Source organism: Tripterygium wilfordii, chromosome 1 (assembly GCF_013401445.1).
Source record: "Tripterygium wilfordii isolate XIE 37 chromosome 1, ASM1340144v1, whole genome shotgun sequence".
In the NCBI taxonomy this organism is placed as follows: domain Eukaryota; kingdom Viridiplantae; phylum Streptophyta; class Magnoliopsida; order Celastrales; family Celastraceae; genus Tripterygium; species Tripterygium wilfordii.
In genome coordinates this window covers 3,079,163-3,223,341 of record NC_052232.1, presented here as the reverse complement: position 1 = coordinate 3,223,341, position 144,179 = coordinate 3,079,163, and the positions used below count along the sequence as shown (strand labels likewise).

The window sequence follows — 144,179 nt, the reverse complement described above, 5'->3', positions numbered from 1 at the left end:
TTTTTTTGCAATGAATGGTATTTCCAAATTGATGTTGTTTTTGAGGTTACAATTCAAATAATATTTTCCCACATCCAGAAATATTTTAAGTATATCTACTTAATATGGCGTCAGAGAGTCCTGTACTTTTTCAGATGACACAAAACATGATCATCACTCAACTATGACAAAGTACTTTGGCCTTCAATAGTGTAAATCTAGTTAATTTGTCATGTTAAAATCAAAGTTTCTTTTAATAGATAGACTTGGTGAATGATATCAAGAATCTTAGAAAATTCTAATTAACAATCCATAACAATGACTTATTTGACTAAGACTTCGGCCAACTTGGTTTAAAGTTTCTTTGCAATGAATGATATTTTCAAATTGATGTTGTTTACGAGTTACAATCGCATATGATGCATCACTTTTGTTGTCTGACTTTTACAAAGTCAGACAACAAAAGCCTCTGTCTATTTCCAAGAATTGAAAATGTGACATCTAAATTGCATACCTACAACTCTACCATCACTATAACAAAAAACCTCTTTAGCCACGATAAAAACCACGACTATTGGAATAAAAAACTGCAGATTAGTATGTGACCGCAGGTATAATAGTGCGGCTAATTTTGTTATGTGACCTGCGGCTCTTTAAAACCGCAAGTATATTCGCTAAATCAAGATGCGCAACAAAAAACCGCAGGTAATTAGTATATTTATCTGCGGTCACCAAATGACCACGAGTATAAAAGTGCATGCATGCAGTCTTTTAGTTGTAGTGCATTGAGTTACATGTTCGCCTTTTGAAATACCAATCAATTTTGTTTTTTGGGGATTTAACTAATATTTTGTCACACCAGAGAATATATAAGTTTTAATATATCTAGTTAATATGGTATGACAGAATGCTATAAAGATAACTCAAAACATGACCAACCATAACAAAGTTCTTTAGCCTTCAACAGTTTAAGTACATGCATTTGAATCAATCAAACTTTCTTTTAATAGTATCAATGATAATAAGAATTTTAGCAAGCTCTAATTAATAATCCAAAACAATGACTCATCGACTAAGACTTTGGCCGGTCTTTGTTTCCTAATTTTTGAATTATTGATGTTTAGTGTCACGACCCAAATAAGGGTACATGACCAGCGCATGATCCCAATGGACCCAAGAGTCCATTGAGACCAAACAAGCCTCAAAATAGACAATTCAGGCATGCACAATGAACATGGAACTCAAATTTACATAATGTGGAAATAATGGTCTCAATACAATCCAAGCCTACGGCACTAAATACCAAAAGACAACCTATCTGTAGTTAACGGACCTTCTAAGATCATACATTTATATAGAATAGCAAAATACAAAATGTCAGAGAATCTACCCGCATACCAGAATCGGGCATAACTCTAAGTAGTTGAAGATGGTCCTAGATCTACCGAATCTAATCTTTTTGAAACAAAAATGTCAACAAGGAAGCGTGAGTCACAAGACTCAGTGAATGAATACTGACACAAATAATCCAAAGGGGACAAGCATAACATAAAAGGTCCAATAACAGAGTAATAAACAAAACTAGATAAGGCCTACTGATCAAAATCATGATCGAACATCTCACAGCACAAATGCCCTATATGAATCATATCGTATCTTATCCGAGAAAACACAACTTGGTAACCTGAGGACCTGAAATTAGCTTGAAAAATGGCATATCCGAAGAGAATGGAAAATTAGGAAATCAGAACTGATGGGAGGACTCTCAAGCAGAATCAAATCTCAGCACATCAAGTGTTGTATCCATCCTCAGCACAACACGTGCCGCATCAAACCTCCGCACAACAAGTGCGGCATCAAACCTTAGCACATCTGTATATGCATACATAATTTGGTGCATCAAAGCTAACGAATACTGCCGTCTACATATTGAATCCTACCAGACAGTCACTCCCAAAGAATACATAATCAAGGTCAACAAATATTGAGTTAACAACCTTGAACCTGAACAAAAAGGTTTATCAAGCCATGAATACTGACAAGATCTGAATTACGTAACACAAAGCAAAACAATGGCAGGAATAAAAATACAAGTCAGATGCTTGCCCCAAAAATCTAGCTTGACTTAAGAACAAGTGAAACAAATGTCTGAACAGATTTACTATCATGACATGGGGTTTCAAAACTGATGATAACAAGAATACTGAATTTCACAAGATATATGGAATTTACTGTCGAAATATTTATCGAGTCAAACAATGTATTATTAAAGGCATTATCCACTCACCTGAAATGTTGTTAGAAAACACCTTGCTCCCTCGAGCACTAGCGTCACACACTTGATAGTTAATCACCACCTAAAATGTACAATCCACCATTTCCATTTAGATACTTGCAAGACGTCCGATTTACAGTCAAACAAAACGTAATTCCAATAAAGCAAAAGACCCAACCTCCTATATTTTCTCTACTCTTTCTTAAGCAACAAGTCTTCTTTTCCTTATTGGTCTTGAATTCATCATTATACAAGCATTGAACTTGGGCTTTAATCATGGGCTAATGCAACTGTTTCACCACTTTTGCAACCGTTTCACCATTTTAGTATAAATTGGCCTGCAAAACAATCCCACAATTTTTTATGCAATAACCACCTTAATTCTAATAAAGAAGAGTCAAAACTAGTGTAAGTTGAGGTATAAAAATATGTAAAATATAATGTTAATAATTACCAACATAGTTTCCAAAAATTTGACAACATAACGACGCTCGGACCCACAACCCTAAAATTATAAATATCAGCTAGTTCTAGAAATTAAACCCTTCCATATATATTAGTCCACATTCATTTCTCCAGATGTATGCTAGAGCATTGATTAAATTGGTTCAAGAGACCAGCAACCTCATATCGATTCTCAAATGTCCAAATTCCAAGTTAAAATCCCCACTTAAATATCAACAAATTATTAAACAAAATTCAAGCCTTACCTACGGGTCTTATCCCCACAAATTCTCAAGATAGCATCTTTAGCTCACGGACATTAGGAAGTGGACACACAAGCATTTGTTCCTTAAATTGTTCCTGTAATTGCAGGAAATCCGTAACTTGTCACGGACTGAACACTTCCGAACAGAGTTTCTAGTCGTACTTTTTTCTAGGATTTTATAAGACCACATACCTAACAAGGTCCACAATTAACTTTAATCTTGTACACCACATCCATACACAGTAGTTTGATGAGTTGGGATTCAGAGTTTACCTTCTTTGCTTTTACTCCATCTTCAAGCTTTCAGGTAATGGTTTCTAGTCCTTCTCCCTCACCTTGAGCCAAGCGCCACGACTTCCTACTTCAGCATTGGTGCCTTCAGAAGAAAAATGAAGGCAGTAGGAGGAATCAAGTCGATATCAACAACAAGGTTTCTTGGCTTCCTAACTTTCTTTTACCTCTTGTTAGAATATCACATGGGTTGGGTGATATATAAGCTTGCCCAAGTCCCTATCACACATAAGAGACATTTTCCTTAGTTAAGTGATTTGGGTCTTAGCCCACTTGCTAGGTAGGGAGAAACAAAGTCGTGCGAGTTCAATGTATTCATGGAAATCATACAACTCAAAGCGGACAATATTTATGATGTGAGTGGAGGCTTGGGATTTTCAACACCTCCCTTTAGCTCTGTCTCTTACACTTGTAGTTCTAGATCTTTCCTCTAGCTTCCCGTGACAACCAACTTGTTGAAAGGCTAGGTAAATGTTGTTTGGGCTAAGCCCATTTTCTAAATCTTAAAACTCATGGCCTTCTACAACAAAGGCTATGAAAAATTGAAATGGCCCAAATTACAACCCATACAACTCAAAGCGAACAATATTTATGATGTGAATGGAGGCTAGGGATTTTCAACACCTCCCTTTAGCTCTGTCTCTTACACTTGTACTTCTAGATCTTTCCTCTAGCTTCCAGTGAAAACCAACTTGTTGAAAGGCTAGGTAAATGTAGTTTGGGCTAAGCCCATTTTCTAAATCTTAAAACTCATGGCCTTCTACCACAAAGGCTATGCAAAATTGAAATGGCCCAAATTACAACCCATACAAATTACAAAGCCTCAGTGGCAAGAATATATTGTGTCCAAGATAACACCTGTACAGATGTGCTTATTTTGTGTTTTTTTTGGGAGAAGTAACAATTTAGCTCCTATACTTTCAAAAATGAGTCAACTAAGCCCCTTAACTTGCCAAAGAAGCCCTCCTACCTTGGACAGTGGACCACATTTGCCCTTCTATCCCATTTTCCGTTAAAATGTGCTGACATGGATATAATTTGCTGACATGACTTTAGTTTAAGTAGTGTAAAATTGGTGAGTTTCGATTTTGGAGATCCATTCAAAACTGAAAAATATAACCCCTAATTTTAGGGATTTTGGGGTTTCATTGTTTGATGATTTTGGGGTTTTGATTTTCAGTTGATTTTGTTGTATAGGGATTGAAATGGTGAAAAAATCCAAAGCTAGAAGAAGGGGAAAGCCAATTTCAGCACATGAAGAATTTTTCCTTAATGCTAGCGGTGATGGACTTTGTGTTATCTGCTAGGTTTTCTTTTCCTTATCTGGATTACAGGGAATTATGGAACTGATTGAAACAAAGGGGTGAATTGACCCATTTTTTACAACTATAAGGGATTCAATATATCAATTTCATAAACTTTACAGAATTTATCTCCTTCATATCTGAATTTAATCAATTAGAATTTTAGTGCCACGTGGCATCGATTAATTGGTCAATGACACGCTGGAATACACGTGGAATATCATAAAATTAAAAAAAAATTACATGTCATTCACTAACTGCCATGTTAACACATTTTAACGGAAAATGGGACAGAATGGCTAACGTGGTCAACTGTCCAAAGTAAGAGGGTTTCTTTGACAAGAAAATAAGTTGTGGGGCTTAGTTGATCCATTTTTGAAAGTACAGGGGTCAAATCGCTACTTTGCCCTTTTTTCTAAAAAAAAAAACAGAAGTCAAGAGTGTTAAATGATGCATTTTGTCACTAAAGAGACGACAAAAACAACTTAAAAAGACTTTGACAAAACTTCTCTTTAACCCCAAATTTGCACAAGACTTTGGTAAGACTTTTTCTCAAACCCCCAATTTGAGGCTCATTAATTTATGTCTTTGAAGTCGTTAGCTTTGAGTACGCTGGCATCTTCAATACAAAACTTATGAAATGTCTTTTACTAGCAATTGTACCGTGTAGGTCTATGATTGAGCTACATGTTCGTCTTTTCAAATATCTGAATCAAAATTTTTTTGTTTGGGATTCAAGTAATATCATCTCATCTCACACCCGCAAACATGTTTTTTAGTACATCTAGTTAATATGGCGTGATAGAGTCCTGTACCTTTTCAATTGACTAAAAACATGATCATGAATCAACCATGACAAAGTACTTTTAAAGTATATCTAGTTAATGTGATATACTAATTTCTCATGTTTCCAAACAAGGTTTCTTATAATATAAAGGCTTGGTGAATGACATTAAGAATCTTAGAAAGTCTGAATTAGATCCAAAATAAAAAATCATTGATAAACTTTGAACATTCCTTGTTTCTTGACACTGAGAACTCGACAGGTCCATCCAAACCAATCTTATAAACACAATTGAATTCAAGTTGTACATATTTTTTACACAATTGAATTCAAGTTGTGTTTTGACAACAAATATTAACAGGAAGGGATTGCAGTAGGAAGGACTTTTGCTGCCTTAAAGAACTACAGAGTTGATGGTAACAAGGAAATGATGGCAATTGGGCTCATGAACATGGTTGGCTCCTCCACATCCTGCTATGTCACGACAGGTTATTAAACTTTCTCTGATCTTTTTTTTTTTGGGTGCGACGTCTGTTGCATTTTTGGCTTGTTTAGAGTCTTCTTCGAACAGGAAAACCATGAAAGCTGCAGGAAGGAATTATCTCATGTACAACGATAACTTTGAGAAAGGCCCTGCAAGCTATTTTCAATGTTAGGGTGGCGATGCGGGATGGGGCAGGGAGGGCGTGCTCACAAGTCCCCCCTTCCTGCTCGCAAGTTTCTTGTTGGAGGAGTGTGGTTGGAGAATGCTAAACCTAGGGAAACAAATGGTCAAATCTAAGTCAACCTAAGTCGGGGTGTAGTTAGAAAATAGTAGTGTTGAAATAAAGGAGCTTTTTTTGATCTTAGCATCTGTACATTTTTTTATTAAGTATTTGTCTCTTGTTTGTAATTTATTAGGAAACTACAACCGTGCCGCTATTAATAACAGTGGCACCTATTTGTCTTTAGTGGTGTAGCTGTTACAAATAGCGGCTTGTATTTGTTTTTTATGGTGCCGTGGTTACAAACCACGACAACTTTTTGTTTTAATAAAAACTGCTCCTTTAAACAACAACTTCAATTCAAGTACAAAAGACCCGCTTTTTTCAACAGCAGTACACAACTGCCGCTATTGCAAACCGTGGCACACATTTAAAATAAAATCGTGCAACCAGCGGCATTAGGGCTTCATTTTACACATAACCCAGCAGCAGCCGCGCCGCACACCCACCCACCAACACTTCGTCATCGACTGCTGGTTCTGACCTCCCCACCGCCCCAGTCGACCACAACTCCACCTCCGGACGTCCATTTCAACACTTCCAGCTCTACCCCGGTAATATGATGAATATTTTCATCAAATGTATGGCAATAGGCACAAAATATTTTTATGGTTTTCCTCCATTGTTCATCTTATGGTTTTTCTCCGTTTTTACGAATATTGTTTTGATGGTAGTGAAAAATAATTTAGAAGAGGAGAATGTTTAATTGGTAGTATGTCTTTGTAGTTCTTGACCTTTAACTTTGGAGCAATGGTAATTTGGAACCTGAGAAAATTCAAACACATGTGAAGTTATATAGTATTAGACACCAAATGAAGCTTTTGGTTTGTATGGAGTCATTGATTTGTTTGGAAAATGTGTCAGGTCTCAATCACTAGAAGATAAAAACTTTGTATATATGTGTGTATATGATGCTTGACAAAAGAAATGGTCATTTTTAGTAATAATTATGTAGGGTGGTGAGTGGCCTTGAAGCAACAATAGTATATATGTTGGAATCATAACACAAAAAGAGGACAAGATTGGACCACCAATTTCAATGTTTATTTTACCTGTAGTTCCTTATTAATGATCCTAATTAGGCTAAAGAGAAAGGAATAACATAATTTAATAAACTTACATATGTTATTCTTGTATAGTTGTTTTGTATGACAAGCACACGTGGAGGTCGTTCAACATCTCGATCCGTACCTACTGTCACGAGAGGTCACAATCCTGGTCTAGTAGATGGATCTGTTTTGTATATGCAGGTTGGGTCATAGATTGGATGATGTTTGGAGTGGTCAAGTTAGAGAACTTGGAGTGTAATGCTCATTATTTTATAATTTAACTCTATTATGATTTATTTCAATTATATATATATTTAGGATGATGGTAGACGAGCTATCGCGTTTAGGCACCATGTGCTTTGGGATTTAGACGCACGTGTTAGGCCATTTGTGATCGAGGCAGGTTTTTACGGGATCACCCAGATTGGTCATATAAGGCTTGACCATGGACTACTTACGGCATTAGTTGAGCGATGGAGGCGCGAGGCGCACACATTTCATCTTCATTGTGGTGAGATGATTGTCACTCTTCAGGATGCAGGTTTGTTATTAGGGCTGATAGTGGATGGTCGTGTTTTCATTTGACTTGTGGTTGAGCAATGGGATGACGTCATGCAGCGACTATTGGGTCGGGTCCCCCCACGTACGCAGTGACATGGTGACTCTATTCGATTTTCATGGCTTTCTGATATTTTGGTCATCACAGTCCACTTTTCGATGGAGCTGGAGATGATGTATTACGGCAGTATGCTCGAGCCTATATTTGGGCCATTTTTGGGAGTTTTTTGTTCACGAGCACAAATGGCGATAGCGTTTCACTTCACTATCTACTGCTATTGGAGGACTTGCAGCAGACTAGTACGTATAGCTGGGGAGCAGCTGTTGTAGCAGTTTTATATCGAAATCTTTGTCGAGCTTCTATGAGTGGAGCAAGAGGGATGGGTGGATGTGCAATGTTACTACATGTTAGTATTAATTATTACATTTCAAAGTTATGTTCGTAATTTTGTTTGCCGTTATGTTCGTAAATTTTATGCGTGACACTTTATATATTTTATAGTTATGGTTGTGGGAGCGACTGCATCTTTGTCGCCCAGAGATTGTTAGGCATGTCGTACATGGACTCGAAGAACCTTTGCTTCCACTAGGTGTTATCTGGAGTGGGGATTAGACTTTCAAGAATAATCTCACCACTGTGGTTTCGTTTGGTAGGGCTGAACTTGATAGTAAGAAGCCTCATCAGGTAATAACCACAATTTATTATAATTCGTAAGTATATAAAAACTTATTATAATTCGTAAGTATATAAAAACTTATGGGATACATATCTTATTCTTATTTTATGCGGCAGCTGTGTGGATGCCAAACACAGAGGAACGACTTTCTACGGCGCCATAGGTGTGTGTTAAGGGATTCCATATTTGGGCGTCGGTCGTACCACTCATATGCTAGGAGATAGTTGAGCGTCATTGCCCTGATCGTGTCATGCGACAGTTTGGACTATTTCAGCATAGTCTAGAGCTAGTGGATACGAGTGCTAGTTTGCACGAGTTGAGTAGGAGAGGGCGGAGCGATGTGAATTGGGCTGAAGAGAATGTAGTGTGGGTACAATAGTGGGACTAGCGACATGACCTAGTCGTATAAGAGCGCATCGCAAACTTAGGTTTGGATGACTATATGTGGTGGTATACAGCTACCACGCACATATTCATCAGTCCTCCAACAGAAACTCAAGTTATTCCATAGCTAGAGTACGAGCCTCACATTAGTATGCTACATCGAGTTGTAAGTATTTAAGGAATTTATTGTTTATGCCTTTTTTTCATATATTTTATGGTTTCCTAATTAACTATTATTCATATGTAGGCTCATTTTGCAGTGGAGAGGGCTAGGATTGCTAGTGCCGCTATGGCTAATGCTATTTCTGATGCCACTTCTGTTATAGCATATGGTTGGTTCACGACATGCCGAGATATTCTAGATGTGCAGGAGCACGATATGCATTGTCGTCATTGTCTTCACTCAAGTCAACAACAAGGTGGCACAAATAAAGATGAACTTCTCCATGTGCTGCACCAACGATTGTCATATCATAGTAGTCAACTTCTTCTATAAGGTCAACAAAACCAGACGAAATAGGTTGACCATGTCTAAGATATTTCAACTGCGAAAATGCAGTACTAATATTAAGCCCATTTTCCACATAATGCCAACAATCTACTTTGCTCCATTCCTCAATTTTACGAATCTTGATAATATCCACTAACCCAAATTTGTATTCGCGATTATTGTTGACCATGAAACCACCATGGTGAACAATAACTGTGAAAGCGGTCGAAAATTCCATCTTACACAATACACAGTACATAGTCAAATAGCTATCAAATTAAAAACATAACTACTTCAAATTACATTTGTGCATCAAAATCCATATGTCGGTGCCCTTGTGTTAAAGAGACATTTGTGCATGTATGTGGCCCTTTTAACACAGTTATCATCCACATTTTTAGTCACTCATTCGCCCTCGCCCGAAGATACCATCTGCAAGTCTTGTCCTTCGCACATTTTAATTGAATAATTTATGTATTAGAACCTGAGTCTTGTATTGGTAGTTGTTCTCTATGTGTCACGTTTTCACAGCATGAAGCAGTTCTGCCTTATTCTTATACACTTGCTTGACTTCTAAGTCACCTTCAGTCCCCGGATTAACATAATCCCAATCCGTGCATACTGCATCATCAAAATTAACATCTCCAAATTCAGGTATTTGTGGCACTAGGGGAGTATAAGTCCAACATTTTCTGCAGTGTCACCAACAACATCATCATTCTCATCCTCAACTATAAGGGCTTATTTGCCACATCTATGAAAGTATAAGGGTTTCAATATATCGATTTCATAAAGTTTACAGAATTTATCTCTTCCATATCTAAAGACTATTCCAAGTCATGAGTCTCATTTATACATTCATCTGAGTCAGGACTCTTCAAATAGACATTTCATTCGATGAATCTAGCATCTTTTTGTCATTTGTCAATCGCTTGTATGTTCTTAGGATAGTGATCATGAAAGGATAAGATAACATCGCGACTTAAGGGTTATCTTTTGAAATGAATGATATTCACACAACTTAGACTCAGGCATCCACCACTTGGTTTAAAGTTTGTTTGCAATGAATGGTGTTTTTAGATTGATGATGTTTAGGAAGTCATAATCACACAAAAGTCAAGAGTGTTAAATGGTGCATTTCGTCACTAAAGAGACGACAAAAACAACTTAAAAAGACTTTGACAAAACTTCTCTTTAACCCCAAATTTGCACAAGACTTTGGTAAGACTTTTTCTCTAACCCCAAATTTGAAGCTCATTAATTATGTCTTTGAAGTTGATAGCTTTGAGTCCATGGCCATCTTCAATACAAAACTTATGAAATGTCTTTTACTAGCAATTGAATCATGTAATTAACTCTATCACTGAGCTACATGTTCGTCGATTCTTAGAACTCATAAATCTAAGAGAAGTGATACTTATTTTGCTTGTTTGAACAAACAAGGTTTTTGATGGATCGTACTTAACACAAGAGGGGGGGTGAATTGTGTCCCCAAATTCCGATAGGAATCTCTTTTTATAATTTAAAAGGAAATCAATGTCAATTAACAATTAGCACACAAATTTGAACTCTAATGATTATCCTAATCAATATTCATTTCAATGCAAGATGTGATACAATATGGTGAATGATCAATTATCAAATAATCAAGGAATTGCAAAAACAGATTTTTTTTTAAACAACACACTGCGCACAGATTTTACAACTCAAATTTCACCTAGCAAATCAAGTCAGAATTCAATGAAATTTGGTATGCAGTATCAAAACACCCTAATGAATACTATATCAAAAATTCAGATTAAAATTCAAAGTTTAGCTATGTGAACAGTGCACGGACAGATTAGTGGTTCAGAAAATTCTGCAATCAAAACACTTAATCAATCAACAAGCAAGCAATGCAATCAAGAAAGTCCACACAGCAATTTATAGTAGTTCGGAGACTCTTCTCCTACATCTACTACCTAGGTTCACCAACCTAGGATTTTCCAACCTCCACTAAGGATGTGGTTTTCTCAAGAGCTCCACAAAACTCACAAGAGTTTTTAGGTCACCCTTAAAACTGAAGATTTCAAGACAATCTTCAAACTTTACAACCAAGGGTTTCAAGCACTCGCTTAAACTCAACCTCAACAAGGTTTTTGCCCAATGAAGGGACTTTTACAAGTGTTCGGTATAAATGGTTCACTCAAGGTTTGCACTAAGCAAATGGGGTTGAGGAACACTCAAGAATCACAATATCACCTCACGGGTTGGATAGAAAATGAAGAATAATGAGGATTTTCGAATCTGAAAATAAGAAGCCAAATGAGAAGCACTCCCTCTTTGCAAAAGCAAAATAGTGAGGAAACCTTTAGAGTGGCTTGGGTAGAAGCTTGGATTCAATGGCACAAACTAGCTTGAAAGCTTTGAGAGCAAGAATTTCTTCAATGTAATTTTGGCTTCTCCAAGTTGGAATGAGGAAGAACCCCTCTTTATAATTTACCAAGCTCTTGTGATTTCCACCATTGGATCTTTTTCCATCTTCAAATCTCGACCTTCAATTACATGTGCAAATCTTGACCATTGAATGAATAGATCATTAAATCTCAACCTTGCAATATGTAGCCGTTGCACTTGCATTATTTTCCAAGTCTAGATTTGCAAGATTTGAGTTGTCATGTGCACTTGCAGCCACCTTTGACCATTTGATTAAACTTGCACCAAATCTTGACCTTGGTATCTCCAACAATTTTGTCATCTTTGACCATTTGATCAAACTTGCACCAAATCTTGGCATTGGTATCTCCAACAATTTCCTTTTAAATGTGTAGCAACTTGCAGCCATATTTGACTCCAAAAATCAAGTAAGATCTTCTTTTAAGTCAAAAATTGCAAGCAACAATGTTGTCTTATGCACAACCATTGGATTCACCTTTTAAATGGTCATCTTAACCCTTCAAGTCTTGTTGTAATCTGATCCATTCATAATTCAAAATAATTCAATCTCGGCCATAGATTAGTGTACCATTGGAGCTTGCAGTCTTCAAGAATATCTTCATAATCTAAGTCTTGTCTAGTTGCAAAATATACTTTCTCATCTCTTACAAATTTCAACCATTGCATTTGTCCTTTAGCTTCATCAATTTTCTTCTCACAAAAATCTGATCATTGACCTCAATAAAGGAAGCATGTGCAAGATCTTGTTTGATGAAGATAAGATATCCTTCATGTGACCAAACATGTCCCTCCAATCTTGACTTCAAACTCTGAATTTGGCAGCACCAATATATCCATATTATACAGCCCTAAGGCTAATTCCAATCATCAATCAAAATGCCTTAGTGGAAGGTTGATGAACATAGGTTTTTCTTGGTTTTCTAGAGATCCAAGCTCATACTTGAAAACCGGACTTCAATTCACTTGAGCAAACTGAATTCTGAGTGATATAACATCCTCATGATGATTAACCTACAAAGAAATAGGAGGTAGAACTCCCCAATTGCATGTAAGCTCAAAGAGCTTCATATAGAGCGCATAGGTTAATTACATTAGAAAAACAACCCAGAAAATTCACATTACTGCATGATAAATCATTTTATATGTATTAGAATGTCCATGTAAAATTTCATAACAATCGGAAATCGTTTGGTCACTCAACCAAGCAATTAGGTCACTAATAGTGAAATCGATAAATTCTAAGTGTAAATTCAATGTCATTTTGCAAACTCAGTGTAAATGACCTTTTCTCTTGAACTTTACTGACTCAAATATGTTCATAGTGATAAAACTAAGATGCACACGAAATTTCATTTAAATCGGAGTTCATTTGGTTCACCACGTTCACAAAGAACACATATGCACAAAATTAGGTAAAACCTAGTTTTGGCGGAATTTAAGAATATGACCAAATATATATGTGATGCACTTAATTTCTCATGATTATAGTCCTAGAACATATATTAAACCTTCATGTGCATGCGGTTCAAGTTTCAAGTAATTTGGACCTAAGTTGGTTAAGATGAGTTATGATCATTAGAATATTAATGCCCTAACTTAATCCATGTATGTTTGTTTTCAAAACTTAATTTCCAGCACTATCTCAAAAATATATAGATATCAAATTCACATAGAGATATGCATAAGCCTTCATTTAAGTGTATATGCACAATTAAGATATTAAACAATTAACCAAATAACCATTTAAGCATGTTTTCTAGCATTTTAGGATATGTTCAAGTCAAGCATGCTCACACACATTTTAGTATACAATCATACACAAGCATCAAAAACACAATGTTGACCTAGACAGTAAGTCTTGGTCCAACACTTCCTTCATATTCCATTCGTATAAATATTCAAAAGTAAGAATCAGCAGAAACCAATATCTTCCTCAAGAAATCTTCAAGGATGGATACTCATAACTCTCCACCTGCAAAAAGGTCTAGAACTGATGAAGGTTCTACTTCTAAAAAAGATGAAGGTGGAAATGATCCCAGATTCAACCTCTCCCCTATAAGGGAAGACGTATACGAGGACGATCCTCAGAAAACCATCGAATCTCTACAAGAAGCTTTGATGGAAACCAAAAGGAGACTTAAAAAAGCAACCGACAAAGTTCAAGACTACAAAAGGCAACTTATGGTTTCAAGGTATGCCATACAAGGTGTTCGATATATGTCATGGGGCAGACAAGCAAGTACTCATGACTCAGATAAATTGCACGAAGCAATCACTGAGATCACAGTACAACTTGGATCTGTTGCAGATGGAATAGACAGTGTTCTTTATACCCTAGAATAAAATTCCTGTCCAACAGTTTTATGCCAACAAGGTGGTAGAGTCTTGTGTTTATCATAACTTATTATAAACTAAGTACTAAAATATTATAACAAGAGTAAAAGGAACCGAGAGAGAATTTTCTTTCTTAATGTTGCTGTATTTCTTCCATCTATTACAAAGTCATATGATATCTTTTATAGTAGAAAATCCAACCATGCTTTTATGATTTACAACTTTCAACTAATTTTTGGTCTAACTATTTTGTTCATATTTCTTCATATGGGTCCTCTATAGTTATTATGTTCAACAAGTGGTCATTCATAAAACTTTCCACTAATTTTTGGTCTAACTATTTTGTTCATGTTTCTTCATATGGGTCCTCCATAGTTAATGTGTTCAACAAGTACTAGTCGATCATAAAACGCGTGAATTGAGTGGATTATAACATTTCTCGATTATTGATGTTTAGTGTTTTAGTTCTGAAACGAAAATGACATGTAGTCCATAGTTTGATAACCCATGGGAGCCCAACATGTTTATTCCATTCTTTTATCATAGAATTCGTTGTCCAAAATTTATTATGTTAATATAGATTCAATTATTTTTTAAAGCACAATTTAAAATTCATTGTTTTAGTTCTGAATTAATTGTTATAAAGAATTTTATGCGTTGATTCCGAATATGTAATTTTTAGCACCATTCAATTTCAAATGGAAGTCCAATATGTCAATCAAGACCACTTGCACACTTTTTTTTTTCCTCAAAAAGTCCTATATCAGTGAGAAGACCAACAACATTTGAATGTTGTAAGAATTTAAATTATCATTAAACTTTTTCAAATATACAGTTAAGAACTAATATTTTAAAAACGATTGCATGACCTGTTATATGAGTGTTGTCATTAAGCTGCACCACTATTGCATTTTGATTATGGCATTGGAACTTGTGTGACGCAGCCGGAATATACCACAAGGATCAAGCCAACGCTCAATCCCAGGAACACAAGAACCACAATCTGAGAAAACCCTCTCAAGACTCTTTTTTTTTTTAATATTCCAATAATAATATCCCACAAGACATCCCACTATTCTTTTAGACCTAACAACAATTACCCTTAAGGACTAAATTGCCCATACATAGGAAAGGAAACTACTTAATAAAACGAAGGACTCTTAGTAAATTGCAACTAAGGAAATAAAACAATAAAGACACTAATTTCCAACGCAAGAAATTGCACCAAGTCAAAGACGTCCGCGTCATTGTGGGTTGCAATGAGAGCTCCAGCATAGCCTGATATCTCTCTAAAGGTATAAACATAACCCTGTTTTAACTTCCCATGAAATAGATTTGTATGTCTTTTGCGGAATATTTTGCCATGCATTTGTGTCCCCTGTAAAATTCAAATAAAAATAAAAATTTCAAGCAGACAATATCATACAAAGAGAGGTAAGGTTTGAACGAAATGAATAATTTGCTTGGTCCTTTTTTTAAAAAAATGATAGCGATAAAAATATCATAACCTCTTTATCGATGAGTAACATGTCAATACTTTGAAGATCATTGTTGTTTGGTTTGTGGTTTTTTCTCTTTGCTCTTCAAAATATTGTATGTAAGAAACATTTAGTTGTTATTTATATAGAGAAATGGAGTCATCATAAAAATTACATCAAGTATATCTTTACATATTCTCAATTTATGTAATTGAATTTATTATATATGATGAATGTCATTTAATTTAATGTAAAATTAATTTCTCATTGAAGAGAATATTTGCATAACGTCTTTAGACAAACCTCACTCCTCACTCCTCTTTAGACAATACCACTCAATCCAGAAACTACCCTAAGTGCAAGGATAAAATTATTCTCCAAAAGGTAAAAGCCCATTCCACTAATCATCTTGACAAATTCATCAAACTTCCCAGGCTTGTAGAACAGCACAACAACATCAACTCTAAGGAGTCGTAATATAGATGAATGTGGTATTCCACGACGTTGTAAGAGTTATAAGAAATGTTTGAATAAACATTTAGAGTGTATTTGGATTGAGGGATTTGGGGGAAGGGAAGAGCATAGAAATATAGTTTCCTTCCAATTCCCTTGTTTGAATAGTTTATAAAAAATTAAGAGGATGGATTTGAGGGTATTAGGGAGGAAGATTTCATTAAATTTTTGTCAAAATTATTCCTTCCAAAATGAAGTCATTTGGAGGGAAGAGATGACTAATTAAGTTATTTATAAATTGAAAACATATTTTATCCTTATAAATAGCACTGTAACATAAAAATTAAGAGGGATACATTAATATATTTAACTAATTTTCTTTCATTTCTTTTTTTATCTATCCAAACATACGAGAGGAAAATGTATTCTACGTTCCCTCCCCTTCCCTCCCCTCCCCTCCCCTCCCTTCCCTTCCCCCTCTCTTCTATTCCCCTCAAATCTCTCAATCCAAACACACTTAAAAGAAATGTCAAAAGCAAAAAAAAAAAAAAAAAATGGTGAAACTCATGCACTCGGCCACTTTTTATATTTCTTTATGTTTTATTAACTTAACCTGAAAAGAAAATAGGATGTTAACACATATCTCATTGTGAGTCAATATTTTCACTGTTGTGTCGTCATAGAATTCCCCTAACGTTCTTAACTAGTTAACCGATTATTGCTTGCCCAATGAGTAAAACAAGGATGAGCTTTATTTGCACCCCACTATTTTGGATGTTGATATACTAGATTGTACTTAATTGTAAAACATCATTTTAAAAAAGTACGCTGGGGACCAGCTTTTATCAAAATAACCTCAAATTTGATTCTCTCTCCACGAACTGTGATACAATAGTGATACTATTAAACAAAAGATCCAATTTAGTGTTCAATTTATATCTTTTGCTCATAAAATGATGATAGAAATGTTGAAATGTAAATTTGATTGTATTACATGTCTTTCCGGTTCAATTGTATCATTTTAGTGGATTTTTAGTGTTGGTAATACTATAGTGATACATCTCTGCAGCTGTACATGTTTTTCTAGAACAAGCAAGAGATGTATAAACCAAGAAATGAAAAGTAAATAGGAAGAAGAAGTATGCATACTGGTTCAATTGTATAATTTCAATGGATTTTTGGTGTTGGTGATACTATAGTGATACATCTCAGCAGTCGTAAATGTTTTTCCAGAACGAGCAAGAGAGGTAACCAAGAAAAGAAAATCAAGATAGGAAAAGTAATTAGGAAGAGAAGTATGCATACTGGTTCAATTGTATCATTTTATAGTGATGCATTTCTATAGCTGTAATTTTTTTTTAAAATGAGCAAGAGAGGTACAAACCAGACGGAGCGAGGAATGAGAGAAAAGTGAACGAAGCACAGCCCAGATTGAGCAACGAAGCATAGTCTAGATTGAGCAACGAAGCATAATCCAGATCAATCAAAAACGGAGACAATAGCAACTCGACGCAGTCCAGATCGAGCAACGAAGAAGAAGGCGATGAAGAGAGAAGAAGCTCGGCAAAAAACGGAGAAGAAGGCAATGAAGAACAATTCAGATCAAGAAGGAGGAGGAGGAGGAGGAGGAGGAGGGGAGGGGGAGGGGGAAGGGGAGGAGGAGAGGAGGAGGAGGGGACACACTAGAGTTGGATAGTTGGAGGGAAAAGAAGAAGAAGAAGATGAATATTATAGGTATAAACCAAAAAATATCTTAAGCCAGATGACTAAATTACCCTTAAATTACACTCTTTTACAATTTTGAAAAGGTTCATGACCTTTTTACAATTAAGTTGTTCAAAGTGTTCTTAGTGTTACCTGTCTGAATTGAAGAATATCCAACTAACTCTTAGTAACCAAAATCTCACACATTTATGAAATACACCCCAAAGCTTTATTGGTTGTACTGTGTTGGCTTCTCTCTTCTAGTCTTCTATTCGGTTGAACTGCACATTCATATGCCTTTGGTGGACAATATTGATATGATTCACTGACCAAATTCAACTTGGATAAATGAACATGGAAGGGGGAAGGTTCTAGATATTTCCAATGCTTTATATATGATCATAGTTTGCTTTTTATTATATAAGATTGAAGTTCTCATATGATAACTACACACTGTCTAGTACTTGACCAAACTCCAAAGAAATGGGTAGTAGAGAAAGCACAGTAAGATCTACTGAGGATGGTGAAGATGAAGTTTCCGAGATTGCGAAAATAATAGCTGCTGTTGCAAAGATGTGATGCTATCAGAGTTTTCCAATTATGATGCAGACACCATAATCAAGGCTACATGTCTATCTCTCCAACAATAAACGTTAACACATATTGGACACTCATGCTGGAAGAGAAAGGCAAGTCAAAGACTCATGCATGCACAACTTGGCTTAAAGTTTTTTTTTTGCAATGAATGGTATTTTCAGATTGATATTGTTTCTGAGGTTACAATCACATAAAGTCAAGAGTGTTAAGCGATGCATCTCATCAAGAAAGAAAAGGCAAAAAAAATTTAAAAGAATTTGACAAGAATTTTCTTTACGCCCAAATTTGAGTAAAGACTTTTTTGTAATCCCAAATTTAGGGCTCATTAATTTTTATCTTTGAAATAATTTGCTTTGGATACATGGCGGCATCTTCAATACAAGTCCAGTATGAAATGTATGTTTCATCTGAGCCACACGCTCGCATTTTGAAATGTCTTAATTAATTTTTTTGTTTGGGATTCAAATAATATTTTCCCACATCGAGAAATGTTTCGAGTATATCTACTTAATATGGCATCACAAAGTTTTGTAATTTTTCGTATGACACAAAACATGATTATCAATCAACTATGGCAAAGTACTTTAGCCTTCAATAGTGTAAATCTAGTTAATTTCTCATGTTACAATCAAAGTTTCTTTTAATAGAAAGGTTTGGTGACTGATATTAAGAATCTTAGAAAATCCTAAGTAATAATCTAAAACAATGACTCATTGACTAAGACTTGGGCCAACTTGGCTTAAAATTTCTTTGCAATGAATGGTATTTTCAAATTGATGTTGTTTACGTGTTACAATCACACATGATGTATCACTTTCACAAATTCAGAAGTATTAAATGGTGCATTTCGCCATTAAATATAGAGACGGCAAAAGCCAGCAAAAAAAGCTTAAAGACTTGGGCAATAATTTTCTTTAACCCCAAATTTGAGTAACACGTTTGGCAAGACATTTCTATAACCCCAAATATAAGTTCTATGAAATGTCTATTTCCAAGAATTAAACATGGGACATCTAAGTGGCACACCTGTAACTCTGTCAATGAGTCACATGCTCATCTTTTGAAATACTTGTCAATTTTATTTTTTTTGGATTTAACTAATATTTTCTCACACCCGAGAATTTTTTTAGTATATCTAGTTAATATGGCATGCATGTCAGAGTCCTGTAAAGATGACTCAAAACATGATCAACCATAACAAAGTGCTTTGGCCTTCAACAGTTTAAGGCTATCTAGATTGGACATTTAGAGTTTCATTATCGTCATTTTGTGCAAAAGAACCCCACATCAGAGACTCCAAATGAAACTGTAAATCTCTTATTCGCTACAGTTCAACGCCACATCTTACGTTTAACTGTAGCAAACTCATGTGAATTGTTTTCATTAAAATATTTCAAGGGCCCACATAGACCACACAATAACAAGTCCTCCACTGGATATCATTGTCCGTCAAGAATGTCCTAATAAAATATTTTTTATTCTTTTAAAATTTCAAGCTTTTGCAGCACACACGATTAATTTTTTTATACATTGCTTATTTAATGTTTTCAACCAATTACACATTAAATTCATTAATCACCACTAAATATCGATGAAGTAGTATATCATAAATAAAATAATTTGAGAAATAAAAGTATAATATATAAAATTAAAATATCAATGTTAATTGATTTATTATCAAAATGTGGTAGATTTTTTGTTATGATAGCTAAAAAAAGATGATTTTAAATAATAAAATTGATTTTATAAAAGAATATTTAAATGATTTAGAATATGGTTTAGAGTCTCTGCAGCGTGATGATACTATTTAAGAAACTGTAAATTTGTGAAAAATATAATTTTATTATAAATTTAGAGCTTTTGTTAATAGTTTATGCTGTGGATAGTCTAAGTACATGCAATTGAACCAATCAAACTTTCTTTTAATAGAATCAATGATATTAAGAATTTTAGCAAATTATGAACTAAATCATACAAAATCTTCTACCGTAGAAAGAATACATACCTCTGTAGACCAATCAACTTGAGATAAATCTTCATTTCCAATAGCCATCCTGCATCAGAAACAAGAGATGGTTTTCAATTTCATGTAATAAGAACCGAATCAAAACCGCCCTGATCAAGAAAATCAAAAAATCTAAAGCCCTAATTCCATCGGCAAACGACAAAGAATAATTGGTAATCCAAGAGTATACACAAATTTTTACCTGCGCAGTCAAGCGGAAAACAAAGATTAGGCGGCTTTGATGTTTTTGTCAGCCGATCAGGGGTAATGCGACTGTTACACCCTAATTCATTGGTATATGATTGTTGATTGGAAAACGAGAAATTTGAGGGAAGGGAAAATGGGAGATGGAGCAAGGCGGGAAACTCGGATAGATTTTACGGGTAGTTTAGTAATTTCGTCGACTTTATATATTTTATGGTTTTTACCTAGTCAAGTAGAACTGACTTGTCAAAAGACTCAAAACAAATTTCGGAAACGTCAATATTTTCTATTCAAGCCAAACATGTTTTCTATTCATAGAAAATAGAAACTGAAAATGAAAATAGAAAATAGAAAACAGAAAATATTTTCTCAACACCCCAACAACAAAAAGAACAGAAAGAGACACTCATAATCAATGGGGGGAAAATTAAACCAAAAATAAACAACAAGGCTAGGATGAAGTTAAGATGCAGATGGCGACCATTTGAGGGCGCCATTGAATACATTTTCTTGCATTTCATATTATTCTATCCAAGTAAGTGCGAGAGTGAAGCAGGGGCTAAGGCTTTGTAAAAAGAAAAAAAAAACAAAAAACCATATAAAAATCCAAAGCCTTATTATGCGATAAAATTGGTTTCAAATAGAAAAGAGTGTTGAAACACCAAGCACTGGTGTGACCATATTTGGCTCTGCTGTTGAATTAACACAGTAGGTTAATGCCCTAAAACAGTTGTTATAGGATGATGAGATGAAAGGCTACACAAGCATCCTCCGCCGTTGATTGGGTAGATAAAACACAGAAATACCAGACTATTTAGAGACCAACCCTGACATTTGTTCTATAGTCATTAAAACAGTCAACCAAGAAATATGATGGCTATATACATATATATATATATATATATATATTTGATTAACTTATTCAAAGTCTAATTTTTTATGTAATTTTTGTTAATCCATTAGATGTAATAACAAATCCTGACTACAAACAATACGCGGAGTGGCTAGTTCTGTTAATCAGGATATGGTCACTTTTCAAGTGGCCCAGTAGAATAATCTGATTAGTGATTTAGTATAAGATCATGAATCACAAGGGGAACAAACACATCTTCAGCAAATAAACAAGATTGTAACATCAAGGCCCCACAATTTTAATAATATATTTAATAAAATAGTTACTGTTTATAAATTTAATAAAATTAAATGATTAAAAATTTAATATAATTTTAAAATTTGATATTTATTTATGCTTAAAATTAATCTAATAATAAATTAATTTATTAATATTTACAATTAATTTATTATTTTATTTATTTGACTAATTAACATTTTCAGTTGATATAAAAAATTCTAATATACTTAAATTAATTTTAATAATAAATTATATTTATTAAATTAACTTTAATAACAAAATGAAAAAAAAATGATTAAAAATTTATTATTAAATTCAAGATAATACTTTTAGTCAACAGTTTTTCCGCTAGCGTCAGCTTTTAATTCACCAAACACCTCACAACATATTTCACAGCTTTAAGCTCAGCATAATTTTCACAGCATTTCTGCTAGCTTTGAAAATCAATTGTTCTGCCGTATCAAACGGAGCCGAAATTAAAGGCAGAGGGCTGGAAAGACATTCGCTCAGTAAGGAGTTTGGGTAGCTCGACCAATGGGGGAGGTGGGGGTTCCCACCTCAACAGAATCCATAGACGGAGCAGGAACAGATCAATTTTAGGCGCAGTAGTTGGGACACGAAGCACAAGCTAACTCAACACCCGGCAGAGGGCCTCGAAAGAGAGAGAGGAATCAAAATTGCACAGCGAAAGAAAAAGCGAGAGAGAGTGAAATAGGGTTTTGTTTCATAAATTTTGACGGAGAGTTGCGAAACACGGAGATTCTTCGTGTTCACAATTTTCTCTAAATTTTGACGGAGAGTTGCGAAACACGGAGATTCTTCGTGTTCAAAACGTCATTTTCGTGCTTTCTATTTTTCCAGCAAATGAATCTGAAAATGAAAATCATAAAACATGTTTTCTATATTTTAGAAAATGAAAATAGAAAATGTTCATACCAAAGATGCTAACCTCTCTCCATTTCCATTGCACCGTGCAGCGGTTCCGCTGCATATTGTGAAGCTCCGTGTAGGAGCTTCTCTAGTGGAAACGTTGCACATTTTTTTTTAAAATTTTTTTAATTGCGTGGCCCACAAATCGTTAACTTTTTTGACTTTTTACTAGAATTAATGTGGGCCTCACAAATTTAATAATATATTTAATAAAATAGTTATTGTTTATAAGTTTAATAAAATTAAATGATTAAAAATTTAATATAATTTTTAAATTTGATATTTATTTATGCTTAAAATTAATCTATAATAAATTAATCTATTAATATTTACAATTAATTTATTAATTTATTTATTTGATTAATTAACATTTTTCAGTTTTGATATAAAAAATTAGAATATACTTAAATTAATTTTAATAATAAATTATATTTATTAAATTAACTTTAATAACAAACTGAAAAAAAAAAGATTAAAAATTTATTATTAAATTCAAGATAATACTTTTAGTCAACAGTTTTTCTGCAAGCGTCAGCTTTTAATTCACCAAACATCTCGCAGCATATTTTACAGCTTTAAGCTCAGCTTTTTTTTACAGCATTTTTGCTAACGTTGAAAATCAAACTTTCCGCTCTACCAAATGGAGTCATGATGTCCAAGGTGCATTTGGTTTCAACGTTTTCCAAGTGTTTCTATTTTCATTTTCTGGAAAATAGGAAACGTCTTTGAAAGCGTATTTAGTTAGTCATTTTTGAAAATACGGAAATGTAAATGGCTGGAAAACAGAAAACGATATAAAACACGGAGTCTTCCGTCTTCGGATCCGACTTACGTGTTCTGCTCCTGTGATCCTCTGCTCCTTCCTTGTCTTGGATTATCATTCTGAGAAGTGATCCGGAGGTGGCATCTGAGAAGCAATTGCGCCTATAAACGAGCAACACGATCGAGGAATCCAATCTCAAGAAGCGATCCGGAGGTGGCGCTGTAATTGTTGATATGAGGTAAGCTTTCAACTGCGGGTATTTGTTGTTTCATGCCAAATAATTTTCGATTTTTGTTGTTGTGGGGTCTCAATGATGTCACCAAGGAGAAAGAAATGGATCAAGGCTGAAGAGAAAACTGTAATCGACAAGTACGGTGAGATGGTCTCCGATGGGACCCTAGCCAAGATGAAAACCTGTGAATTAGGTGCACCATCTCCTTGACCCAATTGGACATAGTTTATCAATTTATCCTGGCAAATCCAACTTAGTTTTGACAGAGGGATTGCTCTGACCCAGAGCGTTTGATGAGACTGCGATGTTGGAGACTTGGAGGATAGCACTTGCTTGGTACATCTTACATGGCGACGAAAAATTATACATCAATAGAGTGATTCTGTTTGCATTCTCTATGTGATGCACATTCTGTTTTTATTATTTTATGCCCTAAGACTTTGGTTTATTGTAATTTGTTTTTGAACCATGAATCTGTTAGACATTGGAATGAATCTGGGTGGACAATGCATATTGCGTCCATTCACGGTGGTGATGATGATTTCAAGAATTATAATCACAATGAAGATGAGCAAGATAGTGATGATTCATCGATGTTTCTTCTGGTTTGCAGAGCAGTTGTGGAGGATGAGGAAGTGCAGCATAATGGGCTACACAGAAGAAAGTTCATATAAAGAAGCCAATATCGGAGAAAGTAAAAAGAAGACAAGAAAGAAGAGGGATTTGTGTAGTCAACAAGAGTTGATGAAGAAATGTTTGTTTTTTTATATGAAAATAGAAAATAGAAAACAGTATTTCAAACTAAACGCACTATATTGTTTTTTGATTTGGGACTTTGAAGAATACATTTGTTATAGATGAGAGCTGTCCACAATCTTAATGCCCAAGAAATTGACCAAATAAAAAACTTGGTGGAAATAAGTAATTCATCCAAATGTCTGGACCACTTTGTCATGGCATACTCATCACGATTGGTTGTATGTTCCCACTAATTGCACAATAACTAGCACGGATTCATGTAGATTGCAGACTCACTAGTTTCCAGATTTTCCCCTGATTTTCTCTTTACATCATTTGACTAATGCCCAAAATGACTGGTCCCATGTTTGAAAAGGCAGTGGTCTCTATCTATGTGTGTGTGGGATGGAAGAAAATTGGTCTATCATGAAATTTGTAACACAACCATTCGTGTATTTCTCACCACGGTGCAAGGTTTGAATCATGTGAACAATATATTTGTGAGTGTGGTGTTGCATGTGTATGAGTTCTATGTTGTAGTGGGTAGAATCTACAATCAAATATTTATATCGTTGAGCCACCAGCAACCAATGATCTGGACAGAAGAATCAGGGTGAGAGTGATGCACCGGTGTGGTACCTGCCAAAGACACTTTGACGCTCAAGTTAGAATAGTAATTCAAGGTTTTTTTTGACTCTTTTCCAGCAAATAATACAATGTCAAAGTAACAAATGGAAATAGATCTAGGATGTAATTGTATGATCAGAATGAAGACTGTGTCGAAGAAGATTTTCCGGAGATGGTCAGAGAGAAAAGAAGAAGATCCCCTCTCCTTGGTGAGATTTTGCTATTTATGCTGCAATATGAGGGACAAATGTCCAAATAAGAGCCGCCGATCTTTATCCAGGTTACCGTTAGAGACTGACTACCTTCTCTTTCAAACCTGCTCTGACCATTTCGACGCCATTCTATGATGGGACATTAGACAGCTTCAGGTGTCAGGGACTACCTCAGTTGTGTCAAAGGTGGATCGGTTTGATTGCTTATTGTCAAATGTCCTAGCTGATTTACAAGAAAAACAGAATCAAAAGACGAAACATTGATACTCGGGATAAGGGGAAGGCGATATCGTCATTAGCTTCGATGTTGAGTTCGAAGTCTTTGACGGTCGAAGATACGGGTCTTCGACAGAAGCTATTCAAACCGACTCTGACTTGGGCTTAAGTTAATTTACATTGTTTGGCGGACCATGATGAATTGACGAGGGATTAAGTTAATTTACATTGTTTTGTTCCATCGGGCTAACAGTATGAATATTACTCTTATTTTACAGTATTAGAAATTCCATTACTTGATCTGTAAATAATACCAAATTCCAAGGCATGGCACTTGCAATTTGTGCGTTCTGCAGCACCTCTTGTGTGCGTGAGAATTGAGAAGTGTGTGCTCTGTTTATCGTGCGTGTGCGCTTTATGTGTGTGCTTGTGCATGACATCGGTCACAGTGGCCACATCACAGAACCATAAAGCCATCACCACAACACAAAAATCAACAAAGGCGGTAATGCACAGACCTGATCACAGGGGCGGACCCAGAATTTGAACTCACTGTGGGCAAAATTTAAATACAATGGGCATGTTTGGAAGTGCTGTCAACTGCCGTGAAGTGTTGTGCGGTGCCGTAAGTTATAAAACTGTGGTGCTGTGAGGTGAGTTGGAACACAAAGCTGTTTTGCGCATCATTTTTAGAACTGTGGTGTGGTGCTGTGAGGTGCGTTTGGCGTATCTAAATTACGGTTATATTAGATAACTAATAATATTAATATAAAATCACTTAACTTTTACATTGTACATTAATCTAAAATAAAATAATTGACTTAATTTGATTACGTGGGACAATTCAACATATATTATAAGCGTTTGGGAGTGTTGTGAGGTGTGGTGAGGTTCTGTGAGGTAAAAAGTTGTGGTGTTGTGAGGTGAGTTCTGTTGTAAAAGCGTTTAGCGTGTCGCAAAAAACTATGGTGCTGTGAAATGTGGTGCACCTGAACACACTGCAAACACACTGCCAAACACCCACATGAGTTTATATGCATTTCAAAGTAATAGCTTGTCGTCCCCCCACACTCTCAGTGTGCCATCCGAGCACACATGCTTAATATTCCGAAGACCAAGAGTCTAGGAGAAGACCATGAGTATACAAGAGGACCAAGATTCCCCAAAAGCATCAAAGTAGGGCGATGAGGAGAGCTCTTCAGCATGACTAAAAAGCCAACCTCGGTACCTTGCCGAACACACATACTCAGTTTAATGAAGATGTCATGCCCCGGTGTGAAAGGGCCCACAAGAAGATCAGTTACAAAAGAAGCAATAAATAGTGGATCCACTCACCCACGATATCAACATTAATGAGGAGAGACTCACTATCTTTCGTAACGGACTCTCATCTAGCTACTATAAAAGGGGACCCCCGCCTCAGGTAAACATTACATTCGAAGCACATTCTAAGCTCTAAGCTCAAGCTCAACTAAACTCATGCACTCTAGCACACTTAATAGCAAATTGATAGAAGAGAGCTCATAACACCGAGCGCTCTTCCTTTTTGACTATTTATTGACTTGAGCATCGGAAAGGACCCCCGAGCGTACCCTCGTGGGGCTCCCATAACTTACGTGTTTCCTTATGTAGATCATCCTTTAGAGCGACCAGGACGATCCTAACTTCGATCCTACTATCGATGACGTCCTTGGAGCCGGAGACAATTTTGAACGTCATCAATCTTAATAACATTAAAACTTCTTTTTTTTAAGCTTAATAGAACTTATAAGCTAATTTATCTGGGGTGTTTGGTATAGTAGTGTTTGTCCCTAACTTATCACTTATAAGTTTTACCAAATGACCGACACCAAAGTGTGTGTACTTATCCCAAGTGTAGGGTATCGACAAGTAATAAAACCGGTGAGTCCGGTATCGTATCCACAAGGAAGCAAAGCAAATTTCCTGGTGAATGAATTCATAACAAAAGTAAACAAGAATTGAATTTAAAACAATTAATTAAAAACCTAGTCCCTAATCCGTCCCGGTTGCTACTCGGTTCTCATACTCAAGGTATTATTGCAACCACGCACAACCATACACAACGCATTGTGCAATACTATTAACTATGCATATGCAAAGGAAATTGGGCATGAAGACTTCAATTCCTACATTGAGGCCATCGGTCCTCTTGGTCTACGATGAATGCAAAGGGGTAGGCACCTATTCTTATGGATTAATATTCTCCTTTGGGGCTCGGCTTTGCGAGCCCCTAGTTTCACACTCCAAGACCAATTAACCATAACTCTACCATGCATGTTCCATAAATTCCACAAAATCTCATCATCAATACACACAATTAATAGTTATGTAATGAAAACTCAATCAATTGGGGAAATAATGCATTGGGCATTAACAATTCCTAATCAAACATGTTAAATCGAATCCCTAAATTATACAATCCAAAAACACAATAAACAAGCTATTCTCATGCACCAAAATACATAACTATCACAAAATCAAAAGAGAGAGATTGAAACTTTTCGACATACCTTGAGCAATCGAAACCTCGCACCCACCGTTAGGGACTAGAAACTAGAAAGAGAATTTAGCCACTCATCATAATGAACGTAAACATCAATTTTATAGAAGAAAACCAATGTTTACAATCAAAATCACAAGGACTAAGCAAAACCCTAGAGAGAGAAAGACAAAGAGGCACAATGTTATAGAATGGAATCAATGAGGTAGAAACTCAAATATTAGGGTTTTCCCCTCATTTTACAACAGACATCACTGTTGTAGTGTCTACCGACCAAAACTCTAATCGTGCGCTTCGAATCCATTTATTTTTTGCCTTTACTTCCATTCGGCTTGGTAATCAATCAGGTTTGGCGCTGAAATGTTGAAGTTTAAGTACCAGTGAGCATGGGCTGTCTAGAGAGCTTATAAGGCCCAATACTTCTTTAGCCAATTAACCTATTGATTGCTAGCTCAATTAATAAGAAGATGTTTTTTTTGGGAGCCGTTATTCGTATTGATAGCTCTCGGGCAATTGTTGATTTCATTATATATCTTTTTGTTGTAGTTCCTTTTTGGGTCCTCTTGGCTGTGTTGTTCAGAAAAAAAAAATTGTCATTGCCCTTAATTTATGTGAGAGTATTTCACAATTCTAAAGGAAAATGACCACCGCACATCATTGGTTAGCTGTCATTACACATAACACATGTGAGGTCGGACCACAAAAGTCAACTTGCTCTAGTCTCCACGAGTAGACAACACAAAATTATACAATTCCTTGGTTATTAAGGAAAATTACATAATAGTAAAATGAATAATGCTTGAGACTCTCGAATAGTGATCCCAAAAGATCTCATTTAATGTAGAGTGTTGGATGTGAAGTGAGTCCTACATTTATATTTTTAATCAATCATTATTTTAATACCACAAAGGTTTGGGGGTCTTTTAGGGATCACAAAATGGGGATATAGTATTATCCTAATAAAATATATAATTGAATGGAGAAGACAATAGAATAATACAATAGACAACACAACCATTTTCATAGTGGTTTGACACTCATAGGGATGAAAAAAAAACCGATCCGAACACTATTCACAGGATACCCAATCCGTTTAGTACCCTAAAACCGGTTTGATAGGTTTTGGAAACAGTTTTGGTTTTGGTTTTCAAACCCGTCATGGTTTGGGGTCAGGTTTAGTTTTTGGTGCCGGGTTTAGGATACCCAAACCGTTTAATAAAAAAATCCATTATAGTAATAATATTATAAATTATATATAAAGGTATACTAAATTATAACGTGATAAAGCATATTAAAACCTATATGTTTATAGAAGCATACTAATAAAACTATAAATTAGACTAATTTGAATTATAAAATCATAATTAATATAAATCATAGTCAATATTAATTTATATTAATATAATCATCAAAGAAAAAAATAAAAAATATTAAAAGTTAAATGGTAAACGGGTACCCGATGGTAAACGGTTATAAAACAGTTCCGGGTTTAAAAATTTAAATGGTTTTTTAAATGGTTTTGGAATGGTTTTGGTATAGAGTATCTCAAATGAAAACGGTTTTGGTATTTGCTATTTGGAAGGGTACCCGACCCGTTGTTATCCCTAGACACTCAACCTATATCTAATCTCTGAAGCCTTTTGTGGCTACATTTTCTTTCTTTCTTTTTTTAAGATTTTAGATACCGTTGACGAATATGCTCTCATTGGAATCGAACCGTAGACACATATATGCCTTATAGCCTAACCCAGTCGATTGCCAACTGAACCATCTCTTGTTGGTGGTTGCATATTCTTATTGATTTTTTAGGGTATTTGATTGATATCACAAATAATATGATTGAAACAATAAATTCTATAATAGATGATACCATTAACGAGATAATTATAGCTGATTTACTCAGTTGCATATATAGATAAGGCATTTCCTTGACTTAGAATTTGTCAAAAGTCTTTGTCTTCCTACTTCTCCAAGGCACATATAATATTACTACTTACTAGGAACCTTCCTATGTGTTGAGAAAACAATCTAAATATACAAAAAAAAGTATATAAAAACCCCAAAAATATTGGGAAAAAGGAGGGGGAACTAAGGAATCCAAAGACAAAAATGGAGTACCTTACAAAGTTGCCAGAAGAGAGCATATCTCTCATCATCTCCTACACATCACCACGGGACGCTTGCAGATCATCAGCGGTTTCACGTTCTATGAGGGAATCTGCAGATTCAGATGCTGTGTGGAGGAGTTTTCTGCCCTCTGATTGTCAGGACATAGTTTCCAAATCATCAGCTTCAACGTCGTTGCCGTTGATTCTTATGCCTAGGAAGGAGCTTTATTTCTACCTGTGTCATAATCCCATCTGCATTGGAAATGGTAACATGGTAAGCACAAGTCAGTTCTTGTGTCTTCATCTAGTTATTGATTTAATTTCTTAAGCTATCATGAACCTGGAAACCAAACTTCTTCTCAATGATGTTGTTGAAGTCTCAATTAACTGTGATCTCCATCAAATTAATTCACTTATTGCTTGTTTCTTGAAGCAGAGCTTTTCATTGGAGAAAGAGGGTGGGAAGAAATGTTATATGATAGGGGCACGAGATCTCTCAATCGCCTGGGGAGATACATCAAGCTATTGGAAATGGAAATCACTTCCAGAATCTAGGTATGTTAAGCCTATCTAGAATTATTTTTCTCAAATGCTACTCGACAATGTTAATGCAATTGTTAGTATTTTGACATTGGTACTGCAATGCCAATGCACCACAGGTTCTCCCAAGTGGCCAAGCTCCGATACGTGTGGTGGCTCGACATCAAGGCGACGATAGAGACTAAAGTTTTGTCTCCTGAAACAACTTATGAAGCTTATTTTGTGTTCAAGTTTGTTGAATCAAGACATGGGTTCAGCCAGAGACCTGTAGAGTTGTGTGTCAATGTAGAAGGAAGTGAGGGTAAGGAAAAGCTTAGGGTGCGCCTGGATCTCCCGTTGGATATGCCTCAAGACCCTCGGCCATCTCAACGGAGAGACGGATGGATGGAGATCGAAATGGGTAGTTTCTACAATGAACATGGAGATGATGGCACTGTTTTGTGTAGTCTAATGGAGACTGATAACTATGCCATTAAGAGGGGACTCATTGTTGAAGGGATTGAGTTTAGGCCTAAAAGTTAGTCACTTACCCAGATACATCTCTCCTGTTTAAGGACTTCCTCCCAAAAAAAGCAGTAATTGTGACATTCTGAAGTCAATTTCTTGTCAAGAACAATAATCTCATTTTATGGCCATGCCTGTCTAGTCTACTGTTTCTATAATGCTATTTACTTCTTCAGCAGATACAAATGTATTTGAGTAGCAGATATGAGCAGTCATTAGTAATTGAAAAATGCTCTAGACATTGCTAAATTGATTGCTACCAATCTGATCAGCGGACGAAATAACAAAGCAAACTAAAATACACTGAAACTTTTCATTTATACAGTCAAAATGACCAATAACACTGTCTATGCAACTTACCTTACTTAACAGGATGGCTGGCTGATTCCATGGGCTGGGCACCCACCTATGGTGTAGCTCCACACTAAGCATATTAGGCTGAGGAATACCATGAAAGAATTCTAGTTAGTATGATAACATATGCATAGATAGCTGGTCATAAGGACAACCGAAGAATAAAAACCATGTTTGATTTTGTTTGCCTTACATAAGAAGATTGCAGACTTTGAAGAACAATAAGAAACAGTTGAACCATCCAATCTCAGCTTAGCTAGCATTACCACAAGACTATTCTTCTTACTCCTATCCATGTCTAATCCTGGAAGGGCAGAGATTATGTTTGCAAGTCATTGAGTTAACCCATAGCACTAACAGTGCAGAATCCCTAGATTATGAATTCCAAGCAGAACATATTGTAGAAAACCATGGTGTAATGCTTAAACTTCAGAATGAAAACTGGTTACACACTCCTAAGAAATGATGGAAATATTATGGTGAAAAAATGGATGTAGAATCTTGAATGCACCTGTAATTTGTCCTAGCCATTCTCTCAAGACTTCTAAAAAATGGATGTAGAATCTTGAATGCACCTGTAATTTGTCCTAGCCATTCTCTCAAGACTTCTAAAGAATATTTCTTATCAAGAACAATAATCTCACCTGCCTATACTATTATACTAAACACTTCTTGATGAGACGCTAATTTCCAGTTGATACATGATTGTCAAGACTCAAGAACACAATCTCACGTTATGATCTTGCCTGCTGATATGGATTTAATTGCAAGCGCACAAATCGCACAAGTAATAAAGAGATTAGTAAATTATCGTTTCCACTAGGGATGTGTTGGCAAAAGAAATCAATGTCAAACAAGCAATAATTATGCAAATTGGGTAAAAAGGATTAGCGATTGGTTTTGATTTTGACTAAACTAATTAAAAAGAACAAAAGACAAATCAAACACAAGTATGTAATCAAAGATGAAAAACACTAGGGTACTTAATTTCACCTTACCTATCCAATTCAATTCCCTTGATCCCTAACTCATCTCTCAATAATGACAATCGATTTCCCAACCTATTCAATGTTCTATTCCTAGATACATCAAACGTATTTTCAATATAAATCTCTATTATTCCTAACAATTGGATTAATATATCAAAAACCCATTAAGACCTATGGAAATCATTTAGCGATAGCATAAGTTACAAATCTATATTCCTATGGTTCAGGCACCCTATGTCATCTATGGCTTGAGGCAGACCCTAGATATCTCCTTCCGGTCTCAATCTAGGCAGCTGATATGGATTTAATTGCAAGCGCACAAATCGTACAAGTAATAAAGAGATGAATAAATTATCGTTTCCACTAGGGATGTGTTGGCAATCAAGATCAATGTCAAACTAGCAACAACTATGCAAATTGGGGAAATGGATTCGAGATTGATTTTGTTTTTAAACTAAACTAAAGCAAAAGAACAAAGACAAATCAAAGACAAGTATGAAACCAAGGACGGAAAGCACTAGGGTACTTAACGCCCCCTCACCTATCCAATTCAATTCCCTTGGTCCCTTAATCCCTAATTCCTCTCTCTATAATGACAATCGATTTCTTAACCTATTCATTGTTCTATTCCTAGATACATCAAACGTATTTTCAACATAAATCCCTGTTATTCCTAACAATCGGATTAATATATCAAAAACCCATTAAAAACTATGGAAATCATTTAGCGATTGCATAAGTCACAAACCTATATTCCTATGGTTCACGCACCCTATGTCATCTATGGCTTAAGGCAAACCCTAGATATCTCCTTCCGGTCTCAATCTAGGCAACAAATCAATTGAATGATGGCCAAACATTCAAAAGCATTAATCACACCCATAGACAATCAAGAGAGAGAGAAATCAAGAAATAAGGAAACCAAGTTTATTGAATCTTCAAGGTTTGGTTACATTAAGTCCCTAGTAAGAAATTTAGCCACTCATGGAAGCAAAATACATCATTAAACAAAGGAAATCAACCATAGAAACTAGGATAGAAAAGGAGAGAGAAAACCCCCTTGTAGACCCTCTTCTTCTCCAAGCTCCAATGGTGGCTCCAAGCTCTCCAATGGTGGTAGAATGAAACCCCCTCCAAGAACTCCCCCAAAACCCTATTTTTCTGCCCTTTTATACTTCCCCAAACTCTTATGTCGTTTTCAAAACAAGTTGGGGTCGTTTTGGCTTAAAAACAAGTGAATTCGGAACTTTTTCACGAAACTGCGCGTGCTGTGAATAGTACCTCTTATCGATCGGGAATATTTCCGATCGATCGGAAATACAATCTGCCTCCATGAGTTTTTTTAGTGTTTTGGCAGGTCCGATCGATCGGGAATGGCTCCGATCGATCGAAAATCAGTTCTGGAGTCCAAATCTTCATTTTGCACTCTTTTCCTCCCTTTTTTGTCTTGGCAACTACTATATGCAAATATAGTTTTCTTAGGCAATATCAACTCTTAATCAACTCAAAATGGGATGAACTTATGTGTAAAGGATGTAAAAATGTATGTATATATTCGGCACATCAGCAGCAAATCAATTGAATGATGGCCAAACACTCAAAAGCATTAATCACACCTATAGACAATCAAGAGAGAGAGAAATCAAGAAATAAGGAAATCAAGTTTATTGAATTTTCAAGGTTTGGTTACGTTAAGACCCTAGTAGGAAATCTAGCCACTCATGGAAGCAAAATACATCATTAAACAAAGGAAATCAGTCATAGAAACTAGGATAGAAAAGGAGCGGGAAAACCCCTTGTAGACCCTCTTCTTCTCCAAGCTCCAATGGTGGCTCCAAGCTCTCCAATGGTGGTAGAATGTGTGAGAATGTGTAAGAGTCCCTTAAAACCCTAAAAACTACCTATTTATACTTCCTTAAACTCTTATGTCGTTTCTCATACAAGTTGAGGTCGTTTTGGTTCGCACCCATTTGAATTCGGAATTTTTTCGCGAAATTCACTGTGCTATGAATAGTAATCCGATTGATGGGAAATAGCTGCTGGAATTGTTAAGCTTTACATGGCCCGATCGATCGGGATCCAATTCCTATCGATCGGGATTTGCCTCTGCTATTCTTTTCTCCTTTCTTCAATTGATCCGATTTGACTCCTTTTCGTCCGATATGCTCCTATGCATGTGCAAATATACAATTCTTAGGCATTATCAACCCTCAATTTACTCAAGGAACCATGAAATACAATGTAAATGGTGTGTAATTATATGTATATAATTAGCACAACACCTGCCAATACTATTGTGCTATTTACTCACCAAACAATAATGCATTTTATGCTCTAATTAGATGATATGAGCTATTACTAATTGTCAATATTAATTGGCTAGCACTAGACACTAATAAATGACATGACTATCAATCTGTTTGTGAGAATCACAATCTAATCACCTCACCAGAAGGGAAAAAAAAAAAGATAAACAAAAACCATAAAAACTTTCATTTATACAAGCATCCAGATACGAAGAGACAGGTCAGATGCAGATAATTTTCACTCACAATCTTCGTTGACAAAATCCGTAGGAGAGAATTAACACTAACAAAATCCGAATAAGAACATCAATATACCTGACTAAACTTTTTCTTCCTCTTGTTGCCGCTGCTCTTGGGACCATTTCCAGCCATGGGAAGAATTCAGTAGATGTGCAGTCATTAAATGAGTTGAACTTCCTGTTTGGACCGCATTTTGGAACCACTCGAAGAATTCTTACTCTGTCACGGACTCTTCCATCTTAGGTCCTTGAATGCCATGCCAATATAATAACCCGTCTCTTCTGCAAAATGGTTACCATTCGAGTATGGAACAATGGATTGCATCATTATAAAACTCACACTTTCTCATGTATTAAATTTAGTGCCGTCTTATTCCAGGACAAGTTATTCCGCAACTTTCGTTAAATCTAAACTCCGGCTGTCAATCACGTCCTCCATTCTAGCCAAACTTTTGCATTAAAGGCTAAGTAAAAGATCAGCAACACAAACTAGGAGGCAAGAGATTTTAATGTTATAAACTAGGCAAAAACGTCAATGAGCTTCATATGCTAAAGACCAGCTCATGGGTTCCAATCTCCTTCATAAAATCTTAATAGGAGGGAGAGGGAGGGACACCATTTACCCTGATGATGTACGTTAGACACAAAGCTTGAGGTCATCAGTAATATCTTTTTAACAAATTTCATGGTCTCCATCTGCATTACACATTCACCAGTCATCTTCATTGTTGCATTAGGGTGACAATAAATTGACCAACTCTCTGGTGCTTTGCCGTTATAAAATTTATCATCACAGAACATTCAGTGTACCGGTACACTTTCAGAAAAAGGAGTGACTTTAGCCCTAACAAAAAAAGTAGAGAATAACCCTCTTAAGATATCCATTCAACAAAAGAACAAAGTTCAATGTCATCAGTCAAAAAGAATCAACAGAATGCGGAGAACTCTACCCATTCTTGAAAAGTCCTCCAGAGAGAGAATTATTGGCTTAATTTGTTTCAACTTTCAACTAGCCACATAAATAGCATCCTTTTTGCCAGTAACATGGCAAAGAATTGTGTCCAATAAAAATAAATTTCACATACTAAACAAAAAATTATGGCATTCACCCTTTCCATCGCTCTCTTCCTCCTTTTGTGTCATAACAGATTATATATTCAATCAAGCTTACTTAGCAAGATGATCATTTCTTGTTCTGAACTAACAACTAAGCTAGATGGCAACAGATGGAATTCAGCTCTACGATGAATATATACATTACATACCTGTTGAGAAGTACTTTGAAACTAGCCAAAATAGTTCAGCAGCTCTTCCCTCCTCAATTCATCATCATATGTTTTTCATTTCAAGGAATCAAGTCAAACCTAAATAATCAGGATACAATAACAACACAATCAGATAGGAAGAATCATATGGAACATAGTAAAGAATAAAGCTTGCACAATAAAATATTGGAAACCAAGAAACTTACCTCATATGCATTTAAGGTTTCTTAAAAGCTTCTGCAGCCTTCTCATTATCCATATTTTTAACAGGATGGACCAGCATTGCCTATTAACAAATTTAGGAACCTCATTAAATAACTTAAGATTCAACTGGTAATTATCGAATCATGCAACATCTCTTAAGTAAAAAGGAAGTTCCAAACAGATTCAGGAAACATTGTTGCTGTGAGCTGTGAGCATGCCAAATTTCACCATAATAATTGCACTCCTTAGACTCTAAATCCAGGAGAGCGAATGGAAAAGAAATAAAATCATGCTAAATATATCAAAAAAATGGCATAGACCTTTTTCCTCTATTCCCATTTAAGTAAAGAAACATCCACAATCTCGTACTGGGGAAGAACTAATATGGATGACACAAGTAACCCCGACTTTAACCATACATATTCATTAGCAACAATCAAATAGATATTAATTAGGGGAAAACAAAAAAGAAGAAAAAAAAAGGTAGGATATCTCTATTACTGAATAATATATTAGATTCCTGAATCTATCAACACCAACTGAAAAAATAAAAACAAACATGGAACAAAAGGGGCATAAAATTGAATTTGATTCAAAGTTTTATAAGTTCAGATACTTTACCATCAACAGTTTCATATGAACAAATTCAATGCGAAAATCCAAGTGGCCATTAATTAGATATATATAAAAATCAGAAAAAAGAAGAAGAAGAAAAGATTTGTTGGTCATCATGTCACTGAGTTTTGTGGGTTTACTGCAACTTAGGGTTGAGGAACATAACCCTATCTTCTCAGCTCCAGAAGAAGACTTTTCAGCATTAAATAAACCTGAGCAGAGTGTGGGCTACTCCCGTCTGCCGACACAAACATATGTGTGATATTATTGACCTCAATCCAGCTGTATCCCGGAACTTTTTGAACTCCTCTTTCTTTCATCATGCTTCGTATCTTAAGTACACCACCCCACTGTCCCATATCAGCAAGTATATTTGAGAGCAGTATGTAGTAGCCAGAGTTTTGAGGATCCAAGGCAAACAGATGTCTTGAAGTCACTTCAGCAAACTCAACATTGCCATGGACTCGACAAGCTCCTAACAATGTCCCCCAAACACCTGTGTCATGCAAGAACGGCATACTCTTTATGGTTTCAAAGGATTCAGTCAAACGACCAGCACAACCATATAAATCTACCACACAAGCGTAATGCTCCATCCGAGCTTGGATACCATACTCCTCAGTCATGCAACGGAAGTAGTAAATGCTGTCATCAACTAGGCCAGCATGCCCACAAGCAGATATTAGACCAAGGAAGGTAACATGATCAGGCTGAATTCCATTTTCCAACATTTCATCGTATAGAGAAAGGGATTCCTTGAGATGACCATGAAACCCATAAGCACCAATGATGCTATTCCATGAAACTTCATTTTCTAATGTCATCATGTTAAATACACGATGTGCGAGATTCAAGTGTCCACATTTCGCATACATGTCTATGAGTGCACTCTCAGCGAAAACATTTGAGCTGAATGCAGCTTTGATCATGAAACCATGGATCTCTTTCCCATAGTGAAGTGCAGGTAACTTTGCACAAGCAGACAGGGCTTGAGATATGCTCATGCAATCAAACTTCATTCCTAGTTTCCTACTATCCCCATTTGACGAAAAAGATCCATTGCCTCCAAGGGATTGCCATTTTTGAGAATAGTTTGTGATCATTGAGTTCCATGAAATAGTATCCCTCTCAGGCATTCTATTGAAAACTTGATGAGCAATTCGCACATGAATCATTTAGTTAAGATATAATCATAATTCACACTCAAGATCACGTATTCAACATGTATTTTGGTGAACAATCATCAAAAAATGCTTTTCCACATTTTATAACATATTCAAGTCCATTATGCTCACACACATTTTGACACACAATCATCAAAAACACAATATTGACCTAGACACTAAGTCTTGGTCCAACACGCACAACAAGTGCAGCATCAAACCTTAGCATGTCTGTATATGCATACATAACTTGATGCATCAAGGCTAACGAATAGTGCCGTCTGCATACCAAATCCTACCAGACAGTCACTCCAAAAGAATACATAATCAAGGTCAACAAATATTGAATTAACAAACTTGAACCTGAACACAAAGGTTCATCAAGCCACGAATACTAACAAGATCTGAATTACGTAACACTGAGCAAAACAATGGCAGGAATAAAAATACAAGTTAGATGCTTGTCCCAAAAATCTGACTTGACTTAAGAACAACTGAAACAAATGTCTGAACAGATTTACTATCATGACATAACTACAACCTCAAATCGATTCTCAAATGTCCAAATTGCCATAACTACAACAATTCCAAGTTAAAATCCCCACTTAAATATCAACAAATTATTAAACAAAATTCAAGCCTTACCTACGGGTCTTATCCCCACAAATTCTCAAGATAGCATCTTTAGCTCACGGACATTAGGAAGTGGACACAAGCATTTGTTCCTTAAATTGTTCCTGTAATTGCAGGAAATCCATAACTTATCACGGACCGAACACTTCCGAACAGAGTTTCTAGTTATATTTTTTTCTAGGATTTTACAAGACCACATACCTAACAAGGTCCTCAATTAACTTAAATCTTGTACACCACATCCATACACAGTTGTTTGATGAGTTAGATTCTGAGTTTACCTTCTTTGCTTTTACTCCGTCTTCAAGCTTTCTGGTAATGGTTTCTAGTCCTTCTCCCTCACCTTGAGCCAAGCACCACGACTTCCTACTTCAGCACTGGTGCCTTCAGAAGAAAAATGAAGGCAGTAGGAGGAATGAAGTCGACATCAACAACAAGGTTTCTTGGCTTCCTAACTTTCTTCTACGTCTTCTTAGAATATCACATGGGCGGGGTGATATACAACCACGTGGTATATAAGTTTATCCAAGTCCCTACCACACATAAGAGGTATTTTTCTTAGTTAATGAATTGGGTCGAAATAAAGTTGTACGAGTTCAATGTATCCACGAAAACCACACAACTCAAAATTGATAATATCTTAAGTGAGTTGGATCTTGATCCACTTATTAAATAGGAAAAAATAAAATCGTACGAGTTCAATGTATCCGTGAAAATCACATAATTCAAAACGAACAATATCTATAACGTGAATGGGGCCTTGGAATTTTCAACACCTCCCTTTAGTTCTGTCTCTTACACTTTTACTTCTAGATTTTCCCTCTAGCTTCCCGTGAAAGCCAACTTGTTGAAAGGCTAGGTCAATGTAGTTTAGGTAAATGTAGTTTGGGCTAAGCCCATTTTCTAAATCTTAAAACCCATGGCCTTCTACAACAAAGGCTATGAAAAATTGAAATGTCCCAAATTACATCCCATACAAATTACAAAGCCTCAGGGCAAGAACATATTGGGTCCAAGATAGCACCTATACAGATACGCTTATTTTGTTTTTTTTTTTTGGGAGAAGTAACGATTTAGAAGAAGGCCAAGGCCAATTTAAGCACATGAAGAATTTTTCCTTAATGCAAGCAGTGATGGACTTTGTGTTATCTGTTAGGTTTTCTTTTTCTGATATGGATTACAGGGCATTCTGGAACTAATTGAAACAAAGGGATGAATTGACCCATTTTTTACAATTATAACGGCTTATTTGCCCCATTTATGAAAGTATAAGGGCTTCAATATAGATTTCATAAAGTTTACAGAATTTATCTCTTCCATATCTAAATTTAATCAATTAGAAATTTAATGCCACGTGACATCGATTAATTGGTCAATGATACGTTAGAATAAAAGTGGAATATCATAAAATTAACAAAATTACATGTCATTCACTAACTGCCATGTCAACACTTTAATGGGATAGAAGTGCTAACATGGTCCACTGTCCAAAGTAAGAGGGCTTCTTTGACACGAAAATAAGTTGAGGGGCTTAATTGACCCATTTTTGAAAGTATAGGGGTCAAATCGTTACTTTGTCCTTTTAAAAAAACACCTTGGGACCGGATAATACATTTAGTGGTCTTGTTTTGACAGCAAGCTGTAATGTATATTGAAGACTTTTCCAAGTCATGAGTCTCATTTATACATTTATCTTAGTCATGACTCTTCAAATAGACATTTCATTTGATGAATCTAGCATCTTTTTGTCATTTGTCAATCGCGTGTATGTTCTTAGGATAGTGATCATGAAAGGATAAGATAACATTGAGACTCAAGGGTTATCTTTTGAAATGAATGGTATTCACACAACTTGGACTCAGGCATCCACCACTTGGTTTAAAGTTTGTTTGCAATGAATGGTATTTTTAGATTGATGATGCTTAGGAAGTCATAATCACACAAAAGTCAAGAGTGTTAAATGGTGCATTTCGTCACTAAAGAGACGACAAAAACAATTGAAAAAGACTTGGCAAAACTTCTCTTTAACCCCAAATTTGCACAAGACTTTGGTAAGACTTTTTCTCTAACCCTAAATTTAAGGCTCATTAATTTATGTCTTTGAAGTCGTTAGCTTTGAGTACACGGGCATCTTCAATACAAAACTTATGAAATGTCTTTTACTAGCAATTGAACCGTGTAACTCTATTATTGAGCTACATGTTCGTCTATTCTTAGAACTCATAAATGTAAGAGAAGTGATACTTATTTTGCTTTTTTGAACAAACAAGGTTTTATGCCAACAAGCTGTTAGCAAGAAATAAAAACCAAGAAAGGAAAAGTAATTAGGAAGAGGAAGTATGTATACTTGTTCACTTGTATCATTTCAGTGGATTTTTGGTGTTGGTGATACTATGGTGATACATCTCTGCAGCTGTAAATGTTTTTCCGGAACGAGCAAGAGAGGTAACCAAGAAAAGAAAATCAAGAACGAAAAAGTAATTAGGCAGAGGCAGTATGCATATCGTTCAATTGTATCATTTTAGTGGATTTTTGGTGTTGATGATACTATAGTGATACATCTCTGCAGCTGTAAATATTTTTCCAGAACGAGCAAGAGAGGTACAAACCAGACAAAGCGAGGAAGGAGAGAAGAGAGAACGAAGCACAACCCAGATTGAGCAACGAAGCATAGTCTAGATTGAGCAATGAAGCATAGTCCAGATCTGTCAAAAACGGAGGCAAGAGCAACTCGATGCAGTCCAGATCGAGCAACGAAGAAGAAGGCGATGAAGAGAGGAGAAGCTCGACAAAAAACAGAGAAGAAGGCAACGAAGAACAATTCAGATCGAGAACCAAAAGAAGAAGAGGGAAGAAAGAAGGAGATAACTTTTAGTAGAGAAGGAGAGAAAGAGAGGACACACTAGAGTTGGATAGTTGGAGGGAGAAAAAGAAGAAGAAGAAGGGTATTGTAGGTATAAAGCAAAAAATGTCTTAAATCAGATGACCAAATTACCCTTAAATTGCATACTAACTTACTCTTAGTAACCAAAAACTCACACATTTATGCTTCGCTCTTCTTGTCTTCTATTCGCTTGAACTGCAAATTCATATGCCTTTGCTAGACAATATTGATATGATTCACGGACCCAATTCAACTTGGATAAATGAACATGGAAGCGGGAAGGTTCTAGATATTTCCAATGCTTTATATATGATCATAGTTTGCTTTTTACTATATAAGATTGAAGTTCTCATATCATAACTACACACAGTCTAGTACTTGACCAAACTCCAAAGAAATGGGTAGTAGTGAAAGCAACAAGATCTACTGAGGATGGTGAAGATGAAGTTTCCGACATTGCGAAAATAATAGCTGTTGTTGCAAAGATTGGTTTTTTTTTTTTTTAGTGCGACGTCTGTTTCTTTTTTGGCTTGTTTAGAGTCTTCTTCGAACAGGAAAACCATGAAAGCTGCAGGAAGGAATTATCTCATGTACGGGGATAACTTTGAGAGACCCTGCAAGCTATTTCCAATGTTAGGGTGGCGATGCGGGATAGGGCAGGGAGGGTGTGCTCACAAGTCCCCCTTCCTGCTCGCAAGTTTCTTGTTGGAGGAGTGTGGTGGGAGAATGTTAAACCTAGGGAAACAATTGGTCAAATCTAAGTCAACCTAAGTTGGGGTGTAGTTAAAAAATAATGGGGTGCAAATAAAGATCATTAAGCGGACAATTGGCAATAAGAGCACTTTAGACAACTTAATTGTAAAAAGGTCATGGACATTTTTAAAATTGTAAAAAAGTACAATTTAAGGGTAATTTGGTCATCTGACTTAAGATATTTTTTTGTTTATACCTACAATACCCTCCTTCTTCTTCTTCTTCTTCTTCTTCTCCCTCCAACTATCCAACTTCCTCTCTTTCTCTCCTTCTTCTCTACTAAAAGTTATCTCCTTCTTTCTCTTCTTCTTCTTCTTCTTCTTCTTCTTCTTGTTCTCGATCTGAATTTGTTCTTCGTTGCCTTCTTCTCCGTTTTTGGTCGAGTTTCTCCTCTCTTCATCGCCTTCTTCGCCGTTGCTCAATCTGGACTGCGTTGAGTTGCTCTGCCTTGTTTTTGACAGATCTGGACGATGCTTCGTTGTTCAATCTGGGCTGTGCTTTGTTTTTTTGCAGATCTGAACTCTGGTTCGTTTTTTGCAGAGATGTATCACTATAGTATCACCATAGTATCACCAACACCAAAAAATCACTAAAATGATACAATGAAACTAGTATGCATACTTCATCTTCCTAATTACTTTTCCTTTCTTGATTTTATTTTCTTGGTTACCTCTCTTATTCGTTTTGGAAAAACATTTACAAGTGCAGAGATGTATCACTATAGTATCACCAACACCAAAAATTCATTAAAATGATGTAATTGAACCAATATGTATACTTCTTCCTAATCACTTTTCCTTTCTTGGTTTTCTTTTCTTGGTTTGTACATCTCTTGCTCGTTTTGAAAAAACATTTACAGCTGCAGAGATGTATCACTATAGTATCACTAACACCAAAAATTCACTAAAATGACATAATTGAACTAGAAAGATATGTAATGCAATCAAATTTACATTCTAACATTTATATCATCATTTTATAAGCAAAAGATATAAATTGAACACTAAATTGGATCTTCTATTTAAAAGTATCACTATTGTATCACAATTCGTGGAGAGAGAAAATCAAATTTGAGGTTATTTTGGTAAAAGATGATCCCAGTGTACTTTTTTAAAAGGATGTTTTAGTGATTGCACTTTTTTACAATTAAGTATAATCTGGTATACCGGCCTCCAAAAGTCCCATCATTAAAAGAATATTTTAAGAGGCCCATTCGGATCTTATTTCTTCTTCTTTGGAGCCCATTCGGATCTTGCATTTAGTTTTAATTTTGTGTCTTAATTCACACACAGATGACAGATCCTGTCTAAGTTAATTTAAAAACAAATAAAAATAATTAGAGGTCATAATCTTCATAGACAGATCCTGCACATCTTTGGTCAACTGTCATGTGAGGTAGCACTTGCTCTCGTCTCCACTAATCTCAAACAATTCCTTGGTCATTAAGGAAAATTAGATAACAACTAAATTTTATAATTGAATGAAGAAGACAATAGAATAATAAACGACAACTATTTTATGGTGGTTCGACAGTCGGTCTATATCTAATCTCTAAAGCCCTTTGTGGCTATATTTTCTTATTGCTTGATTTATCTTATACAGAGTTGTGCGGTTGAGGAAATCAATCAATCAAATCCCTAATCAAAGTGCTACATATTTTTATTACTTGATTTATATTATACAAGGTTGTGCGGGTAAAGAAATCAATCAATCACATTAGGTATTTGGTTCATAATTGAATCAACGTGAGTGTGAGCATGAAGATCCTTCTTTGACCCACTAGACCTTCACTCCATAAAGTATTCAAAGCATATACTTTACTTTGCTTTCTTCTAATCTGTTAACATACATTACATGTGCACTAACAGCAGGATAAAAGCAACATCAAGGATATATAATTTGCTAAGTTTTGGTGCATAATGTTCATCGATGTGATGCTATCAAAGTTTCCCAATTATGATGCAGACACCACCATAATTGGAAGAGAAAGGCAAGTCAAAGACTCAGGCATGCATAACTTGGCTTAAAGTTTGTTTGCAATGAATGGTATTTCCATATTGATGTTGTTTATGAGGTTACAATCACACAAAGTCAAGTGTTAAATGATGCATCTCGTCAATAAAGAGAGTGAAATAATTTGCTTTGAATACATGGCTTCATCTTCAATACAAGTCCAGTATGAAATGTATGTTTCAACTAAGCCACATGCTTGCATTTTGAAATGTCTCAATCAATTTTTTTGTTTGGGATTCAAATAATATTTTCCCACATCGAGAAATTATTTTAGTATATCTACTTAATATGGCTTTACAGAGTCCTGTAATTTTTCATATGATACAAAACATGATCATCAATCAACTATGGCAAAGTACTTTGCTCTCCAATAGTGTAAATCTAGTTAATTTCTCATGTTACAATCAAAGTTTATTTTAATAGAAAGGCTTGGTGAATGATATTAAGAATCTTAGAAAATCCTAATTGACAATCTAAAACAATGACTCATTGACTAAGAGTTGGGCCAACTTGGCTTAAAATTTCTTTGCAATGAACGGTATTTTCAAATTGATGTTGTTTACGCGTTACAATCACACATGATATATAACTTTCACAAATTCAAGAGTATTAAATGGTGCATTTCACTACTAAAGATAGAGACGGCAAAAGCTAGCAAAAAAAACTTAAAGATCGGGGCGAGAATTTTCTTTAACCCCAAATTTGGGTAACACGTTTGACAAGACATTTCTGTAACCCCAAATACAAGTTCCATGAAATGTCTATTTCCAAGAATTAAACATGGGACATCTAAGTTGCACACCTGCAACTCTACCATTGAATCACATGCTTGCCTTTTGAAATACTTGTCCATTTTATTTTTTAGGGATTTAACTAATATTTTCTCACACTCGAGAATTTTTTTTTAGTATATCTAGTTAATATGGCATGACAGAGTCCTGTAAAGATGACTCAAAACATGATCAACCATAACAAAGTGATTTGGCCTTCAACAGTTTAAGGACATGCAATTGAACCAATCAAACTTTCTTTTAATAGAATAAATGATATTAAGAATTTTAGCAAGTTCTAATTAATGATCCAAAACAATGACTCATCGCCTAAGACTTCAGCCGGTCCTTGTTTCCTAGTTTTTGAATTATTGATGTTTAGTGCTCTAGTTCTGACAACAAGCTGTAATCAAGGTTGTCGAAATTAGGATCTTATGTAAGATCGGTGGAAGGTATGCAAAATCGAATCGTGAAATCGTAAGATTTTATAAAATTTAAAAAATAAATGTAAAATAATATAATTATTTATTTCTAAATAAATAATTAACATGATATAATATACTATAGTTTATAGGTAATAAAAAGTTCAAAAATGTGATTATTATTTATTTATATACATGTTAATATTTCATAAAATTGTAATTTTTTAAGACCTCCAGAGAACTATGAAAAACAAACACAATAATTGTGCACGATTATATTATGTTAATAAATTAGAACCAATTTTTCAACAAAAACTACGATTAGAAACATAAGCACATGATTAGTAGACCACAACCCATGAGCCCATGACTCCATATGTCTATTAAGGTTAAAATCGGTAAAATCGGTAAGATCGGGTAAAATCATAAGGTAAGATCGATGGATTTTATCAATTTTGGGATTTTACATCGATTCAAATCGTTTTGGTTACCTAAGATCGTAAGAGCGTACGATTTTACGATCAAAATCGGGATTTTGACAACCATGGCTGTAATGTATATTGAAGACTTTTCTAAGTCATGAGTCTTCAAATAGATATTTCATTCGATGAATCTAGTATTTTTTTTGTCATTTGTCAATCGCTTGTATGTTCTTAGGATAGTGATCATGAAAGGATAAGATAACTTTGCGATTAAGGGTTATCTTTTGAAACGAATGGTATTCACACAACATAAACTTAGGCATGCACCACTTGGTTTAAAGTTTGTTTGTAATGAATGGTGTTTTTAGATTGATGATGTTTAAGAAGTTATAATCACACAAAGTCAAGAGTGTTAAATGGTACATTTCGTCACTAAAGAGACAACAAAAACAACTTAAAAAGACTTTGGCAAGACTTCTCTTTAACCCTAAATTTGCTTGGTAAGATTTTTTTCTATATAATATAACCTCAAATTTGGGTAAGACATTTTTGACCCCAAATTTGAGGTTCATTAATTTATATCTTTGACGTCATTTGCTTTCGATACACGGCTGTATTGTCAATACAAGACTTATGAAATATCTTTTTCTAGGAATTCAACTGTGCAACTCTATCGCTGAGCTATATGTTCATCTTTTGAAATATCCGAATCAAATTTTTTTGTTTGGGATTCAGGTAATATTTTCTCACATCTGCAAACATGCTTTTTTAGTAAATCTAGTTAATATGGCGTGACAGATTCCTGTACCTTTTCAGATGACTACAAACATGATCATGCATCAACCATGACAAAGTACTTTGGCCTTTTGACTGTTTAAAGTACATCTAGTTAATGTGATATACTAATTTCTCATGTTACAAACAAGGTTTCTTATAATATAAAGGCTTGGTCAATGACATTAACTGTTGGAAAAGTTATATGTTAATGGAGGTAATAAAAGATGAAAAAATTAGAACAACTTCAAGGCGCGTAATCGCTTTCTTTTAGACAAATTTCTCTCCCTTTGATAGGTATCACAAGTGCACCGGGTATACGAGAAAATGTCTTTAGGATACAATGAAGTTTTCTAGCTTGTGGTTGATCTTTGAAGATAGCACTATCCAAAGCAACCCAAGAACACTCTTTATGGTAACTCTTGATGATGTATCTTTTTCTCATATCTAGAATGGTTGTGGTAATGCTATTATATAGATATTCAACCATTGCCTAAGCACCTTTTCAATTTGAATAAAAAAAAAAAAAAAAACTGTTTAAGACAAATAACTTCCAAGGAGTTTTGTATTCATTGGTTGTGTCTATTCAATGCAAAAAACTACTTTAAACTTCCATGTGAAAAACATTAAATTATTTGAAAATATCCAACAATCCTCCCCTATTTTCAAAATATATGTATATATTATTTAAAAAAAAATTGAAATACAATAGTATACATCATCAACAGAGTAAGTACATAGGTGATAAGTGTCTTTTGGACTTGAACTTTCACTTAGCATAAACAAGTCAAAGCTTTATCAAGGTGCTATGGTGTACGAATCTTGAACCAAGGACCCTTGTAGATAAGCCGGAATTGTCATACATACTCAGTTCTGAATTTAAGAGTGTTCTTTTACTTTGCACGCTTGTCACCTTGTGCTATATCCTAATTTCGAGAGTGCTCTAGAATATGGTCAATTTATTCATAGGAAGCGGCCTCACTTCCACACTCTCATAGGTAAATTCTCTTAGGTGAATCTGCGAATCACCCTTAAAGAATTAATTAAGGATTTTAATCCATCCTCTAACATGCAGATACCGACACTAAATCAAATTTAGGATATGAGGCAAGCCAAATAATAGTGTCATGCTAAACCAATCTTTTAGTTTGTTTGTACCCATTGAATTTAGACTATAATTTCAAGTCTGAAGTTGGGTTTCCACTAAACATGGTTGAATTTCATATAGACCGCAACCCCATTCCTTTAGATGTCTTTAAGATCATCTCTCTTGATAGACTTTTTGTCAAAGGATCAGCTAAATTTGCTTTTGACTGTATATAAGCAACAGTAATTACTCCCTTCTTGAGCAATTGTCTCAAACTTTGATGTCTAAGACTTATATGCCTTGACTTTCCGTTATAACTCTTATTTGAGACTGTATATATTGTTGACTGATTATCACAACTAATCATCACTGCTGGAGTAGGCTTTTTCCAGAGTGGTACATCTTCAAGTAAATTTTTAAGCCATTCAGCTTCTTTAGATGCATTAGCTAATGCAATGAATTCTGCCAACATAGTTGAATCAGAAACACAAGTCTGCTTCTTGGAACTCCAAGACACGGCAGCACCTCCCATTGTGAATATCCAGCTAGTTGTGGATTTAGAGTTAGATTCCATATTATTCCAACTTACATCGCTATATGCTTCTAATACAGCGGGATAGCCTTGATAATGTAATCCATAATCCATAGTTTTCTTCAGATAACAAAGAACTCTAGAAATAGCTTTCCAATGTTCTTCACCTGGGTTACTTGTAAATCTACAAAGCATGCCTACAGCATATGCTATATCGGGTCTTGTGCAATTCATTGCATACATAAGACTCCCTACTACACTAGCATATTCCAATTGAGATTTACAACGTCCATTATTTTTCATTAACTTGATATTTGGATCCATAGGGGTGGAGGCTGGTTGATAGTCATAATGACTGAACCGCTTAAGTAATTTTTCAATGTAATGATACTGTGAAAGTACCAATCCATTATCTTTTCTTAGGATTTTAATTCCTAAGATCACTTCAGCCTCTCTAAGATCTTTCATATCAAAGTTAGATGACAAAAAAGATTTAGTCTCTTCTACACAAGCAAGGTTGGTACCAAAAAGAAGCATATCATCTACGTAAAGACATATAATCACAACATTAGTATCACATTTATAATACACACATTTATCAGCATCAATAATGTTAAAACCATAAGATAAAATTACATTGTCAAATTTCTCATGCCATTGCATTGGTGCTTGCTTCAGACCATAAAGAGATTTAACAAGTTTACATACTTTCTTTCCATGGTTTGGAAGAACAAATCCCTCTGGTTGTTCCATATAAATCTCCTCCTCTAAATCACCATTTAAGAAAGCTGTTTTTACGTCCATTTGATGGACAACTAGTTGATGAATAGATGCAAGAGAGATTAGTATAGTACTCGAATTGTAGCAATTCGAGCTACTGGAGCATAAGTATCAAAATAGTCTATTCCTTGCCTTTGTTTGAACCCTTTAGCAACTAACCTTGCCTTGAATTTGTTAATTGAACCATCAGGATTCAGTTTCTTCTTAAAAATCCACTTGCACCCAATGGCTTTAGATCCAGGCGGTAAGTCAGATAATACCCAAGTTTTATTTGACAACAAAGAATTCATTTCATCATTAATTGCTTCCTTCCAAAAGAGGGCATCTCTAGAATTCATTGCTTCAAAATAAGTTTTGGGTTCATCTTCAATATTCACGACAAACAAGGTTTTATCCTTGATTTCATGTCTATTCCTTTCAACAAGATAGACTAAAAAATCTGGACCAAATGATTTTTCAGCCCGAGGTCTTTTACTTCTCCTTGGCTCAATGTCTGTAGAAGTATTTGGATCATAATCCTCCGTAGGAGAATTCTCCAAATTAGGAACACTAGAATTTTGACTTTTGCCATCTAAGTTGGGAATAGAAGGACTAGATTTAAAAAGATGTTCGTAAAATTCTACATCTACAGATTCAAAAATTTCATGAGATTCCAAGTTATAAAATCTATAAGTAGAACTATGTAAAGAATAACCAATAAAAACACACTTGTAAGTCTTATTTCCTAACTTTGGTCTTTTTAGGCCAGGTTTTCTTACATAAGCAATACAACCCCATACCTTAAGACGATTAAGACTTGGTTTACGATTAAACCAAATTTCGTAAGGAGTTATATTCTTCTTCTTCAATGGAATTCTATTCAAGATATAACAAGCAGATAATATTGCTTCTCCCCAAAATGAAAGTGACAATCCGGAACTAAGTAACATGGCATTTACCATTTCAGTTAAAGTCCTATTTTTTCTTTCGGCAATTCCATTTTGTTGTGGCGTATAAGGAGCCGTAACTTGATGGATTATGCCATGAGTTTCACAAAATTTTGTAAACTCACTTGGGTAATATTCACTACCCCGGTCGGTTCTAAGGACTTTAATCTTACGGTTAAGTTGAGTTTCAACTTCCGCCTTGAAGATTTGAAAATTTTCAAATACTTCACTTTTAGCTTTTAAAAGATAAACATATGCATATCTTGAACAGTCATCTACGAAGGTTAAGAAGTATTTGTTACCTCCCCTTGATTCACTATTTTTCAAGTCACAAACATCACTATGTACAATGTCAAGTAACTCAGAAGTTTGATCTATAGATTTAAAAGACTTTCTAGTTATCTTGGCTTGTACACATATTTGACATTTAGTATGATTAAAATCATGGCAATTAGAAATTAATCCTAAATTTGACATATTCTTGATGCTACCATAATTAACATGTCCTAGCCTATTATGCCATAAAGAAATAGAATTCACAATATAAGAAGAAGAGGTACTTTCTATTAAATTCAATTTAATCATGCCATTACAAGAATATCCCTTCCCAATGAATACCCCATTCTTGGACAAGATAAACTTGTCTGATTCATACATCAGTTTGAAACCCCTCGTATTGAGCAAGTCCCCAGATACTAGATTTTTGCTCATATCAGGTACATAAAATACATTGACAAGAGTAACAATTTTTCTTGATGTGAACTTCAATTCAACAGAGCCTTTGCCAACAACTTTTGTGCGAATCCCATTTGCCATTGTGACCTCCAAAATTCTATCACTAGATTCTTCATAAGTCTTGAAAAGACTACGGTCCTTGCAAAAATGGATAGTTGCCCCTGTATCCATCCACCATCCACCATCAATGCCAACTGAATTTGCTTCAATCACTGTAGCAACTAGTGCTTCATCTTCTACCAAATTTACTTTGGCTTTTGTCTCTTTCTTGTGATGGCGACAATCACGAATATGATGGCCCGGCTTGTTGCAGAAAAAACAATTTCCTTTCTTCTTGTTTTTGGCACTTTGCTTCTTGAATTTCTTATCATTCTTAGGCTTAAGTTTGGCGTTGGACTTATCTTCCTCAACCATATTTGCCTTTGAATGATGATTCTCCACTAACTCATCACTTTTCTCACGGATGCGAGAGTCTTCTTCTATGCGAAGGTGTCGAAGTAGAGATTCTAAAGTATGATTTTTCTCATCATGCTTAAGTTTCTTCTTATAGCCATTCCAAGAAGAAGGTAATTTAGCAATAATCACCCCTACTTGAAAATCTTCTCCAAGAGTAATTTCAGCATTTTTAAGATCACTAACAATAAGTTGAAGTTCATGTACTTGTGCAAGAACTGACTTATCATTAGTCATTTTAAAATCAACATAATTCCCAATTAAAAACTTACGATTACTTGCCTCTTCAATGCGGTATTTGTTCTCTAATGCAGCCCACAATTCTTTGGCGGTCGATATGGTACGATGTGCGCTATACACTGAGTTGGAGAGAGCATTGAGTATGTGGCCTCGACATAGAAATTCATCCTCCTTCCATTTGCGTCGTTTGTTCATCATTTCTTCGGTATCTTTGTCTGATGGTTCAGCAATTTGCTCCGCATCGTCACCAATGATGTAAGCCAATTTGAGAGTGGTGAGGAAAAACAACATCTTCTCTTGCCACCTTGTAAAATTTTGGCCATCAAAACGATCAAGGCGAACAAGATCTTGATTCATAACTCTAATGGATTGAGAAACAGAACCCTCTATTTCAACAGAAAAGAACTTTGTCTAAAAATTGTTGGAAAAGTTATATGTTAATGGAGGTAATAAAAGATGAAAAAATTAGAACAACTTCAAGGCGCGTAATCGCTTTCTTTTAGACAAATTTCTCTCCCTTTGATAGGTATCACAAGTGCACCGGGTATACGAGAAAATGCCTTTAGGATACAATGAAGTTTTCTAGCTTGTGGTTGATCTTTGAAGATGCACTATCCAAAGCAACCCAAGAACACTCTTTATGGTAACTCTTGATGATGTATCTTTTTCTCATATTTAGAATGGTTGTGGTAATGCTATTATATAGATATTCAACCATTGCCTAAGCACCTTTTCAATTTGAATAAAAAAAAAAAAAAAAAACTGTTTAAGACAAATAACTTCCAAGGAGTTTTGTATTCATTGGTTGTGTCTCTTCAATGCAAAAAACTACTTTAAACTTCCATGTGAAAAACATTAAATTATTTGAAAATATCCAACATTAACTGGGCATTTGATTGGTGCTTTGAGGGAGTAAATGAGGGTGGGATTAAATTTTTTTTTCTTTTTTTTTACAAATGGATACACTGTAGCTTCTTAGGCCATCCCTCCGGCCTGGTCCTTTGTTAAGATAGTGTTGTGTGGAAGAAAAGGATCTAAACTTCTTTATCACTTAAAATTTTGAAATTTGTATTTGTAAGGTCATCCGACTATTAATATATTTTGAGCAATTGAACATATTTGAAAGGCAATGTTTTTTTGTTGATACATAAATGATGCAAGTCTAGAGAGTGAACTCTTTTCTTCTTTTTTTTAAAAAGGAGAGGGGGATTCGAACCTTAGTCACCAGAATGATATCATCCTTACAACTCCAACTAGTGGCTCGGGTGTGTCTAGAGAGTGAACTAAATGTTGGAATTGATCAATAAAATTGGACTCTAGTTAGATTAGAATTAGTAATTCGAATTTGACTAGGATTAGGTTTTGTACAAGTGTATAAATCTGGTTTCTAGGTTTATTTAATTCTAATTCTTATTGTTTGTTTCTCTAGGTTTAGAGAGCCGGCTAAGAGGGAGAGAGAGTAAGGGTGGGGGAATTCTTGTGGTTTATCTCTCGGTATATCTCTTAGGGGTTCGAATATGGGTTCAAGGGTGTGAGAATATAAGAAGTTTAAGATGTAGAATCTTAGAGGGGATAGGTTGAATTGAGACTTATAGAAAATCTCTAGGGTTCTTGAGCTCTTGTGTTTTCTTGGGTAGAGAAAGGTCACTGAGAATATGATTGTAAAAATTTCATATAGTGAAAGCTTCTCTGGTTGTCTGGTTGTCTCTGACAACACCTGTGGTTTTTTTTTCGATTTTGGAGTTTTCCACTTAAATCTTGTGTTTGTTGATTGTGTTATCTCAAGTTCAATTTCTCTTTGGTTTGGTTTGTTGATAGTTCTTTAGCAAGGATCCTGAGGTTAATTCTCCAACACTGAACAGGTCTGCCATCACATGCAACACTAGAGCAAGCGATGAAACTATATTAAGACAAATTTATGTATAAAAAAAACCATATTTTGCAGCTAAGAAATGCAATTTTCTCCATACAATGAATAGTTTTAATGGAATAAGGACTTGGTGAATGATTCATTGACTGAGAATGGGAGATAGCCTGGTTGGTCAGGTTGTCTGCTCAGGACCTTGAGGTCCAGGGCTCTATTCTCATCAGGAGGGTTTGGGATTTGGGTAGTTTTCCATCGCTGTGGTGGCCTTCATGCCCCTCGGGCATTGGCTTAGCGTGTGTGTGGCCTGTGGACCTTTAAAAAAAAAAATGATTCATTGACTTATTGACCAAGACTTCTCTTAACAAATAGTTTCTCAATTATTGATGTTCAGTGCTTTAGTTCTGAAACCAAGCTATAATGCATATTGAAGACTTTCCCTATAAATAGTCTTCTCCTCTTGTTCTAATAGTTGCACCATTCACCTCTAAAACTTCATTTACTCTACCGAATTGTGATATTGATGGGGCAATACAGTCGGGTCCTCTACTTTCTCTTCTTTTGTGTGTGTCTAAAGTTTTGTTCTTCATCGTTATTTCCCTCCTTTTCAGCCAACACGTCACTGCAGCTTTGCTCCCATTATGATAGACTTGCCTTGATCGAATTCAAAAGCAACTTTTCACTAAACATTAATGCTTCCTTAGATTGTCCAACTTCTTATCCAAAGACCAAGTCATGGAAGGAAGGTAGAGATTGTTGTTCTTGGGATGGTGTTACTTGTGATACTGTCACTGGTCAAATAATTGGCCTCGAGCTCAGTTGCAGTTTGCTTCATGGCTCTCTATCTTCTAACAATAGCCTCTTCCGACTTTCACACCTCCAAAAACTCAATCTTGCTGGTAATTGTTTTAGTGATTCAAAGATATCTTCCGAGTTTCGTGAGGCTTATAATGATTTTAATGGTTCAAAGATATCTCCCAAGTTTGGTTTGTTTAAGAGTTTAACACATCTCAATCTCTCCTATTCTTGCTTTTTAGGTGAAGTCCCACCTGAAATCTCTCACCTCTCCAACCTCATTTCCCTTGATATTTCTTATAATCAGTTGATGATTGAAGATCTTTCCCTTAAGAGATTTGTGCAAAATTGTTCACTACTTAAACAACTTCTCTTCGTGGGTGTGAACTTGTCATCCATTGATACAAATTCTTTGATGAATCTCTCATCTTCTTTGACAGATGTAAGATTCAAATATTGTCGATTGCAAGGGAAGTTCCCAAGCAGCATTCTTTACTTGCCGCACCTACGCGTACTCGATTTATCATATAATGTTCAACTCAACATTCATTTGCCAAAGTCTAACTGGAGTAGTCCTCTCCAAGAACTGCATTTTGCTGATGTGCCTTTCACAGGGGATCAGCTGCCTGAATCAATTGGTGATTTGAATTCCTTGAAGCAATTGACTATTGGAGGATGTGATTTCGCAGGGTCAATTCCAGCGAGAATTGGCAACCTACTGCAACTCACTCATTTTCAAGGTGCGAACAACAATTTCAATGGTAGAATCCCATCATCACTAACAAATCTCTCAAAGCTAGAAGTGTTGCCGCTTTACAGCAATAAGCTGGTTGGTCCTCTTCCTAATTTTTCGAATCTATCAAAATTAGTTATGCTAGATTTATATTCGAATTTGCTCAATGGAACCATACAATCAGTTTTATACAACATACCTTCTTCATTGCATTCTTTGGATCTCTCATACAATCAATTCACTGGTCCTATCAATGAATTCCAATTCCAATCTCTTGAGAGACTTTATTTGGGTGGTAACAAGCTGGTTGGTCCTCTTCCTAATTTTTCGAATCTATCAAAATTAGGTACGCTAGATTTATCTTGGAATTCGCTCAATGGAACCATACAATCAGTTTTATACAACTTACCTTCTTCATTGCATTCTTTGGATCTCTCATACAATCAATTCACTGGTCCTATCAATGAATTCCAATTCCAATCTCTTGAGAGACTTTATTTGGGTGGTAACAAGCTGAATGGTTATGTTCCAAGCTCAATCTTTAATCTTGTTAACGTCACACGGCTTGATCTGTCATCGAGTAGCTTTAGCGGTACCTTGGATGCATCCATGTTCTCAAAACTCAAAAATCTTCGATTGCTTGACCTTTCAGATAACGATATCTCGTTCACCACCAACACAATTGTCAATCACACATTCCCCAATAATCTGTGGGGTTTGTATCTTGCTTCTTGTAATGTAACTGAATTCCCCTACTTCTTAAGAGACTTGAAACATCTAGAGCAGCTAGACCTTTCCAATAATAGACTTTACGGCCAAGTTCCTGAATGGTTGTTGGAAGTGGGGATTGATACATTATCTTATCTGAATCTTGCCAACAACTCTTTCACTGGTATTAAAGAAATTCCATGGAAGTCTCTTTCCATTCTTGACCTTCACTCTAACTTGCTCCAAGGATTGCTACCATTTCCAGTCAAAATGGAGGCGGAAGCAATCTACCTGATCTCAAACAATAATTTGACAGGAGAGATACCTTCTTTGATTTGCAATACTCGTATGAGATATCTTGACCTTTCAAACAATAGCTTTTCCGGAACTATTCCTCCATGCTTCAGAAACATAAGCCAAGGTCTTGAGGTTCTCAATTTACGGAAGAATACATTCAGTGGCAAAATTCTGGATATTTTTGATGAAGGATGTGGATTACTTTCTCTCAACCTCAACGGCAATCAACTGAAAGGGCCTCTGCCAAGATCACTAGTGAATTGCAAAAGTTTGGAACTTCTAGACCTTGGCAACAACCGAATAAATGACACATTCCTTCATTGGTTGAAAAATCTCTCAGAACTGCAAGTTCTTATCCTAAAGAACAACAGTTTTCATGGTTCTATACAAGATTGCAAGGACTCTCATTGTTTCTCCAAGTTACAAATCTTGGATATCTCAAACAATGAGCTTTGTGGTCCTTTGCCAGTCAGATATTTTGAGAATCTGCAGGCCATGATGAAAACTGAAGAAGATACAGGTGATAGGAAATATTTAGGGGCAAACATTTCTTTATATCATGATTCTGTGTTTGTGGTCATGAAAGGGCAAGAGTATCAATTAGTTAGAATAATAACAACATTCAAGACCTTAGATTTCTCAAACAACAAGTTTCAAGGAGAGATTCCTGACATCATTGGAAAGCTTACTTATATCAAAGGCCTCAACATTTCATATAACAACATTGGAGGTGGCATCCCGCCGTCTTTGGGAAATTTGAGAAATCTTGAATGGTTAGACCTCTCTTCAAACAGGCTTACAGGGAAGATTCCAGAACAATTGAAAGGTCTAACATTTCTTTCACAGTTAAACCTCTCCCATAACAACCTCGTTGGACCCATACCCCAGAGCACGCAGTTCAACACATTTGACAATAGTTCCTATGAAGGGAATAAAGGGTTGTGTGGATTTCCATTATCAAAAACTTGTGGCAATAATGGTGCTCCACCACAATCACAACCATTGTCTGGTGAAGAGGATGATTCTGGAAGTGAGTTTGATTGGAAGATCATAATGATGGGTTACAGTTCTGGACTAGTTATGGGATTGTCTTTGGGATATATCGTGTTCATAACAGGAAAACCAAAATGGTTATTGATGCTCGTTGAAGGAAGATGGCTTAAGCAGGTGAAGAGGCCAAACAAAAGACAAAGAAGAAGAAGTAGCTAGAATGTGGAAGCTATGATCAGTGAGTATTTCATCTTATATTTATATTAAAATATGTTGTTGCTCTTATGGTTAGATTATTAGCATGTCTTTATGTGTATTCTATAACTTCTAGAGTTTTCAGTAAATTCTCTCCTTTTGTTTTGTATTTTTAGGGAAGCAAAGCAGCTTATCGGAGTAAATTCTCTCCTTTTGTTTTGTATTTTTAGGGAAGCAAAGCAGCTTATCGGATTGAAATAGAGAGGAAGCCATTTTCAGTAGGAAGAAGTTGTGTCAAAACTGCTCTGGCTTTGTTCTGTCAAAAAGAGAAATCCTTTTTCTATATGAAATGATATGCTACATGTTCTTCAAGTAAATCTTTCACTTATTGTAATAGCTAGGTGTAATAATTCCAGTGTAACTGAATTTCAGTTTGTTTACTGGATCATGAAATCACTAATAGTTCATGCATATGCTTGTTCATCATTTCATTTGCCTTCTTTGTTTTTCGTTTTGTTTTGCTCTTGATGCAGTAAATCAATTGATATTTCCAATTCATTTGATTCTTCAATCATGGCCAATGTACGTTTTTCACTCCATGTATGTGAAAATTTGGTGATCTTTCTCAATATTCCTCTTGATTTCAATCATGGTCAGTGTACGTTTTCTAAAATGTGCAACCATCTCTTGTTTCTGATGCAAGATGGCTACTGGAAATGAAAGCCATCCTACGTCAGAAACAAGAGATTGTTTTCAATTTCATGTAATAAGAACCAAATCAAAACCGCCCTAATCAAGAAAATCAGAAAATCTAAAGCCCTAATTCCATCGGCAAATGACAAAGAATAATTGGTAATCCAAGCGTATACACAAATTTTTACTTGCGCTGTCGAGCGGAAAACAAAGATTAGGCGGCTTTGATGTTTTTGGCGACCGATGGGGTAATGCGACTGTTAAACCCTAATTCGTTGGTAAATGATTGTTGATTGGAAAGCGAGAAAGTTGAGGGAAGGGAAAATGGAAGAGGGAGCAAGGCGGGAAACTCGGATAGATTTTACGGGTAGTCTAGTAATTTCGTCGACTTTATATATTTTACGGTTTTTACCTAGTCAAGCAAAACTGACTTGTCATAATCAATGGGGGTAAAAATTAAACCAAAAATAAACAAGGAGGCTCGGATGAAGTTAAGATGCAGACGGCGACCATTTGAGGGCGCCATTGAATACATTTTCTTCTATTTCATATTATTCTATCCAAGTAAGTGCGCGAGTGAAGCAGAGGCTAAGGCCTTGTAAAAAGAAAAAAGAACAAAAAACCATATAAAAATACCAAGGCCTTATTATGCGATAAATTGCTTTCTAATAGATAGTGTCGAAACACCAAGCACTGGTGTGACCATATTTGGCTCTGCTGTCGAATTAACACAGTAGACAGGTGTCAAAATTAATTTTAACCCAAATGGGACATCACTGTAGGTAATGCCCTAAAACAGTTGTTATAGGATGATAAGATGAAAGGCTACACAAGCATCCTCCGCCGTTGATAGGGTAGACAAAACACAGAAATACCAGCAACTATAACAATCATAGATCTGCCATGTCAGTTTTCATGGCATATACTACAGTCTATAGAGACTGGATTATTCCAAGATATAAAATAAAAAATATTAACGTGATTAATTCACAAACCCCCACCACATACTTCAAATGTAAATTCACGCAAACCCTGTTTACATAGCCTTAAAACTATGACACAGAGACCACAAAACAAAAGCTGCTGTCTTCCACGACAACCCTATTTAAAACAGTGACTTGTACAATGTAAACCATGTTACTATATATCTGCAATTGTAAAAATGTGAGAATCACTAAGTAATGAACAGACAAATACATTATATTCGACACGAGACATTAAGTTTACAGGACTCTGAGTTATGCAAAAATCTGAACCTAGGTTTATTCAAAGTTCAAGAGAAAAGTTGCAAAAAAAGTAGAGATATGCATGCCAAGTAAAAATGTCGCCCATCATTAATTGTGCATTTAAATAAAAGTTTGTGAATACTACTAGCTTTCCTTGAATGTGAGTCTGAAAAGTTGCCAGTTATATTGCAGTAGTTTTTGTAACATAGGATTTAGGAGACACCAGCTTTGAACTTAAGGAGAATCAAACAATATGACTCTCAGTTAGCATGTGCATAAGCAAAGCATTTTGTTCAAGAACTGGGAAATTAAATGGATGTGCATAAAGTTTGGAACTAAGTAGGCGAGAGTAAAGAGCTACAACACATAATGAAAGCCTTATTTCTGTTGGAATCATATCAGATGTGTCCAACTTTTTTTTAAAAAAAAAAATCCAAGTAGAATGAGGCTTTGTTGCAGCTGCTTTTCGTTCAAGAACACCAATAGCTCTGACCAATGACATTTAAATGAACATAGAGAAATTTAATCGTAGGAGATGATAATACTTGTAACATACAAGAGATCCCAAAATTAATGAACCCACTGGCTTATTTACAATATGTAATTCTGCACCCCGCTCAGGAACCTCTTTTGAACTTAGCCTTGCACCTGGTTAGATTTCTTGGGTTGTTGGTGGACTAATCCTTCTTCGATTGTCCTTTTATTTGATACTTAACTAATTAACAACTCAATAACAAGATTCCGCGGCCACATGTTGATGTGGGATTATCCCGCATCGTTAAAACTGGAGTACCAAATCTAGCTTATAAATAGATCCCTCAGCAAGTTGTGAGATTATACTAGCGAGTCTCAAGCAGCAAACAATTCAACCAAAATCATGCTGTAAAATAGGCAATGATACAAACCAAAAACCCCAATATCACCAGACAATTCAACCAAAACCCCTCTATAAACCCTGTCATAAACCAACAGAATCGATGTCAAATTTCACTTATGCAAACATTCAAAAAAGTTCATAAACAAAAAAACCTAGGACCGAAGATAAGGACCAATACGTTCAAGTTAGAGCCTCAATTGCAACGCAAATACATATCATGCCAGAAAGTAGGGCAAAATCAGAGAGCGCATACCAGTAGTGCAGTAGTTAGGTTAACCCGAGAAACAGGAACGAACCCAACAATCGAATTTCTACCAGTCTCTACTTCGTAGCTCTCTGCTCTCCACTACTGTAGAGACAGAGTGAAGATTTGAGATCACAAATCTGAACAACCAACATGCTTTTAACAACAAACAAACGATGACAGGTTGCTACAGGAGTAGGGTTTGCTGCAGGAGGAGTCGAAAAAGCACAAGGAGTCTCACAGCAGACGGAGAAGAGAGGAGGAGAGGATACGATTGTGTCCGTCTCTCTGTCTCGTAGATGATGACGGAGTGGTCCGTGGTTTTAGAAAACGTCTATTTTATTCTTTTCTATATTTTCAGAAAATGAGTTTTCATTTTCTAGAAAAGGAAATTAAAAAAAAAAAACCAAATATCATCTCTATATTTTGAAAAACAGAAAATATTTAGAAAATGCCTAAACCAAACGCAATCTTAAATTTGACAATTTGTTTAGTTACGTATCTAAAACAAAAAGTGAAAATATAAATTTGATTTAAAATGATATTGTCATACAAGATGTCGTAAAGCTCTTATCTTGATGCAAATAAATTTTACTTGTGTTTATCACTTAACACACAATTATAACACTTATGCAAATAAATATTTATTATTTCTCGTGAAAATCCGCATAATACCTATTTTAACTGTGGCTTTGTGAAATAACAAATGTTATCAAAGTTAAGCTGAGGATATTTAATCAAATGACTTTAATCGTTATACATCCAGTTCAGAATACTTACTATTTTTCGGTTTAAATTACTGATCAAAGAAGAAAACAACTAATTATATAGAGTATATAATCCAAATTATTTTCCTTAAAGCAACTCCTTCTCAACCTTAGTTAAAAACACAAAAATCAATGAATGCATACACAAATTAATGAATAACCATCATAATCAGACAATGAAAATCAAAGACAAAGACAGTTGAACATATATGATGCAACAATATTTGCTTAGCTAATAAAAATAAGCTCAACCATATAATCTAAAAATATTTTATATATACCAACTAAAATATTTCATTCCACTTCACTAAGAAACCATTCCATATTCCATATAGCATTAGTTTATAACACCATTCTTCTTTAAATTTAATTAACAGTATCTTAGAGAGTATTTTTCTCATTCATTCATCAACAACTACTTGATTGTCATAGCAGAAACACATGACAAAATACAAAAGCCCTAACAAGGGAAAAGACCATTAAGGTCATCAGACAAAGAACATCACTAAAGGGCAGTACAGACAATTCAGACAAAATAAATTAAGACACATTAAATACTTAGATTAAGCTTGCAAGTCAACCATGCTCCCCCTGACTTGCAACTTTGAGACAACACCAAGCAGGGACCTCAAATAGCATAACTTCTATTTGGGAAGAGCCTTGGTGAAGATATCAGCCCACTATTCACCATATCTGCAAAACTCCAAGTCAATTATTCCTGCCTTAATGGTTTCTCTCACAAATTGGTACTTGAGGGCTATGTGCTTTGTTAAACTGTGATCTACAGGATTATGAGCAATAGCGGACTTGCTGTCACATGTGATTTTAGTTGTGGTTAAACTTAACTTGACACACACCAATATCTTCCAGCACTCTCTTGGTGTAGCTGCCATACATGAGACAACATATTCTGCCCCAGCAAAAGAAAGAGCTATGCTCTAGCTGTTGCTTCTTGGAAAGCCAAAAACAAACTCCAGTGCCAAGGCCAAAAACAAAACCAGAGGTACTTTTAAAATCATATAGGCTACCACCCCAACTGACTTTCGATACACTTCTCCTTATGAAAATTGAACTCCAACTAACTTAGAGAGTTGTCATTGACGTATAGCAAAAGGTTTGAGTGCCCCCATAATTTCCCAAGATTTGTTCAGCGTCATGAGGGCCAAGAATAGTAACTTGTGGTGCCAAATCGTCAAGATTCTTACATAATTTCTACACTGAACCGCTAATGCTAAAACTGATGCAACTTCCTCTAAAACTCCAAATCACAAACCGTAAAATACTATGAAAACTAGACTTCTTGATCTTTCCAACGGTATATCACTCATAGTCTAATTCTTTCTGAGCACGTCCAGTTTATTTTGTGAAGTTGACGAATCTATTTAGGAAATTACTTGGCTTTAAAATTATCGACATATTCATCCTCTCTCATTTCACCATATTTTTTCCTCTAAAGCTCTCAATCACTAATAGCGACGTATTCCTTCAAGACTTACACCAAACACATCAAAACAACCAACTACACAAAATAAACTAGTTCAGAGCATAGGAATAAGGCATGCAAAATGTGTTGGACCAAAGGTCCTACATTTTAGTTTTGATGATTGAACCATGCCATGTTATTTGATTCAATGCATTATGTCATGAATTTGAGTGTTGCATGAAACCGATTTTTATTAAAGTGTTTCAAACCTAGTTGAGAACTAAACAATCATTTTTATATCAAATGAATTCAGATTAAGCTGAAATTTTACAGATACATTATTTACATCATAATGAACATTTTTCATGAGACACTATTAAGAAATTTTGACGTTTCCCTTCTCAAAATCGTTGTCCAAATATCTGTCCAAAATTGCTGAGCAATGTTATTTTCCGATTGATTTATGTGACTCATTATGTGATCATATAATATTTGTTTGAAATGAAATTTTACATGTCTATTCATACATATGTGATATTATATTTCATGATAAAATATTAATTATTTGACCATGACTAATCAATGTTTCAAGCATGAAGCTCAAATGAGCTTACAAGCATTTTTGAGAATATTTCAGGTTAAGTCTAAATACTCCAATGAATATGTGAGTTATCCGGCAGTCCAAGAATGGTCTTAAAAGACCTAGGGCTTGCTAAGAAATACCTAAGCAACTTGCTAAATCCACTAGAAGAGGTTTTTTATATTTGGAAAGTTCAACCTACTTACAGAAAGTGCCAAGTTGATTTGAGTTATAATTATTGAAGTGGAGTTGATCAAACTTAAACAAGAATCCATTTAATGCAACCACCATTGAAGTCATTCTTGCCTTACAAGGAGTGAGGCGTGTAAAGGAAGAGATATTCTTGCCAAATTAAAATAGGTGACATTGAGATTATTTGGAGAACAAAAGAAGAGCCAAGATTCCTATACTCTTACCAAAAGATGGGGGAGCCGATTTCTATAGTTTGAAAAGAAGAAGTTTTCATCTTTGAAAGACCTAAAATTGTGGGAGCTAAGAAAGGAAATTGCAGAGAAGACTTTTGTCATTTGAATATGATTTCCTTACCATACGAAGAGGCAGCCGAGTTCATCCATGAAGAAGGAGATCAAAGAAAGTTAAATGGTAGCTGAAATCAAGGAAGGTTTCCATATTTAAAAGGAGCTAATTTTATTCAAAAGGAGAAGATCCTATTTCCTTATAAGAAGAGCAAATTTATAGTCTTAATGAGAATGAATCAAGTTTGAAAAGAGTTAATTTCTCAAAGATTTAGAGGAGCAGATTACATAGAGTAATTGGAGAGATGATTTTCTTCTTGGAGCTGAATCTCTTATTGATGAAGAAATCAATCAAGCTAAAAGAGAAATGTCAAGGATGATTCGATTCTTTCAAAAACCAAGCAACTTACCATATTGAGGAGCTGATTGAATCATATTGTTTCAAAGAGCCAGAAAACGTGTGAGTGATTGAAGGAGAATGGAGCTGAATCAAAGACAAAGGGAAGATTACCATTTCCTATTTTGAAGAGCTAAAACGTGGGATACTCGAAGAGATGATTAAGGGATTGACAAGTACTATTCTTTCTCCTATTAAAGTAGCCGTGCATCAAAGAGACAAGGCAAGAACTCTATGAAAAGCTTTAGCCGATTTTCTCTCTACAATCTTCATCTCTTATAAGCTACAAGACTCTTAATTCTTGAGTTCTTTATTCTACATCTTCGACCGTGAACATACCATTATTTATCCTTGTTGTTCAAAAACTCAAATATTTTATATTACATATTCTACCCGATAGCCATCTAAACACTTGAGAGTTCCTCCTAAACTTTATTTCAAATTCATTTGTGAGTGTAACCTTGTACTTCATTGTAAGCCATTTTGTGGGTATTCCCTTTGTGAGTTGTGAAAGTTTTGTGATTTGTCTTTAAAATCACATGTGCAAAAAGTCAGGAGGTGACTTGTTGAAAAACCTTCGAGTTTGGTGGTTTACTCCTGAAAGACCATCGTATTTCCCTAGTGGATTAAAAGCCTAAGCAGGGTGCTTAGGGAGTAGATGTAGGAGAGTGCTCCGAACTACTATAAAAATCAACTGCGTGCTTTACTTTCTGCTCTTTACATTCTATTACTTGCCCTGCACGTTTTGATTGAATACTTGTCATAATTCTGATATTTTTCAAAGCCATTGACTTCAAACTAAATGTAATCATTTTCTAGTATAACATATTTGAACATCACGATTGTCAAGTTATCTTTCATAGTTGATTTGTAATACGATACTTGATTATTGTTTTGGTTTCAAATACTATTAAGGTTCGGCTACTAGTTCAATTATTGACAACTTTGGCATATAATACTTTTGTTAACTTAGTATTCACACGGTTCAAAATCTATTTTGTAGTGCACGCTTATTTGATCTTTGTGCTTTTGTGTGACGATTTTGTATTAGAGGGTTCCTAATAGAAATTTGAGGACACAATTCAAAGCCCTCTTGTGTGGCCTAGGTCGTTCAAAATGAGCATAAATATGAGTTATCAAATGCCCCCAAACCTGAACTTTTGCTAGTCCCCAAGCAAAATGATAATGAAGAGAGAAATAATAATCTAGGCCACTTTCATAGGGAAGCACGATGACACTTAACATGTGTCACAAGCCTTTAAACCTCTAAGTGTCCTTAGTGGGCGGAGTTGTATCTCCTGAGGGTTTATTGGAACGATACTCATAAACATATATAAAACCAAAAAATTTAATGAACTAATGAAAACCAATGCATGCCAATTGTACTCAATGAACTAAAATTATGCCACTGTAAGAAAATGCATCACAGTGTAGAGTGTAATGCAGATACTCATAAAATCAAAACTTACAAGACACCATACCTGAATGCCATGGAATAAATTCGCCTCAACTCTACACCTCACATGATAACTTTCTCTCTCTTTTTTCTTCACTCAGAACCTAAGGTTTGAAATCTCTCTCTAGCATACGTGCTGGAAGTTAAGTGAAACAGGTATTGATATTCCACGTATGAATGAATAACAACAAAGCACATTTATGAAAAAAATATCTCACGAAAGAAATCGAATACTAAGTGATGGATCTTGCTTAACACAAGATAGGGGGGTAAATTGTGTCCCCAAATTATAATTGCAATCTTTTTTTACAAATTCAAACAAATTAATGTCAATTAACAAATAGCACACAATTTGGACTCTAATGATTATCCTAATCAAGATTCAATCCAATGCACAATGTGATACAACATGGTGAATGATCAAATATCAAATAATCAAGAATTGCAAAAACATATTTTACAAACAACACCCTGCTCACATATTTTACAAAACAAATTTAGCCTATCAAATGATGTCGAAATGTAATGAAATTTTATATGCAATGTCACAACACCCTAATAAAAGCTATAGCGAAATTTCAGATTAAAATTCAATCTCTATCTATGAGAACTTGCATGGGAAAATTGCGGTTCCAGAAATTTCAGCAAATAAGCAAGTAAAATCAACGCAACGATTTATAATACTTCGGAGACCCTTCTTTTACGTCTACTACCTAGATTCACAAACCTAGGATTTTTCCAACTCCAATAAGGTGTGGTTTTCCAAGAGCTCCATAAAACTTTTACACAAGGGTTTCAAAGCACTCCCTCACTCCCTTAAACTCAATTTCTCAAAGGTAGTTGCCCTAACAAAAGAGACTTTTACAAATGTTGATTTTGTGGAGAACTCTCAAATACAATAATGTAGCCTCTAAGGTATGGATTGAAATGTAGAACAAGTAGGCTTTTTGAAATCTTAAATCAAACCCCCAAGATGAGAATAACTCTCTCCTTGAAACAACAAGATAGTGAGGAAGCCTTTGTAGGGGCAAGGGTAGAAGCTTGAATCAATGAAGAAGATGACTTGAATACTTGCAGAGAGTAGAGTTTTCTTTCTTTCACAAATTGCTTCTCCAAGTTCTCCAAATGAGGGAGAATCCTAATTTAATTTGTCTCTACACATTTTCCACCATTGGATCAATCTTCACTCCTTCAATCTTGGCCTTTCATGTATTTTCTAATCTTGGTCCTTAATGATTCAAACACAATAAATCTCCACCATTAAACGTCTAGCCATTGTACATGTATATAAAGGTGAGAATTTTGCATTTTGATGTGTTGTCCAATCCTCCACCATCAGATCAAAATATCTCTTCAAATCTTGGCCTTCAAAGTTGTCTTTAAATATTCTCCATTTGATGCTTTGTACTATCCAAGCTTGGCCTTTAATTTTTGCTCCAACAATCACAAATATCTTCTTTTACTAAGTCTTGAATGAAAGAAGCCACACATATTGATCCTTTGAAGAGAAAGCATTGTTGGCTCATTACCAATTATCACATATGTCTTGACTTCAAAACTTTCTTCTAGTTTTAACACCAAAGGGCTTCTAGAAGATATCCAAATTAATTTTTCCCGCTTGTATATGTCCCATATAAGTCACATGGTCAGCTCCATTTGCCTTGCATGCTAAAATCAATTTATCCACACATTAGTGTCCAGAACATCAGCCCTAAGGCTCGTTTCGATCATCACATCAAGTCAGGGGCGGAGCCAAGATTTCAGACAAAGGGGGCAAAAAAATTGTGCTGGGGGTTCAGGGGTCACTCCATAATTTTTTTTAGAACTAAGTGTTGTTTTAACAAACTCACTCGTCTTGAACTCAAGCCGTCACCGTCATTTGTCTCACTTTGTCAGTTTGTTGTATTTGATGCTTGAGTGTTGAGAGTCGAGAGAGAAAAGCAGAGAGCAATTTAGCTAAGTTAAGAGTAATTTAGCAAAGTTAAGTATGTTTGCGCCTTTTAATTTTGTGGATTTTGAAAAGAGAAGTGGGTTTTAAGAGTATGTCTTTACTGTGTTTGGGTGCACGGTGAGTTGGAAAGCGCAGTTGCAACCGATAATTGCATTGTCTTCGACTGAGGCCGAGTATATAGCTGCTACAGAGGCTGTGAAAGAAGCTATCTGGTTGAAAGGGTTGGTTGGTGAGTTGGGGATTGAGTAGAGCAAGGTGGATGTATTTTGTGATAATCAGAGTTGTATACATTTGGCACAATAGCAAATGTTTCATGAGCGTTCTAAACATATTACAATAAGGTTTCATTTCATTCGGGAAATAATCTTTGAAGGAGAGATATCTTTAGAGAAGATACACACTGATGATAATCTGGCGGATATGTTGACAAAGCCCATGACTGGAGTCAAGTTTAAGTATTGTTTGGACTTGATTAATGTTACGGCAACTTTCGACTAGTGATGGAGATAGTTGGAGGTACCGGCTAGTGATGGAGCTAGTTAGTGGCTGTATTGATTGTCATATGATCTGGTGGTTTGTTTTTGCTGTAAATGGCTCGATTTGTTGCGCCAAGGTAGAGATTTGTGAGATGTGGCTTACAAATGAGGCTTTGGTGGATTTATGGGCTTGGTGTCCAGAAACCTATAGGTGGTGTCCGGACACTTCTAGTACAAATCAAGACAAAGGCTACTGGTAGTGATTAATGGGCAGAGGTGTCCGGACACTTAAGGTGGTGGCCGAACACTTGCACAAATCACAAAGTGAGCCGAGACAAAATCTGATCGATCGAAACTTGGCCCAAAAGTCTGATTTCGCAGCAGATTCAGATGAATGAAAAAAATTAGGTTTTGTACGACCAAACCAGAGAGACAAAGAAAGAGAGAAAGAGAGAGTTGATTCAAAGCTCGAATCTTGTAATCTTGTCCTTGTAATCTCTCAAGAGGATCATAGTGGATGATTGTTGGACGTAAGTTCTCGAATTGAGGCCGAACTAGGGTAATTTCTGTGTATTTTTCCAGTATTTCAAATTTCCTATATTTTGCTTGATTTGCTTGGGATTGCTTGCAACTACTGGATTATTTCTCATATTGTTGTTGGTACTGCCGTTATTCCTCTGCATTTCACTACAAAAATATTGATTCAAAACCATTTGGAGGAAAACCGATTTTGTTGGGGGGTGACTACAGGCAAATCTTGCTTGTTATAGTAGGTGGATCAAGATATGACAATGTCAATGCATCAATAAGAAAATCTCATCTGTGGAAACATTGTACGACTCTTTCTTTGAAACAAAATATGAGGCTGCAAACAGATGGACTCTCTCCTGATGAGAGGGATTGTATGTCACAATTTGCACGCTGGATTCTGAAACTTGGCGATGGTAAAATATATTATGCTGATATCAATAGTGATGAGGAGGAACTGAGTTGGGTCAAAATTCCTGATGAATTATTGTTAAATTCTGATAATGACATGTTGTCTTCTATTATTTTTGAGATTTACAGAAAATTCTTATAATGACGATGCTTATTTGAATGAGCGTGCCATCATCATTGGTACAAATGAGGTTGTGGATAAGATCAATGCTCATGTTTTAAACTTGCTTCCACTGAAGAAAAAATATACTATAGTTTTGATTCGATATGCAAGACATCAAAGAGTTCCAACATATCAGATTTACTATACACTACTGGTGTTTTGAACTTGATGATATTTGGTTGGGTCTGGGCTTCCTTGTGCTCAAGAATGACGCGGTCTTTATGGGCCTTGCTTTATGGTCCCTACAGGGACTGTTCGTTCAACATCTTTTGCTCGCTTTTCTTTATCGCGATATTATGCTCATACATGAACAGGTCTCTGTGTGTGGGCTTCGTCGGCGATAATTTTAGTTTCTTCAATGTATCAATGGATCTCCCAGATTATTGCTGGGGGCGAGCTTCTCTTTTTGGGCCAGGTGTGCAGGCAACGAGTGTAAGTGGTGTCTGCCTCGAACACATGTTCTGCCTATAGGCATGGGCATGGCTTTAATTATTTGCATGGCGGAATGGCTAGATGTCTCATCGGTGCAGTGTGTTACGCAAAATCCGCAAGTGTAGGATCGCACAAGCAATATAATGATGGCTAGAGTATCGATCCCACAAGGATTCTCTAAGATTGCTAAGTACCGATTGTGACTAATTCTAACGCTATTTGAACAATCGAATTTTGATTTTCAATTAACTAAACTAAAAATATTGAACTAATGACTATAAAAGAAGACACAGATGTCAGTTGATTAATTCCAAGTAAGAAAGCACTAGGACTTCTAATTTCACCATTACCAATCCTATTCGGATCCTTTGGCATGTTAATCACAATTATTATCCATGTTGACAGTCTGTTGACAATCAATTTTCCCTAACCTATTCAATACTCCATGTCTGGCAGATATCAAAAGTATTCGAGCTATCAATCCCTGTTATACTCCTACATGTCTATGAAGCAAGAATCCATTAAGAACTATGGAAGAACATTCGAATCAAAACAGCAAGAATTCATTAAGAACTATGGAAAATTATATAGCGACCACATGTCATACTCCTACATGTCTGCGAAGCGTGCAACCTATGGTATCTATTGCTAAATGCAAATCCCTAAACATCACCTTTCAGTCTCAATTTAGCATCACAACCTTCAAATATTGGTCAGATATTCAAAAGCATCAAGAACACCAATAGACACTCAATCATGGAATAATAATTGCAAATTAACATAATCCAAAGTTATCGAATATTCATGACTAGGCTACATTAGAGCCCTAGCATGATCATTCAATCACACAAAGAAATCAATATAAAGAGATCCATGAGTTTAGGGAAATCAAACACTAAGAAGAGAAACAATCGCGATGGCTTGCGCCTCCAATTTCCCTCTACTTCGGTGTAATTCTCCGTATCTTTCTGTCTAACCCTAAAACAATTAAGAGTTCTATTTAAATAGTCTAACCCTCTTTCCTAATCCAAAATTGCTTCTTTAAAGTCTTTGACTTTTTGCCCTAAGGCCTGCCTTCTTTTAATCATACGTTAACTTCAAATTCTACCAAAAGCCACACCTTCCTCGAGGAAGGGTCTCCAGGTAGAGGATCTAGAAAGGGCAATCTGGTTTGTATCTCCTTTTTGTGCATAAATCAACATCTTTTCATCCCAAACCTGAAATTGAGACAAAATACAAGTTTTAGGCAAAAAGATAGTTCAATTCAACCTAAACGAGGCAAAAACAAGTGCAATTATGGATAGAAAACATTGTAAATAATAAGTATATCAAATACCCCCACACTTATCTTTTGCTCGTCCTCGAGGAAAATAGAAAAAAGGGAAAAATAAAATACGAAAACTAACTCACTTTCGCAAGAATCGTGGTGGCACTTAGCATGTGACACAAGCCTTTAAACCACTAGGTGTCCCTAGTGGACGAGTTATAGTCTTGTGAGGGTTTACTGATCAACACTTTTTATCACAAGAAATACTTGCAATTCAATACCGATAGGTTTAACCCACTCGCAAGTGTACGTGCTGAAAGACAATAAAATGGTGAATGTGATCGAATTCACGAATACTGTATTAATTATCAACTAACTACTAACAATAGTGTAAAATAAATCTCAAATACTTCAAATATCAACTAACAATAAAATTGAACTAAATATCAATGGATGAAAACTAGCTTGGGTTTGGCGTGTCAACTACCTCCACCTTTGCGCACAGATTAATACGCAATCACACAATTTCAAAGTTTAACAATGTCAATTGAAAGGCATTGGTCCAACTGCAGTCAATTAGATTTTCCTAAACATCGATCCTGACTTTGGTCCAGTTGCAAGATCTTTTTCTATCAAAGGAGTTTTGGCTGGTATATCCTAAGAATTTCCTAAGACATGCATAAGCACCAGGAAATCGACAATTGCACAATTTAGAGTAATGATCTATTACCCAATCAATTATGTTCTATGTTCCCAAAACTTGGATCTTACGCAAGTTCTTGTTACTTCATCAAACACCGGGTCATGGTCAGCCGAATATGTTCAATTAACAATTTCTAGAATTATGATGTTGATCAGGCATGCATAACAATAGGAAATAAACAATCAATCCAGAGAACAAAGAATTAAACTTAGTCTGAATGTCAATCAAATATGTGCACAAGGTTTTTGGTGGAAGAACTTACCAAACCCTATCTAGAAAAGAGTTTAGTTACACATAATCATAATAAAAACCATAAAAATATTCATTAACAATGTTCGAATCAATGGAAGAATTGAGATTTGTTGAAGGATTTGGACTGCCAAGCTTGATGTGCCTCCTGCTTCTTGTCGTCTCTCTTTGTTCAGTCTTCAGTCTTCAGTCGTGCAGCAAAAGTCTCCTTTTTTTCTCTAGCATAACACTACTTTTATATTTTTTAACAAGCCCTAAGATGGCCCAACTGTATTGCCATATCAGCGAATGCAAGTCTGATTCCCACGTTCTATGGCCACAACAAGTTGCAAAACAAGTTACAAGTTATGTCCAGTGACAACTTTATTCTCCAACAGTACCTGTTCATAAAAACACCAATATGAGCAGTATTTTGTACTAATCAACATAGAAAAATAACAACTTTAAACCCAGAAAAATAGGTGTATTTTACACCTAACATTTACCAGAGTGATACCCACAAACATTATAAGACACCACAATGCCAAGTTATTTTCCTAATAGAAACATGTGAACACAATCTTGCTTTCAATTTCACACCACAAATCAAGCTCCTGGGCAATCAAGTACCAATATAAGCATTCATTCTCAAACTTCAGTCCATCCAGTATGCTAGTGGAATGTGGAATAACACTTGCATAAGGATTTCAATAACAACTCAATGTGAACAATCATAGCCTATCAGAAATCATTAGCTAAAATACGGAAACACATCGAGCTATTTTATCATTATTTTTTTAAAGCAAATAATTTTTTTCTTTTTCTGTCGTGATTTGTGGAATGCTTAATCCCCCTTAAGCTTTATAATTGACTTATGTAACAAGTTTTTAACCAATGACTCCCAATCCAGTAGGTCTTAGGGCATAAGATATATAGACACCCCTACGGGTCTAGTAACTCAAGTCAAAAAGGCTATGAGGCTAGGCGAGTCACTGTGAAAGTCACCCATGGTCTACCTTTTTACGTGTAAGTCACTGCTTGCTAGGCAAGAGGCCCGGTTATTTAGTAGAAAATCCATGAGAAAAATCCATTTATTTATTTATATATTTTTTCATATATATATATATATTTATTTTTATTACTTTTTATTATTTATTATTTTTTTCTAGGACGTGCAACTTGAGAAAATCAATGTTCCTAAGATACCATAAGTGCCCAACAATAAGTGTTACCTCATACCCCATAATACAAGTGTTTTAAATTATGATACGATCCAAGATGAATCGATCGATAGAATTCTCTCAAAGAGAATTGAATTACAAAGTTGGTTGATTGATATCCAAACAAAATCAAAACTAGGGCTAAATACATATGCCTAAATGACATAACATACCCTACGATCCAAGATGAATCGATCGATAGAATTCTCTCATAGAGAATTGAGTTACAAAGTTGGTTGATTGATATCCAAACAAAATCAAAACTAGGGCTAAATACATATGCCCAAACGACATAACAGACCCTGACTTAGTCTAATAAGTACCAAACTAATTCTCTCAACACACCATGAGAAAACCCATGAACAATAACCCAACTCGTGTACATAATTTCTCAAGGTGGCTCCCACTGCTCGTGACATGGTAGCTTAGACAACCTGATGCCTACCAATTCTACTCCCTTGAAAGCAATCTTGTCCTCAAGATTGCAGCCGCAAAACGTCTCGTTTCTCTATCGCAATTGATTTAGCTTCACGCTGCCAGATTGTAGTAGTTCCTCCATCACATGAGTTGTACTTGCTAACCCAAAGCATAGCCAGCAAATAGAGGTACATGAAGCTTTTAGTAATGTCAAACACCCGATCTTCACAATCAGTACCTGGATCAAATACAAAAACTACATAACTTCCTTGTTGAGCAATACCCCCTTGCCATTCATCAGGAGCTTGAGCTGCCCACCAAATATAAATTACTAAAGTTTCTCCAACATAATTCTTTTTAATGCTCCATGAAGCCACCATGGCAACAACCATAGAGTAAGATTGCACCAGAGCCACATATTTGTTATATCATCCAAATGTCTTTTCCAACTCATCCTCAAAGGCATACCCAATGCACTCGATCTATAGTGTAGCAAAAACAATGAGTTCCACCATGTAAGGTTGTAGGACCATTATGATCAATGTTTTCATGTGCTCTTATAGTTGGCCAACCTTCATTAAAAGAATTTCAGAACTTCCCATCTCTGATAATAACAGACATTCTAGACTTAATAATTCTGCCCATAACACCGCCATGAATCCATGATCAAATAATAGTGTTATCTTTTCGATAGCAACTGAAGCTTTTCGGGAGCAGGTCTTCATAGCTGGCTCATACAAATAAGCCTCATTCGCACCACCTTTAACCAATCCATAAGGCAACCTAGATAAAGCAATCTTCTTGTCTTGAAACCCATGAGTTTCTCCTTTAAGATGACATGGTCTAAATATCCCTTTCTGTATACATATCCTTTCCACCCCCTTGAAAGTAATCTTGCCTTCAAGATTGCAGCATTTAAACATGTTAAGAAATAAGATGTACTTCAGTTCCAAATACAAATTTGTCTTCAAAATTGCCAATGCAAACCGAACCCACAAATAAATGTACATGAAATTTGTAGTAATAACCCAAACCAAATCTTCACCAACTTCCATATCTTTAGTAAGCCTTACCACTTGAGCTTTTGACAGGACAAGCCTCCAATAGGATTCCACATGAGTCCAAGTATGATAGAATTGGTATTTATAAAAACGAGGGTCAATCGAGTAAACAGAATCACCGATACCCAAATAATTTTCCACTATTTTGTTGGACTCCAGACTGCCTTCTAAGGTAGCCAATCGCATAGCTACCTTAAAAAATATTTGTGCATGACAGTAAATTGATAACTGAATGCTAAGGAAGTAAAAAGAGAGTGGGTAATTTAAGCTAGGCATTCTATCAAACAGGTTGTGGGTGGAATGAAGACAAACCCACTGTAAAATGGAAAACTCAGAACATGTGATACCTGGATCCCATTCAATCCCTTGCCCAATATGGAGATTAACTTTTCGAAGCATACATGTAACCCTATGCAGAACAATTGAAGCCCTATCGAACACGGCACATATATGGTGAATGTCGAGTTCCTTAAATTTTCCTTGAACAAGCTTCCTCTCCAAACAGTGCTCGTAATGGGCTTTCTCCTTGTCGAACTTCGGTAAGCTATTTTCCTTCAATGGTTTCAAACTGTCCTCCATCTTTACCTCGATCGAAATGGGTTCAACAAGTCATTCATAAAACGCGTGAATGGAGTGGATTATAACATTTTGCAATTATTGATGTTTAGTGCTTTAGTTCTGAAACCAAGCTGTAATGCATATTGAAGACTTTCCCTATAAATACTCTTCTCCCCTTGTTCTAATAATTGCACCATTCATCTCTAAAACTTCATTTACTCTACCAAATTCTGATATTGATGGGGCAGTACAGTCGATTCCTCTACTTTCTCTTATTCTGTGTTTGCCTAAAGTTTTGTTCTTCATCGTCATTTCCCACCTTTTCAGCCAACATGTCACTGCAGCTTTGCTCCCATTATGATAGACTTGCCTTGATCGAATTCAAAAGTAACTTTTCACTAAACATTAATGCTTCCTACTATTGTCCAACTTCTTATCCAAAGACCAAGTCACGGAAGGAAGGTAGAGATTGTTGTTCTTGGGATGGTGTTACTTGTGATACTGTCACTGGTCGGGTAATTGGCCTCGACCTCAGTTGCAGTTTGCTTCATGGCTCTATATATTCCAACAATAGCCTCTTCTAACTTTCACACCTCAAAAAACTCAATCTTGCAGGGAATGATTTTAGTGATTCAAAGATATCTCCCGAGTTTTGTGAGGCTTATAATGATTTTAATGGTTCAAAGATATCTCCCAAGTTTGGTCTGTTCTAGAGTTTGACACATCTCAATTTCTCCGACTCTTCCTTTTTAGGTGAAGTCCCATCTGAAATCTCTCACCAGTCCCATCTGAAAAATCGGTTGATGATTGAAGATCTTTCGCTTAAAAGACTCGTGCAAAATTGTTCACTTCTGAAAAGACTTCTCTTCATGCGTGTAAACGTGTCATCCATTGATATAAATTCTTTGATGAATATCTCATCTTCTTTGACAGATCTAAGACTTCAATTGTGTGGATTGCAAGGGAAATTCCCTATTGGATCAGGTTACCCAAGAGATGGGTGAATTGTGTCCCTAAATTCCTATTAGGAATTCTCTAATACAAAATTGTCACACAAAAGCACAAAGATCAAATAAGCATACATTACACCAAAGGTTTTGAACCATTTAAATACTAAGTTAACAAAAGTATTATATGCCAAAGTTGTCAATAATTGAACTAGTAGCCGAACCTTAATAGTATTTGAAACCAAAACAATAAACAAGTATCATATTACAAATCAGCTATGAAAGATAACTTGACAATCGTGATGTTCATATATGTTCAAAAAAATTATTAGATTTAGTTTGAAATCAATGAATTTGAAAAATATCATAATTATAACAAGTATTCAATCGAACATGCAAGACAGGAAATAGAATGTAAAGAGCATAAAAAAAAGCACGCAATCGATTTTTATAATAGTTCGGAGCCCTCTCCTACATCTACTTCTTAAGCACCCTGCTTAGGCTTTTAATCCACTAGGGAAATACGATGGTCTTTCTAGAGTAAACCACCAAACTCGAAGGTTTTTCAATAAGTCACCTCCTGACTTTTTACACACGTAATTTTAAAAACAAATCACAAAACTTTCACAACTCACAAAGAGAATACCCGTAAAAGGGCTTACAATGAAGTACAAAGTTCCACTCACAAATGGATTTGAAATAAAGTTTAGGAGGAACTCTTAAGTGTTTAGATGGCTCTCAGGTAGAATATGTAATATAGAATATTTGAGTTTTTGAACAACAAGGATAGATAATGATATGTTAATGGTAGAAGATGTATAATGAATAACTAAAGAATTAAGAGCCTTGTATGCTTATAAGAGATGAAGATTGCAGAGAGAAAATCGGCTAAAGCTTTTCACAAAGAGTTCTTGCCTTGTCTCTTCGATGCACGGCTACTTTAATAGGCGAAGGACTAGTACTTGTCAATCCCTTAATCATCTCTTCATGTATCCCATGATTTGCTCTTCAAGAAATGAAGGTAATATCTCCTTGACTTGTAAACAACTCTCCTTTTCGTATTCCATGTAATCAGCAAAATATTTTCTTGCATTTTATAGAAAAGATTCAACTCTATTTGTTTAACAAGGAAAGGATATGATATGGTAAGAGTCTTGAACTTTGCTTGTAATCTTCCACATTAAAGCAGGATTTCAACTCTCTTGATTTGGAAACAGAAATTCCATTTTGCTTCTTGAAATTTGATTTCATACGAAATAGGTATCTCTCCTTTAAAAGTGGCGCCTAGAGCTTCATCAAGATTCATGAAAATAGGCTTTCGAAAAGCAAAGTCTTCCTCTTGATTCTCCTTGATTCGGCTATTCATATATGATAACTCTTCACTTGTAGTCTTGACTGATATGGAAAGTTTCTCTTTTAGAGTTGAATTTGGCTCTCCTTGATTCGGACCACAATTTATGATAAAAGAACCTTCTCTTTTAATATTAGTATATCTCCACGTCGAAGATCTTCTTATGATAAATAAATCTTCTCATTTTCACAACTCTTCCATATAATCTCGGCCAAATGAACAAGGAAACGATATTATCTTACATTAATGTTGAAATCATCTTCAAAAGATCTCCTCTCTTCTCCTTTGAAATTCAAACGGTTAGTTGTCTTAATATGACAATAAAATATCCTCAATTCACACACCTAACTCACTACAACATGTTCACTGTTTTATGGGGACAAAAGTCTCAACTAAATAGTACAATGTCGCCGCTAAAGGTTTTTATCGGCGACTTTAGAAAATCGCCGAACACCGCCACCAAATGTCCCGTCACAAAAAACTATGTGGCTACAAGTTATGGTCGCCGTTTTATTTTATTTATTTACGACGATATTTGTCGCCGTAATATAAACATTATTTACGACGACATTGGTCGCCGGAAAGGGCTGTAAAACTTATGCGGCGATATGTGTCGCCGTAGTATATGCATTATATACGGCGACATGTATCGCCCTAAAATAATATAAACCTTTTAACGGCGACATATGCCCCAATTAAAGTTTCAATAAAATTTAACTTTTTGTTTTTGCGGCGACATTGGTTGCCGCAAATGGATTATTTTTTTAAAAATTATATATTTATAATATATATTGCCCGTTTGTTATCAAAATTTTGTAGAGCAATAAAAAAACACAAATATCTTTAAATCAAAACGGATTTGACATAGCATATCAAAAGTATCTTCTACTCAATTCAAAAACATAATATCATGTTTTCGTCAGTAGGATCACAATAATCCCAAACCTCACATATCATATTGTTCTTTCAGTAGAAGTGGAGGATTGAGAACCTTGTTGAAACCTTGGAAATTTTGCCATAAATGCCTCCATTGCAGCTTGAACACGTGCATCCACACGAGCGTCAATGGTTTCTTCTAATTCACTCATCCTTCTTGCCATTTCTCGATTTTCTTGGATGGGACGTTCCTCACGCTCTTGAGCAGCTTTTTTGGTTGAGCTTATGGCACCTTTAGTTCCAAAACCATATCCTCTAGAATAACCTGATCTTTCACCAAGTACACGCGTAAAAGCCTCTTTCGGAGTTAGTTCTTCTACACTCTCACCATCTAGGGTAGGCTGTGGCTGACTGAGAAGAGAGACCATCTCTTCCTACATGTGTTCATGTGAAAATATTAATATATTAGAGTAATATAAATGTTTTGATAACACTAGCATAGTAAATTCTGACGACTTCAAATTTCCTTACATGTATATTCTTCGACCTCTCGTCTGCCCATCCTCCATAGTTCGGGTCCATCAAGCCCTTTACCTGTTATTGGATCTCGCTGATGAAAAAATGAATGCACATACAATTCACAATGTATATTAATAATCCAACACCATGTTCATGCACAAATCTTTATCAAGTTGATAAGCACAAATATAATCCTGCAAATTTAATGGACGGGAAATTCATTTAAATAATCATGCAAGTCACAACTGAACCAATATAAAAACTAGGTCTCTAAAATGGTTTGATAAGCAATAACATTGCATTTCTATTTTGAGAAGACAATCTACCTTAGACACATATCTACTGGCAAAAAAGGTTAAACAAAACAATAAAGAGTTAAGCATAAGCAGCACTCAAGTTTCTGAGTTTCAGTCAATATTCTTGCAGGGTCAAAAGCTAATTGACTACGAATAACATACAGTTCATATTAATTTGTGTACTAAGATAAAAAAAGTTAAGAAAAAGTTACAATAACACACCTAGTGGTGATCACATGATCCTTTCGAACAGTGCCTAACTGCTTTAGGTTAATACTTTAACCACCATTGACCCACCAGTTAAAGTTTTAAGTACACAGAGCAACCATTCCTATTCCCAAGAGCAAATATAACACATTATTACCCTTTCAATGTTAAAAAATCCACCATATTTTTGCAGAATGCCCTTAATTATCATAAGGGTCAATTTCATTGGCAAGTCATATTTCAAATAGACGATAAAAATTTGAGTGACAAGATATATAACTCACCGAAGCATAAATTATGGATTGAAATGATTTTCTACCTGTCACTTGGGTGACACCTTCTTTCAAACGATTCTTTTTGTTTCTCTCAAACATTTTCTGTTCAAATAATATACCAACAAAGTACAAAAACTCATGTAATATTTAAAACATGTTAAGAAAAAATATGTTAACATTAGAAATAGAGTAAGAAGTACTATTACTCTATATTCTTCACTGTCAAAGTACTTCATCAGCTTGTCCCAATCTGAAACACTAACTCCTTCGGCATCAACTTGTTCCCCTTCGACATCCTCTCTTGTTAAGCTCAACACGTTATCCTCGTCACTTGCTAATCTAGTTCGAGAAATGTTTTCTCCCACCTCATTTAATTGGTTTTGCTCTTAACACAACACGCCAATTTTTGTTTGTATTGTCTTCCACGTAGTAAACTTGATCCACTTGAGATGCCAACACAAAAGGTTCATTTGAGTAATGTAAGCGTCTGAAATTAAGGCTCACAAAACCAAATTCATCCTTCTTGTATCCCCTCGATTGATACTTTCCATAGCTAGGAACCTCAAACCAATCACATTTGAATAAAAAAACTGAATTGCCTCCCATATAATCCAACTCAATGATATGAGTGATTACACCATGGTAATCCACATTGCCTGTAAGATCGTCACATTTTACTACTACTCCACTATTTTGGGTCTTTAAGAATTTCTCACTATCTCTTGTGCGAAATCTAAAACCATTACAACAATATGTCCCATAAAAGTATACCCTCCTATCAGGGCATTGAGATAAAGAATACAATTCATGGTTGACCCTTCCATTTCCTTCTTCGTATAATTTTGAAACCTACACAAAATTGGTTATAATTAGTAGCTATAAGTACGCACATAACCAAAAAATTATAGAACACGAGTACATAACATGCACTCACTTGTGTTGTGAACCATTCGATGAATTCTTTATTATGTCTTTGTTCGACATTACTGGGACTTTCTTTCTCCAATTCAGACTTATGCTCACTGAATTTTAGACAAAATTCCCATTATTACATAAAATAAAACTCATCATATTGTTAAATAATTATAAGTATCCATATTACATAATCCAAGGGTGTACCTCCGAGCAATTTGCAACACATATAAATGCGCTTGATCTCGCTCTAATGTAGATATTTCCTCATATTTACCCAAACCAATAGGCTTCCCATGGTGTGAGAAAACTGATAACTTTTCGGAAGACAAACCATGTTCACCATCAAAGTTCCTGTCACACCTATCAAGTCTTGTACCAATATCATGTAGGTACCTAGAACAAAAGGTCATGCACTCCTCTGCTAAGTAACCTTCAGCTATCGACCCTTCTGGACGAGCTTTGTTACGAACATATCCCTTTAGTGTACAGAGGTACCTATTAACATTATAAATTATATTCGTAAATGTACTTTATAAATTAGAAAAATATTTTTTCAATAATGATTTAAAATATTCTAACCTCTCAATTGGATACATCCATCTATATTGCACCGGTCCTGCAAGTTTTGCCTCATTAGCAAGATGAACTAGTAGGTGTACCATTATATCAAAGAATGCAGGTGGAAACAATCTTTTAAACTTGCATAGGGTTTCAACAACCTGCGCATGAAGTCCATCCAAACATTCTTCTTTAATTACCTTTGAGCATAACTCTCCGAAAAATTGGCTCAACTCAATTATGGGACTGCAAACATCCTTGGGTAGGAGGCCTCTCAAAGCTAGTGGAAGTAATCGCTGAAAAAGTACATGGCAATCATGACTCTTCAGTCCAATGCATTTACCTTCCTTCACATTGACACATCGAGAGATATTTGATGCATATCCATCTGGAAATTTAACATCTTTCAAGAACTTACACAAAGTTCTTTTCTCTTCCATAGACAAAGTGTATCTGGCAACTGGTAGAATATATTTATCACCGGATCATCTTGGATGTAGTTCTTTCATTATTCGTAGTTCTTGAAGGTCAAGACGAGATTTAAGTGTATCTTTTGACTTTCCATCAAGGCCCATTAATGTCCCAAAGATATTATCACAAATATTTTTCTCGATATGCATTACATCCAAATTATGTCTTATTAACTGGGTTCTCCAATAAGGAAGTTCAAACAAGATGCTTTTCTTCCGCCAATTTCCAAACAAATCATCAACACGTTTTCTTTTCCCAATTGATTTACCAAAAATGACTTGATCAAACTTTGAATATTGGTCAAGAACACAATCACCAGATTGAGGTTGAGGAGGAAGTCTATGTTCTTGCTTACCAAAGAATGCCTTGCTTTTCCTCCATCGGTGATCAATTGGTAGAAACCGACGATGATCCATGTAACAATGCTTGCGTCCATGCTTTAACCACAAGTAACTTGTGTCAAAATTACACGACGGACATGCTAATCTTCCTTTTGTACTCCACCCAGATATTGATCCATATGCAGGGAAATCATTAATAGTCCACATTAATGCTGCATGCATCCTAAAATTGGATTTCAGTGATGCATCATAAGTCATAGCACCATAATTCCATAAGTCTTTCAGTTCATCTACCAATGGACGCAAATATACATCAATATCATTATTTGGACTTTTAGAACCTGGTATAATAAGAGAAATCATGAAGAAAGATTGTTTCATACACATCCATGGTGGTAAATTGTATGGAACAAGAACAACAGGCCATATACTATATGACAAACTCATGTTTCCAAAGGGGTTGAATCCATCGGTTGCTAATCCAAGCCTAACATTGCAAGGATCGCTGGAAAATGTAGAGTATTTCTCATAAAATGATTTCCATGTTTTAGAATCAGCTGGGTGCCTCAAAAAACCATCATCAACACGCTCTTTCTCATGCCATCGCATGGCAATGGCTAATTTTTCTGACATATATAGCCTTTGTAGCCTAGGCGTTAAAGGAAAGTACCTCATAATCTTCCTAGATATTTTCTTCCTCTGCATGTACTACCAACCTCCTCACCAACTTTATTTTGCATCCACCTCTGTTCATCACATTTTGGACACTTTTCAAAATTAGCATATTCATTTTGATATAATATGCAATCATTCACACAAGCATCTATCTTCTCATAGTCAAGACCAAGATCTCGAATCATCTTTTGGGCTTCATAAAAAGATTCAGGCATTTTGTTCCCTTTAGGAAATGAGTTTCGTAACAACTTAATCAATGCATCAAGTGCTATATTACTAATCCCGTGAAGACATTTTAGTTGAAACAATTTAACTATGAATGATAATTTTGACTCTGTAAAACCTTCAAACACTACTTCTTCAGCATCTTCGTTAGGATCTTCAAGTACAACCTCATGAAATTCGTGATTCATATCATCTTCACACTCTCCTCTATGCAAATCATATATCATTTTATATGTGTCAGCATCAACTTGCCTTTCTTCAACCACATAATCATTTAATTCATTTTCATCCTCCTCAGAATATGAAAAGCATTCTTCACCATGATATGTCCAAGTGGTATATGTAGTCTCAAAACCAAATTTTAACAAGTGTAGTTCTACCTCTGTCCGTGTAAGTTCATACCCATTGTTACACTTACGACATGGACACTTAATCTTATCAACAATCCTAGGACATGCAAATGCATCATTTAGAAATTTTTTTAAACCAGCATCATATTCCAATGAGCTTCGATGTAAATGAATCCAATCCTTATGCATTCTTCTGAAAAAATCAAAAATCAAAGTTTACTTTTGGATCCCAAATGTAAATGCATATAGAACAACAAAAATGTTTTGTTTTGTGGTAGAAAACATGCAATAGACCTAGATAAAGTAGCATAGCCAATTAGTAATCTTCTTAGCATAAGAGAACCACGGGACAATAAAAGTAGCTGGTTTAACAAAACTAGTTCACAATGCCAAACAAAAACTTGAAGGAACTAATGTGTAGTTGTGTATAAAAGGAAAACTGGTTTAAATTTTACATTAGATTATCATATAATATCATATAATTAGACTAAGTTTAAACAAACTTGAAGATCTGAAAGGAAATATGAGAAAAATACTATGACAAAAGAAAATTAACAAACAAGGAAATATAAGCAAGATACAATTTTGACTCTGTTAAATTACTATCTTCAAACATAGTGACATTGTAAGAGTAACGATTTGCAGTCTTTTGGACTATCCTTTTTGTCCATTACTTAGTCCAAAGTCCAAAATGATTCTCCAGCAAATTCTCCTATACATTATTGCCCTGCCTAAAAGTCCTTGAAAGAAAATAACTATACCTGAGAGGTTGGAGCTCATTAGAAGCAGAGGACTCTATATCTCATTTAAGTATAGATATCAGTATGAACTACAACATATATTTGCAAACTCTCTCACTGCAGTACAACTTCCTTTAACAGTATCCCAAATTTCAAATTCCCAATATGCACAACAGTACAATACATGCATTCCAATTTCTAAGCTATATATCAAACAAGAAAATTGACTGCAAATGTAAAAAAGATGTGCGATAGATTAGTGAAAAATCATGAGTATCAAGAAAAAGAGTACCAAGAATTCCGAGTCACCGATGTAATCTCCGCCTTAGTGTCCTCCGATTACCGTTCAAAGCCGCGACAACCAGCAGTCTGTGATTCAAAACCATTTTTGATAAGTGCATGTATATATAACAACCTTGACTCGAAAAAAATTAAGCATAAATTTCGAGAGAAACCTTTGCCGAAATCACAAAGAAGGTTGCCGGACATGATATGAAGGCGACAGACTAGGGTTGTCAATCGTGTTTGAAACGAAACACGATCTCTGCCTTAGGGCAAAATGTGGAGGGAGATAAAAATTTTATTACGCGCGATTTAGGGATTTTAGCGGCGATATATTTCGCCGTAAAGATGAATTTTATATAGTATTTAATAGCAAAAATTAGAATTATATAAACTAATATAATTTCTTTACGGCAAGGACAAAAGTCGCCGCTGATTGGCCATTATATTTATGGCGACTTATCATACTACCGCTACAGGTCTTATATATAACGGCGACGTATTTATTCGCCATTAATGGTTTGATATTCAATGGCGACATTAATTGTCGCCGTTAATGGGTTGAAGGCATACGGCGACATTCATTATCGCCTTTAATGGGTTGCACTTATACGGCAACTAAAACTGTCGCCGTTACAGTCGCCGTAAAACAGTGAACATGTTGTAGTGACTCCTTATGCCAAGATTAACTTCAAAACATTGCTGAATTAATCTAACTCTTCTTGCGGAAGACTTGATTAACTCCTCTTGAATAAATGAAGCTGACCTTCAACTTGACCAACTTGACACTTTGTATAAATGGGTTGAACTTTCCAAATATAGAACAACCTCTTCTAGTGGATTTAGCAAGGTGCTTAGGTATTTCTTAGCACGTCCTAGGTCTTCCAAGACCATTCTTGGACTGCCGGAAATACTTATATAAAATCTGAAATAATCTCGAAATTGCTTGTAAGCTCGTTTGAGCTTCATGCTTGAAACATTGGTTAGTCATGGTCAAATAATTAATAGTTTTTCATGAAATATAATATCACATATGTATGAATAGACATGTAAAGTTTCATTTCAAACAAATATTATATGATCACATAATGAGTCACATAAATCAATCGGAAAATAATGATGTGCTGTAATTTCGGACAGATATTTGGACAACGATTTTGAGCAGGAAATGTCAAAAATTCTTAATAATGTCTCCATGAAAAATGTTCATTATGATGCAAATAATGTACCTGCAAAATTTCAGTTTAATCCGAATTCATTTGATATAAAAATGATTGTTTAGTTCTCAACTAGGTTATAAACACTTTAATTAAAATCGGTTTCATGCAACACTCAAATTCATGACATAATGCAGTGAATCAAATAGCATGGCATGTTTCAATCATCAAAACTAAATTGTAGGACCTTTGGTCCAACAAAAGGGTCCTATGGAAAATGTGGTAAGAAATCCGTAGCGGAGTCCAATCACAAGATCGAATTGATTATCTTCAGAGATAAGGATACTAGATTACCTAGTATAAAAGATTTGAAAATCATCACAAACTTCCCTTTTTTTTTCTTTCTATTTCCATTTTTCAATTTTTGGATTCTTATATGATGATTTTTGAACTTTCCATAGATAGAAAAAATAAAGAGAGACTAAAAATAACATCTCTATGTCAATGGCACCAAGGGAAGGGGATATTAAATGAATGAAATTGGGATATGGATAGAATATAATGAAATAAAGTCACTTTGAGGTTCCCTATGAATTGAGGTAGAATGAAGCCACTATGAAGAAATTTCAGGAATTATGAAGGAAACCTCAAAGCTCATATTAATCATGGGTTGAGAATGAGAATCGAACTCTAGGGGATCTAATTTCCGATTGTTGCTCAGTAGCTCAATGGTAGAGCAGTCGGCTGTCAGCTGACCGATAGGTAAGATTTGATTCATTCTAAATTAAAGAATTCATAATGTAAGTGTTCGCTTTGACCTTTAAGAGTCGAAAATTCATTCCCTCTGTCTTTGTTTCTATTGCATTCTATCTTATCGTATAGCATTCTGTTCTGCAATATTTGAGAATCATTGTTGATACCTTGGTGTAGGTAAGTCCAGGATGATCCTTTGTTAAATAGTATGGGTCTATTGACAACTAGTCAATTAAGAATTCTTAAATGTACTAGCAAGTGCATCTTTGATGTAGTCATTGATTCTCCCGAAAGTCCACAATTACCATGAGTAGACATTTGCAGGATAATTTTTTTATGCTACTACTACTTGTGCTTGCTCTGCTATTCTACCCAAGCCTGGCTAAAGAAGAGTTACGAGGCGTAAAACAAAAAAATATGATGATTCAAACCGAACATACTCTATGTAATGTGGCCCCCCGTAATGCTAGATATAAAATCAAAAGAAAAGGTATGGTAATGCCATTCCATTTTGACAAAAGACACACACCCAAGTGATGGACCTAGGTTACACAAGAGGGGGGGTGAATTGTGTCCCCAAATTCCGAATAGGAATCCCCTTATATCAATTTCGCAAATCAAGCACCACACCAAGCACACAAAGTGAGTCTTACTAATACAATTTCCCTAATTTATTTCCAAGCAAACTTGTAACTTAAGTATATAATGTGTCTAGATGCAAAATCCTATCAATTTAATTAATGGCAAAGTATAGTTGCACACAAATGGACCTATATGAGCAATATGAATAAATTGCACAATAGGAACTAATTGAAGCAAAGCTTCTAACAAGATAAGCACTAGAAAGTACTTAACTTGCAATTTTACAGAACAATAGCAATATGAACAGAATAAACAATAATGTAAAGTAAATAAAATAAAACAAGTTATGTTAAATTAGAAGAGTTAATGAAAGCTGTAAAAGTAAAACAAGTAAAGAACACACAAGTAATTTATAGTAGTTCGGAGACCCTTCTCCTACGTCTACTACCTAGGTTCACCACCTAGGATTTTCAAACCTCCACTAAGGTGTGGCTTTTCAAGAGCTCCACAAAACTCTTACACAAGGGTTTCAAAATTACCCTAACTCTTTCAAAATCTCACAAATATAGTACCCGGTTTGGGTTTTACAAAGATAGGCTCAATGATTCACTCACTCAGTGTTTGCACTCAACAAACTAGGAGGAACTCTCAAGAGATTTTAAAGTGAGGCTCACGAATAGAAAATCGGATTTGAGTTTAGAAGAGCTCACAAGAAGAGAAGATTCTTCACACCTGGAATTGCAATAGCAATCGGTGAAGATGAACAATGAAGATTTAGTTCTTCACACCTGTGTTTGCACTAAGCAAACGGTGAAGTAAGATAGAAGAATATTATATGAGCTTGGGTGAGAAATTGAGAGCAAGTAGCTTTAATAATTCTAACTCTTTCTTGTGTGTTTTCTCTTGTGCTAAGGAGCTGCTTATATAGACCAAGAAAAATCATGTTCCCACAATTTTAGCTCTTGAGATAATCATCCATAAAGTCAGCAATAATGTCTTGATTCTTCTCTTTCAATTATGAGATTTTGCCTTGTAAAAGTCTTCGGAACATGTGATAGAACCAACTTCTTTTGACTTGTATAAAAAGCTCCATGATTTTCTCTCAATTAGACGCATTAATTTGACACGTCAAACTATGTATTCAGCTTTGAATTTTGCACTTGTAACATAATCAACTTCAAATGTCAAAGTCTTCCCTCCAATTTTGAAAACATCCTTGAATTTGCCCCTTCTTTATTCATAGAAGAATCAGCTGCAAGATCTTCTCAATTTATTGTGATTTTGGGAAGTCAAAAAGAGAACTCCTTGATTTGATTTCCTTCTCCATAATTCATGGCTTAATGGCTTTAATCAAATATGGTAAGTCTTTCTTTATTTGAAATCAAATGCCAGCCAACTCTCTCTCCAAATATCTTTGCATAGATAGGCTAATGTGTATGTAAGTTTCCAGCTCAAATAAATATCATATAGTCATATAATAAGTCACATAAATCAATTGAATAATAACATTTCGTAGCAATTTCAAACAGATATTTGGGCAACGATTTTGAGTAAGAAGAAGTCAACATTTCTTAGTCATGTCTTCATGAAAAATGTTTATTATGATGTAAATAATGTCTCTACCAAATTTCAGATTAATCCGAATTCATTTGATATAAAAATGATCAGTGAGTTCACAAGTAGGTTTAAACCTTATCAATAAAAACCAATTTCAAATTCAATCTTAAATTCATTACATAGTGCATGTAATCAAATAGCACAATAATATTGAATCATCAAAATTAAAATGTAGGACCTTTGGTCCAACACCAAGTTCTATAGCTTTTGGTCCGCTATCCCAATCATGATTTTCCAACTCCCAGATGGAGGGGTCTTTCCCTTTTTGGCCTGTTGTGGGCAAGGAGGGATGCGAATCCCCAACACCGTAGTTCATAGTCACATGCTCTAATCCCATGAGCTACAAGCCCACCCCGTCTCCATTGGATCTGTTTCAAGTGTTACCCTAAAAAAAGGAACTTTTCCTCTCCCCAGCCATTTCAAGTTAAGAAGATGTGTCTCTCTCTATAAGAACGGTGCATTCCGAGGTGTGAAGTGGGAGAGAAGGGATTTCTTACTTGGGATTTTGAATAGGATGACCTTTTCTTTTTTTCATTTTTTTCATATTGCTTTTTATCATCCTGGCATCGAGTTTTTTTTCCGCAGGACCTCCCCTATAGTAGTTGAGTTTAACCACCAAGTTTGGGATGGATTGGTGTGGTTATTCTTTGCCTAGGACACTAGAATATCGAACCATGAACGAAGAAAAGCATGGTGGAAAAACATATTGGCTAGTAATTGTGAGACCCCATTTCTTGACTGGAGGGGACACCAAAGGCCTCTACCCTTCCATCCCTTGGATAGATAGAGAGGAAGGACAGAGCTTTTCATTTTTTCATGTTGTCAAAGAGTTGAACAATGAAAATAGATGAGATGGCAAATGCCTGATCGAATTGATCAAGAGCAAGGTTCAAGTCTCTCGATCAAGAGCAAGGTTCAAGTCTACTAGTCTATTAGGATGCCTCAGCTGCATACATCACTGCACTTCCACTTGACATCTATCTTAATGAGAAATGGCTCATCTCGCCTATTTTTATATCTCATTTTACATTTACTTGCCTATTTTTATATCTCATTTTACATTTACTTGTCTTTCTTGTTTGAGTTAAGCAATGGATATTACCTAATTTCTTTTGGTTTTGTTTCTTAGGTGATGTTGATATGAAAGTTGAGAAAGAGAGAAACATGTAGCAAGAGACGGAAAGCAAAGAAAAACCCTAGCAAAGTCAAAATACAACTCATGTGAATAACAAGGGAGGGGCGCAAGCAAATCAACACAAACAAGGAAACGGAAAGCAAAGAGACTTCTTTGGCGAAAGGAAAATAAGGACACGTGCTGATGAAGGAAACAAGTTTGGAGTTAAATTTGACAAAGAAAGTCGGCTAAACAAGAGAAAGATCCGGTTAAAAGAGGAAATATTGTCGGCTTTGAAAATAGGGAAATAAAGAGACTTGCACGGCAAGGTTAAAAGAGAGCAATTGAAGGAAACCTCCGATTGGTATTAGGAGTCCTAGTTTCACACTATGAATGAAACTTTTGTTATTATATAAAGGAGACTCATGGGTACAATAAGGATAGAGTTGGAGAGCAATGTTCTCTCTAACTTTTACTTTTGTTTTTGTTCTTATCTCTAGTTTTTGTTATTGTAGTTTTTGTTATTGTTTAGGGTGTGATGTAGCATAGCATGAATATTGCAAGTATTTTAATTTAATGAATGCATGATGTTGGTTCTATAATTGTTGTCTTTAATTTCCATTCGTATAGTCTATTATTTATTTGATTGTTTGATCACCAATTTCTGTATGCAATTGGCCTCATCTAATTAGGATTAAGGAACGAACCAAATTCACGTGTTCTAGTGGAATTGAAATTAAGGAGACTAATTGTCGACTGCCATGAACAAGGTTTAGACGATGGGTTGGTTGTTATATGTCATGACCCAAAAATGGCTATGCGATCGGCGCATGTCTGGGCCCACTAAGGTCCAGGAAGCCTCAAAACAAAACCAATAAAACATGTGAACTGAAATTGACAAAAGAAGTTTCATAATGTTAGATTTTCAGTACATCACTAGGCTTATTACCCATACATACAGGAAGTGTCCTAAATGTGTTTAAACGGAGCATTTAATAACATTTGCGCACAAGAGGTGTGGAGCTCACTAGAATAGCATAACGAACTAATACGCTGAGAATGTTCCTAATACCGCCGGATCTAACACTATCTGGAAAAAAAAAATGTCAACAAAAGAAGCATGAGTCACAAGACTCTGTAAATGAATAGTGATCTAAGCAATACAAGATTGCAATCATCTGAACAAAAATCACATAAGACGAAATCGAATGGGGAGGACTTTCGTACAAAAATAAAACAGATATCATGTCACATAGATTCAAAAATAGATTATACCGACAGGTTCAGATGAAAGGACTATCATACATAATTAATCAGAATATCAGACAACACACAATGTCAAATATGAAATCTCAACACCTCAACAGATGTATACAGAATCGGGCACTCTCACAGTCTCATTAGAACAGATCACCACGTGCAGGCCTACACACGGGTGGCTAGCATCACCCCTCCTAGCTGAGGCTTAACTCAGTGCAACAAGGCTAACATCTACTACCGTTAGCACACAGTATCCTGACAGATAGTCCCTCCCGAGCAACATAAGACCAACAATACCAACCAGACAGAACCAGCAGAATCAGTATAACACGACCCAGGGTCATAATCAGAAACAGAATCACAATCACACAAAGGGAAACATTATGCCCCTGTACGTACACTTGGTAGCAAGTCCACTCAATAGCTAGTCCAGGCGGTCTCCGAAGTCCTTAGGCCCCGCCCACTCAAGCCGGGATCTACAATGTATAAACAGACTGAATGCAAAAACTATAACTGAAGAAACATGTTCATATAAAAAAAACATAAAGTTTAACCAGACTGAATTAGAACGAGTATAGAAACTAGTTCTACATATGATTCAGAATCAAAGTCAGAAAAAAAAAAAAAGAACTCCAGAATCAGACTCATAGAACTAATAGATCAGAAACAGGATTAGAATAACGTATATAAAGCTAATACGAAGCCAAAACATCAACGGATTGAATAGTGAAACATAATATGGTATCTAATAGTAAGCAGCTAATTTAGGCTTACCCTTGCACTCGATTTGATTTGCCGGATGATTGGTGGCCAGAAAATTCCCCTTTTCACACTGAGTTCCAAAGCTTGAATCCTCCAATTGTTTGATTCATTGACAAATTCTTCTTGAACTCAAATACTAGAAGCTTCGTAACTTGGCTCCACTGAGTTTTGATTTAGCCGTTTCCTCGCCACACCCTTTCAAACTCCCTTTAGCTAGATCACAACATTTGACAATTGCTGTACAAGCTTTTTGTTGACTAAAATCAAAATATTGCTAAATATTGAATCAAGGTACAGAACGGATATATTGTAGATTTCTCACTCAAGGTTCCCTTCTCCTTTATCGTCTTGTCTCTCTTCCCCTCACTAGAGCTCCCTCTCATTCACTCTTTCTCATCACCCTAGATTAACGACTGTGAACCGAACAAAATTAATCAATTGTCAATAATATTTGTTGATATCCCGAACGACCGAACCAACATATTTATGAAAGAATCAACCTTGAAATTTAATCATAATTGTGTGCTTGTTAATTGAATGTTTGTTATAGAATTGTGAGGTGAAATCATCACCCTAGGCATCTCTCATCTTGGTAACAAGATATGAATTTTACTTCTTTACTTGTTTACTGTAATTGTATCAATCATTCTTCCATTCTATTACCTTTTCTCATCCATACATCAAGCTAGGTATGATAGTTGAACTGAACTAGTCTCTATGGGATCGACCTCGTACTTGCGTACACTGTGTTATTTGTAGTCTTGTACATTTATGAAAATTATTCCATCACTAATTGTGAGATACATTAAATCATTGAGAGTTCCTACCTCTTAAACTTCATTCAAATCCAAATCCATCTTGAGAGGAACCTTTGTACTTAAAAGTGTAACCCTTGTGAGGGAATACTAGTGAGTTGAGAAAGTTTTTGTGGTTTGTCTGTAAAACCACATGTGTAAAAGTTAAGAAGGGTTAACTTATGAAAACCTCCGAATTTCGGTGATGAACTCTGGTAAATCACTGTTACCGTAGTGGATTGAACTTCCAAGTAAGGGTGCTCTAACTTTGGTATTTTGCTCTAACTTCACAAATTCAGGCAATTATATATTTTTGGTGTGCAAAATTATTTTTGTGGACTAGTAGTTTGGATTTGCGTAATATTGTTTTGATTTTGTCCTATTTAAATAACTAATTCATATAATTTGTCATTTGTCCAATAATTGTTTATATCTTTTAATCTGATCGTACTAAAAGAAATTACAAGCAATCTCTTGACATCCAAAATATGGTTGTAAGTGTGTATTACTTGATTGTTTCATTAACTTGATAAATCGTGTAATTCTATTCATATACATATATTGATTACCAACAACGTGTTTCCCATCTGAACATTCTAAACCGTCATCAGCAACAACGTGTTTCTCATTCACTTTTTGACTGACACTTCTCTTGGTCTTTGTATCCTGACAAATAGTTTCTCAATTATTAGTGTTTAGTTCTGAAACCTAGCTGTAATGCATATTGACGACTTCCCCTATAAATGGTCTTGTCTACTTGTTCTAATATTTGCACCATTCATCTCTAAACCTTCATTTTACTCTACCAAATTGTGATATTGATGGGAAAGCACACTCGAATCCTCTACTTTCTCTTCTTGTGTTTGTGTCTAAAGTTTTGTTCTTCATCGTCATTTCCCTCCTTTTCAACCAATGCGTCACTGCAGCTTTCCTCTCATTACGATAGACTTGCCTTGATTGAATTCAAAAGCAACTTTTCACTAGACATTAATGCTTCCTACCATTGTCCAACTTCTTATCCAAAGACAAATTCATGGACGAAAGGCAGAGATTGTTGTTCTTGGGATGGTGTTACTTGTGATATTGTCACTGGTCGGGTAATTGGCCTCGACCTCAGTTGCAGCTTGCTTCATGGCTCTCTATATTCCAACAGTAGCCTCTTCCGACTTTCACACCTCCAAAAACTCAATCTTGCTGGTAATGATTTTAGTGATTCAAAGATATCTCTCGAGTTTCGTCAGAGTCATTATAATTATTTTAATGGTTCTAAGATATCTCCCAAGTTTGGTCTGTTTAAGAGTTTGACACATCTCAATCTCTCTTATTCTTCCTTTTTAGGTGAAGTCCCATATGAAATCTCTCACCTCACCAACCTCATTTCCCTTGATATTTCTTCTTATCAGTTGACGATGGAAGATCTTTCCTTTAAAAGACTCGTGCAAAATTGTTCACTTCTGAAACAACTTCTCTTCGTGGGTGTGGACCTGTCATCCATTGACACAAATTCTTTGATGAATCTCTCATCTTCTTTGACAGATCTAAGACTTCAACGGTGTGGATTGCAAGGAAAATTCCCTACAAGCATTCTTTACTTCCCACACCTACACATACTCGATTTATCATACAATAAAGGCCTCAAAATTCGTTTGCCAAAGTCTAACTGGAGTAGTCCTCTACAAGAACTGCATTTGGATGATGTGCCTTTCACAGGGGATCAGCTGCCTGAATCAATTGGTGATTTGAATTCCTCGAAGAAATTGACTATTGGATATTGTAATATCGTAGGGTCAATTCCAGCGTCGATTGGCAAAATTAGTTACGCTAGATTTATCTTTGAATTCGCTCAATGGAGCCATACAATCAGTTTTATACAACTTACCTTCTTCATTGCATTCTTTGGATCTCTCAGAGAATCAATTCACTGGTCCTATCAATGAATTCCAATTCCAATCTCTTGAGATACTTCGTTTGTGGGGTAACAAGCTGAATGGTTCTATTCCAAGCTCAATCTTTAACCTTGTTAATCTCACAACGCTTGATCTGAAATCGACTAGCTTTAGCGGCACCTTGGATGCTTCCATGTTCTCAAAACTCCAAAATCTTCAAGTGCTTGACCTTTCAGATATCTCGTTCACCACCAACACAATTGTCAATCAGACATTCCCCAAAAATCTACGGGAATTGTCTCTTGCTTCTTGTAATGTAGCTGAATTCCCCTACTTCTTAAGAGACTTGAAAAATCTAGAGCAGCTAGACCTTTCCAATAATAGACTTTCTGGCCAAGTTCCCGAATGGTTCTTGGAAGTGGGGATTGATACAATACATTTTCTCGATCTTTCCAAGAACTCTTTGACTGGTATAAAAGAAATTCCTTGGAAGTCTCTTTACATTCTTGACCTTCATTCTAACTTGCTCCAAGGATTGCTACCAATTCCAGTCAGAATGGACGTGGGGATAATCTTCCTGATGTCAAACAATAGTTTGACAGGAGAGATACCTTCTGCGATGTGCAATCCTAGCGTTACATTTCTTGACCTTTCAAACAATGGCTTTTCCGGAACTATTCCACCATGCTTTAGAAACATGAGCAAAGGTCTTGAGGTTCTCAATCTACGAAATAATAAATTTAGTGGCAAAATTCCGGATATTTTCGATGAAGGATGTGGATTACTTTCTCTCAACCTCAACGACAATCAACTGAAAGGGCCTCTGCCGAGATCACTAGTGAATTGCAAAAGTTTGGAACTTCTAGACATTGGCAACAACCAAATAAATGACACATTCCCTCATTGGTTGAAAAATCTCTCAGAATTGCAAGTTGTTGTCCTAAAGTCCAACAGTTTTCATGGTTCTATACAAGATTGCAAGGACACTAATTGTTTCTCCAAGTTACAAATATTTGACATCTCAAACAATGAGTTTTCTGGTCCTTTGCCAGTTAGATATTTTGAGAATCTGCAGGCCATGATGAAAACTGAAGAAGGTTCAGGTGATGGGAAATACTTGGGGGAATACCTTTATTCATATCAAGATTCTGTGTTTGTGGTCATTAAAGGGCAAGAGTATCAATTAGTTAGAATAACAATAACATTCAAGACCTTGGATTTCTCAGACAACAAGTTTCGAGGAGAGATTCCAGACGTCATTGGCAAGCTTACTTATCTCAAAGGCCTCAATATTTCACGTAACAGCATTGGAGGTGGCATCCCTTCGTCTTTGGGAAATTTGAGAAATCTTGAATGGTTAGACCTCTCTTCAAACAAGCTTACAGGGAAGATTCCAGAACAATTGAAAGGTCTAACATTTCTTTCACAGTTAAACCTCTCTCACAACAACCTCGTTGGACCCATACCTCAGAGCACGCAGTTCGACACATTTGACAATAGTTCCTACAAAGGGAATTTAGGGTTGTGTGGATTTCCATTATCAAAAACTTGTGGCAATAATGGTGCTCCACCACAATCACAACCATTGCCTGGTGAAGAGGATGATTCTGGAAGTGAGTTTGATTGGAAGATCATAATGATGGGTTACAGTTCTGGACTGGTAATGGGATTGTCTCTGGGATATATCATGTTAGCAACAGGAAAACCAAAATGGTTGGTGAGGCTCGTTGAAGGAAGTTGGCTTAAGTATGTGAAGAGGCTAAATGAAAGACGAAGAAGAAGAAGTAGCTAGAATGTGAAAGCTATGATCAGTGAGTATTCATCTTATATTTATGTTAAACTATGCTGCTCCTCTTATGGTTAGATCATTAGCATGTCTTTATGTGTATTCTATAATTTCTACAAATTTCAGTAAACTCTCTCATTTTATTTTGTATTTTTAGGGAACCAAAGCAGCTTATCGGATTGGAATAGAGCGGAAGCCATCTCAGTAGGAAGAAGCTGTGTCAAAACTGCTCTGGCTTTCTTCTGTCAAAAAAAGAAATTCTTTTCCATATGAAATGAAATGCTACATGTTCTTCAAGTTAATCTTTCACTTCTTGTAATAGCTATTGTGTAATAATTAATTTCAATCAGTTTACTTGATCAAGAAATCATTAATAGTTCATGTATTTGCTTGTTCATCACTTCCTTTGCCTTTTTTGTTTTACTCTTGATATAGTTAATCAATCGATATTTCTGATTCACTTGATTCTTTAATTAGGTCCATTTTACGTTTTTCACTCCACGTATGTGAAAGTTTGGTGATCTTTCTCCATATTCTTCTTGATTTCATATCAAAATTTATAACAAATTTCACTACAAGTGGGGTGGTAATTTCACATCGAAATTTATAGATTAAACAAAGTAAAAAACCCACACACAAATCAGACTCTCAATGGATCGATTATGAGTTCAAGCTTTGATTATCCCTAACTCCAATAAGATGAAACACCTAGCTAAATATCCATTGTTTCCAGGTTAGGCCACTGGAAGGGAAGAAAAGAATGAAGTACTTGTTAGATGAGTCAATTACAACCTTTAATGGAGGCAGTGAAAAAACCTAGGATGATTGCCTATTTTCTGTTTTCTGTGTTTTATAAAATGTGCAGCCAAACATGTTTTTGGAATGTTTTCTATTTTCTGAAAAATGAAACTGAAAACACATGGAAATCCAGGTAATGTTTAAGAATGGTTTGGAGTCAAAGAGGAAAAACTGAGACTGCGTTTGGTTTGTTTCTGTTTTCTATTTTCATTTTCATTTTCATTTTTATGTTTATCTTTTTCTATTCTCTAAGAAAAAGAAAACATGTATGGTTTGTAGCACTGAAAATTTATTTCCTATTTTATGTTTTCTATGTGACATGTGAGATAGTTGATTATAAATATACATCTAAAGCTCACTTAATATCTAACATTTCAATATTTCACATGAATTTAGGAGTAAAATGTAGGGGTGGTAAAATTATGTTCGGTCCGGATGACCGAATTTGTCCGATCTAGATTAAACCAAGTTTGGACATAAATTATATATTTGAAATCTGCGTCCAAACACAAAAGAAAACAAATCCCTCATCATCTCCAACACTTCACCACGGAACTCTTGCAGATCATCAGCACTTTTGCGTTCTGTGAAGGAATCTGCAGATTCTGATGTTGTGATGTCGAGTTTTTTGTCCTCTGATTGTCAGGACATAGTTTCCAAATCATATGCTTCAACGTCGTCGCCACTGTTTCTTATGCCTAAGGAGCTTTATTTCTACCTGTACGACAAGTCAGTTCTTATGTCTTCATGTAGTTATTGATTTAATTTCTTATGCTATCTCAACGGAGAGACGGGTGGATGGAGATCGAAATGGGTAGTTTCTACAATGAACATGGAGATGATGGCGCACTGTTTTGTGCAGTCTAATGGAGACTGATAACGATGCCACTACGAGAGGCCTCATTGTTGAGGGGACTGAGTTTAGGCCTAAAAGTTAGTGACTACCCAGACACATCAAGCTTAATTGTGACATTCTGAAGTCAATTTCTTGTCAATTTCTGAAGTCAATCTCTTATGTTTAAGGACTACCTCCCTAAAAAAGCAGTAATTGTGACAAACTAGAGTGTTTGCAAGTCATTGGAGTTAACCCATAGCACTAACAGTGCAGAATCCCAAGATTATGAATTCCAAGCAGAACATATCGTAGAAAACCATGGTATAATGCTTAAACTTCAGAATGAAAACTGGTTACACACTCCTAAAAAATGATAGAAATATTATGGTGAAAAAATGGATGTACCTTTAATGGATGTAGAATCTAGAATGCACCTTTAATTTGTCCTAGCCATTCTCTTAAGACTTCAAAAGAATATTTCTTATCAAGAACAATAATCTCACCTGCCTATACTATTATATTAAACACTTCTTCATGAGACGCTAATTACCAGTTGATACTTGATTGTCAAGACTCAAGAACAACAATCTCACGTTATGATCTTGCCTGCCAATACTACTGTGCTATTTACTCACCAAACAATAATGCATTTTATGTTCTAATGAGATGATATGAGCTATTACTTATTGTCAATATTAATTGACTAGCACTAGACACTAATAAATGACATGACTATCAATCTGTTTGTGAGAATCACAAACTAATCACCTCACCAGAAGAAAAAAAAAAAGATACAAAAACCGTAAAAACTTTCATTTATACAAGCATCCAGATACGACGAGACAGATCAGATACAGATAATTTTCACTCGCAATCTTCGTTGACAAAATCCGTAGGAGAGAATGAACACTAACAAAATCCGAATAAGAACATCAATATACCTGACTAAACTTTTTCTTCCTCTTCTTGTTGCCGCTGCTCTTGGGACCATTTCCAGCCATGGGAAGAATTCAGTAGATGTGCAGTCATTAAATGAGTCGAACTTCCCGTTTGGACCGCGTTTTGGGACCACTTGAAGAATTCTTCCTCTGTCACGGACTCTTCCACGTTAGGTTTTGGTGCCCAGCCGCATTTTTGTCCTGAACTTAATCCATTGCTGGAATTATGCTTGGAGGTTACACTAGTGTTTACATAAAAACTCGGTTTGTGGGAGTTGGCCGGACATCTCATTCCCTGAGAGAGAAAGGGAGAGAGATTAACATCGGCAAGTTCTGGCATGGTTTGAACTTTCCATCAAGAGAGTAAAAGTTCAACTATCTGGAACCAACACTGCGCCCTCCTCATATGGACGCAGACATATTTTTACATGACTATCAAGCATGAAGGTATAGATACAACCTCATTTCAAATGCTACAGCCTACATTAAAAAAAAATAATGAATATCATGATTCAGAATGTTTTATCCGAATCACTAGATTATTATAAGGCAGAGTGGGCAGCAGTACTCCAAGAATCTAGGCCTTTTATCTGTGCTTTAACAATGACTTTGTTAATGCCATAGGACTTCAACAATCAGATATGCATCTTCACACATACCGAGCAGTTTTTCACTATGAACAGGTTTAGCGCATTAAACACATTATGAGCTTGATCCTACAACAAATTATTCATTTGAAATCCAAAATCATATTATATTTCATAAATGGCACAAGTCCCGTTTGAACTAATTACACTTCTGATGATAACGTAAATCTAAGCACATTCATGATGAAGATAGTTATCTGGAGAGAGAAAATCGACTCATGGTAGGGAAGAAAATATTTTATCTAACAAATATACCATTCTGTGGCATCGTAATCTTGCTGTCAGCACAAACATATGCCATTGAAGCATCATTGCATCAACCTAGTTCCGTGTCAAAGGAAAGAATCATTTTTCCCTATTACATTATTACCATATATCAACACTCTTTCTATAGTTTCCATATCTTTTAATCATAAGCTATAAGCAAATTTTACCTTGGGGTCATTTGTGAACAATAACTGGCTAATTTCAAACAGAGAGGACACAGTAATGGACCAGGAAAGTGCATGTTAATATAGATCAACAAGCTTTTTCCCATGCATATCAGAGATACGTACCTTCTGCAATAATCTGAATAAGAAGGATTGTGATGATTGCTCAACCCATCCATCTCCATCTTTTGCTTGGTGAAAATCATTACCGTCCTGCATTAGGGAGACATCCAGGGGGGCAAACATAAACAGCAGCGATAGATTTTCTTCTAAAGAAAAATGTTTATACAAGAGGTGGAAATGATCTTGCATCATGATTTGATTCATGCCACGAATCAAAACTTCAGCATAAGTTTCATGAAAACAAAAATATATTGAGAGGAGACATAATACCTGGCATCATCTTGTTCGTGATTTCGATTTTCTGGTTTGTATCCAGAGATGGAAGTTGCTGCACTTCTTGCATGTTATGCTTCTCGACTCTCCAAGTGGCTCCTCACCATTGGCCTCCGAGCGAGTAAACCCAGGCAAAGAAACCACGTCCTCCATTCTAGCCAAACGGTTGCATTCAAAGCTAAGTAAAAGATTGGCAACACAAAACTAGGAGGCAAGAGATTTTAATGTTACAAAACTAGGCAAAAACGTCAACGGGCTCCATATGCTAAGACCAGCTCATAGGTTGCCATCTCCTTCATAAAATCTTAATAGGAGGGACACCATTTACCCTGATGATGTATGTTAGACACAAAGCTTGAGGTCACCAGTAATATTTTTTTAACCAATTTCATGGTCTCCATCTGCATGACACATTCACCAGTCATGTTCATTGTTGCATTAGGGTGACAATAAATTGACCAACTCTCTGGTGCTTTGCCGTTATAATATTTATCATCACAGAACATTCAGTGTACCGGTATGCTTTCAGAAAAGGAGTGACTTTAAACCCTCTTAACTCTTAAGATATCCATTCAACAAAAGAACAAAGTTCAATGCCATCAGTCAAAAAGAATCAACAGAATGCGGAGAACTCTACCCATTCTTAAAAATCCTCCAGAGAGAGAATTATTGGCTTAATTTGTTTCAATTTTCAACGAGCCACTTAAAACAGCATCCTTTTTGCCAGTAACATAACCCTCTCTTCTCAGCTCCAGAAGAAGACTTTCCAGCATTGAATAAACCTGAGCAGAGTCTGGGTGACTCCCGTCTGCCGAAACAAACATATGTGTGATATTGTTGACCTCAATCCAGCTGTATCCCGGAACTTTTTGAACTCCTCTTTCTTTCATTATGCTTCGTATCGTAAGGACACCATCCCACTGTCCCGTATCAGCAAGTATATTTGAGAGCAGTATGTAATAGCCAGAGTTTTGAGGATCCAAGGCAAACAGATGTCTTGAAGCCAGTTCAGCAAACTCAAAATTGCCATGGACTCGACAAGCTCCTAACAATGTCCCCCAAACACCAGTAGCAGGCAAGAACGCCATACTCTTTATGGTTTCAAAGGCTTCAGTCAAACGTCCAGCACGACCATATAAATCTACCACACAAGCGTAATGCTCCATCCGAGCTTGGATACCATACTCCTCAGTCATGCAACGGAAGTAGTGAATGCCATCATCAACTAGGCCAGCATGCCCACAAGCAGATATTATACCAAGGAAGGTAACATGATCAGGCTGAATTCCGTTTTTCAACATTTCATCATATAGAGAAAGAGATTCCTTGAGATGACCATGAAACCCATAAGCACCAATGATGCTATTCCATGAAACTTCATTTTTTAATGTCATCATGTTAAATACAGGATGTGCGAGATTCAAGTGTCCACATTTGGCATACATGTCTATGAGTGCGCTCTCAGCGAAAACATTTGAGCTGAATGCAGCTTTGATCATGAAACCATGGATCTCTTTCCCACAGTGTAGTGCAGGTAAATTTGCACAAGCAGACAGGGCTTGAGATATGCTCACGCAATCATAATTCATTCCTACTATCCCCATTTGACGAAAAATATCCATTGCCTCCATGGGCTTGCCATTTTGAGAATAGTTTGTGATCATTGAGTTCCACGAAATAGTATCCCTTTCAGATATTCTACTGAAAACTAGATGCGCTAGATACAATCTTCCACATTTTGCATACATGTCCATGATTGCGCTTTCCACATGGCATCTTGTTTGAAACCCATTTTTGAGGATGTAGCCATGCAATTCCTTCCCCAACTTCACCGCAACCAAGCTAGCACAAGCTGTAATATATTCGCCAAGGTTAAAGTATTTATCCTAATTTTCGCTTGAACTACCCACCTAAAAACTTCTAAAGCATTAATGTACATCCCGTGAAGCATATATCCTGAAATCATAGCCGTACAGATTCCAATATCAACTTTAGTACTTTGGTTAAAAATCCTGCAAGCCACTTTCACCTCCCTGCACTTAAAATATATATCAGTGAGTGCACACTTCTAGAACATGTCCAAAACAACACCATTTCTTACTATATAACCATGAGTTTCCTTACCTTGGTTGGGACTCATTGATTCGGTGACAGCCAGTAGGAAACTTGAAAATGTAACTGAGTCAGGTTTTACACCAGCAGATATCATCTCACGAAACAAAAGTGAAGCCTCATTTGTCAACCTGTTTCGTACGTACCCAGAAATCATTGGATTCCATGTCACCAAATCGCCACGATTCATCATGTCAAACAATTTGCGTGCATCAAAACACTGCCCACATTTTGAATACATTGCCATCAGTGTGTTGGCCACCCGAGAAGCAAACTCCAGACCGAAAATAACAACAAATCCATGAAGCTGAGCACCAAAACCAATCATTGCTTCTGATGAACCTAAAGATAAAATACATGCAAATGCAACTGAATTTGGCTTGGTTTCCCTATTTCGCATGTCATTGAAACCCTCCCTGCGTCACCCCCCTTCCTACATTTGACATAACTGTCAAGCATCACGTTCCACAAGACACAATCTTTCATAGGCATTTTATTGAATAACTACTGTGCATCATCCAAGCATCCATTTTCTGCATAAAACTTTATCAAGGAACTACCGGCGAATGCATCCACTTCAAAACTCATTGACACAATTGTTTCATGAACCAACTTACCCATCCGCACACTGTTTAACCCATTACAAGACTTAATCACATAAGGAAAAGTATACTTATCGGGCAAAACACCGCAGCCCAGCATCTTGAATACCCATTTTAACAAACCCTCTAATCATCCAATTCCAAGGCATAGTAGACCACAATTCAATCTTAGAGAACATTTCTTGGCATCGGCGAAGCTATCACAAACAACATACATACCCAGAATCCTCGCACCCAGCAAAGCATCATCATTGCTGATTCCACCGACAAGGTACTGGGCATGAACTTGTGCGCCTTGGTGAAGATTAGAAGGACCAGAACATGCTTGTAAGATGGAAGCAAGTTGGCTGGCTAAAGCCTCCTCTTCAATGTTTTGAGTCACCACAAGTTGGTTCCTTATACTTTTGTTGCTGCTTGTATGTATGTACTTGGGCTTCAATGAAGAAAAATTTCTACAATATAATTTTCCCCTGTACATTACGAGTTGGGGAGTAATCCAAGGCAAAAGCTCTACACTGGAAATTATGAAGGAAGAAAAGAGAAGTAGCCCCTAGAACCTTCACGGCGAATTCTGGTGGCTGAGGACGACCACGAATGGCTGTTCCGGCTCGATCTTAGCGTACTCCCACATGGTTGCTCATTCGAAATGCTCATGGGCCAGGCTTTTCCAAGTAATTATCAGGGCCGGTAATGGGATGAACTTGGGCTACAATAATTCATGGGCCAAGATTTTCAAAAATAATTATGAAAATTTTAGTCACACCCCAAATTTTACTAACCATACCCCAATTTACATTGACTTTGTGTTGACCTGGTGTTTTTCAGATCTAAGATCTTCACACCCCCATCCTCTTCAAGCTCTCTCAAGCTCACTCAACGACCTAATGGGTGGATGATCTTTTGCATGCATTGTGATTGTCGTTCAACCAACGGCTCCCTTACAATAACAAATAGTTAATGATAAATAATTCTTTGTTATTATATTTTTATGGGTGGAATAACTCCCTTAAAGTAGATGGTTTAAAATTTATTTGTGGTATGTTTTTACTACTTTAAGGCTGAAAATTAACCTTTAACTCAATGAGATTTTCTTGTGCTTTATCATGGAAAATTTCCATTTCCTAGTTTTCTAAATTATTGAAGCATTAACAATATGGGGCAGCCCTAATTTTCTTGGTTTCAAGTAGTGTTGCAATATGATCAAGCCCAACTAAACTGGTCTCATCCATATTTATGACGTTCAAAAATTTATAGACCCAATCTATATTGGATTTTTTTTATTGTTTTTGTTGTCAAATTACCGATTACTCACCCTCGTGGGATCGCTACCCTCTGTCCCATCCATAAAGACTATAACAAACAAGGAAGCATTAATGGTAAATAAACTAAGGTGAAGGAAGTATTTTATTTTGTGCGGACAAGGGGAAGGTTTTTGTAAGAAACCCTAAAACTCAAATCAAATTAAATTAGGAAAATAGACAAATTAACATTAGTTTTAAGGAAACCTTTAAATGAAACACCGTGTTGAAACAAAGGAAACTTTTAAACCCTAGTTCTTCAATCCAACCTAATATAAATATAAGAAAGCTTTTGAGTTTGGCATGCCCTTCATCAAAATTGCATTCATAGTAACTTCACATAGGAAAAGATGGGAGCCGAGCATTCAAAATCGAAGAAGATGAGGGAATATTCGATGAACGCTACCCAATTTGTCGATAGTGATGTCGACTACGATGTGGGTGATTTTGTTGATGATGTTAGAAATAAAGCTAAAAATTTTGGAAAAAGCATGAAACAATATAATGCCAAAGATGTTGAATGGTACGTGAAGGATGGTGTGGAGGATGCTAAGTATCATACTAAGAAGTATGCTAAGAAAGCTAAAAAGTATTTCAAGAGCAAAAGGTCGAAAAATCATGGTAAGCATATATATGTATATATATATTATGGTTGTTTAGATTTGTTGTGTTAATTAAATGATTAATTACTAATGAATTAGTTGTTTCATGAGCAGATGAAACCGAGGAAAAACATGAACAAGATGCTAATAATTCACCGGCACGATCAACTTCTTCTCTGGTGTCTCGAAATAATGGGGCTCTTGTGATTCGTGACAATGTGGATAACAACAACAACAACTACAACCGCCGTGTTCGTCCTACGAGCAACGAGAAAGGAAAAGGCATTAAGTATCCTTCCTCCTCGGACTCTACTGACGATTCTGTCAGGTATTCATATGGAGCTGGTCCGTCTCGAAACGAGCCTTATGCTAGTTCAAATAGTTCAAGAAACACAAGTTACTACTCTTTCGATGATGAACCATCGAAGAACTATTCTCAATCGACCAACAATGGGTATGATGGATATGGAAGTGCATCATATAACAATTATGATCAATATGGTCATAATTCTTATAATTCTTATAGAACTGCTCCACAGATTTCGGAGACTGATGAGTTGGTTAAAAACTTTGATATTTTTGGACTGTATCGAGGAGTTTAGAGTTTTAGATTATTATTATTAATTATTTAATTTTATTAGTAAATAATAAACTAGCACTGCAACAGTCATTATGAAGCTTTTTTTTTTTTTTTTTAATATAGCCAGTGTATTACTTTAACAGTACTTAGTTTTCCGCTATATTTGCAATAGAAGAGCAGTTTTTTTTTGGCATAATTTCCAACTCTGAACCTTAATTAGCGCATGACATGGTGAATATTTTCTCAGTTATGATAGGAATCTCAACAATTGAAATTTCAACTGCTAAGTTTTATACACAAGATTTCATGCAGGTAGTTATTTATAGGTTTTACCAGTTAGTAGAAATCATTTTGGTGAGCTTGAATTGGTTGGGCTGATTTGGAGAACATTGTCCGAATTGGATGAAACTTGACTAGTTGAAACGAAACGACATTTTATACCAAATTAATACCTTTGACCATATGCCCCATCCTACTTTTGTGAAATTCCATCATTTAGGGCCTCTAATGAGCCGTTTTCTATTTTTAGGGCTATTTTTATAATTTTATGTTTTTAAGTTTTCATCATATTAGAATTGTAGCCGGCTCTAGTGGTCATTATCTTATACTTTTATGAAATGTAACAAAGCCCTAGAGAGTCTTTTCTTAATTTCTGGTGGATTCCAGTGTTACTCTTTTAATCAAACGTTGGTTTGATTCATTATTATTTTGAAAATGTTAATCTTACATAGAATCTTTTTCCATAAGTATACATAATCTAAGTGTCAAGATAAGTAAGCATGCCACCTAAATATGTGGGGACAAAAAATTAATCCACATAAAAAATGCAATAATGATTCCCACCTCTCTCTCCTCATGATTCCCATTTCGCTCTCCTTATCTCTACTGGGTATTTTTTTTTCAATTTCATACAGTTGTTTCTCTCTCATCTTGCTTCTCAGGTGTTTTTGGAAAACTCCTCCTAAGCTTCACTTTCTTAGATCTCCCTCTCCCACTCTTCTTCCCTAAATTAGAACAACAATGGCTTTCACACTCCAAGACACTCTCTCCAGACTCTATTTACATAACTCCAAAACTCCTCCTAATCTTCACTCTGTTATATCTCCCTCCCACACTCTTCTTCCCTGAATGATCAGAATATATAACAATAGCTTCCATGTTCCAAGACACTCTTTTTAGACTCAATCTCGATGATGAGTTCACCTCCTCCTCGGCGAATCTTGGAGATTTGAACAATTTGTGGTCATTCTTTGATTAAACAGTAGCTAGGATTTGAGGATTTATTTCTTTGAATGTTGTAGAACCTTGGGTAGCAAGACTTAATAAATTCCATTGCTCATCCATGTATTTGAGATCTCTACACCAAAAAAATGGGTATGAGTTTGGATTTTCATGTTCTATTAGTATTTATCTTTGGTAAGCAAAACAATGTAAATAAAGGCTTAAACAATGTAATAGAAAACTGAAACAATATAATAAGAGGTTGAATCAATGTAATAAGGGTTAAAACAATGTAATAATAAATGGAAATAAAGTAATTAAAAAATCTTAGGGTGTAGTTATCGATTTGAACAATGTAGAGGACAAGCAAGCCATGGGCTTGACCGGTGCCATAATCGATGAAGAAGATGATGACATGCAAGATGTGTTATTGCCAAGGGCATTATAATGTGTAATTTTCCAGACTATTTATGAGATATAATCAATACAATATAATGTGTAATTATAAATTTCTCCAGTTTAATTACACTTTCAAACAATGTAATTACATACATATTATCAAGGGAATCAAACCAATGAACAAATTATATTCACATTGATATTTATATGTTTTGAACTCACACTACCATAAAGAGCAAATTTAGCCACGGAATATTCCGTCGCTGACCAATGAAATTCCGTCACTAAATCATTTTGTGACGAAAAATATTCCGTCACAAAAACCCTCGTCGCTAAATTTTACGACGGGATTTAGTGACGGAATGTGCGGCGGAATGGGCGACGGAAATTTTGTGACGGAAACATTTATGACGGAATTGGTGACGGAATATTCCGTCACAAATTAAATTGAAAAAAAAAAGTAATGTTTAGTTTTGACGATGGAATATTCCGTGGCTTAAATTAGTCACGGAATATTTCGTCATTAATTCGCCTCATAATTTAGGTGGCAAATTCGTCACGGAATTTTCTGCGACAAATTAGTGACGGGATATTCCGTCACAAAACTAATTTAATATTTATTTTTTGAAATTTTTTATTTTATTCACAAAATTAATTTAATATTTATTTATATTTGGAATATTTTGTTATTTTATTTAGATATAATTTGATAATACATTGTAATTAAAATGCATCACAAACATTTGTAATAAAAATATTTATATAAAAATTATGTTGAAGTCAAATTGTCAAAAAATATTACAACAATTAAACTGCAATCTATAATCTAAACTCCGTCAGAATCGTGCTCCTCATCGAGTATCGTCAACGTCATTACATGGCGGTTGCATTCCAAACCGAGCAAAGATTTGTTTGGCTTCTTTCATCTTCTCATAGTCAGCCTGTATAAATATTAACAAATTAATAATGACTTTTATATATAAATTGAGATTTAAATTTAATAAAATTTATATTACTTACATATATTTTAGTCGACCGTGCATCAACAAATTCTCCAGTACCCTTTTTCTGATGGGTACGATGAAAAATCTCGGGCTGGGTAGGATCCCAACCAAGTGGTCGTATGAACTCTTTGGAGCCAAACCCGGCCCCCTGTATGTCCATTGGCAGGACCTGCAAGCTGGATGCAGTCGATACAGGAGGCATCTCAGGAGGAGCCTGTGGCACGGGAAGGAGGGGCGATGGTGAACCTGATGGCCACATCTCAAGAAATGTCTGGCCAGGCAATAACGAAGGGGGATATGAGTGTGGGGGATACAACTGAGGGGGGAGTACGAGTGTGCTCGCTCTAATTGTCACCCGACATCTGCAAAAATCACTTAGTAAATGGTAGACGGGGATATAGTTAAAAGCATAGAAAGTTAAAAAACTATCGTTATTCTTTCTCAGATTCAGCTATCTCTTTTATCCTTTTCTCCTCTATCTCTATAATCCCCATATGCAATATGAGACAAGATATGATGAAATTGACACTTACCTAGTACTCCACCAAACAACCAAAGCTGCAAAGAAAATATGCATTTACATATCCACCGAATACAATGATCATGTACTACAAATATAATAAATGAGGAAAGAGAACAAGTCCAACAAACTCATAATTATGGATTCTATGTCCCTCAACTTTTTTGCAAAAATAATCCAGTATAAAACAATAAGACAACCGAAAGCAATAACTGTGAAACAAAAACCCAATTGTGAAGTCTCTTCTCCTCTACTTCTTAGAACAATAGGTGAACACTACAAAAACAACAGCAACAAATATACAAAAATCAATAACAACATAATTGGAATTTTATGGATCAAAGAAAGGATGACCGGAAGCAGCCTATTATTTAGCATGAGTTTTCGTAATGGATTGAAGCAGACAAATAGAGAAATGAAGCCTTATAATAAACAAGCACATCTTTATTTCCTTCTAAAACAGAAAACCCATGACCAAAACAACATCTTTAAATACCCACAGAATTCTCAATTCTGTGGCTAAACATCCATACCTGAATTAGTGCTCTATTTGACATAAAGTCTGGCAAGCCAGTCTGGTTATGGTTAACAAGATTTGGTGACGGAGTAGCATTTCTGTCACAAATTAGTGACGGAAATGTTATTCCGTCGCTAATTTCAATGATATAAAACCAACTTGAGTTGACATAAAGACTGACGGGATATTGATAAACGATATTTAGCAACATAAATCATATTCCGTCACTAAACATCCGTACCCGAATCAAACATTTATTTGTCATAAATCTTGGTTAACAAAATTAGTGACGGAATAGCATTTCCGTCACTAAAAATCCGTACTCGAATCAAACATTTATTTGTCATAAATCCTGGTTAACAAAATTAGTGACGGAATATATTTTCCGTCACTAACGATCCGTACCTAAACCACGCCGATAAAAGAAAAATACGCTTTAGTGACGGAAAACTAATCCGTCGCTCAGTTAGTGACGGATAGATATTTCCGTCACAAATCCGTGGCAAAAAGCCGTCACAAACTTTGGCGAGATTTGGTGTTTAATTTTGCCAAGAAATTAATGACAGAATATATTCGTCACGGAAATTTCCGTCACTAATGCCGTCGCAAACCTGGTCAAGTACTAAGTTGACCTTTGCGACGGAACTTTGACTGAAATTTCGTCACTAATTCCGTCGCAGAACTGGTCATCTGCTAAGTTGACCTTTGTGACGGAACTTTAACTAAAATTCATCGCTATTTATTAAATTTAGCCACGGAAATTATCACTTCGAATAGAGATTTGAACGTCTAGATCAGAAAGAGGAGAGCACCCCAACCAGCTCTGAGGTAAAAACGACACAAGCACCAAAGACAAACATACTCACAACATGAAAGACCCTAAACACCAAAGCCACAACATGGAAGACCCACAACAAATATAAAGATTGACAACTCTTCGTCTAGGATGAGATCCACAACAACCGCCGCGAACGGAAGACAGATTTGTGTTGATGGTGTCTGAGATGGCTGCACAATGAGTTTCGTTGTTTGTTTGAGAGAAAGATTGAGAGAGAGAGACTAAACAAAGATGGTAGAGATTTGCTTTTTTGAAAGAAAGAAAGAGTGAGTGAAAGAGAGAGAAAGATGTTTTATCTCATATTTTTGTTTTGAATTGACACATCACTTGACCCATGTGGTGGCATGACAGGTGTATTATGGAGAGTTTGGGATGTTTGGGTATGTATAAGAGCACTTGCAGTGGTGTCTCTAAAGTGTGCATATTAGATACAATAGATAACCAAACATGGAGATGTGAATAAAATACCACCTGCAATGGTATCTGTAAACGTGTGGTAAAATCTCGACATTCTTATCGCATTGCTAGAGTTGTGGACTCTGTACCGAGTCTGTAAGGGATAAAATATTGATTCCTTTAAAAGCCAATATTTGATGATGAAGACTGAAGATATTTTCACCCCAACATTCACACATGACACAGCCACATGACTCACATACTCACATGTTACCGATTTTTTTTTTATTTTTTTTATATAATTATATTTTGTCATTTATATATTTTTAGAATTATTCATGAAGCCGAATTATTTAATTTTTTTATAATAAGATAAATTTGAAATAAAATACAACTTTGAAGGACACACATATGAGGAATTACATTAACACTAAATAATAAAACATTTAAAACAATAATATTTCTAAGCATTGCTATGAATGTTCCACGAATGTTCCACAAGGTCAGCTTGAAGTTGAGTACGTATTTCTCTGTCTTGGATGCGGATGTATTGGTCAATAAAGTCTCGAAACTCACGAGTTCTTAAGTGTTCTAGTGCTGGTGTAGGAGGACCATCTTCAGCCTGATCATACATGTCTGCAATGTCGGGTTGAACGTGTAAATGTCGTTCATCTTCAATGATCATATTGTGCATTATTATGCAGGCCAACATTATATCATGAAGTGTTGAACGTTTGAAGTATCGAGCTGACCCACGTACTATTGCAAACCTCGCTTGAAGTACGCCAAAAGCACGCTCAACATCCTTTCGGCATGATTCTTGTAACTTTTTGAAATGGCTAGCCTTATTGGTTTGTGGCATAGGGATTGTCTTCACAAAAGTAGCCCACGACGGGTAGATACCATCTACAAGATAGTAACCCAATAAGTAATGCCGATCATTGACATTATAGTGCACTGGTGGAGAATGTCCTTGAAGTAATTCTGCAAACACAAATGAACGATCCAACACATTGATGTCATTGTGTGAACCTGGTAATCCAAAGAATGCATGCCAAATCCAAAGGTCATGTGATGCGACAGCTTCTAATATAAGTGTCGGTTCGTGAATATGGCCAGTGAATTGTCCTTTCCAAGCAGTCGGACAATTCTTCCATTTCCATTGCATGCAGTAGATACTCCCTAACATTCCAGGGAAGCCACGACTTTCACCAATAGCTAATAATATGGCAATATCATCGCTATTTGGGGATCTTAGATATTCGTTTCCAAAAATAGATATCAATATTTTAACAAATATCTTCATAGACAATATTGCTGTGCTCTCCCTGATTCGCACATACTCATCCAAAAGGTTGGTGGAGACACCGTATGCAAGCATTTGAAATGCAGTCGTAATTTTCTGAAGTGAAGATAACCCCAACTTTCCAGCTGCATCCATTTTTTGCTGAGAAAAGGGTTCATGAGCTTCTACTGCAGACTGAATGCGAAGAAATAGATCACGTCGCATTCGAAATCTTCTTCTAAATCTATTAGGAGGGTAAACCGGATTCTCTGCAAAAATAATCATTGAAAAGTCGTTCATGACTTTCAATAAAGCCACGATCGATATACAATCATGTAGTACGTGATGATGAGGCTCACATCCTCTCTAACCTTTGTTGCTCCGCTTCGAATATGAGCATCTCTTCTAACTCTTCATCGGAGGAAGAGTCGAAAACAGATTCTTGAAATCATTTTTTAAAAAATGAACCCATTTGATTGTGGAAATGATGGTAGCAAATACAATAGAGTTGAAATTGGAGAGCAAGAATGAAGGAAGCAATTGTTGTAAGCAACAAATTGAGGTCACCTCTTTTTATAAATTTAGAAATATAGCCGTTAGGAATCTTTACTTTTCAAATATAACCGTTAGGAATATTTACTTTTCAAATATAGCCGTTGAAAATATTTACTTTTCAAAAATAATCGTTAAAAATCTGTACTTTTGAAATATAGTCTTTGGGAATATTTGCTTTTACTTTATTATATATTATTAAATATTATTAAAATTTTTTACGAATATATTTTATTTTTAATTAAAATTAATTATTTTGTCTAAAATTAATATATAAACTGGATTATATTTCATAAACATTTTAATCCTTACTTGAAATCATATAATACACATAAGAAATAATAAAATAAGATAAAACTGAAATTTTAATACGATAGAGATTCAGAATAGAGATACTGATGCAGTGTTTGTTAAATATAGAATCTGTAAACTATCAAAAAGTGATATTTTGTAGATAAAATAGAGAATCTGTTAAGAGATATCAATGTGAATGCTCTAACTAGTACTATTTTTTATTGTTTTCCTTTATTGATCTACTTGCGTCATATTATGTGAGACACGTCACTACAAGAAAACAGGATTTTAGTGACGGAAATTATTGACGGAAGATATACCGTCGCTAATATTTTATTTTGCGACCGTATATCTTTGACTTTCCGTGGCCAAAGTCAAAAAAAAATTTTCGCTAGTTAGTGACGGAATTAGCGACGGAATATTCCCTCACAAAATATGTTCGTCACCAATTCCATCACTATTTTACGCGGGAGATGCCACACTAATTAGCGACGGAATTAAATGACGGTTTAGCGACGGACGCAAAAACCATCGCTAAATTTTGTGACGGAATCACATTTCTGTCACTAAAATAATAACATAATTTTTCACCATCTTAAATTTTTAGCGACAGAAAATAAGTCCGTCACTAATTCCGTCACTATAGTACCGTACTCTGACATACTGACGCGAAAATTATTACGGCAGCCTTTATATGACATTTTAGTGACGGAATTGAACTTCCGTCACAAATTTTTTTTTTCCCTCCCTCCCTAAAATAGTAAAATATTTTGTATCATCTTAAATTAGTGACGGAAAATTACTTCGTCCCAAATTCCGTTACTAATTCCGTCACTAAATTGTCGTACTCTGACATACTGGCTCGGAAATGACCTCTATCTGACATTATTAGTGACGGAATTAAAATTCCGTCACTAAATTTTTATTATCACGATATGTCTTAGTACCTCAATTGTAGTTTATTCTTATATCTCTCTTTGATCATTCTCTCCTACCTCTGCTTCATCTTCTTTGCTACCTTCCTTCTTCCATTCACATATGATTTTATATTTACTATGGAAGTGCCTGCGCATCGTACGTGGATGTACAATAGAGTTGGACCCAACAGGGTGGAAATTACTGAAGAGTTCTTGAATGGGGTGGAGGAGTTCATTACTTATGCGTGTGGAAGAATGCCAGAATTTCAAAATACAGAAACAATAAGGTGTCCGTGTGTTAGGTGTAAGTGCACAAAATTTCGAGGGTTGGATGATATAAGGATCCACTTATACAAAAAAGGTTTTCAGCCCAGTTATTACTACTGTACCAGTCATGGTGAAGATATGCCAAGTGCGAATATTCCCCATGTGGCAACTGTCAATGAGCAAGAAGACGCAGAAAATTATTACTGGGAAAGTAATGATCGGGCTAATTTCAATCCATATGAGCAGATGGTAATGGACGTTGCTGGACCGTCGGTTGGGGATGAGCTCTTACAAGGAGATAATTACAACCAGTCGTTCGTGCCGGAACAACCTAATCCCGAGGCGCAAAGTTTCTTTGACATGTTGTATAAGCAATCCTCGGAGACGCAAAGTCAAATGATGCAGCAACAAGGTCGGAGGTTGGAGGAGCAAGACCAGATGATTCAGCATCAAAATCGACAGATGCAACATCAAAATCGAATGATGCAGGAGAACTTCGCCCGGTTTGGGATGCAACCACCCTGTGATACCCCTGATGATGATTGCGAGGATGATGGGCGCACTTCTAATGAGGGGTAGATTTTAGAGGGTTTTTTGGCATTTTCAAAAGTGTAACAAACTTTTATGTAAATTATTTGGGGTATATTTTTATTGCTTGTTAAATATATTTATATTAATCAAATTGTTTTATTAATTTTTGGAATAAAAATATTATAATACAGAAATAAGATATTTAAATTTTAAAAAATTTAAATAAAAAAGAAATAATTGTTAATAATAAATAGTGATGGTAATTCCACATAATTCCATTACAAAAAATAAAAATTAAATATTTATAACAAAGTTACATCTATTAGCGACGGACATTTTTGTCACTAAAGGGCTAATTAATTAATTAATAAATAATTAGTTATTTTCTATTTAGTGACGGATACTTCCGTCGCTATATACTAAAATAGCTAATAATTTATAAATGAAAATGTTAAATGCTGAGGAATGGTGACGGACATTTTCGTCACTAATTTTCAATTTTTTATTTTTTATTATATTTTTCGGGTAGCATTTTCCGTCACAAACTCCGTCACAAAGTATTTCCGTCACAAATAAATCATCGCTGAAACCGTCACAGATTCCTTCACTTATTTCCGTCGCAAAATACCGTCAGAAATTTTTTGCGACGAGGGTTTTAGTGACGGGAGAAAATCCGTCACTGATTCCGTCACAAAAATGAATAGCGACGGAATTTAGTTGTTTTGCGAGGGAATTTTCCGTCACAAAGCATGCATTTTCTTGTAGTGCGTGGAGAGCCCATAAATTCATTTGAATCATGTACGTTTAAATAAACAATTGAGATACCAATTGCTAGACATCTTTCTCATTTGCGATATTTTTTGATGTACGCAGTATGTTTGGGGGCTCCGATGGTTTTTGTGAAGGACAGACATGGGAGTAAATGTGATGTTGGTCTATCATTGAGTTTTGAATTTGATGGATTTAAAAGCAGAAGAGGAAGAGAGTGGCAAGAAATTAGTTGACTCATTTAGGAGCCTTGATCGAATAGTGCATAAGTTAGGAGTGTGGAGAGAGAAGCAAAGGAGAGAGAGGCCAAGCTTAAAACAAGGGAGCAACACCCGCTGCATGCAATTCTAATAATAGAACCAAAAATGACAACCATTGAAACTCACCACCCTTCATGTATTTTCTTCTTCTTCTTCTTCCAAACAAAAACAAATACATTGGTCTTCTTCATCATTTCCATGGTAATTTTGTTTCTCTCATCCTCCATAATCTCTCTAGGATGTGAAGTAAAAGTAAGGAAGGACAACCATGGCCTCCATTTCTGCATTGCACGAGAACACATGGTTATTCTCACAAGGCATCTTCCATTCATATTCTTTTTGGTTTTTCTGCACCATATTTTGATGATCTGCGGGGGATTAACACAAACACCTTTAATGCAACATTTCAAGCATGGCAACATCGAGCCCTTCTAAGAAAACATTGTCATCGCAAACGTCATCCGCTGGACGCCCACCGCAGGCAGTGAAGTTTGCCCGCCGGACATCAAGCGGTCGTGTCGTGAGCTTGTCCAGGGACGACGATTTAGACATGTCCGGTGAATTTTCGGGCCCGAACGACTACATCAATTACACTGTCCTAATGCCTCCCACACCGGACAACCAGCCCATGGCAGGTTCTCCCGGTGCTGGACCCAGCTCGGACCCGAAGCCTGACCAGTCCGGGGGATACGGAACCCGGTTTGCGTCAGATCCTCAGAGGATGAGCAGGCGGGTTGGGGAGGAGGGAGGTGGTTACGGTGGTGGAAATGGCGAGAGTGGGGCAAAGATGGAGAGAAGAATGTCTGTGATGAAATCGAATAATAAATCGATGCTGTTGAGAAGCCAAACAGGTGATTTTGATCACAACCGTTGGTTGTTCGAGACGAAAGGAAAGTATGGCATCGGCAATGCGTTCTGGTCACAAGAAGAGGATGCTTATGGAGATGGTAGTGGAATGAGTATGTCAGATTTTCTGGACAAGCCATGGAAGCCACTCACAAGGAAAATTAAGGTTCCACCGGCAATTCTCAGCCCTTACAGATTATTAGTGGTGATTCGCATGGTAGTGCTAGCATTCTTCCTCATATGGCGATATAGAAATCCGAATTACGAAGCAATGTGGTTATGGGGACTGTCGATTGTCTGCGAAACCTGGTTCGCATTCTCTTGGCTACTAGACATACTTCCCAAGCTCAACCCAATCAATCGAGCCACCGACCTCGCCGCCCTCCGTGACAAGTTCGAGCAGGCTTCTCCTGCCAACCCTCATGGTCGCTCCGACCTTCCCGGTGTCGACGTCTTCGTCTCCACCGCCGACCCGGAGAAAGAACCACCACTCGTCACTGCAAACACAATTTTATCAATCCTTTCCGCGGATTATCCGGTGGAGAAGCTCGCTGGCTACATATCCGACGACGGTGGCGCAATCCTGACCTTCGAAGCCATGGCCGAGGCCATTAGGTTTGCAGAAGTCTGGGTACCATTTTGTCGAAAACATGATATTGACAATCGGAATCCGGATAGTTACTTCAACAGTAAAGGAGATCCCACAAAGAATAAAAAGAGGCCTGATTTCGTGAAGGATCGCCGTTGGATCAAGAGAGAGTATGATGAGTTCAAGGTCAGGATCAATGGTCTTCCTGAAGCTGTAAAAAGGAGAAGTGATGGTTATAACTCCAGAGAGGAAATGAAGGAGAAGAAGCTAGCCAGGGAGAAAAACGGTGGCGTTTTGCCCCCTGGAGAGCCCATAAAGGTCACCAAGGCCACTTGGATGGCTGATGGAACCCACTGGCCTGGTACATGGCTAAATCCAACCGCCGATCACTCCAAAGGTGATCACGCCGGAATTTTACAGGTGATTGAATCGTTTCTCTCTTCAATCTTTTTTGAGTGACCAGAACCCAGAAATTTTAAAATGCAACCCATTTGAAATAAATTTGTTTTACATAAGCTCTTGAGTTAAATTGTGAAATGGGAACCTTAGATTTGCCTCAAATTTTGGGTTCTAAGTCCAGTGTCACACAGGTGATGACTAAGGTACCAGAGATTGATCCAGTGATGGGTGAACCAGATGAGAAGAGATTGGACTTCACGGGGATTGACATTAGGCTGCCAATGTTTGTATATGTATCTCGAGAGAAGCGGCCTGGTTATGACCACAACAAAAAGGCTGGAGCCATGAATGCCATGGTCAGAGCTTCTGCAATATTGTCCAATGGCCCATTCATCCTCAATCTGGACTGTGATCATTATTTCTATAACTGCAAGGCTATACGGGAAGGAATGTGTTTCATGATGGACCGTGGTGGTGACCGGATATGCTACATTCAGTTCCCACAGAGATTTGAAGGGATTGATCCGTCTGATCGATACGCAAACCATAACACAGTCTTCTTTGATGGTAATGTTAACGATTTTTGCCATTTATATTTGAAAGCATATTTGGGTACTTGTCAGATTAGTCTGCTTGATTATTCTTTGTTGCCTTTGACAGGGAATATGCGAGCGCTTGATGGTCTACAAGGCCCTGTATATGTGGGGACTGGCTGCATGTTCAGAAGATTTGCACTCTACGGATTTAATCCGCCAAGGGCTAATGAGTACGAAGGCATGTTCGGACAAGTAAAGACTCCAGCTCCCAATGTTCCACCTCGGTCCCAATCAGAGGAGGATGAGTCAGACACACAACCTCTAACAGCGCACCCTGATTTAGACCTGCCAAGGAAGTTTGGGAATTCAACTATGTTCACTGAGTCCATTGCCATTGCAGAATATCAAGGACGACCTCTCGCTGATCACATTTCTGTGAAGAATGGTAGGCCTCCAGGTGCATTGCTGCTGCCACGACCTCCACTAGATGCACCAACTGTAGCTGAGGCAGTTGCTGTCATCTCTTGTTGGTAATTGCTCTACACTTCTTATTGTTTGTCAATAGATCATGAAGAGTTAATATTGCTCACGTCCATAACATTTTCGTTTACTGTCAGCAATCAACATATGAGAATATGCACAGCACGCCTGATCCTTTTTATTTGCATTGCTTGTTGAATGATGTTAAAAGTTGAAAGGCAGGAATTATTTTCTCTAATTTTTGAGAATACTGTTGAGATCAGAAATGGTCATGTTCCTAAGTCATTCTTACAAGGAACTCTTCTTCTCGGTTTCTGAGGCATAAAACAACTATATACCAGATTGTGAAGATGTAACGAAATGTTCTCATGTGACGCGCAGGTATGAGGACAAGACAGAATGGGGGGACAGAATAGGATGGATCTATGGTTCGGTGACAGAGGATGTGGTGACGGGTTATAGGATGCATAACCGTGGATGGCGGTCTGTATACTGTGTTACAAAGCGTGATGCCTTCCGTGGAACTGCTCCTATAAACCTTACTGACCGCCTCCATCAGGTCCTCAGATGGGCAACTGGTTCTGTTGAAATCTTCTTCTCCCGCAACAATGCCTTTCTTGCAACCAGACGCCTTAAGTTCCTACAGCGTGTCGCCTACCTCAATGTTGGCATCTACCCCTTCACCTCCATTTTTTTGGTCATTTATTGTTTCCTTCCTGCACTTTCCCTCTTCACAGGACACTTCATTGTACAGACCTTGAATGTTGCATTCCTTCTTTACCTACTTACCATCACTATCACTCTCACTCTCCTCTCCCTACTTGAAGTGAAATGGTCTGGTGTTGGGCTAGAGGAATGGTGGCGTAATGAGCAGTTTTGGGTGATTGGTGGCAGCAGTGCTCACCTTGTGGCTGTGCTGCAGGGCCTCCTTAAAGTCGTAGCCGGTATCGAGATTTCTTTCAAGTTAACTTCCAAATCAGCAGCTGAAGACGAAGATGACATCTATGCGGATCTTTATGTTGTCAAGTGGACTAGTCTCTTCATAATGCCGCTAACCATCATTGTGGTGAATATTGTGGCCGTTGTTATTGGTTTCTCAAGAACTATATACAGTGTGATACCCCAATGGAGCAAGCTTTTAGGTGGCGTATTCTTTAGCTTCTGGGTGTTGTCTCACATGTACCCATTTGCTAAAGGATTAATGGGGAGAAGAGGAAGGGTACCTACAATTGTATACGTATGGTCCGGGCTTCTTTCGATTACAATATCGCTGCTTTGGATATCAATCAGTCCTCCAGAAGATACAGTGAACAGCTCTGGTGGCGGAAGCGTCAACATATAATGACCATAACAGATGTTGGGATCCATTAGCTCTTTTCAGGTTTCCACTTGGTACTGATCATCTTTGAAAGCACAAGGAAGGAAAGCAAGCTTGTGCAATTAGATTTTTGTTATTCATCCCCACTGGTTCCCTTTAGATGACATTGAAATGTACTATAGAATCGTTTTCATGTATTACAAATTGAGCAGTACTCTTGGAACTCAGAAAATTTTTCCTGCTCTTCCTTTTACGGTGTAAAAAGCTTGGATAAGGAGCTATTTAATTGTGTCATAGACAGTAATTCTGTTTAATATTTCAATGACATTTCAGATTATGATTTACCTGGTAGCCATCACTAGCAAAACTCGGATTTATATCTCCAACATGAGCGCGCATATGGCAGAATTCTGTTGATATAGGAGACAAAACAGGCAGCAGCGGTTTCAGAGTTTCTTATCATAGTAGAATGTTGGCTGGGGGCCTAATTACCTTATATTTTCAAAACACAAACATAATTTTTGGCATTAAAGTATGTTTATGCACAAAGTGTTCTGCTTGGTAATACATTGCAGCAGCAAGGTTTTGGTAATGCTGCAGATATTGGACTGGAGTCATGGGTTTTGGACAAAGTGGGCTACCAATACCATCCCTTTTAAATTAGAAAAGCAGAGGACGTAAATCTTCCTCCATAGTTGTCTTCTATACATCATTTTCAGTGTTCACAGAGCCGGGTTTTCTGAACCTGTTTTCACATAAGAAATGTAATCAAACTTCTGAAGACTGAAACTGTTATGGTTACTGTGGCTATCATCACAAATCACCTGGAAAAATGTTTTTTCTTCATGAGTTGGAACTTATCTCTTGCTTCTATTCAGATTATTGCTTAAAGGAATGACAGATTCACTGCATGTTTGACAAGGAAAAACTGAGATTGGACCTGAAGATAGGAGAAAATAAGCCATTAGGTTGGTCAATTACGTGAATTCATAGGAGACTACACGGAGCCCACTACCGGTACATGGATTCTCTTCACTATTAATGGGAAATAAACTAAGGTGAAGGAAATAATTTTTTTTTTAAAGAAATAGAAGCCCTAAAACTCTTATCAAATTAAATTAGGAAAATAGACAAATTTCCATAAAATTGACATTATTTTTAAGGAAACCTTCTACTTTGTTGAAGCCTTAGTTTGACATTTTGAGACAAAGGAAACTTTTAAACCCTAATTCTTCAATGCAACCTACCATGTGTTTGCTGCGACAGAAAAGATGGGAGCCAAGCTCTCAAAATCGTAGAAGCATGCGAAGAAGATGATGGAATATTGGATGAATGCTACCCAATATATTGCTAGTAATGACTACAATTTGGGTGAAGAAGATGATGGAATCTCGGATGAATGCTACCCAATATATTGCTAGTAATGACTACAATTTGGGTGATTTTGTTGATAATGTCATAAAGTTGGAAAGAGTGAAACAATATAGAGCCAAAGCTGTTGAATGGTTCGTGAAGGATTGTGACAACCCAATCTAAAAAAAATTTGTGAATTTTAGGGATTAATTATAATGAGGATTCATTATTTCACCATTTAACTTGGATTGAAGATTGTATAAATCCGGACACCTCGAGCAGAGCAACACTCTGTCTCATTTTCTTCACAAAGTGTTCAGACACTCTGTGAAGCTGTCTGGACACCTATCGGGAAATTGAGTTTTTAAAAGATACGAATGGACAAATCTTGACTCATTCTCACTTATTTGACAGAAGAAAGGCCGAGAGAGAGAGAGAAATAGAGAGAAGGATGATTTTGAAGGAGATCAAGGAGAAGGAAGCTTGAATCAAGAGTTTGAAACTTGTATAAGCTTGGCTTTCAAGATTTCTTCAAGATTGAGGTAAAATTTCCATGGGTTTGAAAGTAGGGTTTATGGGTTTGGGTTTGACTTCGTTAAATTGGGGGTTTGGGGGTAAATGCTTGATGATTAACCATTGATTATCTATATTGATTCTAGATTTGAGCTTGGTTGAGATTGGGTGTTCTAAGAAGTGATCTAGCAAGGGTATGACAAATTGACTAAGGTAAGTGCTTGTTCTAAGAAGTGATCTAGCAAGGGTATGACAAATTGACTAAGGTAAGTGCTTTGTTGTGAATTTATGTGTTGAAATTGATATTGTTGGAAGGGAAATGAGTTGTAAATGTTATGAATTTGGTTATTTGACCTTGGAGGATTGACTGCTAGAGTTGTGGTGAGGTTTTGCTCAAACGAGGTAGGGATTTTCTTAACCCTCAATTTCGAAACACTATTGGTTATCCGAATCGTATTAAATTCATTCGTTTTCGCCTTATTGTTCAAGGGGAAACATCCCACATACTAGTCAAAAAAAGTCATAAAAATCAAGCAACTAAATAAATCATGCAAAAAAAAAATATTGTAATCTCTGCAAGTTAATCAATCCCGCAAGCTTTGTAGCAGCTTTTGTCCATTGCATCTTGTAGGTCATCCTAAAACCAATAATTAGTATAAGCATAAAAGCTTAAAACCAAGATAATTCATATGGAACCTCTAAAAAATTGTACCAATATGCTTAACCACCTTGAATGCATTTTGCATTGGCAGCAGAGGGAACAAATGCCTTCCTCCCCTCACAATTTACTGCAATTGGGTAAGAATATCATTAACCAATATAACTAATAAAAAGAGGAAAATATTTGAGATATAGCTGAGTGGTTCTGCATAGAACATTCATAACAAAATTTCGCTAGCAAACCAATTGAAAGCCCTTCCATCAAAGAGCAATGTATATCTCACAAAAAAAAAAAAAACTATGACTGTGGAAATGGTAGTGCTGGATGAAGGGTAATTGGTTACCTTATTCTTACAATATTAGACTCATCAACCAATCTATAAAAAAATCATAGTAAAAGGTACAAACTGAAAGCCTCGCCATCAAAAGGAAGTGTGTGAAATCCAACATTGTGTCTTAAAAGCAAGTTTTATCAACCCAGTTCAAAATGAAGAGCAATAAACTGCACACAAAAAAACACAGAAGGGCATATAACCATATCAATTCTATCACATTCCCAAGGGAAAGTATGGATTTTCATATCTGAATTGGCTACAAAAGGTTATATACAAAATTGAAATAAAATAAAACAATGGCAAAAGTCCCAAACCAAATTAAGTTCACACCCATTTGTCGACTTCAAAAAGCTCGAATCACATGCCCCACAAAATTCAAGATTCCCCCAACATTCTTAGGGTTTCCTCCAATTTTTTCCAAGCAAAAACCTGAGAAATAAAAATAAATAAGAACTCTAACAAACTAAGACTTCTGAAATCATCGATCACCCCAGCTTATAACCCCAAAATTAAAATTGTCACAACATATATAAATAAATGTCAAAACACCAACCTTGGCAGAGACAATGGTCTGTCCCTTTTTTGTTGCAGGTAAGCCGAGCAAGTAGGAGGCTACAATCCTCAATTGGGCATCAAGCACTGGTAGCAGGCCTCAGACCTACATCCAAAAAAATAAAGGAAAATTGGTGATAAACCCCTCATTTAAAAGTTTTATTTTAATAAAGACACTCTTAAAAGTTTTATTCCATAAAATTCATAAAGTTTAAAACAATATTTCATAAAGGACAAAAGGTTAAAATATATGGTTTTATTGCCTAAAATACCCTTATAGTCATCCTCAACATGACACACTTCTCTTACATGTGATTCATCTCTGACTTCTGCCGGAAGCTTCGTCTCCATCGTCGAGAGCTTCATCTCCATCCCTTATGACTTATTCGACAATTATATGACATTTTAAAGTTATATTTCATCCTTTTTTTTGTATTTGAACTAGATCTACTCATACTCATCACGAAGCTTGTAGATCTTGTTGTTTTTCTTCGATCTGTCATCCCATCATTATTTTCGGTATTATCTGTGGTGATTTTCATGGTTTTGTAGTTCTGATTTAAGATACGCATACTATAGGTGATATGTTATCTGTTTTGATTAATTTGATATCTGTCATATGCTATTTTTTTTTGTGAAATGTTGTCTGTCTTGTTAAAATTTTATGTCTTTAATGAAATGTTATCTATTTGAACTTCCAAAAGGAAAAAAACATATCATGTGACATATCAGAACATATTCGAAACAAATATATCTGCATATTCAAATTCGATTTCAGAAGAATATCGATAGATACAAAACAGATATAATATTGACATATACAAAACATATATAATATCATATATTGAAGATAGAATAATGCCTTTTCATGTTCATTCTCTATTTCTCTCTCTAGATCAGAACTTTGCTTTGAAGATCATTCTCTGCCGAAAGTGAAGGAAGAATGAAGAGCCTCGATCCCGATCTTAATCGCAAGGAGGAAGAAGAAGAAGAGAAATGTCGATCTATGTCGTAAGCAAAGGAAGAAGTGTCAATCGAGGAAGAAGAGAAAAGAACTAGCGAAGAAAGAAGAAAAAAAGAGGCGTGAAGAAAGGAACAAGAGAAGGGCTGAAGAAAGAAGAAATAAGAACAACGTATTTACAATAGGAAGGACATTTTAGTCACTTAACAATACTTGTACTTTTTTCTAAAGTTTTTCCCAATTTATCCTTGGTGGGATATAAATATTGTTTTTTGTCCTTCTACCTAATTTCCCCAAAAAATAGACGGAGTTAAAACTCTAGTAGAGAGAATGAAAGAATTGAAACCTAGCACGACGTCATAAACTACCCCAAAAACCTATACAAAGATCAAAACCGACCCAAAAGAAAGAACAATCGTGTGAATCATCATCTCTATCAGGACATACTCACCTGGAGGAAGCAAATCGTGCATATGAAAGAGAGAACAGTGAGTGATAGAAGAGAATACGGAGGCATACAAACACCCCAATAACTCGTCAACCAGACGACAATGACGAACAGAAAGAGGCAGAGAAAAAGTTTTGGGGTGCGATTTTGAGATTAAGGGAATGCATCTGAGATGCATGTACCGTAGAGGGAGACTTTCGGTGAAAGAGGAATCAATTCAATGAACGAATTTGACACATGGGGATGCATGCACCAATTTGAATGGTTGAGATAACAACAATCTAAATCGAATCAATGGCCAGGAATGATTGTAGTAATTGAGGAACATGAACCGCACGATCTGCCCATTCGTAGTCATTGAACGACCGATATCAGAAGCCAACAACAATGAAATACGTAAGTACGCAAAGAGGAGCTCAACTCATCATGAGAGCATGAGAATTCTATCAATTTTAACTATAAGTAATTTTAATTTTAACTATAAGTACTGGATGGATGAATGGCTGGATGATTTTGGCACTAGGCCCATAGTATGGGATTCCATATTATGGTAGCCTTAGCACCATAATACTTACGCCTTGATTTCCTATAAGCTATTGCATACTAAATGGTTGGTAAAAGAGTACTTTTCATCCCTCAACTATTGGTCGGGTTTCATTTTCGTCCCTTAGCTTTTTTTCCTTTTTTCGTTCCCCAACTATGGGAAAGTGCCATGTTTATCCCTCGAATAAATCTGACCATTGAAAAATTCTACGTGGCATCATATTGTTTGTTAGATCAGATTTTTTCCAACCTCAATCTCACTTGAAAGGATGAAAATGATACTTTTCAATAGTTGAGGGACGCAAATGAGAGAAAAAAAAAGCTTAGGGACAAAAATTAAACTCATCCCATAGTTGAGGGACAAAAAGTATCTTTTTGCCCTAAATGGTTCAAAAGAAATTTACATTAAAAAAAGGGTGGAAGATTAATAGGGATAAAAAATTTCTTAGTTGGTATATATATACTAAGTTACCTCTTTAAGATTTTGACGAGGGATTGTTTTTGTAGTATTTGGTGAAGTTTGAGCAAGTTAATTACTCTTTGCCAAGAAACTAAACCGAAAGAAAAATTAATTACTCTATGCTAAATAGGTTGAGGCTACCTACGCTGTGGCAGTTCGAATAATGGTGAGCTACCTTGAAGACAACGCACATCAAAAGTGACGCTCTATAATCGAAGAAGAAGGAAGTGATCAGAATCCAGGCTGAGCAAAACGAATAAAGAAAGACAACACATAGCAAAGGAGCTTATCCATGCCCATTCAGTGCCATCAACGATGACCCATCTCCAAGAAGACTCGTAGGCGAAGACCAGAGCGATTAATTGATGTATTAATGGAGAAGCTCTGTTAGAGAAGAAATGCATGAACTGACATAACAAAGCCAGATGGAGCCAGAAAATGACGTAGCTTCTTGAAGGCCAGAGCAATACGACATCATTTTGCCTACATAGTTGCAAAAAAAAAAACTCATGCTACATAGCTTGAAAAAAAAAGTGCGACTACAAAATACCCATGAACTCGCGCGGATAGGACGTTGTTCCTTCCAACTTTAGAAGAGATGTGAATAATATTCATAATCGGACGTTTCCATTCGTGATGTTGTTTACGCTCATGATTTGAACAGAGACTCAAAGCAACAAGAGAACGAAACAACCCTAATCGAGTCGACCGTTGAGGGAGGTAGCAATGAGGGAAGTCCTTGTGATGAGTGAGACATGGAAACGTAATAAGGTCAAGAAAGCGAGCGATGGACCAGGTATGACTTCTCTTTAAATGACAGAGGAGAAACCCTCGTTTTGTCTTTCGCAATTAAATTTGGACGATAGAGTTGTGCAAAATGAGATCAACAAGAGAGAAGTGCATGTATCAGCTTTTACGGCCTGGATTAAAAGCACCAAAAACAATCGAACGGTTCTTCAAAGAAGCAAGGAAAACGACATCATTTTTCACACAGAGTCGACTTTCAATTAGCTTTTACGCAACCAAGTGAGAATCAATAAAGTTTCCAATCCATATACACATCAATAATATTGTCCTTTTTGGGTTATCCGATTTTCGTAGATACATCGGACCCGCACAACTTTGTCTTCTCAGGAGGTCACCCATCCCAATAGATGTCACACATCCCAATAGTGCTCTCTCAGAAACATGCTTAACTGTAGAGTTATTACGGGATGTTGTTCGCCAAGAAAACGCGCTATTAAATATTTTATGTCGACTTTACAAATATTTTATGGTCGCTCGTCATAATTGTATTTATCTTATTTTAAATAATATTGTTTGTATAATAACATTACAAGCTCCTGGAATATCATAATATCCCAAATCAAGCATTGTATGGGCAAAAATTTGTACTAGACCCAAATCAACAAAGGCCCATGGCCTACAATCGAGCCCAATAGACCACGATCTAGGTTATAGTCTTCACAATAAGGCCCACAAACCTACAGTCAAGCCCAACAAGTCCAAGGCCTGAGCTTTAATTTTCTCAGCAAAGTCCAAGGCCTATAGTTGAGTCCAACATGCCCACGACCTGAGCTACCCTTTTCTAAGCAAGGCCCACGACTTATAGTTGAGCTCAACAAGCCCACGACATAGTCTATCGTCTTCTCAACATATCCCTATGGCCCTCCACAGATGGTCTACAAGCCCATAGCCTCTAGAGTAAACTTGACAAGCTCTTGGCCCAAGCCTCACTCGACCCGACATGGGCCTATGGCCCAGAAAGCTCTTTCATAAGCAAACGGCTTGACCAAGTAAAGGCCCATTGATTGCCAGCTCAGTGCCCACGTGCCAATGGTGGGTCACGTGAGCCAAACATTAGAGAGATTTGATTTTGGAGGTATTTGACTCTCTATATTTTGTCAAGTCTCTCACTAAAAAGACATCTTAACCATTTCATGGACATGATCGTCAGAGCTTCCCCGACCGACACCACACTGGTGCCAAGCTTCACGATATGTTCTCTATGTTATCTTTGAAGAGTTGTTGGTGGTCTCGTACGACATTACAATGATTGTAGATACCAGCCTCACAAGTTCTTTTCAATGAGGTTATTGGCTCCAATGCGTTCGTTCGACATGTTTAAGCTCGGAGAGTCATCTTGTCGATCGAGCAATGCCTAGTCAACAGTTTCATCACCTCTTGATTCCTGTTCCATGACTGGCAGAACTCGAACCAAGCCAATCAATACCACCTCCTCCAACGTACCCCCATCGATCGCTATAGGCACAAATGTTTATAATGCGTTGACCATAAGTGTCGAGTTGACTTATTCGTCTATTGCAAGATGAAGAAAATATGGAAGAGAGAGAGAGAGGGAGATGAGAAAGAAGAAACTATGTATATTTTTGTAGGAAGGAAGAAGACAATAGGAAAAGGTACAAATGTAATTGACCTATTAGTGGGTAGTTTTAAGGAAAAGAGTTTTAGGGGTGGATTTTATGTCCAAAAGTATAGTAACTGGTGCCAGCTTGGAATTATCTCAATAATAACTATTGTTTAAATCAATGGAAAATGACATATTAGTGCCCACTTCACGAAAATTGGACACTTAGGTCAAAGAAAAAAATATTTTGTCATATAAGTACCTCTTTTTTCTACATAAGTACCTATTTTAAAAATTCATAATTACGTAATCTCACATTTGCCATTTTTCTTCAATAGACATGGATGTAAAAAAATATCTAGATCTAAGACACATATTCTCCATCTCCACCAGTGCCACGTTTGCCTCTATCTCCACCACTACCACTGTCCGCCTCCATCTTCACCACTGCCACTGCCACCTCTACCTCCACCTCCATCGTCCGCCACCATCGCACCTTCACAATCATCTTCTTCATTTTCTTATTCCCCTTCTTCTTCTTCTTATTTTTATCAGTGTTCATCTTCATCTTGTAAGATCTAAGTTCTAATATGATATCTAAGATCGTAATATGAGATATGAGATCATAATCTGAGTTCAGATATGATATCATACAAATTTGAGATCGTATGTTACTGTTTCAATGTTATTGACAATAACATTACGCGAGCAAAACGGGTCAACTTCGGGTCTCCCTTTTCAGTGACTATTTTGAATGGAATTTGGCTTGGCATTGTGCGTCTCAATGAGGGGAGTTTAACGGCGATAGTGATGTAGTGAGTTGTCGTCGAAATTATATGGATTTGGGACCTTTTCTTTCGTGTTACTGTTTCTATGTTACTGTCTCAATATTGTAAAAATTAATATTAGACTAATATTTACCTACATTATCATGTTGATGTATTGGTGTTGTGATGCAAAACCTTGTACGATAGCTCGGATATTTTTTTTAAGGTCATTTGCTCCAGTAAGAAATATGACAAAGGTTTTGTTTTTTATGAAATAGTAACATGAACATATTTGAATGATTTTGCAGAACTTGACGGATTAATTATTTCAGATATAGCACTCATAAACTCAAGAAAATCTTGAACGAAAATCATGTACCCAACATCTACACCTAAATAAAAGTAAGGAAGAATATAAACAATATATCTATAGCTTTTTAAACTTTAAATTTTGAAAAATAGATCTAGAGAGAGACGAGAAGAAAGAGAAGAAGGCGAAGAGAAAAAGAGAAGAAGAGGAAGAAAAAGACGAAGAAGAAAGAGAGAAAATAAAGATGCTAGGGGTAGAAAGGTAAATGATCATTTCATGAGTAGTTTTATGTCCATGTATTTTTTTGTTAAATATAGATGTCCAAAAGTACACTAAGGGTGCGTTTGGCATGGGGGTAAGAATTTAAGGGATAATTTGTTACCCATATAAATGTTACAAGGGTAATAATAATTATGGAGAATAATTGTTACCATTGTTTGGTAAAAAAAGGTAAAATTTACCCAAGCATTAATTACTCTTGTTTGTTACGGCTATACGTTACTGAAGTAATACCATTACCCTTGTTTGTTATTATTGTAATGAACCAAACTAGAAAAAAGTAAGATCATGTTTTTTTTTTTATTGTTACGACTATCATGTATCAAAATTTAAAAAATATAGATACATATGCATATATATATACACACACAGGCAGACACATATTATATATATATATATATATATATAAGTTTCTAGTGTGAAATTCTTCTCGTTGGAGCTTATTTTCAATTACCATGTGTGAGGAGTTTTTTGGGGATTTAATTAAGGGGGTAATAGGTTAGAGTAAAACTGCCTATTACTTTTTATTACCCAGATCCCCCACCAGTAAACTTTATGTATAAAAAATAAGCTCAATTACTAAAATTTATTACAGGAGTAAAAGTTATACTAACATAACAAACACAAGTAAACTTAAAATTTAATTATCCTTGTAACCATTACACCTCATTACCCCTCTACCAAACGTACCATAATAGGTACTGACTTGGCCTTTTCCCTTGAATCAAATAATTGAAACTTATAAACGGGCTAATAACAACCCGGCCCAGACAAGGATAACAAAGACAGTCCTCTCTTTCAAATAAAGACATGGGCATGCACAGGTCCACAATAATGAACCTGTGCAAGCCCATCTGTGTAAGACCATGAACGAAACCAATACAAAGCCCATGTCTCTTGATGAACAAAACCTAATATCGTCCTCAAGGTTAAGCCAACGATTGGGTTAAATAAGAGTTTTTGTGTTGGCATTACTTTTTTATTTCTAATTTAATTGTTATAATAATCTGAATCAAGACTAGATCCAATTTTCTTTTGGATTCTCAGAATTGTTAATCCCTTATTTTTTATTATTTTTCAATTTTATTAACATATCCCCAAAAGCCAATCTGCAGCTAGCTATGCATGCAAGAGTGCTTTTGCCATCAATTTTGCAGATTTTTTATGAACAAAAATAAAATTTACAAAGAAAGAATGTACAGTACATCAAAGAAACCCTAATCATCTTCTGATATATCTCTCCAAAAATCCACAAAGAGCCTTTCATCTTGTATAATATCAACAACATCCGGGATTGGTCCCGGAATCTCAAAGAGACAAGTTAATGGTGAATTTGTCTTCGTCAACGAATAACTCGACGGGGAAGATGATGACTGTCGCAAATTCCAGTCCTCGCATTCTCTAACCTCGCTTCTCTTTCTCTTATGCCAATTAATCATATGATCTCTAACTTGAGACTCAATAGAAGCATCAATATCCGCTATTACATGAGGATTAGTCCTTATTCTGATTCTAGGTTTTCTTATCAACTTTTCTCGAACAAACCCTAACGCCGGTGGTATCGCTTTGAGATTGCACTTCTTCGGTGGCCGACCTCGACCTCGGCGGCTGCAATGGTTGCGCTCGATGTTGTATGAATTATTTGGTGGCATCCCTCGACCACCACATGCTATGATCATGCTTAGTGTGTCTCTTCTAAATCAGCCTGTAATCGATCATGTACACCAAATTTGTCTAAAATATATTAGTTTATCTAAGAAACCTACCTTAATCAAACAAATATTGCATCCATACACAACACGACTTACTCAGCGACAAGGATCACAAACTGTAACAATCCTGATACACGTCAATGTAGCGGACTCAACAGGTCTTTTTATACAACTTTCTCAACTAGGAAAACCATTAATACTATATACATACATATATATAGAGAGCTTATTCTACCAGTACTATGAAACCTAATAGACTTGGGACCCAAACTCCAAACAAAGTAATGAATCATCAAGTTATGCAGATATCCACCCAAAGTCATTCAATTGTTGTAAGAATCAACAACTTTCTTTTTCAACACTTGTTTTCATTCCCACAATGATATACAATACTTTCCCTCTTTCTCTATTTTTTCCTTGCAGTATCAAAAGTTCATGAATAAACGAAATACCAATTCCCTATTCGGAGCCGGATGGGATGAGAAGCTAAAACGTTTATAACTTGTGTGTGTGTTTTTTTTTACCAAACCTTACCTCATTGATTCTGACTTTTCGCTTTCTTCAACTTGTTCTTCTCCTGCATCTTCTTTTTCTTTGCTTCAGCTGTAACCCAATTATAATCCGCAGGAATTGCAAATGGGTCTTCAATATTTGCTATCCTACCGTTCGAATCAATACCAGATGAGCTAGGCCGGTGGTATGGGGCCTTTATCCACTGAAACCATGATGAACTAGAGAAGGATTGTGTCACTGCAGGGCTCTCTTGACCCACGGCAGTAGGGCTGGAAGGAGGCGTACTAAATTCATCCACCGGTTGCAATTCTTCAAACTTTGTAAACGTAACCAGTACTCTGATGGTGGGAACCACTGGGATAGCAACCTGGATACAAACATGAAAAAAAAAATACATTAGTAGAGAGAAATAGCTTGAAGATGCAATGGATCATTTCTGTGTAGCATATGCTGTTCAAGCAACATCTTAGAGAAACCACCAAGAGAGTGAATCAAAGACAAATTTTACTAACACAACAGAACCCTATTCATAGCTATGATGATGACATTTTGTGTGTGCGGGGGAGGGGTGAATCAAACCGAGATGACAAGTGTGCCACTAAAACTAGTAGCCACTGTCAGCAATGGTGATGATTTTCTACCTTTTTAGTATAACCAGACAGAATAAAAGCCTTGGCCTTATAAACTATGCCAGTTTAAACACATAGAATTCTTCAGACTTGGAAGAAGTTAGAATGCTCAGCCCTTTTCATTCTTCTTCATCAATTATAGCAACAAGCAAAGCAAAATATGAGGTTTCACGATGATACCAACAATAGCCTTGAAAACAGATACCACGAATATCACAAACTTCACTCTCAGGACTACATATCAACTTTTCCCCCTATAACATGGCACCTCTACATGGTACTGCTGCATTGGACCCATCCCAGCATAGTTAACGCTGAATATTAGCAATCACCCGCAAACCGCTTATATCTGTTAAATCCAAATACCACTGCAGGGTAAGACTACCTGTCACTAATTGATCAAAGCAATAATGGCTCAACTTAAAATGCACTAAAGGCACGAAGATTAAGAAGTTTCCTTTAAGAAACTACGAGTCCACTCAGAATCCACTCGTGCAACACCCCACATGATCTAGACCAGATCACATCTCTTGTAAGGAATGGTGGACTAGTTGTACATCAAGAAAGACAGAATTGAGCCTTATAAAAATAAATTTTTTTAAAAAAAAAGACAGAATTGAGACAACAATCGGGTAGTTCCCAAGCTACAATATTATGCAATCATCAGCACATTTAGGACCACAATTAATAGTTTAATATAGAAATACTTGTATCTGTTAACTCAAAGTTCATCACGGGGGAAGACTACATATACACTCATTGATCAAACCAAATAATAGCTCATCTCAAATGCATCAAAGGAAAGTTTAAGAAGTTTCCTTAATAAACTACAATTCCACTCACGATCCAATAATGCAACATGTGGCACATGCCACATTATTTCGCCAAGATCACAGGTGAGCTAGTCGTGCATCAAATAAAGCCAGCATTGAGGTAACTATCGGATAGTTCACAAACCACAATCCTATGCAGTCATCAGCACATCAAGAACCACATTGGCAATATTATTGCACGTTCCACGGGCTGAAACCAAGTTAAGCAGAGAAAACTTAACATGGTGCCGATGGTGATGGTCAGCTAAAAGTCTATGCAACTGAGGCCCATTGGTTTCAGAGATAGAGACTACTTGCAAACAGTTTCATAAATTCCCCAGACAAACACTGAGCATAAGAACTGCATGAGGTTGATTCACATGATTCTTGCAGACAGTTTAATATTTCCCTGTAACAACAGTTAACATTGATCTTTCCCATTCTCTCTAATAAATTTCTTAGCTGCTAAGAAACTCGTGTATAAATCAAGTACTCCTGAGCCACATATCATACAATATGCACCAAATCAAACATCCTCCTCAATCTTCTTATTCCAATTTCATGCACACTCACAATTGCCATCACCTCCAAAAAGTGTAGTCATACAAATAACTCAACCGTAGAACCATCAACCAGAGCAAGATGTGTTTAAGCAACAAGGACTACACCTCAGCTTCAGAATTCTTAAATCTTTTAGATCCTATTATATGTACCCCAAAAGAGGCCCAAAAAGATGGTGGGAACTCCTTGTGTTTGGTCTAGTGGGGCAACTATTGTAGACGAAACCTATTACATGACTTAGATTTAATCACTTCTTAGCTTCTCTTCTGTCTTTCCATTGGATCAGGGTGGGACCTCTTTGATGACCTTCATCAAAGAGCAACTATAGTGAGCTATTCACTGCAGGTACTTTCCTTGATAGTCTTGAACCCTTTCATGAGTTCGGACAATGGTCAAAATCAATTCAGTTCAGGTAGCATGTATTTCAGGACCAGCTAGATTCTTTAAGTGATTCTAATTCTTTAGGTTCCTGGACTGCTAATAAGAAAAACTTATGAGTAGGGAAGACCTAAAACAAGTAACATAATCAGCGACTACCTCTAAAATAAAGAAAGACGATGCTCTGCCAAACACCAGCAAATAGAGTTACCAAAACGCCATTATCCCTAAAAATTAAAGAAACTTTACATCACCATAAGACCAGCTAATGTTTTATTGAATACAGTGATCAGCTATTGTTTAAATCAAAGAAAATACCCCGAAAGAAAATAACAGCCATGAAAATCCAAGTACTGAATTGACAATATTACAAAATATGACTTAGGATCAAAAGAAGGGATATAACATTATCATTCACGGTAGTCAGTGAAAAAAACTTGTAAATTACATTCTAAAAGAGGAGGATAAATTACATTCCAAGGAATTCAACACTCCATATCCCAGATTTGAATAGGAATTCTAACTCCACAATATTGGCCAGTGTGCAATTTAATGTTGTGTATAAGGGAATTTCTGCATTGTTTCACTTAGCACTAGGATTTTTAGGTTGTATGCCTTGCTTTTCACAACAAAAACACTTAAGAGCAAAGATCAACATTTGGCACACAACAGTCACAAAGAATTATGACATATCCACAGCATCATGAACAACTCGAAGCAAAATAATAATTCAATGCCATGAGCAAGTCAAAGCTAGGTGAATCATCAGGTATTAAACTAAGTATAGGCCAAAAGCCCACACTCAGATAGTCAGATTTGGCTAAATCCCATTGCACACACAGGCCACAACAGATTAGAAACTTTTCGTCTGACAGAATGTGTTTCATGGTCAAAAAATTAAAACGATGACATCATTTTATAAGAGTTCCAATGATATGCACATCATATAATCGTTAGGTGATGTTCGAAACCTAGCTTCAAGACCAAATTTAAATAAAGAATCACTCCAAAATTTGCAACTGCTACCCTCCATAACTGTAGCATCCAGAGAGAATGTCTTACCACAGCTTACAAAGGGACAAGCTAAAGCACAAGTAAATATGATCATGATATACACTTTGATAGTAAAAAAGGTAGCAATAGTAGAAACATTTATATTTAACATCAAAGATGAAAAATAAATGTAATAGCACCTACAAGAATAGTCAGGCAAATGAGTTTTATAATAAAATATTAGGTGCAGATCAAGGAAAACCCATACCTTGACTGGGAAAGTTCCCGTAGGAAGTTTTGTTGTGAGCAGCTCTCTTAAGCGACGAATTGCCTTAACCTTATTTGCGAGTATATCAAGCAAGGGGAGGAGTTCTTCAGTTTGTAAGGGAAAGTGTGGGGAAAGCCATAGAATAGGCCGCAAGCCTTTCTTATACTCATTTTCACGGCTTCCTTCTTTCCGCCGACTTCCACTAGTAGAACTTGAGGGCATGGATGCTTTGGTATCCCTCCCTTTCCGGTGCTCATCCCTCGTCACAATTTCCACAGAATGTCGCCCCGGTTTGGTCCAACTACTAGATGAAGATTCTCCTAGTAGATCATCAGCCCCCTCATCTTTGCTTACAGAACTTCTTGGAGGGGCACCTTTTTTCTGCTCTTCAACTTTCGGATCCCGTTTCCTCCATCCACCAAACCATCCTTTCTTTTCATTCCTAGTCTCTTCATTTCTAAATCCATTTACATCTTCTGAAGGAATCTCCCTCGGCTCATAGTAACTGTGGCGATGTGGAATAATCCCATCAGCATTTTCATCTGATGAATCTAATTTCAGTGCAACTTCAAGTTGTCTTCTCTCCTCTTCTGTCAAAATCTCATCAAGATCCTCACTCTCTGCTGTTTCATTTGCGTTGCAAGATTGAAAGAACTCATCATCTGTCATTGCTCCTGGGACCCTCCTGGATTTTATGCTAATAATCACATTGTGCATATCATATACCTTAGCTTTCCATGGCCCTACCATTTCCATTTTCTCCTGTCTCCTCCAAGTCAACTGTGGCAAAAGAACTGCTTGAGTCACATCAATACCAGGTCTGAATATATTAGTCTGAGACATTGCAGCCACTTCTTGTCGAACCTCTTCTGCAGAAGCTTGAGAACCAGCACCATCCAAAGCATTCATAATCTCCTTATCCTTGTGCGAGATCATGCAGAGTGATCCAGGAGGGACCTTGCCATCCTCAGACCCATCACCAAAGAAAAGGACACTTTGATCTGAACGTTGAATTCTAAAACCATCAAAACCCGCCAGAGTCATATCTGCCCTTAAATTTGCACCCGTCTTCCATATTTTGTAAGTATCTGAGGGGGCAATCCTGGAAATGAAAGGTATTACAGAACTCTCAAAATTGAATGTGATTTCCATGTAGAAGTTCCTCATCCTCCGCATGGTCGCCACCAAGCGAGGCAACCTTCTACACCATTTTCCCCATGCCAAAGGCTGGTAATGTCTAACTATGATCATGGCAATTCTTTCTTCTCTATTGCAAATTGCTTCTTGGAGTGCACTCCATCCGTGCTCATTTTGCAAGCTCCAATCCGCACCCGCAACCATAAGCATTTCAACGGAAGTCTCGTCACCAAGTTTCACAGCCAAGTGGAGAGGGGTGTCACGATTTGGGACATCACGCCTATCAATGACAGCAGCGACTGCATCAGCCTTCTCCTCCTCGGCCAGTGAAGACGCTTCAGTACGAATCTCTGCAGGGTCACAAAGCCGGGGTAGACTGGCCAGTATCCTTTTGAGACCAGCATAATCTCTCATGGAAATAGCCTTATGCACAGGGCTATGGGCATACCTTGAAACCTCCATACCCGCCATGCCTCAGGAGTATCTAATATCAACCAAGATTGATATACACAATCAAAATTCAATAATCCCCCAGAAACAACTAATTGACTATGAATCACATTCACCCCAAAATATTAAAACCTAGAAACAAAAGTTACTACAACTAATTGTGCACACTAAACCACTGAAAATTCAATATCTGAATGGACCCAGTTCATAATAAGAAGCCCTTTGCAGTTCTTCTAGAAATGAAATCAGACCAAGTTCAATTACATCTAGATGGCACAATCTAACAATAGCCCAAACAAGAAGGATAAGTTGCAGTCGTAACGAAACAAAATAAAGAATCCTACAGAGGACCCAAAACAAAGATCCAATAGGCCAGGGTCTCACCTTCTTCTTCTCCTTCTCCTCCTTTTTGCTTCTTCGTTAACCCCCTAAAGAATTGAAGACAGCTCCGAAAAGAGACGCAAGTACAGGAACCCCACCCTACCCCACCTCTCTCCCCCCTCTAGAGAGAGATCTTTGTGATCCAATCCAGATCAGACAAACCCAATAACATCCATGTGGGGGTTGTGAGACAATTTTTTTTTTTAATGAAAAGCTAAAATTAAGAAAATAAAATACAGTTCAGAAAACAAAAACCCAGGTGGGAAATCGGGCAAAAAAGGACGCAGAATCAAGAAAGGAATACAAGAAAGCAACAAAAGGCTCCCATTTAAGCAAATTACAGAGAAGAACTGATATCACTGGAAATGAATAACGATCCACAAAAGGAAATTCGGAAGGAGTGACTGCAACAAAGTCTTTCGCCTACCCAAGGAGAGAGAAGCGAAAGATAAATTTGTGAAGCAGTAGAAGTTGATTAACAGATAGCCCAAAAACAAACGGTTTTACTTCAAACGAAATTTCTCCCTTTTCCGGGGCTACTTTCTAATTATTTATTTACTTTTTTACGATATTCATTTCTGGATATATAAGAGGGGGGTCATTGAAGGAAATGTAGAGAGAGAATGAGAGAGAGACACAGAGAGGTCAGAAATAATTAATTCACAAACGTCCAAAATCAGAGTAGTTACTTCGTCTATTAGCTGCTGAAAGGTTAAGTAGCCGACTCGTTAATTTAGTGGTAGTTAGGTCCGACCCGACCCGATTGAGTGAGTTGCTTCGAATATTCCTTGCTTCACATTGTGCCACGCCTTTGTGAGGGAATTATGGAGTTTTCAAAGGAATTAGAATATTTTATACATTTCAAATTTGTGGGATAATTTAATTTAATAAGAAAAACAGTGCAAAATAGCAATATTCTAAAATAATTCTATTAATTAAAAAAGTATGTGCAATCCAAGAGTGGTGTGCGAGAATAATCGGAGTCAAGTTTCGGATTTATATAGAATTTGAACTACTCTTTAAAAAATATGTGCAACCAAACATATTTATTAAATATATTTTTTTGTTTTAGTTATTTTGGGTACATGTATGTATGTACTTGGGTGGGTTGAATCAACGTTTGACCATTTTTTGGAATGAAAATGTTTGACCATATTTGTTCAAGTCTTCTAGAGATTATAGAAATTTCACTTCATTGCATTCTCATGATTATGCTCAAAGAGCTTTTGAATTCAATAGAATTCAAAGTCTCCATAGACAAGCAAAGCCAATAGGATCATATAGTGAGAAGCTGGAAATAAAGCCCATCATTTTGGTCCAATTTCCCCCATTACGGAAATTAATTAATGTGAGAATTTGCTCAAAATAAATGGGCAATGTCGTAATTGACGTGAATTTGGATTCTTTATAAATAATTTGTAGGTTTTTTTATTGTAGTAGAGTGACAGAGCGAGACGCCGTTTGAGAGAGAAAAACATAGAGAGCAAGTGAGAGAGAGAGAGTTTCTCTTTGTAATTGGTGACTTTGTTTTTTTGTTGCGTACTTTACTGCTTTTGGCAATCCATGTAATCTTCTCCAACAAGAGTCTCATATTGTCCATCACGTCTATCCTAGTTATTGTTATCCATATCTGTAACCAAAAGCATGTATATCAAATAGCAATTACAGATATCTATTATATACTCGAAAAGCTGAAGTTTTCGCGAAATTTTGTGGCGAGTGCAAACGTCTTTTCCCTACTCCCGCGGTTCACGCTTTCTATGGCCATAGGTGGCCGTTCGATTTTTTTCTCTCCTTTTGATCTAATGGCAGTCGTTGGTGGTCAGTGCACATGTTTGATTTTGTTCGTTTATGGGTTTGTTTGGTCATATTCGCAGAGAAGTTTATGCATATTTTCTTCATTTAGCTTTTGACTTTGCCATTGTGTTCTACAGTTCATGCATCTCAGCGATCATGGTGGAGTCATTTGTTTTCTTCTGAGCTTCTGGGTTTTAGTCTTACAAGTATCATCATTGGTGTGTGGCAGGAGAAGTTCTTTATTGGCGTCAGATTCGTTTCGTTGTTGTCGGTGATCCGTAGCTTTAATTGATCTTCTTTTGATATGATCAACGAAGTGTTTGTGCTGTGATCTTTTGTCTTTTGTTTTTACAGTAGTGGGAGGATCAACTTGTGTGGGTTTTGGTCTTTGAAGCATCAGCACGACTATGGGTATAAGTGTTTCCCCATCTTCATTTGTTAAGGTGAGTTTGATTACTTGTTGTTTTGTTATTGTATCTATTTAGCTCAATTCTTTAGCTATTTTGTATTGTCTTCGTTGTTTGGGTGATTTCCCATGTTCTTATTCATTGCTTTTGTTTATCAATTGTTTCGATTTTATGTGTTGTTTTGCTATTGTACTCTGTGTTCGTCAATTCTTTTGCTATGTTGTCCATGAATTGGTTTGATTTCCTATGTCTTGGTTTTTTTGTTTGGTAATATTTATTTGGGTAGTCTTATTTGCAATTATTTGCGTATGGTGATCTTATGAGGTGACCTTGATTTTCTGTATCTGCAATTATGTGTGTACTGTTATCTTGCGTAACGACCTTGATTTTATGTGTTTGCTTTACCTTATTTTGAATGATGGATAAGTGTTTGGCTATTTTTCCTATGTTTCATAGAGCTTTTATTTTGAGTCGTGTATCGTCTTTCCATTTTGTCTTTTGGAAGGTTGTATCAATTGCTCAAATTTGTAAGATAAACAAGAATAGACGACATGAGGAACATATTGTCTACTTTGATAGATGCAACCTCATTTTTGGTTGGTTGATTTTGTTGTTTTTGGATTTTTTTTTCATTCATTCTATTTATGTAGAGAAACTATCACCAATCGGAGATCGTGATATGATGGACATGGTTACATGGAAATTTCCCCATGTTTCATGTTGCAATACTGACCACTAACTTTCAGATCCATATTTCTCTCACGCAGGTGTAGATACAAGATCTAACTACAGAATATGATGGCTTCAAGTATAGATTTTTGCTATGATCATCGACGCCTTCATCGATTCCTAGAGATCAACTACAACAGGACCATCGACGCCTTTATATAGCCGTTAGGATGACTCTCACCTGTGAACCATCTAATCCATAGCAACTTCTAACAAGAGCACAGTATCAATTGTCCATTAGACCTTATCAAGGCTCCCTGAGTCTTTCTTTGTATAATTTTATCATTTTATCTAATCATCACTCAAAGCCTCAAAACTTTTGAAGAAGAACAAGCAAACAGGGTAAACCCCAATCGCGACAAGGAAAAGGGAATGAGGGTTAAAATCCTAGAAGAAAACCAAAAAGCAAATACATGGTAAAAATATACATTTTGTCCTTCAACTATTTCCTTGATTTCATTTTTGTCCATAAACTTTTTTTGCTCTTAAAATCATCCCTCAACTATGCAAAGGTACCTCGTTCATCCCTCAAATGATTCCAACATCAGAAAAATCATACGTGACATCCAATTGGCATAATTTTTACACCTGTCATCCCACTTGGCTTAAATTTTACACATGTCATCTCACAAAATCCCCGAAATACCTAACTCTTCAAATCCCCAAACTATTTTGTTGTATAATTTATGCACTAAAAGTGCTAAACATTAATAGTTTAAGGATAATATCATTCACGTTTGTCAAAATTTATCAATTAGGATTACTCTGATATGCCAAATGCATGTCACGTTGGATTTTTTCGGCTACTCTCTCACTTGAATGATGAAATAGATACCTTTAAATAGTTAAAGGACGAAATTAATAGCAAAAAAAGTTGAAGGACGAAAGTGAAACTAGGGGTATAGTTGAGGGACGAAATGCTATATTTTATCAATTGCAGAACTACTTTATAAGCCAAAAATACCTCAATCGAAGTTGAACTGTTTACCCTTACTCGTAGAAGCGCCAAATCGACGATGGAGATTTGTCTCTTGTTTTGTTGTTGCAACTAACCTTTATGGATTACAGGACGGAGAGCAAAGACCTCAATCGACCAAGATAACATGAAACTGAAAAAACGCAATGAATGGCGTATTGTAGGAGGTAACTCTTCTTAAACTCATACCATATAGTTATAAATTAATTTAATTTAATTTTAAGTAAACTAAATTTCATAAATTCCAAGTGGCATCTGTTCCTTGTCTATAGAAGCTGATGTGGGCGCTTCTAAAGCACTTCCATATTTCGTAATACAACTATGTAATAGTTGCACACCTACGCTTCATGTGGCATATATTTTTATCATGTGTTTTTTTCTCATAAAGTTTTGGCGTGACTTGCATTATTTTATGAATTTTGATGCTTGACTTACATTTTATAAAAGAGTTAATAACTAAAGGTCTATTTTACATATGCTTGCCTTACATTATATGGAAGAGCTAATAACTAAAGCTTTATTTTACAACAATCTATTCTTTTGAAAGCCCATATTTAAAAGTGTGGACAGGATCAATAACCTCAAGAATAAATAACATAAAATCATTGGGAATACTTTTTTTTGAATCTGCGGACTCAATATCTTGATACAATTTTTCAAAAAAAATAGAAAAATGTTGCGATGACAAAGGGACTCTCTCCAACGTTAAGTGTTTCTCTCATCAAATATGACTAAAATCCATACAATATCTTGAATAGCTGAGATGAACTGATTCCAAACATTCTCTTGAAAGAAGTAACTAATTCAAACAATATTCACCAACACCAACTGGTAAGACAACACCCAAATGAATATCAATCGATTATGGTACATTAACAGTAAGCTTATACAATTGAAATGAGAGATGTTTTTCACCGGTTTGATGACATATCTCTAATTGCTAGATTTATGTCTCTAATCACTTTGATCTTCATCAAACCGATGAATTCCATCATGCCTTCCTGTTATCACTTTTAATACAAATGGAATAAAATTATTGATACATTAGAATAGTATAGCCAGATAGAAGCATCTCCTGCGTTGTATATTGTGATTCAAGCTAACCTACTAAACATGACCAGCCCCAAACATGCACAATATTGCATAATTCTAATGGTGTTTGTCCTATAAAATAACAATTACAAGATGTGCCAAAACTAAAATGACTAAGCTTCTCGTAGATGCAAGTTACTTGTATGGAATAAGATTGAACGGGCATTTTAGATCATAAGCATAATCATGAATTTATTACCTAGTTTATATGCAAAAAACCCAATTGATCAAACATTTTTCATCCAGTATGCAACCCCTAACCTACAACATTGGGAAACAAATATCTTCATCACTCAAACCAAATCTTTACAATCTACTATACGTTTATACCCTGTAATGACAAACTAATCATGTAGAAAAATTGAAAGCAAAAAATAAAAACATGACAAACTAAGTGATTGTATTATCAAATTTGCATGATCTCAAAGGGTTGGCATAAATCGAATTGAAACCTACTCATATGGACTCAATTTCATAAAGGGACATGCACTATCATATGAAACAAAAGGTGAGCCTTCTACAACAAGTCTTATGAAGCGAAGAAAGGTTGAGGGTGAAAGACTTGGGCATCGGTGGGGTACCTACCAAAGAAACTGCAGCAATCAAGCCAGTTAATTGGAAAAAGGTTGATCAAGACAAGTAAGTGAGAATCGTAAAGCATGAGATGTAGATGTGAAATATAAGAGCTGGAGTACGATGAATCAGTGTAGGATGCAAGGTAGAGAAAACTAGGAACAGGTTGAAGGTTGAAGAAGGTGAGAGCATTCGCCGTGTCTATGTGAGCGAGAGTGTATTATACATCTCATTGAAGAATGAGGGGGCTTTTATAGTGGGATCTTGGTCGATCACGACTATCATTGGAGGTACAAGCGTACAAGTCATGGAAAGGTGATGTCGAGTGTTAGAAAATGTGACTCATTTTGGTTGATCGAGGATGAAATGGTACAGGGGTCAGACGGCTCAATGTTAGATAGTGGTTGTAGGTCGACTAACATGGCATGCTAGGTTCAGAGATCGTATTCGTTTTGTCAGGGTCAAGTTTGACAATGGTCTCAAATAATCGTTGCCTTAGGAAAACCAAGTCAAAGCAAGGGATCGTGGTTCAGTTGTATGATCGATATACTGTAGATCGTATGTTTGTATGAGTACAATACGTTATTAAATTGAGTTAAGTGGTTAATACCAATGGTGAATGTGACTGTCATCCATCGACAGTCCATGATGTCAATTGTCTTGGACTTGGGCAAGGGCGTTGGCTCTCCACGGGCTCGTTCATCTCGAATTTTTTCTTTTGACCGACTGAGTTGGATGTTGTCCAACAGAGTCGGATGTTGATCGACTGAGTTGGTTGTTGACCGATGTATTTCATGTTGATCATCATCCAACCTCACTAACCATGATTATGTGTTGACTAACAAGTAAGCCAAGATGGTTTTTGGCCACTACAGTTTGTCCCCTATTCTCAGAGTTAGATGTAGTTTGACAGCGAGAGTAATTTGTTGTTGTTCTTAGGAGATTTGATCAAGTAGTTATGTCAGCTAACTGTGATTGTTGCCCAAGTGATCTTGTTGATCGACTTGGAACATCAATTAAGTGATCGTGTTGATCGACTTGGGAAGTCGCTCAAGTGATCACGTTGATCGACGTGAAATGTCGCTCAAATTATCGTGTTTATTGACTTGGATTCACTCGAGTGATCATGTCGATCAACTTACAATGTCATTTCAAGTAGTTGTTTTGATTGACTTAGATTTGCTCAAGTGATCATGTTGAACGACTTGAAATGTTGCTCAAGTGATCACGTTGACTGACTTAGAATTTTGACCATAATAAGCCTTGAAGTTCATGTATTGATTGTTTGGAAAGTCTTATCTCATTAGTTATTGCGTGTTTTTAGGAAGGGAGTTATGTATATTACTGATGTGGTGCATTTTGATTCATGTGTCACTGAAACGATGGCCCAGAGGAGTCGAATGGTCGCGAGACGTGATTGATAGGGTGTACTTGATGAGGCACCTTTTCCTGAAACGATGCGCTCCATTATGATAGCCAATCTTGATCATTTTGCCCCTAAGGCATTTAGTATAAATAGTTTAGGTCACTTCTTGTTTTTCATTCCAAGATTTCCAATCGTTTAGTTTTAGAGAGAGAAAGAAGGACTTCTAGCAAGAGAATCCTATTTTTTTTCGTCCAAGTTTTGTTCGGGTACGATTTTGGTCATTCTAGATGGTGAAGAAGTGTATCGCGTTGATCAAGATTTCTATAGCTGGCACATCCGCCATGGGCGACGGACAAAATAAAGGGAAGTCTCTCGCTGCGGAGGTGGATATTCTGGAGTCTTTCAGGGTTTTATCTTTCGTTCACAATCCTGAATCAAAGGTTGATGTGGCCTATTTGGTGGCTTTGCGGTCGGCTACAAGATACCATATGAGATAAGGTTTAAGGCACCTCAAGCGTTTGAGAAAGTTTATACAGATTGCGAGAATGAGGTATCATTATACGGGATTATGTTTAGGAATGGGTTCAATTTTCTGGTTCCGTCGCTACTTGGACAAATTTTGGGTATTATGGGTGTATCGCCAAGCCAATTGATGCTTAACTCGCTGAGGATAGTCTTAGGCATTCAACACCATAGCAAGAAGTTCAAGATTGATTTCAGTGTTGAAAACTTCCTGTCGATCTACAACTTTAAGGAACATAAGGTGGAAATGGGGTGATGTATGATTTCCACGCGAAGGAACGTCCCTGGTATCATTGTAGAGTTGACATCGAACGATAATGATATGTGCAAGAACGAGTTTTTCTTTACTAAAGGGAAAGCCATGTTTGGCGCCGAAAGCTTCCCACGACGTTAAGTGAAGCCTTAACATAACTTTGTTTGTCTTGTCGTTACTTGAGTCATTATTTATTTCACGTTTAGTTTAGCTCGTTTGTTCTCTGCTTATTTCACAATTCCTAAAGATTCACCAAGAAAGAAGGGGGAAGAGGATCATCCCACTCCAACGGCCAAAATGCTTAGGGATCTTATGGAATTGGAGAGGAGTTGGAGAAATATCTTGATAGAGTTAGTGCTCGAGGGCGATCAATTTCCCAAGATTATCGGTAAGATAACTTTTCGTAAGTTGGGAGTGTTTTCTACCTCGATGGTTTCTTACGCCATATGTTTTCTTGTAGGGGTTAAGAAGGC

The 144,179-nt window shown here is 36.2% G+C and overlaps 10 protein-coding genes and 3 long non-coding RNA genes across 15 annotated transcripts; 4 read left to right on the top strand and 9 right to left on the bottom strand.

Annotated features, from left to right (window-relative positions):
* Window positions 1-2,445: 2,445 nt before the first annotated feature.
* On the bottom strand, window positions 2,446-3,309 carry LOC119992260. Its single transcript, XR_005466333.1, has 3 exons — window positions 3,237-3,309; window positions 2,965-3,058; window positions 2,446-2,592 (listed from the first exon to the last, which is right to left on the bottom strand). It is a non-coding gene; the product is annotated as an uncharacterized LOC119992260 (long non-coding RNA).
* Window positions 3,310-29,932: 26,623 nt separating this feature from the next.
* LOC119992180 (F-box protein PP2-B10-like) lies at window positions 29,933-31,184 on the top strand. The gene is made up of 3 exons (XM_038838879.1): window positions 29,933-30,228; window positions 30,391-30,509; window positions 30,614-31,184. Exons 1-3 carry the CDS (start codon window positions 29,956-29,958, stop codon window positions 31,014-31,016), a joined length of 795 nt encoding a protein of 264 aa, XP_038694807.1. The 5' UTR covers window positions 29,933-29,955; the 3' UTR covers window positions 31,017-31,184.
* A 5,953-nt stretch (window positions 31,185-37,137) lies between these two features.
* LOC119995488 (pentatricopeptide repeat-containing protein At4g21300-like) lies at window positions 37,138-38,106 on the bottom strand. The gene has a single exon (XM_038842003.1). It carries the CDS (start codon window positions 38,104-38,106, stop codon window positions 37,138-37,140), a length of 969 nt encoding a protein of 322 aa, XP_038697931.1.
* A 13,891-nt stretch (window positions 38,107-51,997) lies between these two features.
* On the top strand, window positions 51,998-57,684 carry LOC119995468 (receptor-like protein 35). Its single transcript, XM_038841983.1, has 7 exons — window positions 51,998-52,003; window positions 52,084-52,134; window positions 52,237-52,246; window positions 52,987-53,051; window positions 53,195-53,279; window positions 54,126-57,182; window positions 57,370-57,684. The coding sequence occupies exons 1-6, from the start codon at window positions 51,998-52,000 to the stop codon at window positions 57,161-57,163; spliced, it is 3,255 nt and encodes a 1,084-aa protein (XP_038697911.1). The 3' UTR covers window positions 57,164-57,182; window positions 57,370-57,684.
* Window positions 57,685-59,423: 1,739 nt separating this feature from the next.
* Window positions 59,424-60,511, bottom strand: LOC119982181. Its single transcript, XR_005464309.1, has 2 exons — window positions 60,189-60,511; window positions 59,424-60,013 (listed from the first exon to the last, which is right to left on the bottom strand). It is a non-coding gene; the product is annotated as an uncharacterized LOC119982181 (long non-coding RNA).
* Window positions 60,512-72,689: 12,178 nt separating this feature from the next.
* LOC119988059 lies at window positions 72,690-75,755 on the bottom strand. Its single transcript, XM_038833000.1, has 2 exons — window positions 74,483-75,755; window positions 72,690-73,972 (listed from the first exon to the last, which is right to left on the bottom strand). The coding sequence occupies exons 1-2, from the start codon at window positions 74,712-74,714 to the stop codon at window positions 73,632-73,634; spliced, it is 573 nt and encodes a 190-aa protein (XP_038688928.1). The 5' UTR covers window positions 74,715-75,755; the 3' UTR covers window positions 72,690-73,631.
* Window positions 75,756-79,530: 3,775 nt separating this feature from the next.
* LOC119995458 lies at window positions 79,531-84,321 on the bottom strand. The gene is made up of 7 exons (XM_038841973.1): window positions 83,895-84,321; window positions 83,732-83,808; window positions 80,659-82,195; window positions 80,267-80,574; window positions 80,217-80,227; window positions 80,099-80,182; window positions 79,531-80,013 (listed from the first exon to the last, which is right to left on the bottom strand). Exons 3-7 carry the CDS (start codon window positions 81,075-81,077, stop codon window positions 79,531-79,533), a joined length of 1,305 nt encoding a protein of 434 aa, XP_038697901.1. The 5' UTR covers window positions 81,078-82,195; window positions 83,732-83,808; window positions 83,895-84,321.
* Window positions 84,322-90,209: 5,888 nt separating this feature from the next.
* On the bottom strand, window positions 90,210-91,357 carry LOC120002991. Its single transcript, XR_005469224.1, has 2 exons — window positions 90,979-91,357; window positions 90,210-90,680 (listed from the first exon to the last, which is right to left on the bottom strand). It is a non-coding gene; the product is annotated as an uncharacterized LOC120002991 (long non-coding RNA).
* A 1,163-nt stretch (window positions 91,358-92,520) lies between these two features.
* LOC120001604 (receptor-like protein 9DC3) lies at window positions 92,521-95,814 on the top strand. Of its 2 annotated transcripts, XM_038849986.1 has the most exons (3): window positions 92,521-92,957; window positions 93,099-95,457; window positions 95,590-95,814. In XM_038849986.1, exon 2 carries the CDS (start codon window positions 93,840-93,842, stop codon window positions 95,436-95,438), a length of 1,599 nt encoding a protein of 532 aa, XP_038705914.1. In that variant the 5' UTR covers window positions 92,521-92,957; window positions 93,099-93,839; the 3' UTR covers window positions 95,439-95,457; window positions 95,590-95,814. The 2 variants fall into 2 exon arrangements, with proteins under 2 accessions (XP_038705914.1, XP_038705921.1); XM_038849993.1 differs by lacking the exon at window positions 95,590-95,814 and having other exon boundaries at window positions 93,099-93,991.
* Window positions 95,815-99,855: 4,041 nt separating this feature from the next.
* LOC119995450 (pentatricopeptide repeat-containing protein At4g21300-like) lies at window positions 99,856-101,989 on the bottom strand. Its single transcript, XM_038841962.1, is given in 3 exon segments — window positions 99,856-101,332; window positions 101,335-101,545; window positions 101,657-101,989. Coding segments are annotated over 3 exon segments (1,725 nt in total). The 3' UTR covers window positions 99,856-100,151.
* Window positions 101,990-110,029: 8,040 nt separating this feature from the next.
* On the bottom strand, window positions 110,030-111,151 carry LOC119995440. Its single transcript, XM_038841952.1, has 2 exons — window positions 110,746-111,151; window positions 110,030-110,550 (listed from the first exon to the last, which is right to left on the bottom strand). Exons 1-2 carry the CDS (start codon window positions 111,149-111,151, stop codon window positions 110,030-110,032), a joined length of 927 nt encoding a protein of 308 aa, XP_038697880.1.
* Window positions 111,152-114,852: 3,701 nt separating this feature from the next.
* On the top strand, window positions 114,853-118,632 carry LOC120002852 (cellulose synthase-like protein D1). Its single transcript, XM_038851705.1, has 4 exons — window positions 114,853-116,295; window positions 116,466-116,841; window positions 116,935-117,340; window positions 117,672-118,632. The coding sequence occupies exons 1-4, from the start codon at window positions 114,853-114,855 to the stop codon at window positions 118,630-118,632; spliced, it is 3,186 nt and encodes a 1,061-aa protein (XP_038707633.1).
* Window positions 118,633-129,363: 10,731 nt separating this feature from the next.
* On the bottom strand, window positions 129,364-136,539 carry LOC119998673. Of its 2 annotated transcripts, XM_038846049.1 has the most exons (4): window positions 135,995-136,539; window positions 134,024-135,644; window positions 130,404-130,749; window positions 129,364-129,862 (listed from the first exon to the last, which is right to left on the bottom strand). In XM_038846049.1, exons 2-3 carry the CDS (start codon window positions 135,629-135,631, stop codon window positions 130,405-130,407), a joined length of 1,953 nt encoding a protein of 650 aa, XP_038701977.1. In that variant the 5' UTR covers window positions 135,632-135,644; window positions 135,995-136,539; the 3' UTR covers window positions 129,364-129,862; window position 130,404. The 2 variants fall into 2 exon arrangements, with proteins under 2 accessions (XP_038701977.1, XP_038701969.1); XM_038846041.1 differs by lacking the exon at window positions 129,364-129,862 and having other exon boundaries at window positions 130,149-130,749; window positions 135,995-136,537.
* Window positions 136,540-144,179: the final 7,640 nt, after the last annotated feature.

Coding starts and splice junctions, on each gene's coding strand:
- LOC119992180 (XM_038838879.1), top strand. CDS start 29,956: ATGGAGTACCTTACAAAGTTGCCAGAAGAGAGCATATCTCTCATCATC. Junction 30,229..30,390: donor GCATTGGAAATGGTAACATG/GTAAGCACAAGT, acceptor TTCTTGAAGCAG/AGCTTTTCATTGGAGAAAGA. Junction 30,510..30,613: donor AAATCACTTCCAGAATCTAG/GTATGTTAAGCC, acceptor AATGCACCACAG/GTTCTCCCAAGTGGCCAAGC.
- LOC119995488 (XM_038842003.1), bottom strand. CDS start 38,106: ATGCCTGAGAGGGATACTATTTCATGGAACTCAATGATCACAAACTAT.
- LOC119995468 (XM_038841983.1), top strand. Junction 53,052..53,194: donor TTCTTGTGGTTTATCTCTCG/GTATATCTCTTA, acceptor TTTCTTGGGTAG/AGAAAGGTCACTGAGAATAT. Junction 53,280..54,125: donor TGTCTCTGACAACACCTGTG/GTTTTTTTTTCG, acceptor ATGCTTCCTTAG/ATTGTCCAACTTCTTATCCA.
- LOC119988059 (XM_038833000.1), bottom strand. CDS start 74,714: ATGGAGGACAGTTTGAAACCATTGAAGGAAAATAGCTTACCGAAGTTC. Junction 73,973..74,482: donor AGGGATTGAATGGGATCCAG/GTATCACATGTT, acceptor GCAATCTTGAAG/GCAAGATTACTTTCAAGGGG.
- LOC119995458 (XM_038841973.1), bottom strand. CDS start 81,077: ATGGAAGAGAAAAGAACTTTGTGTAAGTTCTTGAAAGATGTTAAATTT. Junction 80,575..80,658: donor TGGATGTATCCAATTGAGAG/GTTAGAATATTT, acceptor TAATGTTAATAG/GTACCTCTGTACACTAAAGG. Junction 80,014..80,098: donor TCGAATGGTTCACAACACAA/GTGAGTGCATGT, acceptor AATTTTGTGTAG/GTTTCAAAATTATACGAAGA.
- LOC120001604 (XM_038849986.1), top strand. CDS start 93,840: ATGTTCTCAAAACTCCAAAATCTTCAAGTGCTTGACCTTTCAGATATC.
- LOC119995440 (XM_038841952.1), bottom strand. CDS start 111,151: ATGAACGACTTTTCAATGATTATTTTTGCAGAGAATCCGGTTTACCCT. Junction 110,551..110,745: donor CTTCCCTGGAATGTTAGGGA/GTATCTACTGCA, acceptor TTGTGTTTGCAG/AATTACTTCAAGGACATTCT.
- LOC120002852 (XM_038851705.1), top strand. CDS start 114,853: ATGGCAACATCGAGCCCTTCTAAGAAAACATTGTCATCGCAAACGTCA. Junction 116,842..116,934: donor TAACACAGTCTTCTTTGATG/GTAATGTTAACG, acceptor TGCCTTTGACAG/GGAATATGCGAGCGCTTGAT. Junction 117,341..117,671: donor GTTGCTGTCATCTCTTGTTG/GTAATTGCTCTA, acceptor TGTGACGCGCAG/GTATGAGGACAAGACAGAAT.
- LOC119998673 (XM_038846049.1), bottom strand. CDS start 135,631: ATGGCGGGTATGGAGGTTTCAAGGTATGCCCATAGCCCTGTGCATAAG. Junction 130,750..134,023: donor CGGGAACTTTCCCAGTCAAG/GTATGGGTTTTC, acceptor GTTTGTATCCAG/GTTGCTATCCCAGTGGTTCC.